This window comes from Cricetulus griseus, chromosome 2 (assembly GCF_003668045.3).
Source record: "Cricetulus griseus strain 17A/GY chromosome 2, alternate assembly CriGri-PICRH-1.0, whole genome shotgun sequence".
Lineage (NCBI taxonomy): Eukaryota > Metazoa > Chordata > Mammalia > Rodentia > Cricetidae > Cricetulus > Cricetulus griseus.
The window spans coordinates 99579663-99723841 of NC_048595.1; the positions used below are offsets into that span (position 1 = coordinate 99579663).

Consider the following 144179-nt stretch of genomic DNA (forward strand, 5'->3'; position numbering starts at 1 on the left):
TTGGTCACATTTACTTCAGTTCCTTTGGGGAAAATATTTAAGTAACTCAGAATTTTTCCTGGCTCCTTGCCATACCCTGAGTCAGTTCCTCCAGACCCAACTCCTTGATCAGGAGCTTGAGTTGACTGAGCCTGGGTCCTGCCCTCAAACCAGGTCCAGAAAGAGACTAGAACAAGCCTCCCTCCCTTCATGATCAGGGCTATGTTGCTTTTACACTGACTTTGCCACTTGCTAAGCAACCTAAATGCAATTATCATCCACCCCCTTCTTTCCTTTGTCATTGTCTTTTTTCCCTTCCTTTTCAGGTTTTGGTTTTAAGAGACAGGGTCTCAGGTAACCTAGGGTATCCTTGAACTCCATATGGAGCCAGATGACCCTGAAACTTCTGAAATTCCTGCCTCTACTTCCCAAAAGTTGGCAGTATATACTACCATACCTGGCCACACCACACCACACACACACACACACACAAACACACACACCATACATAACCTGCACACACCATATACATATACACAGAACAGATACACACACCACACCTGGCCACCCCCATACACATCACACAACATACACACACATGTCCCGCGCGGTGTATTTCTCGCCAGCAAGAAATCATACGCAGGACACTCGGATCCTTCTGCAGACAAGCTTTAATGCATCTTGAGAGTGAAAGAGCATAAGCTTCCCAGAGCGGAGACTGAGCGGAGACACTAAACCAAGAAAACCATCCCTTATAAAGGCTGACCAGCCGCCTGGGACGTGTTACCCTATGAATGGCTTTAGCTCCTCAGGCCAAAATGAGCCACGGGATAGGCAGAGATCAAAGGAATGGAAATTACCCAGCGCCTGTGAAGTAATTTACATCTTGGTGTCTTCAGGCACCTATTATTGTAATGGATAATGCAGGAACCGGCTTCCTACATATCCCCCTTTTTTTATTAATTAATGAAAAGGCTTTATATTATTACAAGCAAATAGGTCACCCATATGTTGAGGGATAGAGGTAGAGGTTGTACCTTCCCAAAATCAAACATTAAGACTGTGTACAAGAGTCGCCATCAGGCTGTTAGCTTGACCCGAAGTACTCTTGACCTGTCCTCTGCCGTTTTTCTGGGAAAGGGATTCTCAGGGCAGGTAACCCTTATGCAGGTCAACGTACCTCCCAGAGAAGCCTGCATAATAGGCAACTCTGTGCGATGCCTTTGCTCAGCATCCCTCATTGGGCTGCCCAGACCAGACACTCTACCCTGTGCAATGAGCCTAGGCTCCGGGTGTGCAAGAGCTGTCTGGCCGGCGGCCTATTGCTAAAGCATAGTTAGCTAAAATATAAGCGCTTGGGCGGTCTCTTGGTTTGAGCCCTGGAGCTTACATGCCAGTCAAAAGTAACAGCAATCCGCAAGTGGCTGCATCAAACAATTTCACCCCCACCCCTTTTCTCATAGACCAGCCAAAAATAACAGCAATCCGCAAACGGCTGTATCAAACAATCACACCCCCACCCCTTAAGCAGTATCTCTCCGCCAAGGGCAGGAGTTAATCTGGATAACAATAGCGGCTCTCAATTCCCGGGGAGAGGGTGGAGTTTCGACTTTTGAAGGTCTGAAGGGGCTCTTCGGGTTGAGTCTTTCTGGGATCCACAGGGGATTTTCTTCATCCTGTGAGAAAACACAATATCGCTCCCCTGGATCTTATGAGAATAGGATCCGGGCCTCTCCAAAGATCAGTTAAGATATCTTTCCATTTTACCATTTCCTTTTGGCCTTTTAGTTTTTGAGGTGAGACGCTTGGCCTCGGTATGGCCCCCAGCGTTAATGTTTATGAGGCTTTAAAGCCCCAGGCATTCCAGGCCTTTAAGAAGTGTTGAATAGTAGGCATGGCCTTTTCCCCTATCAAAGACTGGGAAAGCCATCTGTAATTTTCTCCGCTCCTCTGATGGTAAAAAGGAGTCGGTACCAAATAGTGGGGGTGCTGATGGAAGCACACCCGCTGGCATTTTTGGCAGCCGATATCTATCGGGGTGGTATCGTGCTGCTTCTTTCTCTAGCTCTGCTTCCTTGCTAGAGTCTAAAATCTCAGAGTCTGAGCTGCTCAGCTCCAAGGCTTTCAGTTTCGTTGCAGGGCAGAGGCTAGGTTTCGAGTCCTCATCTCTCCTAAATTTACCGGGGTGTGACCGGCCATTCCCTATTCTCTCTCCCTCCTTCTCTGTCTCTCCCTCATCCAGCTGAGCTGTTCCTTCCAAAACCCCATCTCTTGAGCTTTTAGAGTCATTAGAGCTATCAAGATTTAAAGCTTTAAACTTATCTAACAAATTATTTACTCCCTTGTCAGTAGACATCCCAGGAGATCCTTTTTTCTTATTTATTGTTGTTTCTCTTAACAAATTATTTACTCCCTTGTCACTAGACATCCCGGGAGGTCCTTTTTTCTTATATTTTATTGTTAGGCGCGCCCCATCTCTCACCACATTCGGTTTTTGATATGTAATTCTGGACTTCTTTAAGATTGCTACAACAGTGAGAAAAGTCAAAATAGCTCCTAGTAAAAGCATAGAAGCCTCTATATTAACCTCCCAAAATAGCAACATTCCCAAGCCAAAGTCCAGAAAAATCATACCTCTCCGAATTTCTCTCATTACATTCGGTTTCTGATATGTAATTCTGGACTTCTTTAAGATTGCTTCAACAGTGAGAAAAGTCAAAATAGCTCCTAGTAAAAGCATAGAAGCCTCTATATTAACCTCCCACAATAGCAACATTCCCAATCCAAAGTCCAGAAAAAACATACCTCTCCGAATTTACCATCCTGCAGTTCTGAATCCGCCTTGTAGCCAAGGGGTCTCCGCGGTGCCAGTGATGTTCATATGTTCCCGGGTTTCGGCACCATATGTCCCGCGCATGCTCTGTATTTCTCGGCCGGCAAGAAATCATACGCAGGACACTCGGATCCTTCTGCAGACAAGCTTTAATGCATCTTGAGAGTGAAAGAGCATAAGCTTCCCAGAGCGGAGACTGAGCGGAGACACTAAACCAAGAAAACCATCCCTTATAAAGGCTGACCAGCCGCCTGGGACGTGTTACCCTATGAATGGCTTTAGCTCCTCAGGCCAAAATGAGCCACGGGATAGGCAGAGATCAAAGGAATAGAAATTACCCAGCGCCTGTGAAGTAATTTACATCTTGGTGTCTTCAGGCACCTATTATTGTAATGGATAATGCAGGAACCGGCTTCCTACACACACACACACACACACACACACACACACACAATATCTTGCCAGCCCCGTCCCCCACATACATACCACACACATCACACACATAACCTGCACACACTATATACACATACACAGAACAGACACACACACCACACCTGGCCACCCCCATACTCATCACACACATATCACACACACACACACACACACACACACACACACACACACACACACACACCATACCTTGCCAGCCCCCCCACATACATACCACACACACCACACACATACCCTGTGCACACCATATACACATACACAGAATATATACCCCACCCACATACACATCACACACACACACACACACACACACACACACACACACACACACACACGCATACACACAACACACATACCCTAGACACATCACTGTAGTGGTTTGAAAGAAAATGGCTCCCAAAGGGAGTGGCACTATTAGGAGGTGTGGCCTTGTTGGAGGAAGTGTGTCACTCACTGTGGGAGCAGGCTTTGAGGTCTCTTTTGCTCCAGTTTCCCTCAGACTGATAGTCAACTTCCTACTGCCTTCTAATCAAGACTTAGCCATCAGCACATCTGCCTGCCTGTTGCCATGCTCCCCGTCATGATGACAATGGAGTGAACCTCTGAAACTATAAACCACCAATTCAATTAAATATTTTCTTTGTAAGGTTGCCATGGTCATGGTGTATCTACACAGCAATAAAACCAAACCAAGACAGAAGTTGGTACCAGGGACTGGGTATTGGCTGCGATAGGCCAGACCATGCTTTTGTTTGGAGTAATATTGACTTCGGTACTTTGGGTTAGGAAAGCATTGGGATGCTTTAATCACTGATTAATTTGCCATATCAGTAGGAGCATGGAAGACAGTAGTGCTGATAATGATTTGAAAAGTCAGGAGCTGGTTCAAGAGGTTTCAGAGATGAATTTTAGTATATTGCCTAGAAATCGTTCTTGTGATATTTTGGTGAAGGAAGTGGCTGCCTTTGCCCTTCTCCAAAGAGTCTGCCTGAGGCTAAAGTGAAGAGTTTTGGATTATCTCCATTGACAGAAGCAATCTCAAAACAGCCTACTATAGACTCTGTCGAGTGGGCATTATGAAACTCTAATGAAGGTGAAGTTGAAGCCTGGATTGCCTTGGAGAGCCCTAGACGTTAGAGATGCCAGAGTCATAGGATACCGGCCAAGGAAAGCTGGAAAGTAGAACCAGCCCAAGAGAATGGAGTGTCACAGTCAACAAAGCTAAATGGAGTTCAGAGGTGTGGAGAGCACTTTGAGATCAGACATGGAGATGCAAAGACTGGAGTTTGCCCAGCTGGTTTTTGGTCTTGGTTTGGTCTACATTTCCTCATTATGCTCCCCTGCACTTTGGAATGGAAGTGTATATCCTGTGCCATTATATATTGAAAAGCATGTGATCTGCTTTTTGATTTTGATTTTTATAGGGGTATTACAGTTAAGAAATTGCCATGTATCTCAGAAGAGACTTTGGACTTTGAAGTAAGTTTGAGACTGTTAAATACTATTGGGACTTTGGAAATCGGACTGAATATATTTTTTGCATTATGATATGGCTATAAGCCTTTGGGGGCCAGGGAGTGGAAAGTGGTGGTTTGAAAGAAAATGGCTCCCAAAGGGAGTGGCACTATTAGGAGGTGTGGCCTTGTTGGAGGAAGTGTGTCACTCACTGTGGGTGCAGGCTTTGAGGTCTCTTTTGCTCCAGTTTCCCTCAGTGTGATAGTCAACTTCCTACTGCCTTCTGATCAAGATGTAGCCATCAGCACATCTGCCTGCCTGTTGCCATGCTCCCCTCATGATGACAATGGACTTAACCTCTGAAACTGTAAGCCACCACCTCAATTAAATGTTTTCTTTGTTAGAGTTGTGTGGTCATGGTGTCTCTTCATAGCAATAAAAACCAAACTAAGACAATCACATACACATAAAACACAACACCTCCCAAACACACACAAATACTCCACATCATTACATAAGACACACACACACACACACACACACACACACACACACACACACACACCCCCACACCTTTACACATATCACACACACATCATACACACATATAGGGAGCTGCAGAAAACCGCACCCAAAAGATGGCGCCGGTTTCCGCCCTCCGCCAGCCCGACGGCGAGCGCTCTCTGTGGTAAACAACTCCAAATTAGGCAAAGGTCATGTATCCTCTTAATTCTGCTTGGAGACAACCTATCCTGGCGCGCCACGTAGGGTTAGGTGATTGGTAGATGTAGACTATATCAGGCCCCGTCTCCCTCGGCCCGGGGCCGCCGCCGCCGCCGCCGCCATTATACATTGTACAAAGCAAAGAGGTTCCCGATTAAACTGTGTTTGAAGAAGATTCCTCGGTGTGGCGTCTTTCTTGCTGGTCAAGGGTGGACGCCGCGCACACACACACACACACAAAACATACACATCACACACACACCACACACACAGACACACACACTTTTCAGTACTGAGTCTAAGAAACAGGGTTTTACACGGTTAAGCAAGCCCTCAGCCACTAAGCTACATCCACAGGCACCCCTTTTCAGAAGGGATTTTTTGCTTCTTTCTTAAATTATTTCCCCAGAGTATACTGCAGCACACACTCTGCTTCTTTTGAGTGTCATCTTAATGAATAGTACTCTAGACATAGCTTTAAGCTTTGGCTCTTAATCTGCTGAGGTTTGGGAAGGGAAAAATTCATTGTAATACACAATGGATGAAGGTAAGGCTCTTAGAAAAACGGCAGAGAATTTCTTTATTATATTGTTACATTTCCATCATTATTCTAATCATTTTGTGTCACTGGGGGTGGAACCCAAGGCCTTGGTCATGCTAAGCATTCTTTCTACCACTTTGTCACATTCTTTGATCCACTCTTTATTACTTAGACAATGTGGGATGTAAACAAAGCTGTGCCTAGAGGAAAATGATGGTACATAAACATGAACATGAGCTTTGAGTTAGACTTGGGTTCAAAATGTCTTTGTTCTGCTTTTAACCAGCTATGTAACCTTGAGAGCGATGGCTGTGAACACCTGCTCTGACAGGAAATACAGAATTCAATTCCTTGACTCATCAAGTTAGTATGACTAAGGTCAAGTCTTCTTTTAAAGCATATTGGTTTATATAGTTAATAAGTATGTTACATTTCTCAAGTTTTTGACATCATGTGATGCATATTTCCCAAAGGATAAGACAATGAATTATTTCATTTCCCAATTTCTAAATTGTATGATAAATTATTAGTTCTCAAGCCCTTTAAACTTTTTTTCTTTTAGTTTTGAGGTAATAGAATTACATCATTTTCCCTCTTTCCTCCCTCTAAACCCTTCCACACACCCCTCCTTGCTTTCTTTCAAATTCATGGCCTCTTTTTTCAATAACTGTTATTACATACATATGCATATATGTGTCCATACATACATTCCTAAATATACCCTGCTCAGTCTGTATAACATTATTTGTATGTATTTTGAGGGATATTTGTTATTGGAAAATCAATTGTTGTGCTCTTCCATGGGGAACACTATTTTTCCCCACTCTCAGCATTCCTTAGGTGCCTGAGATCAAGTCTTCTTGAAAAAATATATAGCTTCTTGAAAAAATATATAGGTGGTGGAGATGCACGCCTTTAATCCCAGCACTCAGGAGGCAGAGGCAGGAAGATCTCAGAGTTCAACGCCAGCCTAGTCTACAGAGCAAGCTTCAGGACAGCCATGACTACATTGGGAAACCCTGTCTTAAAAAATATTTTATTGCTGAGCAGTGGTGGTACACACCTTTAATCCCAACACTCAGGAGGCAGAAGCAGGCAGATCTCTGTGAGTTCGAGACCAGCCTGGTCTACAAGAGCGAGTTCCAGGACAGCCTCCAAAGCCACAGAGAAACCCTGTCTTGAAAAATGAAAAAAATTTTATAGTTATGTGTGTGTGTGTGCCTGAGTGTGTAACACATGTGTGCAGGAATCCACACAGGTTAGAAGAGAGCCTTGGGTCCCGGGAACTGGAGTTACAGATGGTTGTGAACCACCATGTTGGTGAGGGACCTTGACTAGGTCCTCTGCAAGAGAAGTGAGCACTCTCAGCCTCTGAGCCATCTCTCTACACCTCTAACATTAAGTCTGAACTGCATCAGCTGTGTGTTGTTAGAAATGCTGTGTATGAGAATCCCAAGAAGCAATTCATTTAAAAATGTCTGGCATGGTGCTTAGATGACAGGAGTCCCTGGACAACCTTTAGGAAATGGGTCAGGATTCTTGATTCTTTTTCAACATTTATCTTATGACGATTCCCCCAGAGGAAGCTGAGACACAAAGCACCAGGTGTCCCATCAGGGGACAACCGCACAGCAGAGCCCAGGGCATTTCCAATGCTCTACATTTTGCAGATTTTTAATACAAAATCCTGTAATAAGTCTTTCTTTGAACTGCCTGCTCCCAAATAATGACATGAAGGTTTCTTGTTAATCATGAAAGCTTGGCCTTAGCTTAGGCTTCTTCCCAACTAGGTCTTACACCATCTTGCCATGTGGCCTGTTACCTCTGCTCAGTACTTCAGCAGGTCCCACTTCCTCCATGTCTGGCTGGCAAATCCCACCTCTCTTCTTCCAGGAATTCCTATCTCTTCCACCTATCCTCTCCTGCCTAGCTATTGGCCATTCAGCTCTTTATTAAACCAATCAGAAGGCACCCTGGCAGAGACACTTCTTCAAAGTGTACAAAAAGATTATCCCACATTTCCCTCTTTTTTGTCTAGATAAAAAGGAAAGGTTTTAACTCTAACATAGTAAAATTATATACAATAAGAACAATTATCAGTACACAATGGAGTACTACTCAGCAGAATAAAAACAATGGAATCTTGAAATTTGCAGGAAAATGGATGGAACTAGAAGAAACCATTCTGAGTGAGGTAACCCAATCACAAAAAGACAAACGTGGTACATACTCACTCATATTCGGATTTTAGACATAGAGTAAAGGATTACCAGCCTACAATCCACACTGCCAGAGAAGCTAGTAAACAAGGAGGACCCTAAGAGAGACATACATGGTCCCCTGGAGAAGGGGAAAGGGTCAAGATCCCTTAGCAAATTGAGAGCACAGGAAGAGGGGGGAGGGAGCCAGGAGAATGAGAAGGGGAGAAGAGGAGGGATGCTGAGGACATGAGGGAGCAGAAAGGTTGAGTCAGGCGAAGAATAGAAGATAACAAGAATGGAGATACCACAATAGAGGGAAACATTTTAGGTTTACAGAGAAATCAGTCACTAGGGAAAGGTCTGGAGATCTACAAAGATGACACCAGCTAACAACCTAAGCAACAGAGGAGAGCCTACCTTAAATGCCCTCCCCTGATAATGAGATTGATGACTGACTTATATGCCACCCAATAGCCCTCATGCAGCAGCTGGTGGAAGTAGAAGCAGACACCCACAACTAATCACTGAACTGAACTGGAATCCAGATGCAGAGAAGGACGAGTGAAGAGCAAAGGGGTCCAGACCAGGCTGGTGAAACCCAAAGAAACAGCTGACCTAAACATCGGGGAACTCTTGCTCCCCAGACTGAAAGCTAGGATACAAGCATGGGACTGATCCAGACCCCAGGAACATGTGTTTCTGTGAAGAAACCTCGGAAATCTAAGGGACCTCCTCTAGTAGTTCAGTACTTATCCCTAGCATAGGTGTGGACTTTGGAAGCCCATTCCACATAGAGGAATACTCCCTGAGCCAAGACACATGGGGGTAGGCCTAGGCCTTATCCCAAAGGATACCATAGACTCTGATGACACCCTATGGAAGGCCTCAACATCCAGGGGGAGCAGAAAGGGTATGTAATAGAAAGAGTTCTAGTTGGGAATGGTGGTAGGAGAGGACAGGAGGGAGAAGGGAACTTGGATTGTCATGTAAAACAATCTTCTTTCTAATTCAAATAAAAAAATCTGCAAATAAATAAATAAATTACATTAAAAAAAAGAACAATTATCAGGTAAAATCACATTTACAATGTCCAGTCCATTTGTATTTGGCAAATTTGTAGAAAGTACTCTATCACCTATCCTATTTTGGTGAGTACAAAATTTTATACCTAAACCATATTCTATCATAACCTGTATTACCAGCCTAAAAATATTCTTTTAGTCCTTACTTAAACAATTTAAGCTTTTACGTCTTTTACCCTTTATAATCTTTACATCTTTTTTCTTTTCTTTTTTATTTAAATTAGAAACAAGCTTGTTTCACATGTCAATCCCAAATCCCTTTCCCTCTCCTCCTCTCCTGTCTTCCACTGACCCCCTGTCCAATCCCTTTTCTGCTCCCCAAGGAGGGTGAGGCCTTCCATGGGGGGGGGGGAATCTTCAAAGGCTGTCTTATCATTTGGAGCAGGGCCTAGACCCTCCCCTGACCCGTCCCGTGGGTCCAGTTATTCAGGGTTCCGAAGGGGGGCTGCCTGAAAGAGTCATGGGCGAGAGAAAGAAAGGAGACCAAGGGCACAAGAAAGGACAAGAGTCCGTCTGTGCAATGTCAAGGTCTCGGCTTATTGGGGCTTAGAGTGGGCTTAAATAGCCCTGCAACAATAGAATTGGGGGGAATAACAGAAGGAACATCAGGTATTTGCTGGGACTGGAACATTCTTCTTATCAGCCGGAACATCTAGTAGTCTTCCTTGGAACATCGAACAGAAAAGCCCTTCTCGGAACAGAAGCAGTTAGCAGTTCCACTTGGCCAAACCGTGTCTAATTACAGGCTATATGAGGCTCACAGAGCTGGCTTTAAGCCACAAACTTAAAGGTCATTAAAAGGCTTACAAAGGTGGGCTTTAAGCTGCATTGTTTTGGGCCCATGGCCCCTTACATCTCCCCCTTATTTTTTCCTTTACAAAGGAGGGAGGTGAGGACTAGGCCACAGGTAGCATTCTTAGGGGGTCTTTGTTCATGACCGTCTCTGTCTTAGGTTAATTCGACCTTGCCACCTCACTGACTTTACCCGTCTTCGGGTGATAAAAACCGGCCATCCAGGGGTCCCATGTCTTAGGTTAGTCAAGGAGGGAAGGAAGTTGCCCGTCGTCGAGGCAGCCATTTGTACCCGGGGCTACCAGTGTTGCATGCCTAGGGATGGCAAGTATGGCTCTAAAGCCTGTGACTAGACCTTTAACAGTTTAGAAAAATTAAGCCTCTCTTGATGGCCCAAGGGGTTGCCTGGTTCTCTCTGCTCGTTACGCTGCTCGTCACCTGGGTTCTGGATCCGGTGATACTGTATGGAGACAAAATCTTTAGGGAGAAGTGAATCTATCTGACTTTTTATAAAGAGAGTCATTCTTTGGAGGACCCATAGGCCAAAAGAAATCAGCAGCAATAGTCCTATAAGAGGTCCCAGGAGAGATGGTAGCAAAGTAGAAAGCCAGGGGGAGGTTGAGAACCAATTTTTATACCAGGACTCTTGTTGCTTTCTTTGTTTCTTTCTATCCTCTAGATTTTTCTTTATTTTTTTCTATACTATCTTGTACTAACCCAGTTTTATCTTTGTAAAAACAGCACTCTTCTTTGAGAGCTGCACAGAGTTCGCCTTCTTTGAGGAAAATTAAATCCAGTCCTCTCCTGTTTTGTAGTACCACTTCTGACAGGGAGACCAGAGAGTCCTTTAGATTTTGGAGTCCTGTTTGTAGTTCTTTTATTTCTTTATCTACTGCTTGGGACAATTGAGTCAAATGTGCATATTGCTGTTTGGAAGTTATTAGGGAAGCTATTCCTGTCCCAGCTCCAGCTGCCCTTAAGCCCAGTATGACAGCTAAGGTGATGGCTGAAATGGGCTCTCTCTTGTGACAGGGCCTTTCCTCCCAGCTAGGGAGCAGCTCCTCCGGGGCATGTACCATGTACCGTTAGGCGGGGCAACAGCCATATCAAAACGCAATAATCTTTACTCTCTAGAAACTGAAAGGTGGAAAAAAGGTGGTGAGTCCCTGAGAGCAAGCAAAATAAGTTCCATCAGGTACAGCTACATATGTAGATGACTGGCTAATAATGATAGTTTGGTTGCACATTGGCTGTAAGGGTTCTGGGAAATGGAGTTCCGGTCCTCTAATACAGAGGCCTTTGCCTGAGACCTGACTTAAGGTCAAACCCTCATGATTCACGGAATGCCATCTTAGTGAGGAAGTCTCATTAGTGAAGAGAAGATTTTTGAAAGTTAGCATGCCCTCATAGAAGGGGGGCCGAGGGGAAAAGCAAATCCAGCATTCCTGATAGCGAGAATTATTAAGGGACTGTAAGGCTAAAGCAGAAGCATTTACCATGGATTTAAGGCCTGAGAATTCCAGTCCTTTAGGACTGTGGGGGTTTTTATAGTCATCAGGCAGCTCAGAATCTAATGCCTCTAGGCGATGGTAGTGGACCAAAACCAGTTTTTCAAGGATGGCGTCAATCTGAGACTTAATGAATCTGGTTAGTTTTTGAAAAGGTAGAGGTGACAATTTAAGTAGTTAATCTAGTAGAACAGGCAAGGTAGGAATTAGTAAGTGCCTGCAATTCCCTGATAAAGGGGAGGGGTGGAAGAATAAAAGACCCAACAGTCCTCTATAAGGGAGTGGTTGGCTTGATGAGGGGCCTGAACAGTAGGGTTAATTAAGGAGAGAATAAGGTCAGCAGAGGAGGGAGGTCCTGGGGGGGAAAATGGTCAGGAGTTCCCTAGTCTGGAGAGGCCCCTAGGGCTAAAGCACATAAATCAAGTATCAGGGGGAATAGGAGGGGGTGGTCGTAATAGTTGTGGAAGCATTGGCAGCATCACTGGCTTGGTTGAGGATCATCCAGGTGTAGTTGTAGATCTGATAAGGGCTTCCAGCGGCAATGGCAATTGAAGGTGGGAACACACAAGTAGCCAAAAAGACAGCATCTTTTATCTAGAATTAAGCAGAATTAGAAGGCTTCTCAGGGGCTTCCGGTGGGTGGATTATTTAGTTTTAAAAGGCATTTAGGCAACCATCTAGCATTATTGGCCTGAGTATTAAAAATCCATGCATGTCCTTTTCCCCAAATGAGGACCGGATCTGGTCTGTGCCATTTGTAAGTTAGGGGATCTTTCCATAAGGCTTGAGTATAATTTTGAGCCATTGATGGATGCCAGAGGCTATCCTCGGCTGATTAAGGCGTGCCACACCACTGCCTGGCTTGTGGGCTAGCCTCATGTCTAGCCGCTGCTACAGAAGCACGGAGGCAGGCGTTTCACTCCCCCAAGTCAGCAGCATGCTGCGTCCCCAAAGGCCCAGCCGCCCGCTGTTACGGGCTCGGCAGGCAGGTCCACACACCCTGGGCGGGACTAGGCCTCACGGGCTGTCCTGGTAGCACCAGTCTTGGGAATTAAGCACAAAATTGCTGGAAAGCTTTGTTAGTATATCCAGACCCATTATCTGTTTTTATAACTTTTGGCACTCCCATGTAAGCAAAACATCTTAAACAGTGACTTATAACATGCCTGGTGGCTTCTCCTGTTTGTGGAGTGGCACATTTTTAACTTGCCAAACTCTGTAATGTGAGTCACATCCATTCGCCATAAATGGTTGGGGAGCAGGCCTTGAGGATTCATCCTTAAATTAGCCATAGCCATATTGTGGACCTATTCCACATTGTTTGATGATTTGACCAGCAGTCTCTCTGGTTAAGCCAAATTTCTTACTTAGACTTTTGCTATTACGAAGAAAGTTACAAGCCTGTCGAGCTTTTTCTATTTGAGGCAAATCAACTGATTTTGTTAATCAGTTAATTCATTCTATTTGGCTAGTAATCAGGGAAAGGCCCATTTAATAGGTTCCCATTGTGACCCATAAACATGATAATTCTCTTAGGTGAATAATATTTTGAATTTGCTCAAATTAATCTAATATCGGATCCTATGTATGGAATTGTCTCTATTGCCATAAGATCCTTGAAGACATAGTGACTGTCAGTATATAAATTAAATGAATTATTTACCAGGATTTAAAAGACCATTATAACAGCTTGCAGTTTAATTATGTGAGCTGAAGCCAGAGCTGTCTGCTCTATCTATTTCTTTCTATTAATAACCTATATAAGTGACTCTCCCAATAGAACCATTGGTAAAAATTAAAATAGCATATTTTTATAGGACTGCTTTTTATAATTTTGGAAATACAAAAGATGCATTAGTGCAAATTGTAACAGTTCATGAGGTAGAAACTGATTATTAATTCTTCCTGAAAACTGAGCAAAGACAATCACCCATAAATCATTGTTCTGAAACCATCAATTAAACTGTTGCTTAGAGTAGGAGACATGTATCATACTTGGTTCTCTTATAAAATACTTTCTAAAACATTGAACGAATGTGCATTCTGGTGTCAGCAACTTCGGGGAAGCTGCACACCCCAGCAAGGGTTACAGGCTCCTTATATAGGAAAAAAAACCGCAGATCAGCATACAGGCAAGGGGCATAAAGTGATTGATTACAAAGTATGATCTCATGTTAGAGTGGTCACCCAGGTGTGACTTGCTTTTCTACAAAGGAAAAACCATAGAACATATCCTGGAAAGTCCTTGATTGTCTGTTGGCCAGCCAGGTGTGACCCAAAGAGGATTGTCTTGGCGATTGCCCCCATCTAAACCATAGGATGTGCCCGGGGTTGGGGCCAACCCCCTTGTAATGGGCCAAGGCCTGTGTGAAACTTTTTCTCTCTAAATCTTTTAGAAGAATTAAAATCTTTTAAAACTTTTTCTCTCAGCAAACTAAAATATTTCATTCCCCCATCTTTTTTTTGTGAGGTTTTAATCCTAAAACCCATGGTCCTGCTTATTGCCTGAGAGCCTGATATTGCTGATTAAGAACTAGGGCTTGGGTTATGGATAAGCATTCCTTAATGAATCGGAGTAGGTGATTAAGAATGCATAGCCCAAAAGTAAGCAGCAGTAAAAGAATAAGTAGGGGTCCTAAGAGGGTGGAGATTCCTTTAAACCAGCCTTGTTGGGACTCCCGTTCCTTTCACCGATGGTTGAGTCTTTCTCTGAGCTTGGCCATGGAATCCCTAATAACTCCAGAATGGTTAACATAGAAACAGCACTCCTCTTTTAGGGCAGCATAGAGCAATCATGGAATTGTTGTCTCTCCAGAGTCCCCATCAGGGAGTGAGAGATATTGGCATTCCCCCATGTAAGGGAGTTTCTTTTGACTTAGCATTTCAACCAGGGAAAATGGGCGATGCATTCTTTTCCATGCTACTTCCTGTTGACTTTGGGACGAAGTTAGGGACCCAAGAAGGCTGAAATGCTAGTCAAAAGCAAAAAAAAAAAAAAAAAAGGAATTTAGGCCTATATGGCATTTCTGTACCATGTAGGCTAATGCTTTAAAATAAGGGTTTTAAATATTTAGGCTGGTGGACGGGTAGGCACAACCATAGCAATGGTTCCTTCTGCCATAAACCAGAAATCAGACTATGCTTTGTGGGGAGTACATAATCTTCCCATGGTTTTGCATAGTCAATATATCTGATGATGCTGAATCGCCTCCTCTAATTATAGAACTTGTCTACCTTTCTAGTTAGCTGTTTGGGTATATCTGGATCATTATCTCCTTATAGAATTTTACTTAAAGGATTTAAATCATCATTATATGTCCCAAAAAAGGTACTTAACCAATGAATGTTTTATAACAATTTCTAAAAAACTCATTTAAAAGATTTTTAAACTATCTTTTCCAATTGCTATCTATTAAGCCCTAATTTCTTTAGAATATAACATATGTCTTTAACAGTTCTCTAGATTTATTTAGAGTTTCTGAGTAGCCTTTTCTAATCGAATCTTTGAGGCTGACAAGCTGATAAGACCTCACTTGCATGTTAGCTGACCTTCCAAGCTGTGAATCTAACAGGTTGGTTCTTTTTTGAGGCTTCTCATAAATCCTTCTCAAAATCATGCATCAACCCTTATTTTCTAGATGTCCTTTTTTAACCATAAAAATTTAGTAAGACCTATATCCTCTCATCTGCCAAATTTTATAGTATCACAGATTCCTCATATCTCTAAGCTAATGCTATAAACTTTTGCTAACTTTTTAATTGACTATCTCCTAGGGCTCAAATCATAATTTTTCCTGTTAAGACATTGACTCATTAACTGGATGCTCTTTTTGACTCTATTAAAGTGATTTTGATATTTTTTAAACAATATCCTAGGCAATGTAAATATCTCTAATCATATCCAAGGCAATTTAGGCATTTCCATTCATCCGCATTCATAAATTCACAATCACATCACGCATCCAGGTGTGGCCACACCGTTCATTCATAACTTGCATACGTCTCACATTTCTCCTTTTGCCTAGGTTATGATCAATTTGTAGAAAAGAAAAATCCCTAATTGAAATTTTTAACATAGTAGCTTATAGTCAATCATTGAAATATGAGCATCCAAAATTTGAACAATTCTAAGCTTAAATATGTTGCCTTTTCTTTTCTATAAGTCTCAAAAACAGTTTCTGTCTGGCTGTATCAATAGCATTTATATACATTAATTAGCCATCGACCATGGCGGCATCTCCCAAGGCTGTAAGTTGCAGCCCCCAAGCTTGACCGCCTCTAAGAAATGCTGCCAGCAAGGAGCAGACCAGCGAGTCCCCTGAGGCTTGCAAGTATGCAGAGCCCCAGGAGGGTGAGAGCACGGGCTGAGGGAATGGGGGAAGGTTGGTCATTGGCTTCTGTATATGACAATGGTCGTGACTTCTGAAGGAAGTCTTTAACAGTCAGCAAGAGGCAAGACCTCTCACCGAGTTCAGGGCTCTGAATGACGTCCCTGAGAAGAGCCCAATAATTAATAATAACTTCAGGAACTTTTTTTTTTGGGGGGGGTTTAACTCATACATCTTACCTAAATCTCTCCCAACCTTTTCCCAGGTCTGGGGAGCTATGTCTGGTCCCATTAAAATCAAACATAGACAAGCTTTATTAATAAAACAGAAAAAATGAACTAAATCTTTCTTTTTAACTCTTATTTCTTTTTATCTTCTCCTTTTTAATTCTTACTCCTTTTTATCTTTCTTTTTAACTCTTACTCCTTTCTCCCTGAATGCTATTTTGAACTCTGTTATGAATTTTAACTCCTTACTAATGAAAGTACCCATGGCATTTGGACGGCAATGATTGGTACCTTACCTCCACTTGGAGAGAGCTCGAGTTTAGCTGTCTACAGGATCCTCTTTGTCCCGGGCTGTCTTTTCGCCATCCGACAGCTGACCGTACTTCGGGTCCCTGTTCAGGCGCCACTTGACCCGTCCTGTCCCGTGGGTCCAGTTATTCAGGGTTCCGAAGGGGGGCTGCCTGAAAGAGTCATGGGCGAGAGAAAGAAAGGAGACCAAGGGCACAAGAAAGGACAAGAGTCCGTCTGTGCAATGTCAAGGTCTCGGCTTATTGGGGCTTAGAGTGGGCTTAAATAGCCCTGCAACAATAGAATTGGGGGGAATAACAGAAGGAACATCAGGTATTTGCTGGGACTGGAACATTCTTCTTATCAGCCAGAACATCTAGTGGTCTTCCTTGGAACAGCGAACAGAAAAGCCCCAGACCCTTTCTCGGAACAGAAGCAGTTAGCAGTTCCACTTGGCCAAACCGTGTCTAACTACAGGTTATATGAGGCTCACAGAGCTGACTTTAAGCCACAAACTTAAAGGTCATTAAAAGGCTTACAAAGGTGGACTTTAAGCTGCATTGTTTTGGGCCCATGGCCCCTTACACTCCCCTGTGTGTCTAGGCTGAGAGAGCATCCCTTTATGTGGATTGGGCTCCCAGAGTCCATTCGTGTACTAGGGATAAATACTGGTCCTCTACCAGAGGCCCCATAGATTGCCCACGTTCAGGGGGTCTGGGACAGTCCTATGATGGTTTCCCAGCTATCAGTCTGGGGTCCAATCTTTACATCTATTTTGTGACTTTTTGTTAAAATTCGGTAACAAGGAAAACTGTAAAACTGTAACTATCTAGTCCTCAACCCCCATCAGAGACCCAAGAAGGGTTAAGTGCAGAACAACCAACTTCCAAAACTGTAGAAATGACAGAGACAGCTGGCTACCTGGACAGTCACCCAAGGTTCTTCTGTAATGTTGAGGCATCCATCTTGAGCCTACAGGCCTAGAATATCTGACAGAGTTTTCTGTGAAGCAGGAATTTTGAAGGACTAGCCTACTTTGTCTTGGCAAAGCTTATCAGTTGACTTCCTTTGTGTCCTGTTTGTCCAATTTGGACAGCATTCTGTCAGTAGTCAAGGGAAGGACAATTTATTACCCAGTGGTTAGTTTTGCCACATTTTAAGCAAACTCACATGGAGGTTCTTTGATGCCCATCATCTTCTCTGAAGTAGACTGGTGCTGCCAGGAGCAGATGTGTCTCACTGGCATGAAAAGCCTTATATTATTAAAACATCTTAAAGCCATACTCTGTAGGTCTCTGAAGTGTGTGAAGACTACATATCAAAACTATATCCAGTCAGTCCTGGCTCTCATCTGTGCCCCCGAGGGGAGCCCTCAGAGGTAAACTGCATTAACCAAAGTACTCACCGTCCCCAATAACACATACCGCACCACAGGGATACTTTACATCCCCACCCAAAAGTTTTTGTTAGGAGCAGACACATGACTTGCTTTGCCCACTAAATTGTAGGCTGAGAAGACTGGCACTTGAGTAGAGACTTCAGCGGCAGCTCATGGTTCTGTCTCTTCTCCCGTCTATGAGGACACAGTATGGGAGCTGGAGTGAAGATGGCGTGGGAAGAACTAGAGCTGATGCAGTGGAGGAGTGACACAAACATGATGGGGTTTCATGCACTCAGCCTAAGAAACTGATGCTATGCTAGTCAGGTCCTCATCGGGAGTCCCTCCATCCCCACACTTCACAGGCATCTGCCCCCAAATGTACCCTTGAGCTGGAACATGAGGCCAAGGGAACAGACCTGCCTGTCTGTTTCTGTCTTGGAAGGCCTAAAGCTGGAGTCTGTACCAGATTCTGCTACTGCCTGCCCTCTGGCTATGCCTGGGTGTTCAACATGCCTGTTTCACTCTCCCAGAGGCCTTGGCTTGGGTTGATTCCACTCCAGGACCTCTCACCACACAGTAAAGACACAACTCAAGAGTGAGAAACAGTTTCAATCTGAGTGCACACATTACCTGGAAATACACATGATCATATAAAATTACTTTTATTAAAATAGAAAAGCTTTCTAGTATATTGATGTATACTATATATAGATACATATATAGTATATTATGGTATACTATATATAGAATATATATATACACAATATAGTCTAGTATGTTGAAGACACTTAGACAGAAACAGGCAATTGTGACAGAGTCTACATTAACATCAGCACGGAGATCCTCTGAAAGCTCTAAGTGCCCACTTTTCAACAACATTTTGGTATAATAAGCATATTGCTAAATTTCAGAGGGTACAAGTAACACTGAAAAATACTTCATGTAAAATCTAAGTTCAGGTGCATACAAACAATAAGTATTACATTAATAGCTTATTTCAAACTGTGAAACATTCAAAGTATCCAATTTCTTAGACAACATACAAACATTTTAATACTTAGCCTGACATTTTAAATATATAAACCACAGTCTTTATAATTCTATATAAAAAGAAAGTCAGACAGACACTTATCCACACTGTGCACATCACAAAAGCAAATGTGTCTTCATGAACGGAAAGTACAGGGCTAACACATATGATTGTCATTTACAAATATGGCTATTCACCTTCATAATAAAATTAAAAAATCATGTACTATTTACATGAACTAATTATCTTACTTTTTGGCAATTATATAGTAGCAGCAATTGGTTTAAAGTCTGATAGTTAAACTCTCTGAACGTGGTGAGTACTGACCAGCCTATCTGGCTAATATAAAACTGCACAACCCAAGACGCTTGGATGCACTGGGGCTGCCCCATTCACAGGCACAAACTGGCAATTACTGGGAGGACCACTTGCAAGACAGGTCCATTGGAGTCCTGCCTTAAATGACTATGGAGTCTGCCTGTGATCATTTCAAGGCTTTCTTTCCCTCTATGCTGACACAGCAGTGGCCTTTCATTGAACCCTTAGCTTCCAGACACAGAAACCAGCACAGTGGCAGCCTCAACACTTAACAGGAACTCTGAAGCCACTAGGACACAAACCCAACAGCAAAGGGGCTCTCCTATGAAGTGACCGTCTCATTGATCAGTGACGGTACATTTGCTTTGGAGAAGGGTACTTATCTACTGAGCAAAATGTAAACTGTGGCCCCGTGACCCACCAGCAATAGATTCCATTATACTGGGAGAGCCTAGTTTATCATTTTAAATTCAAGGCAAAACCCCTAGTATTGGCAGATTTAAAAAAAAATACTGTGTGGTGCTAAGAGGTGACACGTGCTTTTTCTCGGCCACCCGCTAACAGTCCTGAATGTCTTCACAAGGTGGGCTGGCCGAGTCAAGGGATGGTTTGCAGCTTTTGTGGGCAGTCAGGGGCGAATCCACAGCAAGTGCATGGCGAGACCCAGGCTGAAGAGGAGCAGGGAGTGGCAGGGAGGCCTGTCCTTCACAGCAGAGGATGGAAGGCTTCTGGAGACCTGCACCTGGGAAATAATGAGGGCAGAGAGAGGGACATGGGACGCCAGAGTGGGGCTGTCCGAGTTGATGAGGGACTCGATTTTCTCTGCTTCTTTATTGCAGGCCTCAATCTGCAAGGGGAAAGATCTTTCAATAGAAAACCTCAGAATCCTGAAAAGGTCCAGTGAAGCAAATTCCAGGCACATGTCAAAAGCAGAACAGTCGCAGAGGCAGCTCACTTTTCCTCTGCTCTTATGTGTAGTCTGAGTTAGTTACAGGGCTTAACTAATTATACACATAGAAGGACAGTAATGGAAACTGCCCTAGTCAGTCAGCCATTTTTGGTTTTGCATAATACCATACCATACACTGCCTATCTCACGAGAGACAGTGAGAGAGTCAGTTAGACCCAGTCATAGGGAATGCTTTTACTACTGTTCTAAAGATGAGGATGGAAACGGGTTTGGAAGGAGGCATCTGGACTGCCTCCATCCACCCCTTCCATGAGTCCTGGATACTTTCTGCCAAAACTTGGGCAGTGAAGTTCCAGAGTCCCCTGATATGAGGGGAAGAAAAACTTAGGGCCCTGGAGACTGCCTCTGATGGACCCTTGGTCACTGTCTGGCCCATGCCAGTGTCCTACTCCCCAGGCCTTGGCTGCCTCACTGAGTCATGGTGGGGTGGACTTGGTGTGTCTGGCCTCCGTACCCGGAACAGACTCTCAGAGGCTGCCTTGCTCTTTCTTCCTTCCCTTCCCAATGACACTTCCAAGGTGCCCTGTTTCCTCACCCCTTGGTTCTTTCCCATCCCTGGTTTGTGTCCCCCACTCCCACTGTAAGTCCACCAAACTCTAAAGTGACAAGTTGGCTGCACAATGTATGTGAACCCACCTGCAAAGCTTTTGGATAATGGTCAACAGGGATAATCAGGATCACAATCTCCGACTCGATGCTCAAGTATCCAAACACATCACACTGTGGGACAGACACGTGCATGCGGATCTTCTGAAGAATCTCCAGAACTGTAATTGGCTTCTTGTTTGTCACCTAGGAGACAGTTCCAGGAACTGAAAAGGATCCCTCTTGCTGCCTAGGCTACTCTTCTTCAGCTGCAGCTGAAGAGGCTCTTTGACCAGTGCTCAGTGCCAGGTTTGGCTCTGCTGGTCAAAATCCTGTTGCCCAGGGTCCGGTGCAATGGGATTTGGGTTGTCCACAGAGGTTTTCAGCCAAAACTAACCCCCAGCAGAAGTACTTTGGTTTGAGCAGGGTCTTGCTATATAGACCAGGCTAGCTTTAAACTCATGATCCTCTTGCCTTAGCCTTGCTGGCTCCATGGCAATCCTGTACCAGCATACCTAGCTCAGAAGTGCTGTTTATTTATTTAGGTTTTCTGTGTCTGAAATAGGGTTCAAGTAACTAAAGATGGCCTTGAAGATGACCTTGACCGTTCTCCTGCCTCTACCTCCCAAGAGCTAGGATATAGGCTTGTCCGTCTGTCTATCTTGTCTATCTTATCTATCTATCTATCTATCTATCTATCTATCTATCTATCTATCTACCTACCTACCTATGTATCTACTTAAGGAGTGTGTGGTGTGTGTGTGTGTGTGTGTGTGTGTGTGTGTGTGTGTGTGTGTGTGTGTGTGTGTGTATGTGTGTGTGTGTGATGCACAAGCCAGAGGTCAATCCTGGATGTCATTTTCAGGAGATATTTTTACCTCCTTTAAACAGATACTTATGCTGGGGGTGGTGGCACATGCCTTTAATCCCAGCACTTGGGAGGCAGAAGTAGGCAGAAGTCTGTGAGTTCAAGGCCAGGCCTACAAAATGAGTTTCAGACAGCCAGGCCCACACAGAGAAACCCTGTCTCAAAAAACCAAAAAGCTTTTCTAATTTGATTTTTAATTATGTGTATATATGCCTTGTATGGGTACATGCACATGTGTGCAGGTACCACAGAGGCCAGACTCACAGGTAGTTATAAGCTGTCTGAGGTGGGTGCTGCGAACTGAATTTGAGTCTTCTGAAAGAGCCATAATCGTAAGAGCACTTAACCACTGAGCAATCTCACCTTGTTTTTTAAGACAAGGTCTTTCATTGGTCAGGGGCTTCCTGAGAACCTGAGTCTGAATCACAGAGCTCATGTAAAAATGTAAAAATTTTGCATGTGGTGGGACATACAATCTCTGCACTGAGGAGGCAGAAATAGGAAGACCCCTGGGGCTTGCTTGCCAGGCAATCCGGCTGAATGAGAGATATTGGGTTAGTGAGAGATCCTGTCTCTAAACACAAGGCAGAAGTGACTGAGGAAAGCATCCCACTTCTCAAAAAGCAACTGCTCAGAACTGGAGGGCACAGGGAAACGAAGTTCCGTGGAAACAGGTGTCTCAATAGACAGGAAGGACAGCAAGTGGCAAGTCTTTGCCTATTGCATCACTAGAGTCCTGGCTCGCCAAAAGGGGGCAGCAGGAAAAGGGAAAGACAGACAGACAGGGAAGGTGGCTCCTTGGGGGAATGGGTGCAAAGACCATCTGGATTTATACTTCTGCTGGCCACCTGACCCTGACTATGCTCTTTGAGCTGGCAGGGACCTTTCTAAGAAAGGGCAAGGCAGGGAGGAGCACAGGTCAGGACCCAGCTACCCTGGGTGTCAACCCTTGTCCTACTAATTATGAGTTATATGGCCTTGAGCGAATCTGGGGAGCAGGTCCTTTACCTATACACAGGGACAATATGTTGTGCACTCCAGTACTCCTGAGAAGTTTAGCAATGTGCTTTCAATGGTACCCGGCATATGGAGCAACTTACCTTAGCAATAGTGTCCAGTTTTTCTTTGTCAAATAAAACCCGTAACATCCCAGCACATAATGGGCAACAAGCACCTGCGACAGAACTTTTTGTGAGTTCAGAATAAAACAAGGTCAGTGGCCACATTCCACTGTGGCTGTCACCTGTCCTTCCTGGTGATTTCACCTTCAGCTGTGCTTGATGAGCAACCCAGGGTTGTAATATCTGTGTTTACCATCCTGACACACTCCTCCGGCGATGCTCGGGGTGCAGAGGCTATGGAGTAACAGCAGACCAGACCTGCCCGCTTCTCATCTCATGCTGTGGTCCTGCCAGGCAGTTTGTGCTGAACCCCCTGCTTTCTTGTCTGCACAAGGGAGCTTCAGGTGTTGAGTGCTTGCTTCACATGTAATTTTCTAAACTACCTTAATCTATTTAAAAACCATAGCAAGGCAGGAGACAGTCAAATCTTATGCCACGTTTAACAGAGTTCATCGCCCAACTCATCAGTGGCCTTTCTACCAGGCCGTCACCATCTCTTCACTCAGCCTCATCAGGTAGTTTTGACTTGACAGTTTGGATCTACAGGGAACCTATGTCCCCTCACTTGGAATGTGGTCACCAGGAGGGAAGAGGCTTCGTTTTGTTCACTGCTGGGTCCCTGGTGCTTAGAAGCATGACCAGAACACAGTGGAGGCCCAGTGAGTCCCAGGCGAGCTGCAGGTGGAGACTTGGAATGAAGGCTCTTCCGATGCCTGCCTTACTGATGAGCATAAGTGTAATGTACACTGTCCACAAACACTGATGCTCACAGAGCCACTGGATATACAACTAAGTCAACTCTCCTTGCTTCTCTCAATTACAAATGTTTGTGTTCATCAAAACACTTCAACTATTCATTAATTATTCAGGTACTTTAAAATAAGTAAATGTATGTATTTAATCTAGTAATCCTAAATTTTTAATTTAAACACTATTTTATCTGCTTACATATTGATGCCTGATGTAAGATTTTGATTGAAAAAGGTTGACATGCTCTTGTTTTTCTTTTTAATTTTACAATTAGATCTATTCCTTTTATTTTATGTGAGTGTTTGCCTGTATGCAAGTATGTATGTGCACCATGTGTGCACTCGGTGCCAGAGGAAGTTAGAAAGGTGTACAGGGTCTAGAACTGGAGTGACAATGGTTGTGAGCCACAGTGTTGGTGGAGTTCTCCAGCAGCTGCCATGCTTTTCTGATGTCAGCACAACAAACACTAAGACAGCTTTGGCGTTCACTCAGAATGTCAGCATGAGGGTGTTGTGAACTTTTTATTTTTATTTTTTGGTCTTATTCTGTATCCCTGAGTGCCTGTATCACAGGCAAACTTCCTGTCTCAGCCCCCTGAGTGCTGGGATTATAGCTTTTCAAAGTTTACAGACTCAGGAACTCTCTTCTTAAGGGCTCATGTTCTGGGGGGGATCAGCAAACCTTTCTGGTCCTACCCCTGCCCACCCCAAACACCCCAGCTTACCGGGTGGAATGACGGGTTTGCAGCCCATGGATGAGAGTGAAGGACACTTCACAGCAGCACACTCGGCCACAGCACTGTATTCAGAGAGGACCCCAACAGCCTGGCAGGGCCCATAGTAGTCAACTGCCACACGATCCGAGTAGGCAGCACACACACTGCTGTAAGTCTCACCATTGTGCCCGCAAACAGGCTCTGCAGCTCTGCAGAAGGGCTGAGCAAAAATAAGTAGCTTTTAGCCTGGAAACTCCTATGGTATCTCTTTCTAATTGTGAGCACAGAGCTGATCTCCCTATTTTCAGGAAGTGAAAAGACATGGGCATAAGCTGTGGGGAGCCTCTAAAGCCCCTTCGGTGGACTAAGGAATAAGCTGTCTCAATGTGAAAATCTTTGAAACTTGGGTGCTCATTCTGAAACAGATACAAGATAAAAATATCCCTTGCCATTCTTTCACCCAGACTTCTTTTAGTAGTCATGAAGGTCTGAATTAAAAAGCCACTTACTCTTCATGAAAAGGTGGAGTAGACCTTACCATTTCATGCCGGGTGTGGGAAAGGGAGGGACAGGTAGAGTGATGAGTGGAGCAGACATACTCTGTACCTGTTAGGTAGTAGGGATATACTTGAGAAATACCCTAGCTGAGAAGAGCCAGCAAGGGTGATGGGGGGGGGCAGTTAGAGCAGATGGTGTCTGTGTAAGTGGGACACCAGCTCCAAGAGAAAACAGGAGCCAGACAAGTTGCAGGGACTCTCCATGGACGGACAGCATGTCTGGTGTTAGTGGCTTGCAGGCAGGTGATGCTGGGCCCAAAGATGGGACTCTCCCAGCAGAGGGTTCAGTACAGAATCAGGAAGGCCAGTGGGAAGCTCCAAGGAGGCCGTCAGAAAGGTTGCTTAACGTGGAAGTGGATTTCACAAGCCTAAAAGACTGAGTTAGGCTTATGTAAAACAAGCACTAGATTTTCACCTCACTCAACACAGTGAGAGGTAGAAGGTGGGAAGCAGCAAGCGCGGGGACGAGTGGTGAGACCGCTTTTCTTCCTGATTTGTTTTCTATGGCAGCCCACAGAGCTGTGGACAAATGATTGGCGGTGACCATACTGGGTGTGAAGCCTTAAGTCTTTTCCTAAGAGTGGGTTGAAGTCAGGGTCCACCTGCTTCTACGTGCCTCCTCAGAGGCTACACACTAACCCCCTGAGCTAGCCACACCACTCCTTTCTCAGGAGAAGACTGCACTCTGCTGGTCTCGAAAGAGTCAAAAGTTACCTTGAGCCCAGTCCCCTTTGATTTGGCAGCCAAATGACATACCTGGCAGGGGCCTCTGTAAGAGAGGCTTTTTCCTCTTTGGTACAAAGTGCAGAGACTGCTGTGCTCTATGTGGTCTGTATCACACACAGGATCTCGGACCTGCTCACAGGTGAGCTGTCTGTGCACACACTCATACTGGCTACATCCAAATTTATCAAAGGTCGTCAGGCAAACCTGTGGTCTTGGCACACATCTAAAAAAAAAAAAAAAAAAAAAACCGACCAAAGCCAGCAGGTGAACCAGAAGCATGGAGGGACTGTGGTAGGGGCAGCAACGTCCTGGCTTCGGGCAGCACAGGCAGCCCAGAAGAGACAGGGGGAATGGAGTACATGAAGAGGAGGACACTCAGAACAGAAAACGGAATGATTAGCTGAGTAGTGAGCCCTGGGGACACATGGAACAGGGTGTTCTAACTGGAGCCTGGGGGGTAAGGGGGAAACAAGCACCTTTGTGCATGGGAAACTGGAGGCTGGAGTGCTGGCTCAGTGGTTCAGAGACATCTCTTCAAAGGAGCCTGGCTCAATTCCCAGCACTCACATGGCAGCTCACAGCTAGCTGCCTGTAACTCCAGTTCCAGATCTGACACCCTCCTCTGGCCTCGGAGGGCACTGTATACACATGTTACATAGACATGCATGCAGGCAAAACGCTCATCCACATACATTTTAACAAAACAGGCTTGAGCCAAATTGCCCCCCGGGAAGAATATGCTAACCCTCTTCCAGCTCATATATCCAACAGATATATGACAGTATCTGTTTCCTAAATTTATGTTACAGATTTTTGGTCTTTGCCAATCCAATAGATGCAAAGTGGCACATAGTTATGGTTTTAATTTAATTTCAATTTCTGGCAATATGAGGAAGATTAAAAGTTGGTCCTAACTGGCTGTATGTTGGTAAAATTCACTTATTCTTCTCTGGATCATATATCTAGATTACATTCTTGGGTCTCCTTTGGTAGCTGGCTGAGGCCAAGTGACTGAGCTCTAGACAGTGGAATATGGTTGGCAGTAATAATGATGATGTCACCTCTTCAGGTGGCACATGAATGCTTCTCAAGAACATCCTCCACCACCTCATCTCTGCTAGCCAGAAGCAGAGTGTATAAAGGTTTGTGGAGTGGTAGAGATGGCAAAGTCACTGCAAGAGGATCCCAAGTCTCTAAGGAATAGCAGTGGGGCAACCTGCTGAACACGCCAATGGGCTTCATTTAATCTTCTACTATACGAAAGAACTGAATAATGGTGACTTGTATATAATAGAGTTACTTAAGTTTTAGTAAAGAAACACATTCCCATCCCCTGTTTGAAGCCAGGAAGGAAAAAAAAATAGAAAGAAACACATTTCCCCTGTCTTAGGGTTTCTATTGCTGAGAAGAGACACCATGACCATAGCAGCTCATAAAAGAAAACATTTAATTGGGGTTGGCTTATAGTTTTAGAGGTTTAGTCCATTATCATCATGGTGGGACATGGCAGAATGCAGACAGACATGGTGCTGGACAAGGAGTTGAGAGATCTACAGCTTGATCTGCAAGCAGCAGGGAGAGAACTGTGTACTGGGTGCAGGTCAAACATACAAGAGACCTCAAAGCCCGCCCCCACAGTGACACACTTCTTCCAACATGGCCACATCTACTCCAACAAGGCCACACCTCCTAATAGCATCACTCCCTATGGGCCAAGCATTCAAACCACCAACCCCCAAATGTTTAAGAACCATTTTATTCATTTTTCTGTTTGTTTCCTTGGCGTATTTTTTCTATGAAGCTATTATTGCTCACAAGTTTTCACAGTAAGATGGTATTCCTCACATTGATTTGTCAGGGTTATTTCTCTGTGATATTCTTCCCTTTTTGTCATTTGTTACTATGCCCCCAAAATGTGCTTTTTGTGTAGTTGAATTTTAAATTTTTCCTCTATACTGGCAATCTATCCAGCAAAGCCTCTCCACTTTGAAGATGTAAAAAGCAAGACAACATTATCCAGGATATCAGCCAGTGAACTCTTGGTTTTGTTTCTGCTGTACTGATGTGATGCTGGTTTTTACTGCCAACCTGACACAACCAGAAACCACTTGGAAGAGGGATGACCTAGACCATGTTGGCCTGTGGTCATGTCCATGGGGACTGTGGTGACTGTTAGTTACACTGGAAAGAGCAACCCCAACTGTGGGCAGCACCATTTCATGCACTGGGCCCTGAAGTGTACTCGGATCTAAGATGCAGCAAGTGGGCAGTGCAGACAGTTATTCCCTTTGCTCTTGTCTGCGGATTGGTGCTTCAAGTTCCTGCCCTGGCTTCCTTGCAGTAATAGACTATAACCTGGAACTCTGAGCCAAGCAAACTCTTTTCTTCTCAAAGTTGCTTTTGTGCTCAGGGTGCTTTATCACAGCCACAAAAGTGAAACTGGAACAATGAACTTTAACAGACATGCGGCTGACTCTTTGCCACTTCATTACATAAGAAAACCTCCCATTTTATTCTGTGCCAGAGTTTTCAAGACAAAGAAGCAACTTTCTGCACAAACTCCTTCATCAGGAGTGAGCTATGACTCTGGGACGAGGCTTGCTCAGAGGTGAACACTCCAGGTCTAGAATGCTGAAATCTAAGTCAGTCACACTTGCCTGGGGACCGCCACATGCAGTGCAGAAGTCCATCAAGGTCAGGTCACTGTCATTTGGCTTGGTGAGACTACAGAGAAGGGAGTCCAAAGCCAAATGATATCAAATAATGCTAACGTTGCACTTTCTGAGATTTCTCATGTCTAATTCCTACAATGAGTGCTCTAGTAGAAGAAGCCAGGAATAGCTAGTAAGAATGCATCCATTTCTCCCATCTCTTTTGTGGCCTGCCCTTGCCTTACTCCCAGCATGCATTTCTGCTCCTGTTGCCATCTGCTGTCACCACACCAGCTTCCTCCCTAACTCTCCTGCTCTTCACAGATCCAGCTGAGTGTCATGTGTCTGAGCACCTGAGGCCCTTCCCACTCCAGCTGCAGTCACTGCTCTACACCTGCACTCCTAATCGTGCAGCCAGGGAGCTCTATGCAGCTCTTTCTCTCCAGACAGAGACAACGTTTTCTTTCTTGAGACTGCTCAGCATGTAGCACAGAATGACCATGAACTCAGAGTTCTCCGGCTTCAGTGCCCCAAGTGCTGGGATTACATACGTGAGCCAGACTACTTCTTAATCCACCTTTGTATTTTCATCATGTGGGGCGTGCACAGCACTAGTCTTTAGCTGAAGAAAAGAAGTAGCATTGAACTTACCTTTGGCTTTTGGGGCAGAGGTTAGGATTACAGGGATCCTTGGAGATACAAGGTCCAAACTCAAACTGATGGTCTTGGAGACCCACACAGCGGGCAATGCAGGCACTGGGGTAAGTGCGTCCATTCTGTGCACACACTGGGACAAACTGATCGGCACAGTTACAGGGCAGACCTGAAGGGAGGAAACAGACTCAAATAAACACATACACTCCCTCCCATGTCTTACTGAAGGCAAACTTCTAACAAATCATGTTAAAATGGAATTGTACCTTAACTCAGGAAAAACAAAAACATTAAAACAAAAGACAAGACAAACCTGTAGCACAGATTCTAATTGGTCTTAATAATAAAAAACCCAAGTCAGATATAGGGGTAAATGCTGAAAGATTAGAGAAGCAGAACAGCCAGCCACTAGATCTATGTCTACTGAATCCTCAGACCAAAGAGGCAATCCTGTCTCTAGGAATGCTCAGACTGCATGCGATGAGCTCCTGTCTCCTCCCACCTTATATTCCTCTCTCTGCCCAGACATATCCCTTCCTGTCTCCATCTCCCTGGTATGGAATTAAAGGTGTGTGACTCTCAAGTACTGGGATTAAAGGTATAAGCTACCACCACCTGGCTCTGTTTCTCGTTTAGACTGGATCGATTTCATGTAGCCCAGGGTGGCCTTGAACTCACTCACAGAGTTCCGTCTGCCTCTGTCTCCCAAGTGCTGTATTGTTTGTGGGAGCCTATGAAAATGAGTGGATGAGGAAGGCTGAAGAAGAACCTGATGAGAACAAACTAGAAAGAACATGGACACCTTAGACTACCTCAGTAGGGCTGCACATGGGCTCCTTTGCAAACAGGAAGAAGCAGAGAGCCAGAGAGGATGGTATCCTGCACTCAGATTTGATACTAATGTTACTATGTAATCTGCAGTTAGGGCAATTCCTACATTGCCAAGAAGAGAATATGAGTGCAAAGAATGATGGCCCCTGGAGGACGAGCTCTGGATGCCCATGGTTACCTGTGAAGGTGCGGCGGTCATCATCTGAACTGTGCTCATTGAGGCAGAGACGGGTGGAACACACTAAATTGCCAGCAAAACAAGAACAGACATTGCAGTCAATATTGAAGGATGTTCCATGACCTGAAAGAAAGAAAACACCAATTATATCATGCACTAAGAAACAGACTAAGAAATATGAGATTTCTCTGTGGGTAAAGATGCTTGCTGCCAAAGCCTGAATCCAATCCCCAGGAACTACATGCTGGAAGGAATGAGCCAATTCTCCCAGGTTGTTCTCTGACATTCACAAATATGCTGTGGCCCACGCACACTTGTACGCGCGCGCGCACACACACACACTCTCTCTCTCTCTCTCTCTCTCTCTCTCTCTCTCTCTCTCTCTCACACACACACACACACACACACACACACACACACCATATATTAAATTTGTAAGTTTAAAAATGTAAAATCTACTACTATTGTGTGTGTACTCACATATGTGGGAGTACATGTGTGTCACAGTGTCAGGGCACAGCTTTTCAGAGTTGGTTCTTACCTTCCACAGTAGGTCCTGGGACCAAACACAGGATGTCAGGCTTATGTCTCTGCCTCCCCAGCACTGGGATTACAAGTGTGCACCACCATGCCCAGCATTTTTACGTGGGTTATAGGGAAATCAAATTCAGGTTGTCTCAAAGGGCTTTGCCAAATGAACTATCTGCCAAGCCTCTTAAAAACTTTTATATCAATTCTTGAAAGATGACTTTTGAATACATAAACTAGGGCTTAAATCTAAGATATTTATTTTGAGACAAGATCTCATTGTATAGCCTTGGCTGTCCTGGAGCTTGCTATGTAGACTAGGCTGGCCTCAAACTCTCAGAGATCACATGTCTATAAGGCTGCAGTATATTCTTAGACATTTTATTGTCCCCGATTGTCTCCTCCTCCCAATCCAAGTTTCCCTATGTATTTCAGGCTGGCCTGGAGCTCACTCTGTCACCTAGGTGTTCTGACACTCAGAGAAATCCTCTCAGTCTCCCAGGTGCTGAGATTACAGGCATGAGCCCCAGTGCTTAGCAGGGAGACTGGATGAGTATCAGCTGTGAAGTAGGGGCAGTAACGATAACAATACCTACACAGGAGGAACTCAGAAATTAAAAGAGGTGATGTGGGACAAGACTTGGCATTATGCTTGGCACACAGTCAGAGTTCACTGAGATTAACAAGTAGACCCTTCTTGAGAGGCTTTCAAGAGGGCTCTTTACAAGTCCTTGCTGGTTGTGGTGGTGCTTGACCGTGATCGCATCACTCAGGAGACAGAGGCTGGAGGATTATTGTAGGTTCAAAGGCAATCTGGGCTATGTAGTGAGCTTCAGGCTCCTTGGATTACATAACAAGATCCTGTTTTAAACAAAATACCCCCAACACACACACACACACACACACACACACACACACACACAGTGTTCTGTATGGTTGGAAAAGTACTGTTGGAATATATGATGTATAGACTGTACTCTTTAGCAAGAATTCATCTAATATTCTTTGTGCAAAGTGGAGACAAGCAATCTCACACTCTAATAAGACCAAACGTGAATATGTTCAAGACTCACTTTTTCTTTTTCCTCCAACAATGCAAGACTTCTGGAGGTCGATACAGTGCATCTCCATACAGTTTTCCAAGAGGCCACTTTGTCCACAGGAACAGATCTTGTAACAGCCAACCTCCCCTGCAGAGGACGGCACCTGGATCAGTGTCCCCTGACGGACAATAAAGTCAGAAGCTTCTCCCAACTTGCAGCCTGTACAAAAATAAAAACAAAGACAAAACTGAATTGATAATACTGTTCTATGACAACGTTTCACATTACACACTTTACAGAACTCTTCTAGGACTGTGTTGCTATTAAAGAATGTAAGATCATGTCACATAGCTGGAGAGATGGCTCAGGAGTTAAGAGCACTGGCTTCTCTGTCAGAGGACCCAGAGTCACTTCCTGGCACCCACGTGTTGGCTCACAGTCATTATAACTCCAGTTGGCCTGACACCCTCTTCTGACCTCTCTGGGTACTGAGCTCTCATGGTACACATACATAGATGCAGATAAAACACTCAAACACATAAAAATAAATATGTTTCAAAGATTATGTTACAGAACTTTTACCAAATTAAGGAATTACTTTTGTTCACTGACCAAAAAAATATATCCTCTCAAATAAAATTCCATGTTCTATGGGTGATTAAGGACTTGTACCCCAAAGTTAGCTACAGTTAGTAAAAAAATAATATGAAGCTACATAGTGTTGGCCAAGCACAGTAGTACACACCTGTAATCCCAGAACTTGGAAAGCTGAGACAGGAGGATGGCTTGGGTTACTATGTAGTGAAATCTTATATTTAAAAAAACCAACCAAACAAGCAAACAACAAAAATATAGCTTTTTATTTTTTTTGGACTAATCATATTTTGAAAAATGACAAAATGTTTTAACTGACTATTTTTAGGGTAATTTTGACCAGGACAATTTTTAGTGATGAACATAAGCATACAACTATAAATTTAAAGAACAACTAAGTATTTAGATATTCAAATGGGCTTAAGGAAAACCCATTTTTTAGGTAATACATTTTTAACTTATCATAAGCTTTCTGAGTTTAACAAAACCATTTAGAACTGTTGCATGTTACATAATGTGGAATAAAGAAATTACCATTTTCTTGATAAAGAAAATAATATTGGCTAAACTATTATACAGTGTCAATGGACATGAAACACCACTCTGAGGTTTAGCTAGACACATCGCAACTTGGTAACTGGTACACTGTCATATTACTCAAGTGGACAGTCTGTCATTAGTTCATTTTGGTTCCTTTTCACTTCTAAGATTTTTTTAAAATGTTGACTCTAACATGATAAACATTTCCAACACAGAAACAGATTAAAAAGAATCACAATGTCACTATAACTGTATTAGAACAGGTGACAGAGTTAAAGACTATCAGAATTCTATGAACTACATTTTAGGGGCTAACTGTGACTGAGTAGTCAAGCACAACCCTATGTGTGCCAGGGCCTCAAGTGGTCCATAACACATAATATGAACAATAGTGTGCCAGAGCCTCAAGTGGCCCACTAACATATAATATGGAAAAAACAATTACTTGTAGACATCTCTTATGGTTTTGTTGGTGTCTTGGTGTTTTGAGACAAGGTCTCACTATGTAGCCCTGGCTGTCCTGGAACTTGCTCTGTAGACCAGACTGGCCTCCAACTCACAGATCCACCTGCCTTTGTCTCCTGAGTGCTGGGATTAATAAGGTTCACCACCACACCTAGCTATTTGTATGCATTTCAACATGACATTAATCTTTTTAATTTTAATTGAAATAGTGTCTCATGTTGCTCAGGCTGGCCTCAAATCCATTCTGTATCTGGGGATAATCTTGAACGCCTGAAACTTTAGCATCTACCTCCCAAGCACTGGGATTATAGGAATGCACCCCACACCTAGGCTGTTTTGTTTTTGTCGTGCTGGGGAATGAATCCACGGCTTTCCACATTAGGCAAACACTCTCCTGCAGAGCTACATCCACAGCCCGTTAACCTTTACAGAGATGAGCAGTGCTGTAGAGAGTATGGCATTCCTCCACTGCTACAGAAAAGAAAAGAAAACCATGAACAATGGATGGTCTGTTTTTCAAACAGTATAGCATGGAAGAGAAGGCACAAAAAGTTGGCCCAAGCTTCTCTTTTCTTCTGTAGTCAAGAACCTTGTAACTTGTATTGATAGCATTAGTTTACAATTGAAATGACAACTGAAAATTCTATGTATCCTTGTTTGAATAAACACATTTTTAGTGGCAAATGCCCAAACATTACAGGAAAATAAAGTACAGAAAAAGACCCTGTAACCTGGGCGTAATGACAACTCCAATAAGGAAATACCAGTAGCATGTCCCATGTCCATCTCACACTCAAAGCCCCCATCGCTTACCTTGAACACAAGAATACGGAAGGCAGGGGTCTCCAGATGGACACCCTTTCCGGTTCACTTCACAGAGCTCATTGGCTGGGCAAGGATTCGGGTTACAGGGATGAGTCACTTCTTCTATGATGTTACCTAAAGCACTTGGCCCTGAAGAACCCAGAACAAATGAGTGTAACCAATCTAAAAGAATACCAGGTCTCCAAGTTATCTGGCTTTGTCACAGCTGGAATAAATGGAGAGCTTACAGGCACAGAGCAAGGCCTGATTCTGATAAGCCCCAACTAAACAGTGGATTTCCTCATAATTCATCAGTTTATCATAATACACCCAACCATTCATTTATTAATGGGATACCCACAATATACTTGGAAGATCCTAGGTACTAGATACAGTAATGGACAATCCAGACAAGCTAACATGGGGCTACTATCTGGACGGAAATAAGATGAACTCATAATTTAAGTAGGAAGCAGTTCAGAGATGAGGCATATTTGGGATGTGGTCATCAAATATCACAGTGCTTTTGAGTAAGAGGGATGCTTTTGCACTTTAAACAACAATATACGGCAATCTGTTACATCAGCATGAGCCCCAGAACACAATTATATTTACCTTCCAACATCCTGTCCAGGAAGAGTAGCACTTCAAGCACTTGTGATATTTAAAGCAAGCACTGCTATTCAGACTAGAGCATCCTTGGGTTTCCCTCCTGCTGAAATCATTTCCTCCTACACATACCTGACTGCTCTAAGTGGCTAGGATCACCAGTTTACTTACTAGATTCTCAGCCCCACTCAGACTCAGCAGACAGAGGCTGTGGGAGCGCATCACCCAGCCCCACCACTCTGTCCAGGTTTACCAGGAACTCAAGGTGATCTTCCCAAGGCCACAGAGGTTCCCACCTAGCATGTTCTTTTTTCAGTATTGGTCACAAAAGTTAGGGAACATGGTCTCTTTATCTTAAGAGAACCTAAAAGATACTAACTACCAGCTATAAAGTCACCACCTTCTCTTCTCTGTTAAGAGGATCTTAATTTTATTCAGGATGGTCACGGGCCCAAAGCTAAAAAGACTGCCCATCTGAGCTTTTCATATAATTATAGGTGTCCCCTGAGATTAAGGAGAAGCTGCTCCTCCTTCCTGTTTTACTGGCTAGAGTAAGCTGGGTAAAGTGCCAACGGCCATGGTATGAAAGTAAAGTATATGAAGTAAAGCTGACAAGAGTTGGTGCCACCATAAACATCCTGTACTACTTGATTCTGGGCTTCCCTGTTCTTCATTTGTTCTGTTATTGGTAGTTGGGATTAATCATAACGGAAAAAGTAAGCAAGCAGGACTTTCTGTTGGCCAGCCAGTTTATGGCACTGCTGCCCCCTGGTGGCAGCCCAAACACTAGTTCATCCCAATACCTAAGGTCTCCCTACATTGGTCTCATTGCTATCAAGGGGCTCCTTCTGGAATCCCTCAATGAGGTACCAAGCTCTTGGCAGAAGTATCTGGCAGGAAGAAGCTAAAGTAGGAAGGCAAGTTTCACTTCCTTTTATGATCTCAGGGGATAGCTATGTCTTCTCTATTGGGTGAATAAGCCCAAGCCAGGCCTGTCTCAGGTCCTGATGCCAAAAACTGACAGCTTCCTAGGGGAAATTCCATTTTCTGGTCACATCATGAGAAATAACAATGATTTCTGAGAATGCTGTCCTCCACTTTGATCCTTAGAATTCCTGACTGGTAAACATCTCATCATACTTCCTCTGAAGGATAAAATACAATTTCTGCTTACAATTTTTAAGATGACAATGCTAACCTGATGGGATCTAATTACTTAGGAGACCAAACTCTGGACTCCTGGGTGAGAGATTTGACCTTCCCTATTGGATGGCCCCATGCCATCAGCTGGGGCCCTGAACTGAGAAAGAAATGAGCTGAGCACCCGCCTCTCTGCTTCCAATGTCAGATGCTCCTGACTCACACTCCAGCTGCCATGCTGCTCCTGTATCCTTGAACTGTGCTAAATATATCCTTCTTCCCCTCAAATGCTTTTGATGACATTTTTGTTTGTTTGTTTGTTTATTTATTTATTGTCACAGCCACAAGAACAGTAACCAAAGCAGATGGCATCATAAAACAACAGGTTCTCACCCGAGGTGAAGAGCAACGGCAGAGAGCATGAGAGAAGCACTTGAACTCTAAGAGCAAACCCACACAGTACTTACTGAGGTATGTATCCAGAGGTATACAGTTCTCCAGGTCATCTGCAGGAGACAGGAACTCACAAATACTTTCAGCCGTGTGGTCTTCAGGGAATCTGTTCTGGTCTCCACATGTCTTGAGAATCTCTACACAATCTGACCTTAAAAGAAGAACACGTGCACATGGTGGGTTCACGGCACTGCCTCCCGTTGTCTGGTCAAAACGGTTTCTGAAGCTTCTCTGGAGTTGTCTTCACCACCTACCAAGCCCTCCCAGATGGTTAGGAGTGAGGCTGCTGAATTTCCAGGTACACAGTAAATTCAAAGCCTAACTTCCTGTAATCTGAGATTAAGGCCTTGTTCAAAATTAACAATTACTGCTCCAAGCATGGTATGGCTTCTACCACCTTTAAGAGGAACCGAGCTAGGCTAGTTTGCTTAAAAACTGTATCCTATTCTCAAGGACCTGTGTCAGTTGCTTTCTTTTCTACCTTTCTCATTTTAATAACTTTTTAGTTATCAGCACTAAGGTGTTCAGTTTTTAACAACCAGACAGTTCACAACTTATTTTTTTCACAACTCATTTTTTCTTAGTCTAGGGGCTAGAAAGATGGCTCTACAGTTAAGAGCACTTGTTGCTTACAGAGGACATGGGTTCAGTTCCCTGTACCTACATCGTGGTTCAAAACCATCTGTAACCCGAGTTCTATGGGATCCAATGTCTTCTTCTGAGGTATGTATCCAGAGGTACCCAGTTCTGTGAGCACAGGGCACACATGTGACGCACATACATACATATAGGCAAAACATTCACATACAATAAAATCTTTGTTTTGTCTTGTATTTTTGTTTTTCGAGATGGGGTTTCTCTGTAGCTTTGGAGCCTGTCCTATCCTGGCACTCGCTCTGTTGACTAGGCTGGCCTCGAACTCACAGAGATCTGCTTGCCTCTGCCTCAGGAGTGCTGGGATTAAAGGTATGCACCACCACCATCGCCTGGCGGCAAAACATTCATAAGCATCAAATAAATAACCCTTTAGTATTTTTCTTTAGTCTTCAGTTGAAGGTTTTCTAAGAGTACATTTGCATCTGTGGCTTTGTCGTGTCATCTCAGAGTTACACCTCAGCCTCTCCCTTACTCAGGTCATGTTTGAGTCATGGCAGAAAACTGATCAGAAACCAGGCACGACAGCTCATGTCTGTAATCCCAAAGCTCAGGAGGCTCAGAGCATTGCCATAGGTTCAAGGCCAGCCTGGACTACAGAGTAACACAGTAAGACTCCACAATCAAAATTCTACAATCAAAACCAGATAAGAAAAAAATAAATAAAAGTGATCTGGACCCTATTAATCTGAACTGAGCAGTACTGAGCCACACATGAAGGGTTTTAGGCTCAGTATTGACTTGGTCTTGGAAAAGAGAACAGATGCTTGATGAACAGCTGAGGTACTGTGTAGTTATCACTCTGGTTTCATCTGCCAGGCAGTGGTCATCATGGCTTTGTCTTAGATTTCCTAAGGAAACCATTCAAAACTGTTTAGTAGGAACAGGACCCAACCACTATTCACTAACTCTCTCACTCATCAAGCATTTGCAGGAGATCTACTGTGTGCCAGGATAATAATAAAAATATAACAGGAGCTGCAAAGGAGAAAGAGCAAAGAGGAAAAAAGAATCGCACAGAAAGTAAATTCCTAAGCCAAACAATATAAGAGAGAACATATTTAAAACTATAGAGGAGCTGGAAATAGCAGAATGGGTTAGAGGCACTGCCCACCAAGCCTCAAGAACAACTTGAGCTTAATCTCTGGAAGCTGCCACACTCTAAAATGTCGGATTCATTCATATTCTCCCTACATGTAAAAGTACTTTTAAAAGTGTAAAAACAGGGACTCGGTGTGTTTGAACACCCAGGATGCCTCGTGGAAGCCGAAGCCGCTCTTCCCGGGTGGCCCCTCCAGCCAGCCGGGCCCCTCAGATGAGAGCTGCTCCGAGACATGCAAGACATGCGCCTGCAGCTCAGCCTCTAGCAGCAGCTGCACCACCTGCAGTTGGCTCCCCTGCTGCTGTACCCAGGTAGCCAGGCCTGATGGCCCAGATGGCAACCACTGCAGTGGGTCACACCCTGGGTCATGCCATCACTGGGGGCTCCATGAAATCATGGAGGTGGCAGTGCTGAGCCTGCAAGACCTGACATCACTTACCAGGAGCCCCAAGGAACCCAGCTGCTGGACCAGCAGCGAGGGCCATGCTCTCTTGAGATCAAACAGTTTCTGGAATGTGCACAGAACCAGAGTGACTTCAGGCTCTGCAAGGGCTTCAATGAGGTGTTTCGACAGTGCAGAACTGCAAATGGTTTAATCTAATCAAGAAGTTCAAACTGAAGAAATGGGCTCTGCCTAATTCATAGTGCAAGTGTGGACCCTGAGCAAACAAATCTTATTTCTAATAGCTCCATTACTTCAGCCATGAGAGAGTCCTAACTGTATATTCACTCAGCTTGTAGTGTTGGGGACTGGGCAAGTGATGGCCTCCTTGAACCAACTGTATTGTTTCTTGTGAGTTAATGAAAATAAAATTGTTTGATTCTGAAAAAAAAAAAAAAGGAGTGTAAAAACAGGGCCAACAAGATGGCTTGTTGGATAAAGGTGCCTGCTGGGACTCACTGAACATACCCCCCTCCCCCAGCTGTCCTTTGTTGTCCAGATGCTCTGTGCCAGGTGTACAAATGAACACACACCAAATAAATAAATGTAATAAAACTTTAAAGTATAAAACATAACTGCACTGAAGGTATTTAGAAACTGTTTCTTAAACTACATTCCATAGTAAAGTCCACATAAAGTTCTACGGGAATTTGCACTAAGGATAAGTTAGTATCAACCAAAGGAATGAGGGAAGATTCCATAGGAATGTCTGGTATTTGACAAGAGCCAGGAAGAGCAGGCCTCAGGCAAGAAGATAGGGTAGAAAGTGAGAAAGCACTGCTCTGGGGGAGGAGCACAGGCAAAGTGGAGAACTTTCTAGAGAGAGGCTCTGCTGGAGATCAGGGAGGGTCTGAGCCCACCCGAGTCACTAGGACTAGAACGACTTACTTGCAGATAATGCTTCCTCGGGATTTACTGTGGCAAGGCTTAATCTGCAGCGAGCAGGCTATTGCTTTCCACACGTCTGGCTGGCACTTCCTAATGTCGAGAACAGGGATGCTGATGAAGGGCATCTTTATGCTTCCTTTCTCCCACAGCTTCATGTCATTCATGGCTCCCTGATCAGACTGAGCGTTACAGCTCCTGAAAAGTTCAGTTGGCCTGAAAAAAAAAATCCACAAGGAATTGAGGCAAATTATTTCCTAGATAGAAGCAACAAGTAAAATCTTGATAAATTCATTCATCAGGAAAAAATTGATTTTCTTAAATAGAGAGTGAGTAAAAGCCATCATAGGCTTTCTTTTGGCTTCAAGTACCTGAAGCTCAACGTGGACACTAGCATCAAGACATTGACTGCATATTTTAATTTAACATAGGTCCTTATGAAGCATTTTAAAACTTCAAGGTGCTTTGCATAGGACTAACACTTCCAGAACATCTCATTTTCTTTCACAAAATAAATGAATCTGTGGCTTCAAAACTGAGGTATAAGCTGGGCAGTGGTAGCACACGCCTTTAGTCCCAGCACTTGGGAGACAGAATCAGGTGGGTCTCCGAGAGTTTGAGGCCAGCCTGGGTTACAGAGTGAGTGCCAGGAGAGGCTCCAAAGCTACACAGAGAAATCCTGTCTTGAAAAACAAAAACAAAAACAAAAACAAAAAAACAAAACAAAACAAAAACCCAAAAAACAAAAACTAAGGTATAATTAAAAAAAATGCACAAAATATAGATTAGATCTACATAGAATATATAGATCTACATAGTGAGTTCCAGAACAGTCAGGGTTACAGAGTGAGATCCTGTCTCAAAAACAAACACCCCCCCCAACAAAACAACGCAAAAACCTATACAATATAGAACATTTCCATCATGCTGGAGTTCCCTGATGCCCCTGGTTTTCTGGTCCTTATCCTCACAGACTACTTTTGCTTATTCTTAGACTTCATGTGTCTGGAAGTACAGAGAATTGGGCTTCCCTTGCTGAATGTAAGCCCATTCATATTTGAGTGTTCCAGGACTTTGCCTTCCTTCTATTCCATTGTATGTTACTATTATTACTGTTTTCATTCTCCTGGTGGATGTTTTGGGGTCCTTTCCCAATATGGGAGATTACAAATAATGCTGGCACATAGAGACTTTCTTGAACATATGCTTTCATGTCTCTGGTTGAATAAATGCTTCAGAATGGAGTTGAAGGATCACAGATTCAATCCAAATTACTTACCTGTGAGGAAAGAGAGAATCCCACACACTTCACATGCTTGCCAGTCTTTTAATCTAGGAATTCTAATGGGTCTGAGGAGGCATTCACAGAGGTTTTAATTCATACTTAGAAGGACTAGTCTTTTCATATACATTCCTTTTTAAAAGCACTTTTAACTGCTAACTCTATGGCATACAACATCATGTTTTGAAATATGTATATATTGTCGAGTGGCTAAATCAAACTAACTAACACATATTAGCACAAATACTTTGTTCTATTCTCTTAGCAATTTCACATATGTGATATACTTATTAACTGGAATCATCATCCTTTTTTGTTGCTGTTTCTTCGAGACAGAGTCTCACTATGCAGCTCTGTCTGTCCTGGAACTCACTATGAAGCCCAGGATGGTGTGATCATCATCTGCTCAGTGAGTCACTTGCTTAATTTAAAGATATTTCTTTACAGAACAACTCAAATCAGGGTATCATGAGGTATCAAGGACTGTAAGGGGAAAAGGGCGCCAAGATCTGAGCCTGGAGCACATCCATAGCTAGTGGCTGAAGAGAACAGAAAAGGGTGTCCAGCGCACAGAACTGGAGAACTACACTGTCCTAGTGATCTGCTTTGCAGTGAACCGTTTCCACCGGTTCCACCATGGCAGAAGGGAGAAGAGAGTGAAGGAAATGGATACTCTCTCAATTCCAGAAGCTTCAGGCACGTCTAGGTTAGAAGGGACTTTGCAATCATACTTCCTTTCTAAGGGCCACGTAGAAGGGACAGAGCATTTCAAGATGAAATCATGAAGAAATACAGCTTTCTTTTACCCTAGAAAGGCACACCAGAAAGTGGTATTTACTTAAAACAAGTAAATTTGATAGTGTATTTCCATCTTCATGTATAATATTTTTTCCTACCTGTTGTTAAAGTTTGTACAGTAAGTGAGGTTTCTACAGCCCAACTGGCACGGTTCCCGGACATCAGCTAGACATGTCAACATGGACACCTCCACTGGATTATATTCACAGATGCGGTCAAACTCTTGCCAACTCTGGGTGTTTCCCCAGCTCATGCTATAAAGTTTTGTGCACAGTTCCCTGAAACAAAAGAACAAATTAAACAGAAGCCTGATGAGTATTAAATCTGTGAAAAACTCCAATTCTATTAACTCTATCTACAGGAACATAAAGAAAAAAGTACAGTTAACTAGCTCCTGAAATTTGGAGCCAAAAAAAGTAATCTTTTCCATGAAAAAAAAATGGCCTTTAAAAAATCATCCCTGGGCAGCTGGAGCAGTGGCTAATCAATTAAGAGCTCTTCCAGAGGAACCAGATTTGATTCCCAGCACCCACATGGCAGCTCATAATCGTCTGTAGCTCCAATTCCAAGGGACCCAACACACTCTTATGGCCTCTGAGGACGTCAGGCTTGCATGTGGTTCACAGACATATATATATAGGTAAAATAGCCATACAAATTTAAAAGGGACACAAGCCAATGTATATATTTTTTCATCCATGGGACAGAATGAGACTTAGAGATGGTTTAGTGGGTACAGGACCTTACCACACAAGCTTGGTGACCTGAGTTTGACCCCCAAATCCACAAAAAGATGGAAGGAGAGAACCAACTACAAAGTTGCCCTCTGACCTCCACATATATTCCATGGCATGTGTGCCCACCCCACCCCACCTCACCCCAGTAATAAATAAATCTCAATAAATAGTTTTCAAAAGATAAAATAAATCCAACCCCTCCTTTGTCATGACTGATAGGAAGCTAAATATTGCATTTTACAGTCCCTTAAGGTGTTTTGTACATTCTTAGTTCTGGTACAATTATTTTCTATCATGTCTTTATCTGCCTTCTTTTTTTCATATTTACTTAAAGTAAAGCACATAGTTTATCTCCACAAAGGTATAGAGGAAGAATGCGTCTCCAAAGATGTACTTTAATGGTTTAGGGATGTAATTTCAAGTGAGACTATGTGTCCTGGGTACTCAAGATTCTAGGTTCAATCCTGAGAACCAGGAAAAATGGGGGTGGAGTTTACTGATTAAAGTTTGTTTAAATCTCTTATATCCTTAAGATCCTCAAGACCTCTACATACTATTGCAGTGATACATGACTCCCCCCCCCCCCCCCCCCCCCCCCGAGACAGGGTTTCTCTGTGGCTTTGGAGGCTGTCCTGGAACTAGCTCTTGTAAACCAGGCTAGTCTCAAACTCACAGAGATCCACCTGCCTCTGCCTCCTGAGTGCTGGGATTAAAGGTGTATGCCACCAATGCCCGGCTTATAAAAGACATTCTGATTTAATGACTGTAAAGCAATTTAAGTGTTTCCAGAGGAAAGCAATACTGATAGGCCATTTCCAAAGTGGTTTTATATATTGAATTCATTAGTTTAATTTTTATAGAAGTAATACATGTTCAGTATAAAAATTTGATATCATTGAAATACACAAAATGTAAGTAAATATTTCCCACTGTCCTCACAGTTATTTGACTCTCATAAATACTATGAAGAAGTTTTGTGTGTGTGGTTTTTAATGTGTATGAATGATTGCCTGAATGTGTCTGTGCACTATATGTACTTTGTGCCAATGGAGGCCAGAAGAGCACATCAGATCTGCTAGGACTGGAGTTACAGACAGTTGTGAGCTGCCATGGGGGTGCTGGGGATTGAACCTGGGTCCTCTAGAATAGTCAGTGCTCTTAACCACTGACCATCTCTCCAGCCCCAAAGGAGGGATCTTTACTCTGCAGTCTGTTGCCCACTCTCCCAGTGTTCATGAGTGCTCTTTTATGTATGTGCTTGTTCAAGGCATTGGTGATGCAGTATCATTAAACACATCAGATCTTGGCTTACAAGGGAGCTTGCACATTTTGAAGAGGAAGCAAGTACTTTCTCTAGCCTTTAACTTCCTATATTTGCAATGAAGAGATTCTTCAACTTTTCAGAGTTAGTTTCTAACAGTTAAAACAGAAAGTATACAAATTTCCCCAATTATCTCATAAGGTTTCAGAATGATCAAGCTGATGAAATGTAAAGCATTCAGCAAACCAGAACCCCCTAACCTAGGTTGTTAAGATGGCTCAGCAGGCTCTTTCACCTGCTGCCAAGGCTGACAATCCCTGGGACCCACATGGTGGAAGGAGAGAACTGACTCTCAAATTGTCCTTTGACTTCCACATGCACCATAGCAGACCCCCTCCTAAATGTTAAAAAACAACAACAACAAAAAATTATTCAAAACCAAAAAACAAGCTGGGTGTGGTAGTGCACACCTTTAATTCTAGCACTTGGGAAGTAGAGACAGGCAGATCTCTGAGTTTGGGACCAACCTGGTCTACAGAGTGAGTTACAGACAGCCAGGGTGACACAGAAAAACCTGTCTTGAAAAACAAAAACAACAAACAAACAAAAAACAGCAAGAAAAACCATTCAAAGCTCCAGCAACTCAATACATACATAAACTTATTTGGGGGAAATTCAAAAACTTCTCAGCATCCCTTTCATTTGTACCTTTTTACTAATTTCTAAACAGAATCCATGTCTATAACCACAGGGCCAGGTTTACTTACAATTGAGCCTTTCAATTGACTTTGGTGAGATGTTTTTGTATTCTTGGTAAAGTTTGACGGATTATCCTAGGTATAGTTTCTTTTTGTAATGGTCCATCCAATTTAAAAAAAAAATTGTTTTACATATGGTATCTTCTTTTCCCTTCAGGTTATCCTAGTAATGTTTGGCCCCTTTTTGTACAAAATACCTCTCTCTAATAAGGCAACTTCTGTTATATCCTTCTAGTAGTTTGAATGAGAATGACCCCCATGGATGCTGGAACTATTGGGAAGGATTAGAAGGTGTGGCCTTGTTAGAAGAGGTGTCACCGGGAGAGGGCTTTGAGGTTTCAAAGGCTTGTGTCATTATCTCTCTCTCCATGTCATAACCGTGTTTCACAGTGTGAGCTCTTAGCTGTTGCTTCAGCACCATGCCTGATTGCTGCCGAGCTCCCCACCATGATGGTTGTGGGCTCTAACCTCTAAAGTCCTAAGGGCCAAATTAACTTTCTTCTAAAGTTGCCTTGGCCATGCAGCAGGAAGTAACTGAAGACAAGCCTGTTCATCATGATCTTGGGTGTCTCCACTTACTTTAAAAATCTCTACAGTTTCCTTTGTTCACATTTGTATTGTTTCGTTTTTCATCTCCAGGTGTAACACCCAAGTGATGCTGCTCTGATATGGATATGAAATAATTCCTTACAGGCTCATGTGATGGAGGATTGGTCCCTAGCTGGCAACTCTATTTAGGAGGTTGGGTCTAGCTGAAGAAGGCAGGTCACTGGTCGAGCAGCTGAGATCCACCACACCCCCTCCACTGTGATGTTCGGTTTCTCCTTAGAGCAAGCCAATGGAGCCAGGGGACTATGGACTGAAACTGTGAACCCAAATACATCTTTCCTCATTTGTTTATGGCAGAAAGTTTGTCCCAGAGCCCTCACCAACACACACACAATTCTCCAACTAACACAGATAACTATATCACTAAGGTTGTTCTAATATGACAAAAGACTTTAAATCTAAAGTTTCTTCCTTTTAACAGAGGGTCTCATGTGGCTTAGGCTGGCCTTGAATCCAGTATGTAGCTGACACTGATCTTCATCCTCTGGTTTCCACCTCCTGAGTGCCGGGATTATAGACACATGCCACTATGACTAGCTCATGTGCTTTTGAGAACTTTGTACAGGTGACGCAAGCACTCTACCAACCGAATTACACTCCCCATCCCAAAACTTTGTAATCTAATAAAGAGACTATATCTTAGATATGAACTGAAAACATAATAATTATTTACATGTGTAAGTACATGTCTGCACGTGTCAGCAAGATGCATACACAGGACAGCAGAGGGCATTGGATCCCCTGTAGCTGGAGTTACAAGCAGTTGTGAGCCACCCGATGTGATTGCTGGGAGCCAAACTCAGGTTTTCTGCAACAGCAGTAGTAAGTGCTCTTAACCACTGAGCCATATCTCCAGGCCCAACATACTGTTAGCTTACTAATAGTGCATCATCTTTAAATATGCATTGCCCTTTAAATGGCTAATCTTTCATACCCCCAAATACAATGCTTTTAGCACTCAATGTTTAAAACAGTATTTGTTTTATAAAAAAAAAAAAAAAAAAAGGGAAAAAACCAAACAGACCAAAACTCAAGGGGCTGAATTCTAGTTCCACAGGATCCTATGACCTCTTCTGTCCTCTGTGGGCACCAGGCACATAAGTGGTACACATGCATACATGTGAGGAAAACACACACACACATAATTTTTTAATTAAATTACATTTATTTGTGTGTGTGCGCATTTGCATTCACACATGTAACAGTAAGAGAACAACTTGAGACAGTCTGGTTTTTCCTTCCACCATGCGGATTTGGCAAATAAAACTCAGGTCATTTTATTAATTAATCAAGCTTGGTGGCAGGAGTCTTTACCTGCTAAGTGACTTTGTTGGCCCTACTGTATTGATTTAAACAGTCTTCAGTAAATATTTGCTGAATAAAATAATGAAAAGTTTTGGGCTGGTGAGGTGGCTTAGTGGTGAAGAGGCTTACTGTTCTTGTAGGGTTCCCTGGTTCAGTTCCAGCGCCTGCAGGGAAACTTGCAATTGTCTATAATCCAGCTACAGGGGATCTGGTGCCCTCTCTGGCCTCTGGGGGCACCACCCATGCATCCATGTACAGATGTGCAGATAAAACATTTACACATAAAATAAACGTTTTTTTAAAAAATTTAAAAAGGAAATAAAGATTTTATAACTATCTGTTGTACTGAGATTGAACCTAGGACCTTGTACCTGCTAAGCTACATTGCAGCTATATTGTCCCCAAGTCCCAGGTCAGATTTTATATCTCCCTAATGCTAAGCCTAGACAATACAAGAATAACATGTTTGCTAAAAATCACCAATTAAAATCCTGTTTCCTTTTGATTTTAATAAAAGAAAATGAGATACTAACCTACATGTTGAAGTGTTTGCTTTAGAGCAACAATGCAATTTAGCCCCATCAAGGCCAGTTGAGGGAGGAGGGTGTACTGTGACTCCAGGGTGAACCGACTGTGAGCTTTCGAGAAAACACTGCCAAAGAGGATCTTGAGGCAAGGGCTGGGTCTTGCAACCCTCGATGAGACCATCAACAATCTCCATTTCTGTTTTCTTAGACATGAGAATTCTCTTGCAGGCATTTTGGCAAGCGTGATCTTCAGCTCTGTCACAGCAATATAAACCTGCATTCAGGACATAAGCCCTTTATTTGGTGGTTTTACCATATATATTGCTCAGAAAAGAGCCTGGCAGCAAATGGAAAACAATACCCCACTGTGCACATCTCTGCAATACACAGAGGCTACTCAGCCCTTGCCATCATTCTGCAGGGCAGACCTTGCAATGTTTCTCTTCCCAGAATTCACCACAGTCCCCAGTTGTAAGCCTTCAGAACTATCCTTACAAAATGAAAGTAGAAGGCCTCATGTAAACCATTTTATGAATCAAAGCGGGCTCACTTCCTGCTTGTGCCTAGTGGGGACTGTGCTCTTTATGTAAAACCGATGACTAGTTTCCACAGTTACAAACATTCCATTTAATCAGACTCCAAGACACCACAGACTTCTGTGAGTCTGTAGAAGTTAATTAATACACATTGTAATTTAAATAATATGAACCTGGACAGTATCTTAGTTTATTTCTGCCTTTAATTTTCTTTTCTTTTTTGATGATAGGAATTGAACCAAGGCCTCAACCTTGCTAATGGGCCATGATTTGCCTGTGAACTATGTCCCTACTCACCTAGCCTTTAATTTTCTACAAAGAACTAGAAACTGAAAGAATACTTTCAATCAGGCTATAGACTTCAGAAGGGTTCTCTCAAATAGTTTTCTTAGGTATCTGCATTTGAAGAAACATGCCCAATTTGGAGTCGTCTCCTCTAGATTCCTGTTAGAACAGACACTGGACATAATTGTTCTACCTCTTTCTGTCGTGTGTGTGTGTGTGTGTGTGTGTGTGTGTGTGTGTGTGTGTGTGTGTGTGTGTTTAAAGCTTCTATCTATTCAGTGCCAGCAACATTCAGTGCAGCCTAAATGTCAGAAAACACAGATCTGCTTAAAAACAAACGAAGGCACATCTCTGATTTTCACCACACTACCACATCACAGAATGTGAAAAGCCTTGGATCTGATTTCAATTATGGCCAAACAAGGCCTACTGCTTCCAAGATTATAAAAGAGTTACAATATTCCAGTATAAAGTAAGACACGAGCATCTGGCTGACAAGCCTGTCTTTCATCAGTCTGGTTGACCAGTCAGTTCTTTAGAATCCGATTCCTCTAGATGGGCAGAATGGATTCTGGGGCAGACAAAGTAGGTGCTCTGATGATCCCACAAGGACAGGCTCACTAGGAGGCCTTTGGTTTTCAGAAATATTCTCTTGTTTTAATGATTTTTTATTATGAATGTAAGAACTCATTGATAAGAGTTCCAGCATTACAGAAATATATATAGTGGAACAGTTAATTACAACTAAGATTGTGCTTTTAGTTCTGAAACTTGCTTTGTTTTCTTAACACACCTTGGACTTTCTGTATAAACGTACTCCTCTTTGTTAGTTGTGATGTGTTGCTATTGCATAGAAATTTAATTTGATGAATAGCCTAATGATACATGTTTGGGTCATTTCTAATTTTTCTCTCATATACTACTATGCATATGCACATCATATTATTTATTTGAAAATTTGTGTAAGTTTTCTTGTCCTGGTCAAAAGGTATTATCTGATAGCACAATGGTGATGATCTGGCTTCCCATCAAAATATCCATACCAAAGACCTCTCCCATCTTCAGTTTCCTTTTCCTCATGGTTTCATCATTCCTTTCTTTCATGCTACCTTATAGCTGTAAAAATTATGTACATCTAGTCTGTAAAAACCAAACACCAAAGGAATCTTGGTGTTTCCCAAGTGAACTAGAGCACAGACGCCTACATGAATATATCAATTTTTGAGTGAATTATTTTATTAAAGACAGAAATGAGAAGAATCCAGCCCTTTTACTTACTATCTGTTGGATTTCTCATGGGATAAGACTGGGTGTAATTGTTCACACAGTGTATCAACTGTGGACTAATAGAGGCACAATAATTTTCCACTGCTTTGATCTGAGATGGACCAGGAGAAGAGTCCGTTCGAAAAATGGCTTGACAGAATTCTCGGCAGTTTGTGTGATGACCTGCGTAACTGCAGCACACCGAGCCCACTATGGAAAAAGAGACGACACTGAAATGCAAACAACTTTTTGTTAATGTTAACTCAGCACCACAGTGATCAACAGTACACCTTTCTGAATGTGAGAAGGAAAGCCATGCTGTAGACGACAAACATATGAATCAGCACTACTCCAGGCATCGTCATGGGCTCACTAATCTATGACAGTCACAGTTCATGACTTAGGCTCTCTAGTAAACTAGATCCTTGTGAGTAGTAGCTCAGCCCTGGAGCAGCAGCCATTGCACTGCTGGTTGAAATGACAATTTGGGAGCATATACTGGCATTTAGTGCACGTCAGGGCTGCCAGGGTACTTCAAAGCACCTGGAAGTGTCACAGAACCAAAGCTATCTCCCAAATGTCCAGAGTGCCCAAGCTGAGAGCTCAGAACAACCCCTTTCCACACTGCACTTGTGGAGATTTATAGACAGAGCAAAACAAAACCAAAGAAAACAAAATCCCAGCGCTTCATGTTTATAAAATAGGACCAGTGAAAACCAAGATGGCAAGATAAGTTAATAAAGTTAACAAAGGTATACTTGGAAACTGAAGTCTCAAATTTTCTACACGGTTTGAATATTTGCAAGAATATTTCTATACTGTAGTGTCTTCATTTCACAAGGGACACAATCTGTCTCAAGTAAAAGTCAAAGCAAGGTCGTTTGAAGGTAAGTGACTGTGTTTTGTATTTGGAAAACAAATAAAAGCCAGGTGCCGTGGCACACACTTGTCATCACAGAGCACTTGGGGGATGGAGGCAGAATAATCACAAATTTATGGCTATCCCTGGACTATGTGAGATCTTGTTTCAGAACAAAAACAAAATGAAACAAAACACAACAACAACAACAAACCCCCAATGGCCAGGGGTGGTGGTGCACACTTGTTATCCCCAGCACTTAGGAGGCAGAGGCAAGAAGATTTAGAGTTGAAGAACAGGCTGAGCTACATACATAGGAGGACAACACACAAAGGAAAACACATTGACACCATCTGATGTGGGAAAGGGAAATGAGTACCTGGAAGTGCGGGTGTGGGAATCACAGTGGAGAAGGGTAGACCTTCACAGCATCTAACGGTGTATGTGCAGGGGATGCTAAAGGAGCTAGAGTAGATGAGTGGCAGGAGAGGGTTACAGAGAGGCAGCTAACAATTCCTAGATGATATTAGAAATGGCTGTGGAGGCACCAGAAATGGGGCATCAGTGAATTCAACAGACCAAGGAACCAAGAATCCAGGTGACTCAAAGAAATAATGATGAGTCATGTGCAAATTAAGTAAGCAAGAGTTGAATTAACTGATATAGGACACACATCAGTTTTCCAGGCCAGGGCATTACTAGCTTTTGACTTGTAACTACTCTTAAGTTGTCTACTGCCAAAGAGCTCTTGTTCATTGCGGGGACCAACTGCTTTTCAGTATCGCTATGTGTGGTGCTGGAGATGACAAGGACCTTAGATATGCTAACCACACACTCTACCACTGTGCTATATCTTCAGACACACAAAGAAGTTATGGCTGCATTTATTTGTGTAAACTGCAATGGTGATGCTGGAACTCTGGGAGTTACAGTGCAGGAAGTAAAATAGGACCAATGCCTGTCTTCTGATTCCTCCATTAGCTTAGCTTCCTTGCCAGTGTGGGAGGACCCAAACTGGCCAATGACTATATGGTACCTTCTGAACTAGCCCCAGTTTGAAAAGGTGGAAGTGCATGGCTGCTTGTTACTCTTCAATATACCACACTACCAAGATAATCCAATCAACTGCTTGTTCCTCAGTTGTCTTTTCCCACCTCTAACTGTTGCTTTTGACATTCGGTCACATGGTATGCTGCTCCTCCAGTCTCCACTGTATATATCCTTCCCCCTTCTCTCCCGTCCCCCATCTGTGCATATCTTATTTACCTTCAAGACCTAGTTAAGCTATGAACTCCATGCAGTCTCCTCTAAGAGGCCTTGCAGTGTGATCCCTGTTTCTTCTGAACTGCTGCATTTTATCAGTGTGCCACTTCATATTCTACACTATTTCCGAGTTTGTGTTCTGGTCATGTCCCCTACAGATATGTGTCTGCCCCACACCAAGCAAATACTAAATAAATATCTTCAGACTGGACCGAGAGGCAGTCCTTATCAAGGACTTCATCCTATACTGTAAATGTATTTCACCTTGGAAAGTGACCCTATTATTTGGTGTTATCTTCCTCTGGTGCATCTACTTATAGTATTGGCTGATAAACTTGCAATTGGGACACAGGAATTGCTAAAATACATGAGTGATTTGAACATCCCACGGGCAATGCCCTAGCAGAATCCTGTGTGTGTGCTTCTTCAGATGGCCTAGCAGGTGTAATGCCAAGGGTCTGGGCAATCAGTTCTGACGCTAACCATGTAAAGTGTCTTGCTCTCTGAACTGCTTGTAAATCAATGGCAATATACTTACTTTCATTTCTGCTAATGCAACCGAAAAGAGCATTCTGTAAATTAAAGAAAAACAAACAAATTAATAAATAGAATTTCTAATTTTATTCCATTTTAGAATTCTATGGAAATCAGGATATCATACTTTTTAAATTCTTTCCTAATGACTTTCTGGTTAACACTTGCGGGGGAGCACTCTGAGCTATAAACTGACATTAGAGAAGCAACCAAAGCTCAAGTAAGATGTATTAGTGTGTGAAGGTGTGCCTGTGGAGGGGATTACAGTGTGAGATGTGTTGATGTGTTGAAGGTGTGCCTGTGGAGGGGATTACAGTGGGCTAATTTCAATTATTTTTCTTGTAGAAGATGAAATATTTTCTAGAAAATAACACAATAAAGGACACTCAGAGACACACTATTTCTTGTAACCACTGCATTTTAGAGTTGGTGTGACCTCAGACATTACTTCTAATTGTTCTCAAACATGACTATGCAGTGGAACCACCCAAACTTTCCAACCAACACCAGATGACAGAAATCTACATTTACACAAAGTTTCAAACACTGTTTTCATTTAGTCTTCTTGTGACCAGAGTTTGGGAAACTCCCTAGCTTTCTACAGAAGGGAAGCACCCCCTCAGCAGATACTGCACTAGGCCCTAGAAGTTGTTAAAAGCAGAGCCTGACATCAGAATCAATGCTTCTAACAGTCTCAGATTGTTCTTCAATACAAAGACCCACCCTGTATTAAGCCATTGCTTGAAAAATAAGAGAAAACAAGACAAAAAAAAAAAAAAAAAAACCTTGTCCAAAACCATTTGGATATTCAAGGCTTGTCAACTGTGAGATAGTATCACTGATAACTGAAAGAGAAAGACGTTCTCTTACTGTCAACTCCAGGTAACTGATTGGGCTTTAGCTGGACACGGTGGCACATGCTTAAAATCTCAGCACTTGGGAGACTGAGGCAGGAGGATTTTGAGCTACACTGTGAGCTTTGAGAACCTGTCTCAAAAAACCATGAGAGAGGCCAGGTTGTGTTGGTGAACACCTTTGATCCCAGCATTTGGGAGGCAGAGGCAGGTGGATCTCTGTGAGTTCAAGGCCAGCCTAGTCTACAAAGAGAGTTCCAGGATAGCCAGGACTACACAGAGAAACCCTGTCTCAGAAAAACAAAAACAAAAAACCCCAAACAAACTAACCACCCCTCAAAATCCAAAAGACCACCTCCCACAAAACCCAACACAACAACAACAACAAAACAGCAACAACAACAAAACCAAAGGGAGGAAAACACAACAGAAAAACATAAACAAGTTAAAAAAAACACTGGAAACATAGCTTCAAAAATTTTCTAGGTATGGTGGCCACCACCTGTGACCCAGCACTGGCGTGGCTCAGGTGGAGGTTTGTCACTAGTGTGAAGGCAGCTTGAACTACAGAGTAAGTTTCAGGTCAGTCTGGGCCTCAGTATAAGACTATGTTCAAAAAGGGCCAAAGGAAAAGAGTCTGTCTACATTGTTGGTGAAGCTGCATCCATTCATGTTCTCTACCTAAAATATTCTGTTGCAGGAATAAGCCACAGTGGAGTTATTCATTTAAAGAAAAAATAAGTTAACAAACAAACCCCAGGTCTCATGGGAAGGGATAATGAATTCATCCAGCATGAGTTATTTCTGCTAGAGCTGGTAGATCAATAAAAATAGTGGGAAAGTAAACATACTTTCAGTGTTTTTCAACAGTAAGCTTCTTTATATCTCTCTTCACCCATGTTCTTTGTGTTATTGTGACTTTTCAGTTACCCATCTCAGACAACCCTCCACTGGGGTTCATCAGCCTCAGGAATGTTTGTAAAATAAAATAATCAAAATCAATATTAAAAAGTAGTCTGCAGAGAAATAGCACTCATCAGGGGTGATTTTGACTCCTAGGGGACACTTGGTGCCTGGAGTCATTTTCTGCTATCAAAAGTGGGGTGGGTAGGCATTAGTTAGCATCTAGTGAATAGAGGCCATAAATGTTACTAAGTACAGGCCAGATGGCCCTGGTCCAGATGGCAATGTCAATCATACCAATTCTCAGGAACTTTGCCTTTAGGCTTATTAATTTGTTCAAGCTAGATTTTTAAAATCTGACCTTATAAGTAAGAAAAATATCACTTCTACGTCAGTCTTGTGATCACTTAGCTTAAGAGAAAGGCACTCAAGGAAATAAAGCCTCAAGTATCAGAGACCATCTAATTCAATGTCCTTATCTGACTGCAGCCACAGACTAAGGACAGAAGAGAGAATGCTCCAGAATACAGTCTTCCCCACATTACAAACAATGGCACGCATGCCAAGTTTTGCCTGACACTTGTCTATAAAGCCTTACTGAAGCACAGTCACACTATTTGCTTATGTATCTTATAAGGCTATGTCATGCTATCCATGCTATGATGGCAGAGTTGGGCAGACAATGACCATATGGTCTGCGAGTCTAAAGTGGACAATAAACTGGCCCTTTGCAGGGGGTTTGCAAATTGCTGAAGAAAAAGAAGGACAAAGCTGTCTTCCTTAATGTCACCTGCAGAGTACAGAGATGTTCCCCAAGAAACTATTGTTTCTCCTAATGTTTGAGGATAGACCTTTCATACATAGGTTTTCCTGAATATGTTGATTGAAGACTTGATATTTTACACAGAAGCACCATTAATGTTAATAAATACTACCTCTACATCTTTATTCATTCTATGGTTTAAAAATATGTCTGTCTGGGGCTGGAGAGAGAGCTCAGTGGTTAAGAGGCATTGGCTGTTCTTCCAGAGGACCCAGGTTCAATTCCCAGCATCAAGATGGCCACTCACAACTGTCTGTTACTCCAGTTCCAGAGATCTGACACCCTCACACAGACATATATGCAGGCAAAACAGCAATGCACATAAAACAAATAAATAAATCATTTAAAAATAAAAATATGTTCTGTCACTTTCGTGAAGTAGATGAACTCATCAAACTTCTGCCACACCCATTTTGATTTTACAGACTGATCACATTTGGCTTTGCTAAAAGACTCTTACATTTGTTGTAAGTAATTCTTCATCCTTTTTAAAGTCAGGCTGTCCTCAAACCCCCATTCCTCCTGTTTCAAGTTTCCAAGTACAGGCATTAACAAGGTGTGTGTCACCATGCCTGACTATCAGTATCTCTTTTAGCTGCTTGAGCTATTGTTGATTATTAACAGGACTTAAGACATACGTAGGAGTTATAGCATCTGTTCAGAATCACTTCATTTTTTAAACATGCATTCTGGTGTCTGAGTTAATCCATTGTCTTTTAAATGTCTGATCGCCATCTGGTGGCAAGTGCATGAAGTAAGGGTTTACAGTAACTAGTGTGGCGCCCCTTAAAGCTGTGACCACAACCATGGCACTTCCACTGAATCCTCCAGCTAACTTAAGAATAGACAAAAGCTACGGTGGTACTGAAGTGAGGTTGTACCACCACCTCAGAAACCCGAGGAACACGTCAGTGTACTGGGACTGACAGGATGACCCTACCTAAGAAAGTTCTGTCACCCAGTACAAGCGACAGCTTTTGACTCATCAGAAGTCTTACCTGCTGGGAAGACTTCTTCCTTAGGTCCCAGTGGGTCTCTAGCATGTTTCTAGCAGTGTACTTGCTCATTGTGTTCTAAGTCTATGTGGATTTCTCATCTCACACACTAGACCACAAGCTCTCGGCAGACAGTGGCTCAATCACTGAGGAAGTTCCTTACACATACTGGTCTATCAGCTCAGCTCAGTGTGTAACACCAGCCCCCAGACAGAGACAACTGCAGAGTTCTGCCCCAGGAACCCAGAGTTCAGTACTAACTAAGATAGACGTAGGAGACAAATTTTTTTTTTAATGGCCTCCAAAGGGAAGTAATACTTATTTATTTATTTATTTATTTATTTATTTATTTAGTCTTTGAGACAGGGTCTCTCTACATAGTTCTGGCTGTCTTGGAACTAACTATGTATATAAGGGAGCCTCAAACTCACAGAGCTTTGTCCGACATTGCCTCCTGAGTCCTGGGATAAAGGTATACAACACCACACCTGGCAGTAGATAAATCTTTAGGATTTAATAGCCAGTAAGAGATGTCAAGAAAGAGAAAAGGGGTAGACAAGATCTGTTGGCTTTTAGTTGGTTATATCTGGGAAGACTGTACTCAGTAATTCGGCAAGAAGTGTAAGAAAGATGACAAGTGTCAGTTTTGAAGTGTGTGTGTGTACGCACATGCATGGATGTATGTGTGTTATTTTAGGGGGGAAGGAGGTTAGTGAATACTAGAAAATCAATAATGAATCTGATTGGTCAGGTGTGATGGTGCATGTCTTTTTAATAGATCTCTGTTAGTTTGAGGTCAGCATGGTCTTCGTGGCAAGTTCCAGGCCAGCCAGGGCTACACAGTGAGACCTTGTCTCAAAAAGGAAGTTAGCAAAGAAGATTCTGGAACCCTCATAAAATAGGGGCAATTAAAGCCATAGAGCCTGGGCTAGGGGAGTGGTTCAGTGGTAGAGCGTGATACCCTAGGTTCAACTCTCAGTACCACAAAACAAGTAACAATAAACTATGAGAAGATGAGAAACCCAGTGGAAGACCATTTAAGATGAGATAAGATCACAGGCAAGTCTGACATGATCAGGCTCTTAGGGATATGCTTACTCCGCTAAGGTAGGAACTGGAAAGAAAATGAACCAGCAGCAAAGAGACTAAACAGAAGTTGCTCCCCTCTTGGGACAATACTAAATGACAGAGCAGAAAGACACACAAGTGCAACCCCAGCAAGTCTTACTGTCATAAGCCAGTACTGCAGGACCTAACAGGTTTCGCTCTTTTTGGAGCTCATCAGCTGCAGGTAACGGCTCAGGTCTGATACTTGCACCTACGTGGAGACCACAATTCCTAAAGCTGCCACCATAGCCTGCTATTTACTACACCCAACCACTCTTGCCGTTTCCTCAGGTTAACTAACACACACTTTCTACTTAGGTCCTTGAGGCTTTATGAAGGCAAAGGAACACCTGATTTTTGTGTATGTGTACGAGCAAGCGTACACGAGCTGGGGATGGAGCCAGAGGCCCCCGAGCCACATCTCCAGCCCGTGTTATTTTGTTAAAATAGCTAGAACCTGAGTGGATGAGGGACAAGCACAGCTGTCCAAAGCTCAGGCTGTGACCTGCCACACCAGAGCCATTGCAGCAGACTGACATGCCACCACAGCTTAGGAACCCTCCAGCAGTTGTTGAGCACTGCTGGACCTCCTCTCACTGTTCCCTTAGGTCACTTCCCACGTCCCTTCCTTTATGCCCCTAACACAAAGTAAATCTAGAGTCAAGGATAATTTTAGAAAAAGGGGAAAAATGTGACACAAACACATCTTCAAGCATACATTTTACTGTAACACTTTCTGAGGATACAGTACAACCCTAGCAGACATACACAGACACACACTCAACACTGGCACCCAGGGGCGGAGTAAACTGCATGCTAATTGACCATAGTGGTACAGTTTGGTGGAGGACTATATATACACATCTCCTTTCTATGCATAAAACATCACTGCTAACTTCAGGAACTTGGTGACTTGATTATATGCTATTCTGAACTGTCTGTGAACCCTGTGAATATTCAAAACATATAGTTTACACATACCTGCACCTTGTCATGCCTAGATATGTGCTGGGAGTGACACAGACAGAGCTGTGACTGGGGCTCACTTTTGGTTGTGGTGTAAGGGTCACTGTGCTACCTTTATCTTAGCATTCTCACAGAACCAGTGGCTGTCAGCAAAACAATTTAGTTGATTTGTATTTAACCTAAAACTTTTGTCTTTAATGTTTTAAATTATTGTTTTACTACTTTATGTGTATGAGTGTTTTGTCTGCATATATGTATATGCACCATGTGAATGCCTGCCTGGTGACCCTAGGGATCAACAGAGGTGTCAGATCCAGTGGGTTGGAATTACAAATGGTTGTGAGCTACCATGTGGGTGCTGGGAATCAAACCCAGGTCCTTTGCAAAAGCAACAAGTGCTCTTAACCACTGAGCCAACTCTCCAGCTCCTTAAACCTTTTTAAAAAATTTACTTATTTATTATGTACACAGTGTTCTGCCTGCATATTATGTCTACAAACGCCAAAAGAGGCCACCAGATCTCATTATAAATGGTTGTGAGCCACCATGTGGTTGCTGGGAATACAACTCAGGATCTCTGGAAGAGCAACCAGTGCTCTTAACCTCTGAGCCATCTCTCCAGCCCTAAACTTTTTTTTTTTTTAAGGCTAATCTTCTGAGAAATATCTCTCCCTGGCTCTTTCTCATTGTCACCTTCTTTAAAGGAAACCATCAAAGAGCTAAACTCAAGAAAGGAGTAAGAGACAGGAAAATGACTGGAGCATGTAAGGAAAGCCTAGAGCAGAAGCTGAGGAGGGAGGAAGCAAACAGGAGCATGGAGGGCTGAGGCAGCTGCAGCACGGGACTTCGGTGGTGTGAGCAGCAAATGGGAAGGTCACATGCCGGGACAGTGTCGGGGACATCTGACTTTAAGGTATAACATGAATCTACACATCCTGAACTAAAACTCATGAGCCATCACCAGGTCTCTGGACATTTAAGTACCCTCACATCATTTTAACAATGTTTATTCTGAATAATCAAGGAAGAAAATAACAATAATCAAAAATCCCCCAAAATTCCCAAACTGGTATCCAGAAGAAAAGGCTCACAGACAAATTGTGGACAAAGAAGTACAAAAAACTACAGGTTATGTCTCCTCAGCCAGCACATACTACACTGGCTGTGCTATGGCTTACAACATTTGTTCAGACTGTTGTGGAGTATTATTTTAATGTGTTACATTTGTTTACACGGTGGAACATTTGTTTAATGATGGAAAGATATGTTGCATTCTTTTATGTTGCATTTGTTTAACTTTGTGAAGCTGTGTTACTGTGTCTGTCTAAAACACCTGATTGGTCTAATAAAGAGCTGAATGGCCAGTAGCTAGGCAGGAGAGGGATATGTAGGGCTGCCAGGCAGAGAGAATAGAAGGCAAAAAAGGAGAGAGAAGGATTCCAGGGGCCAGCCACCCAGTGACACAACCAGCCACAGAATAAGAAGTAAAGAAAGGTATATAGAACAGAGAAAGATAAAAACCCAGAAGCAAAAAGTAAATGAGCCAAGCTACGGCTGGGCATTCATAAGAAAGAATGTCTCCGTGTGATTATTTGGGAGCTGGGTGGTGGAGCCCCAAAGAGTTAATACAAAAACAAAAACAACATCTGACTGACTTTGGTTGCTTTGAATGTTATTTCGGGTTCCAGCACTGTACACCATGAGCCTTATCATGACCTATCCCATACTTCCAGGTGGCTCAAGGACCACACTTGTGAAAAAATTCAGGAGAATCTAGGATTGAGAATGCCCATAGCATGTGAATGTGATTCTAAGGGGATAATCAAGTTAAAGGTTGGTTTTGGTAGCTCCTAGAACAAAGCTTGGTGATCTCACTCAAATATATGCAATTCTCAAAAAAATGTTACCTAAAAGTTCGTTTTTTTGTTTTTTTTTGTTTTTTTTTTTACAATTATTTATTTAATAATTGTAAAAAAGTGTTAGCATGAGTGTAGAGGTCAGAAGTCAACTTACAGAAGCAGGTTTTCTTTTTCTACCACTTGCATTCTGTGAGTGGCACAGAATAGTCAGGCACAGGTAGTCAGGTTTAACAGCAAGCACCTCTTTCCCCGCTAAGTCACCTTGCCAGCCCAGACATACTTTAAGTACAAAGGAGGTACTCTTTCCAGAGATTGTTTCAGACAGTGATCAAATGAGAAAAGATCATCAGTCATATCTCTCATTCTTAGCTGAAATTCCCTATGTAAGAATTCATACAAGGCATGGTGGTACACATCTTCAATCGGAGCACTTGGAGCAGAGGCAGGCATTCTCTGTGAGTTTGAGGCCAACCTGGTCTACAAATTGAATTCTAGATCAGCCAGGACCACACCTTGTCTAAAAAGACAAGCAAACAGAAATCTTTAAGAAATCGTTATTTTGCATATGCATATGATAGTGTGTGTAGGGGTGAATGCACCCACACATGCAGTGGGCACAGGTACAGTGCATGTAAAATCTGAGGACAGCCTCTGGTATTGTTCTCACCTTCCACCTTGTTTGAGGCAGTTTCTGGCGGTTCCTTAGTTGCATAAATCAGGCTAGCTGGAATTACAGACATGTATGCTCCTGTGCGGGCTTTATCTGTGCATTCAAACTCATGTTGTTTGCACAACAAGCATTTTACTCACTGAACTGTCCTCCAACCCCATTGCATTTTTTAGCTAGCATACAAATAGGTTGTCACTGTGACAGTGTCATACACACACACACACACACACACAAACACACACACACAGAGAGAGAGAGAGAGAGAGAGAGAGAGACAGAGAGAGACAGAGAGAGACAGAGAGAGAGAGAGAGACAGAGACAGAGAGAGAGAGAGACAGAGAGAGTCAGAGACAGGTACATACAAATACATACATGTGTCTGTATCATTATATTTTGTTCTTACTTGTCCCCCTACTCAGTCAATCCCACTAGCTTCTCTCCAACTATCATGTTGCATTTTTTCATGAAATCTTTTTGGAACACAGAATTCTAGGTTGATAGCTATTTTCTTTCAGAACTATGTAAACATTGTCTTCTGGCTTCTTTTGTTGCTGCTGAGAAATCAGCTGTTGGTCATCTTTGAAAGAGAAGATTGTTTTTAACTCTTCTTATTTCAAGTTTTTTTTTTTTTTAAAGTGATGTATGTCTATAATATGTGGACAGGATCTCTTGTAGCCTGGGATGGCTTAAACTCACTATCCAGCTGAGTATGACCTTGAACTCATGACACTTCTTCCTCTACCTCAGAAGTACTGGGGTCACAGAAGAGGACCACCACCCCAGCTTCCATTATATTTTTATTTCTTCAGTTAAAATTTTAGTAAATTCTTTCTCAACTCTACTTGCTTTGTGTATTTTTAGGATTCTCTATTTCCTTCCCTCCCTCCCTCCCCCCTTCTTTCACCCTCCTTCCCTCTTTTGGTTTTTGAGACAGTGTTTCTCTGTCACTTTGGAGCCTGTCCTGGAACTCGTTCTGTAGACCAGGATGGTCTTGAACTCCCGAGTGCTGGGATTAAAGGCATGCACCACCAACTCCTCGCTACGATTCTGTTTCTTAATCATATAAAATATTTTTATGGTCTGCAGTGATTATTTCTATAGAAGAAATGCCTTGAAGTCTAATTCTATTCACTGTTGTCCTTGCTGGCTCTTGTGCTGGATCTTGTCTGATGACCTTGTTTGCTTGTGAGTTTTGTGATTTTTCTTTTTTAAACTGTGAGATGCTTATTTTCTTTAGAACTTTATCTGTGGGAGTTTTAATTCTGGAATAAAAGCCCATTCCTGCAGAGAGGATCTGTGTTACTTGTCTTAGGCATTAAGACATGACTACTATTTTATAGTCATTTTTGATGCCTTCTCAGCTGGAGATTTTCTAAGTGAGGCTTTATATGAGCTAGGCTTCAAACTCAAGTTATTAATACCAGTTTTCAAGAGAAACAGCTTTGAGAGAAGCAATGTATTCCTCCTCAAGAGGAGGAGATGTCATCCCATATTGCAAGTGTAGCCTCTTTTTGGTGAGAAAGGGAAGAGACCTCACTTGGGATTTCTATCTTCAATTGGTACCAAAACATATTCTTTGACTTCTAAGTGCATGAGATGATAAAGCTATGAAAATCAACTCAGCAAATGTCAATATCCTCAAAACTAATACCTTCTCGGTGCCTTGTTTCTCTAGATCTTTCTCTCCACTTAGTTTTGGCTTGTGCATTCCACTGATTCTTCCCAGCATTTTAAACTCTCTAAACCTGTAACACAGATCTAGATAATAAGTAGGTCCTAATGCCAGGAGATAAGGACCTATATAGTACCTTCAAGCACAGGACAATAGTAAAAGTATTCCAGGACACTAGGCTTAAATGATTCCACACCCTTGAAAATGGTCTTCTATATCCAACCCATCGGCAAACCCTGCTAATGATTCTTCATTTAAATCCCTGACTTCCTCCCCTCCACCCTTCTTTGAAGTGTTGATTCTTTTAAAAGTTAGATGCTTTTTATTTAGGTATACAGAGTCTTAATTTGTCTCTTTGGCAATGGAATATAATAGCATCTTACAAATATACAGAGTTACTTTTGTTTATGTACTGTGTGCACTTAGTTAACTCACAAAATTCTTTACCACTTAGCACTCTAATGAAATAAACTACCTTACATTATAGGAACACACACACACACACACACACACACACACACACACACACACACACACACACACACACCACACATACCTCTTTATTTAAGACTGGACAGGTAGTGATGGCAGATGCCTTTAATCTCAGCACTCAGAAGATAGAGGCAGGTGGATCTCTGTGAGTTTAAAGCCAGACTGGCACACATAATAAATTCCAGGTCAGCCAGAGCTATACAGTGAGATTGACAATGTCTGTCCTCCTCTTTGCCCCTTGTATGAACCATATGCATTTTTTTTCTAACATGCCTTTGGCCCATAGTCTTATTAACCAACTACACCAATTTATCACTGCTTTGTAAATTTTTTTCTGGGACTCCCAAAATACTAGCTCTACTTATGTTTTCCTAAGTCCTCATGCATGCAGTATATATTTTAAATAATAGTTTTAGGTTTACTTATTATTTATTTTATATGTATAAGCTTACATATGTATGTTCACCACCTGCATGTCTTGTGCCTGGGAATGCCAGAAGAGGGTGTCAGGGAAGAGTTATGTATGGCCATGAACCACCCTGTGGGTTCTGGGAATTGAACCCAAATCCTCTGAAAAAAACAAAAAGTGCTCTAAACTGCTGAGACATCTCTCTAGCCCCAGTATATATTTTAATTAATGTGACTTAATTAGATACAGTCCTTTATTAATGAAGTTAAGCTATAAACAGTTTAAAATTTTGTTTTGTTTTGGGATAGGGTCTCACCATGTATCTCTGGCCGGTTTGAAACTCGAAGGAATCCATGTCTCTGCCTCCAGAGTGCTGGGATTAAAGGTGTGCACTACCATGCTCAATTTTTTTGGGTTTTGTTTGTTTACTTTTGGGTTTGTTTGTTTGTTTAAAGATTTATTTATGTATATGAGTGCTCTATGGACAGCATCAGAAGAGGGCATCAGATCTCATTACAGATGGTTTTGTACCATAATGTAGTTGCTAGGAATTGAACCCAGGACCTCTGGAAGAACAGCCAGTGCTCTTAACCTCTGAGCATCTCTCCAGCTCCCTCAGCTAGGTTTTTAACTTAGGTCTGACTTGAAATCTGTGCTTATTCTAGTTTCATAAAACTGCCTCGCAGAATTCCATTAATATTGCTGATGTTTATTAGAAACCAGACTATAAAATCTGATGTAGCAATGCTTCACATTTAACTGGTTTGAATGAAACAAAATCTTAAGTGGCACTGTAATTTATAAACGTTATTCATTTAAGTAAATTTCCTCGGAAATCCCCTTAAAGGAACCAGGAACCGTTTTCCAATAAAGATAACAAGCTCTTCTGAATGTAATTGCCCACTCTCTGAATCTCTACTCAAGCCATCTAAGATTGTCCTTCAGGGTAAATGTGGCACCTGAAACCACAACATGTAGGGATTCACCCTATGGCCACCCAAGGCTAAGGAAAAGATATTAAAGGCCCAGTGTGTAAAATTTATCTGATGTTAACAGAGACCAGCATGCTAAAATAGACTGTATTACACCAAATTTACCCAATTCACCTTAGAGCAGTTCACAAATGGTCCTATCTCTAGACTAGACTTCAGGTGTGATTTGCTTTGGGTGTGTAATGCAGAACCAGCTTCCTGAATTAAAGTGCTATTGCCTCTCATTATTTCTAAATAATATGTAAGAAATCAAACTGAGTTTTCAATTATGTTGAACAATTTGAGCTTGTAATACAAACATAAGGAACAGACATATCCTATAGTCTTTTGAAAAACAGTTGCTTAATTACTTCTAGGCCAGATAAAGACAGGCAGGCAGGGAAGCAATCTGTTCTTATCTCTACTGTAGCACAGTGTTTATCTCTCTTACCTTTCCTGTCTCGTCCTTCATCAACACACACTGCAGACTTCCTAGGGCAATGCAGAAATCCAAACAAGAGAAGGAAGCACACTAAAGTAATGGAGGACAGGCTACAGGAGATGGACAGTGTCAGACATCATGTGGAGAAAAGAAGGAATTGTCAAAGTTAGCCACTTGTTCAAGGGAAACCCAAAATGGTCATTTCAAAGGTAGAGGTAAGAAAAACATTTAAAGAGACCCTTTACTTCTTTATAGCAACAAGAACAGAGGGAAGCTGAAGTTAACTTGGAAGCTTGTCTTCCGAGACCTGATGTAACTTCGCTAACAGAACAAAGGGGCAAAGGATAAATAAGACTCTGCAGTCTAAAAATGTTAATGAAGAGACATAATTATAACTTGTGAAGAAAAAAAAAACAACCAGAACTGTAATATAGAAGCAGCCAGGAATTACTGTTTCTCCCAAATACATAGATTGTTAATAGGATACTCATTGTTTAGACAGTAATGTGATGGAGGAGACGTGCAGTTAAATCTCTTAATTACATGACCTTACACTCTGAAAAGTAATACAAGTGTCACACTTCATGGGGAGGCTTTAGAAAATGGACACCGAAAGGAGTTTCGAACATTTGCACAAGGCAAACTACCTCCTCTGCCCCACTCAACCATTTGCCCATTAGGAAACACCACGCTGGAAACCCATGATGGGAGACAAGGGTTTCAGATCTGTAACATTTCCAAAATACAGGTGTTGAAGTGAGAAGTGCTCAGATTAGCAGTTTGATTTTCTTAGTTTACATTTCTTCTTGATACAGGCAGTTTACAAAAATGGACACCAAGATGGGTCCACAGATGGGAAAGGGCAAAAGAGGGTACAGAATCTGTGAAAAATGATTTCAGAATCTTAGTACAACCAGTGGCTTTGTTATGAAAATATTATAGATGAAATCTGTGAATGAGAGATTTAAAGCATTTCTTTAAAATTTATACTTAATTTCAACAAACCCTCAAAGTCAAAACACCTTAGAGAAAGTAAAAGATGTTTTTAATCAAGGCTAAAATTTCTGCAAGTTAGAACACAATTTGTTTAAAAATGAATTAATTTTTTAAAAATGTAAGTGATCTTTGTCAGTTCTGAGAACACTGGGATAGTCTACCCAATTTTTAAAAATAAGACACATACCTCATATTCTTTTCTGCAAACTTTGGAAATATCATTCTTTGAAGATGCCTAAAAGCAAACAAAAATTTTCATTAATTTACTGTGCATGCTATTTATTTTGTATATGACAAAAAAGAATACAAACTAGTCTATGTTAATTGTTGTTATAATATTCTTTATTTCATCAAGGAAAACCTTATCTCAAATATTTAGAATTTCCTAAAATAAGCAAATCTTATGTAATGTTTTAAAACAAATAGCACCCCAGGACTTACTCAATATGCAGGAGCTCCAGCCTAAGTTTTATGGTTTTAATCTCATATGACAACATGGTTCTTTTGTTATTTTGGAAACTAGACGACTTTGAAGGAAATGTAAATCAGAGGCCTTTTAAAAAGCTGAATTCCACTCTAGTGAATTTTCTTGTGAAGCTCTGCCAGGGCACTTTTTGTTTTTTCTTTAACCCTTCCTATTCAACACTTTAAATAGATTGTCTCGAGCCAATTTTCTCAGAAAAGTACCACAGATACTGGAGAGGACAGCAAAAGAACATGGCACTCCAGCAGGCAGTAAACAAGGTACTCTTCTGTTGTCTTCTCAACAGTGTATGGGGAGGGCAGTATTCCCTCTATTGCCCAGAAGACTGGTCTCATCATAACAAGTTACTCATAGTAAAGGATGTGCTTCTGTGAAAACAAGGCAAAGCAAATCTGCTGCCAAATATGCTGGTTTTTCTTCTACATGTCACCAGGCTCAGTGTAGAGACAGTGTTCCAGAGTCACGGGATCTCATCCCTTGTTTCACTTCCTCCTACTCTGTCACCTAGTCCCAAGCAAGTTACAATAAACCAGCTGATAAGGATGGGGGAGGTGGGGGTGGGGTGGGGCAATGAGAAGAATGGGCTGGTAATTGCTTTATTTATTTTAGTTCAAATAATATATATGCCTCAATGTTTGGAGGAGAGCAGCAGATAGTGAGGTCGTGTGCTGCCCAAATATTGCAATGCAGGCTTAGTACAGTCTTGTGTATAAAAGTGAAGGTGGGGCTGGTGTGCTGGCTCCCGACTAGAATCCCAGCGCACACGAGGCAGAGGCAGAAGAACTGCTGTAAATTGGGACCTGTTTGATCTACATAGGCAGTTACAGGACAGCCAGGGCTACACAAAGACCCTTTCACAAAAACAACAAACAAAAATTTCAGCAACAGAAGTGAAGGTAACATCAGCATCTCACATATGGTCTTTAGAACAAGCTTCTAAAGTGATTTTTGTCAGTTCTGACAAAACTATGTTTACAGGTTAATTTAAATAACCATTTAAACAGACAGCTAGCTTCCCAGTTAAGTGCACATCCACCACTTGGAATAGAGAGTCTAGGAAGCCAATGTTACTAATCTGAGAAACTCCTAAAAAACATGCAGTGAAGAACTCAGGGGTCTACCAGAATTTGTAGCAGAGATACACCTATTAAAGAGAAACCACAGCTTACCATGTGCTTCAGAACAGAGCAAAGATGGGGCACCTGCTCAAAGTAAAGCTATGGTGAAAATGAGAGGAAAGACAAAAACAAAATAAGCCAACTGTGTTACTGCTTTCATCCAACAATAACCTAGATTTACATGACCATTTGGAGCTACACTTACTCAGCATGTCCTGTACAAAGGACAAAATGCCTTGATCCCAATAAACTCTTCTGTACGCAGTGGACTGGAGAGATGGCTTAGTGGCTAAGAACACTGGCAGCTCTACCAAAGGACACAGGTTCAATTCCTAGCACCCACACGCTGGCTCACAATCATCTGTAACTTCAGTTCCAGGGGATCTGATGCCTCCTTTGGCCTCACAGGCACCAGGTACACATATGGTACACAGACATACAAGCAGGCAAAACACCATACACATAAATAAAGTTGAGAAAAGACAGGCAAATAGTAAGAGAAGGTTGAAGATTTTACATGAAGTGGTCTCAACTGAGACACAAGCATAATGCTAAATGTGCAATTTCTGTAAGTCACCTCTCCAAAGCTATGAAGTAGACAAGGCCTCAAAACTGTACAGCTAAAACTCAAACTGTACTCCAAGATGCTTAAAAATCTGGTTGTCAGGTGTTACCTGCTTGCACGCCTGTCGACACTCCAAGCCAATAGCCAGTTCACAGCAGCCTAAGCCAACCCAACCATCGGACTTCTTAAATACACCTGAAAAACAAAATGTTCAAATGTTTTGGTCTAAGTATCAATGAGGACAAATAGTATATAAAACTAATAGATATTATTACAAGGCAAACTAAGTGTCTATGAGAAAACTAATTCAGACAGCAGGGTCTCAAAACAATTATGTACCTCCTCTGGTCTTTACCCCCAATGATGTCAGTTTCCTTGAGGTACCACACTATATAATCATCAGGCCCTTTGGTTTTATCCTTTTTTGTCCACCCCACGCTTGGTCATTCTCAATCTTGGGTAAACAGCATGTCTATGAGAAGACATGCAAAGTAAGGAAAGCCGGGAAGAAAGGCCTTTCCTTATTTTATTCTGTGAATCACATACAAATATTCTGATACAATTTAAGCAAACAGGCAAAAAAAAAAAAAAAAAGAGCATGTTTATGTTTTGTGTTAAAATAATTAAATATGTAAAATAGCATATAACTCATCTCATTTCAAAACTGATACACAGAAAACATGAAGGATCAGTTTCTATGAGTCAGTCCTGGCTTTGATGGGCACACCGAATCATTCAAAATGACTTTGTATTATTTGGTTTCATTTGCTTCCTTTCCTGGTATTCAGACACTCACTAGTGTGGAGAGAGGATGGGGAGTTCTGCATGTTACAACAACCATGGTCCTTAAGAGGCAGAGGAAGCAGGGGAAAGAGCCTCAGGTCTAAAGACAGGGTACTATAATAAGAAGGTAGTAGTCAATAAAATCACGTGTTACAGGAAAGTCAAAGAGCACAACTGTTCTGGAATATTATTTAACTATGTAAAGATGTGTCAGATTTGTTTTTGATACAGAACTTTACTGTAACTGTGTAAAGGTGTGTTACATTTGTTTATGCTGCATTTGTTTAATTATGAAAAGATGTGTTGCTGTTTCACCCTGCCTATAAGGCAGAAGACCGGCCCCAACAAGGCAAAAAGAGGAGTACTAACTCCTGAAAAGCTGTCCTCTGAACACACAGGTGCCATGGTGTGCGTGTGTCCAAGTATACATGCACATGCATGTGTGCACATGCACTCATACAATGCAAAAATAAACACATCACTTTTAAAATCCTACATACAAATCAGATTTAGGACTATGGTACAAATTTTATGTTAATAAAATAAGTTTACTTACCTGGCAAAGATGAATTCATACAACTCCAAATTTCAACCTGAAATTGTAATCACCAAAATGCTTTTATGCAAATAACTAGCTTCTATACATGATAATTTCTACAGAAATTATGCACAGTTAATTGAATTATGGCTGGGACCATATAGTTAATATCCTAGGGCTAAATCTATATTTAAAAATAATAATAAAAACTGAGCCAGTGTGACGGTTCAGTTCGTAAAGGGTGATGTCAATCCCTGGGACCCTTGGACTGTCATGTGTGTGGACCTACACACATTGTACTCTGATCTCAATGCACTTGCCATGGTGTACACACATCTGCACGCACACACACACACACACACACACAAAGTATAAAAATGAGAACTACTGCATATGCTTTTCTTATCTTTCCATTTAGAAGTACTACCAATGAGCCAGGTTACTTGGGTTATTTACTAAAGTTACCATTTCCAAGCTCACAAAAAGTGTCTTCTGAGCAACGTAAGGAAACAAAGTCAGAACTGCCTGACCTTCGGCTTCTTCCCCCTTCCACACAGCAGAGGCCACTATATCTAAAGAAGTTCTCTCACAGGAGCTTGTGCTCTCTTGGCCTGGCCCACACACATTCCAAACAATGAAACTAGGCCAAATCCTGGAGACACAGACTTCCTGATGCAACGTCAAGCAGTGTATCAATAATAGTGAACCAGGGAATGGAGCACTAACAATAAGCCACATATTTCCCCTTATCTCAAATTCAACTCTCCAAAATTCAAATAAACATACAGGTTAGTTATTATAGATTTCATGAAACTAGTCAAATCAGTGATAAAATTCTAAATTCTAGATGAAATACTACAGTGAAATTCAAACACTGGAAAGACACAGTGTGTATTCACTCATAAGTGGACATTAGATGTAAAGCAAAGGAGAACCAGACTACAACCCACAGCTCCAGAGAAGCCAGGTGACATGGAGGACCCAAGAGGGACACATGGATGACCCAGGGAAGAGAAATTAGATGAGATCTCCTGGGTAACTGGGGACAGGATGGAGTGGTAAGGGAGAGGGGAGGGGAGATGAGAACGTGAGGGAACGGGATGGTGGGTGGGGAATGCAGTGAAAGAGCAATAAAAGAGATATCTTAATACAGAGAGTCACTATGGGGTTAGGAAGAAACCTGGTGCTAGGGTAATTCCCAATAATCCACAAGGATGACCCTAGCTATGACTCTTAGCAATAGAGAAAGGATGCCTAAATTGGCCTACCCCTGTAATCAGATTGGTGAATACCCCAACTATCATCATAGAGCCCTCATCCAGCAACTGATGGAACCAGACACAGAGATCCACAACCAAGAAGCAGGACTAGCTCCAGGAACCCAGGCAAAGAGGGAGGAGGGAAAATATGAGCAAGGGAGGTCAGGATCGTGATGGAGAAATCTACAGACAGCTGAACCAAGCTTGTAGAAACTCATGAACTCTAGACTGACATTGGTAGAGATTCTAGGGGACCAAACTAGGCTTTCCATATGTGGGAGAAAGTTGTGAAACTTGGACTATCAGAAGGGCCCCTGGCAGTAAAATCATCATACAAACCTGGTACATGAGCTACCTTGTTGGAGCCCATTCCCTATGGTGGGAATGCTCCAACCATGCTCAGTCTTAATGAATGGGAGAGGGGCCAGCCCTGCCCACAACCTACTGTGCCAGACTCCTCATGAGAGGAGTTGTTGACTCCTCATGAGAGTCCTTACAGGTGAGGAGGAGTAGACTGGGGTTGGGCTGTCGAGGAGGCGAGGGGGAGAAGGAAGAATGGTGGGAGGGAGTACTGTGGTTGGAATGTAAAATGAAATTTGAAAGAATAAGTAAATTATAAAAAAGACTAGAATACATTTATATGTAAGACTATTTGTATACCTAGGCCCTAAAATAGACAATGAGCAGTGAAAGACACTAATCTATTTAGCAGTTTATTTTAGGTTTAAAATTTTATTCTGATCACACATTCCAACCACACTTCAGACATCTGATAAATCTAAAAGTAACTCAGCTGATGACTTCATGTATCCAAACACTGTCACAGTGACATAAGACTCACCATCGATTCTGGGCAGTAATCTGGGGCTCTCTGCAGCAGGTGTTTCAGTCGGGATTCACTTTTTGAGGAGAAAATCTATTTGGTCAAGAAAAAAAAAGGGGGGTCAAAAACCTTTGAGACTTTTTTTTTTTTTTAAAGAAAGAAGGGATAAAAGTATCATCTTCTAGATGTACCAGTTTTCTGGAATACTGTGTTTTATAAAGGGCACCCTTGGAAAGCTCTAGATCAAGATAAGGTAAGATCTGTTTTACACACTTGGTCTCACTATATATAGCCCAGGCTGGTTTTAATTCTGGGTCCTCCTGCCTCAGTGTCTAGAGTGCTAGCATTACACACCCAGCTTCTGAGGCAACATTTCTTGTAACAGTATTTGGTTAATTTGGGAAATAATCAGGAAAAGTACCAAGTTGAGAATCTTTTTCTATTATCCAAAGGTAGAGAAAATTATTTAGCCACTTGTCTCCTCCATAACTAGCAACTATAATTAAAAAGTAATAGGAATTAAATATTACCATTTTGCAGTATCTAGTGAACTAATGCATTTAGGCAATTATGAACAGTGACTATTAAACATCACAAAAAGGGACAGCTAGATCAATTATCATTCATAGGGAAGACTTGCCAAACAAAACAACCAAAAAAATCTTCCAGTCTGATCAATGTCTGGCTTTATTTCATAAGGCAGATGCAAATCAACTGTGGCTATCCAGTTTAAATGTAAATCAAGCAAAATTAAATAAAAATAGCAGAGTATAGAGACATATACCTGTAATTCCAGCACTTGGTCTAGACTAGGCTACATTGACAGTGTGGACTGTCATACACACAAACCAAGGGGGAAAATTACACTGGATATGGTAATATAACCCTGTAACCCTAGACCCTGGGAAGTGAAAGGAGGAAGCCATACCTGGTGCAAAATGAGTTTGAGCCGAAAATTAAATAAGATAAAAACTTGATTTCCAGGCTCCTTAGTCACATATTGAAGTATGGGCTTGACTACATATGGAAGTAACTAAAACCCAAGCACTTCAGAGCACCTGTGGGGACTTTTTCTAGGTTGTATTATTTGAGGTGGGAGACCCGCCCTTAATCAGTATCCTTTGTGGTCAGAAGATCCACACCTTCTGGTGGCACCCCACATAAAAGGACATGGAAGAGGTAAGCTGGCACTTTCTGTCGGCATGCCCTTTCTCTCACTTGAACTTGAGTTCATCTCTCCTGAGCCATTCCTTTGCTGATGCTAGAACCTACTTCTTCAGAGCCCCAATGTGGACTGAAAACTGGCAGCTCTCTCAGACCTCCTTGGGACTCCAGTACCAGGCAGAGACTGCTGAGACCTCCAGTCTTGTGGACTGAACAGTTACTGGATCTTTGGCCTTTCTGTTGGGAGACAGCCATTGTTGAACTACTCTGACCACAGCCTGGGAACCTGGCACCGCTCCCCCAGCTCTCTCTCTCTCTCTCTCTCTCTCTCTCTCTCTCTCTCTCTCTCTCTCTCTCTCTCTCTCTCTCTCTCTCTGTGTGTGTGTGTGTGTGTGTGTGTGTGTGAGGTTAGGAGCATTGCCTGCTCTTCCAGGGGTCTGAGTTCATTTCCCAGCAACCACATGGTGGCTCACAACCACCTATAATGAGATCTTCTGGCCTGCAGGCATATATGCAGGCAGAACACTGTATACATAATAAATCTTGAAAAAAAAAAAAGAACCGGACAAAAGACATTAAATGATACCACAGGGATTTGAACAGCAAAGTTTAAACTATGGAAAAATCAACAGGATAAATAAACTCAACAAAACAATTCCAAGAAAGCTATAGATCAGCTAAGTATGGTGGCTTATACCTGTAATCCTAGCCCTAGGGCGGCTGAGGCCTTGACTGGGGATAGGAACCCAGCCTGGGCTCCATGGTAAGTTCTAGGCCAGCCTGGGCTACAGTGTAAAACCTGCTTTAAACAACAACTGGACTGGAGAGATGGCCTGATGGTTAGGAGCCCTCCATGCTTTGCAGAGGACCTGAGTTTGGTTCCCAGCACTAACATTAGGTGGCCCATAACCTCCTGTAACTTAAGCCCCAGGGGGATCTCATGCTTTTCTTCTGGATTCCACAGGTACCTGTGCTCATAGGCATGTACCCATACACATAATTTTAAAAGTAAATTTACCAAAAAAGCAAGAGCGGTGAATGTTCTTAACCACTGAGTCATCACTCCAGCTACAAATATTGTATTTTCATATAAGTGTTAAGAATAGTATAATTGTTATTATCATCATCATCATCATCATCATTATTTACATGTGATATTTTAGGCATTGTCTACAACTGAGTTATATCCTCTGCCTAGTTATGGCTTTTTTCCCCCTAAAGTCCTTAAAATTTATAAATTAAGTTTAAAAAAATCACATGACAAATAATAGGACAATTAGGATTTGCTCCAATATAAATTTGTTTTAATAAACTAGGGAAGAGGAATGGGAAGACTACAGGGAATTATAAATGACACATAATTGACCATGACTAATAGTGTTAAAGCTTAATATGGGATTGATTACACTTATCTATCTGTCCTTGAAATTTTCCATTACAAAAGGATAAAAGGATGAATAAGGGGAACAAAACAAAGGCAAAAGAAGGACAATAAGGAAGGATAAGGAGTAAATGAACAATCTTAGCAGTAGACTGGGAGGAAACACAGAGAAAGCTATACTTTTAAATAATCTCCTGGGAGTTTGAGAGATGGCTCAGCAGTTAAGAGCACTGGCTGCTCTTCCAGAGGACCTGGGTTCAGTTCCCAGCACCTACATGGCAGCTCACAATCATCTAGAACTCATGTTCCAGGGAATCCAGCACCCTCTTCCCCTCTGCAGGAACCAGGTATGCAAGTGGTACATAGACATACATATAGGCAAACCCCTCAAATGTAAACATAAAAATGAAAATAATTTTCAAAATCATCTCCATATTTCTCCTCTACATTCCTCAAAAATAACAAAGGCAAACACAAAATAAGTAAAAAAGCCCAAGCACCTGAAACAGATTAGAACAGTGGTGAGAACATGGGCTGAGATCATAAATAATATGCTCTGAGACCAGACCAGCTGCTTGGCCTTGTATCAGCGTTGCATCTTGGTGGCTAAGTATGGATTGCATAATGAGTGATCCTGAGCGCTCAGTGTCTATCTCTCCAATCACTGATGTGGAAACTTTAATAAGTTATTTAACTCTTTTTTTTCCTAAATTTTATTTATTTAGTATGTATACAGTATTCTGCCTGCATGTGTCTCTTCATGCCAGAAGAGGGCACCAAATCTCATTATAGATGGTTGTGAGCCACTGTGTGGTTGCTGGGAATTGAACTCAGGACCTTTGGAACACAGCCAGTGCTCTTAACCTCTGAGCCATCTCTCCAGCCCCTTAACTCTTTTATATCTCAATTTCTTTACCTATTACATAAAGATGATATCACCTCCAGTCTGTTACTAGAAAATTTGAATAATGACTGAGATCACCACTTCTCAAATTCCAGAGAACTTCTAAGTCTACACAATAGCCCTGAGATGATAAAAGGAAGTTACGACTATATGAACTTGCTTCAGTAGAACTTGCATAAAAAGGCTCAACCAGAAAAACAAAAAACAAACAAACAAAAAATCAAGAGTAGGACAATAAATACATACACAGTATCCAACAGGTCATATCAACACTTTACATTTGCTTTCACTATCTCAGATACACACATATTGCTATGGTCAGCATCTTCATTATTTTGGGATTCATTATAGACAGTGAGCTTATTGTTCCTATATTCTAGCATGGGCTTGGGATGCAGTTCAGTTGGCAGTGTGCTTACTCAGGATGCTCAAAACCCCATGTTCTAGTTCCAGCACTGCATAAAGTACATGTGCTGGTGTACAACAGTAATCACAAGCCTGGGATACACAAGGCACTGTTAGAAAAAACAAAACAAAACAAAAAAAAAAAAAACAAAAAACAAAACCTCAAAACAAAATCCAAAGCCAAACTCAAACCCAAATACCCCAAATTAAATCTTAAGTAGCTCTGCAGGCTGGAGAAACCCACAGAAACAGCTGACCTGAACAAAGGGGGAGCTCATGGACCCCACACTGACAGCTGGGAAACAAGCATAGGACTGTTCCAGACCCCCTGAACCTGGAAGTCAGTTTGGAGGTCTGGTTAATCTATGGGGCCTCTGGTAGTGGATCAGTATCTATCCCTAGTACAGGAATGGACTTTGGGAGCCCACTCCATATGGAGGGATGCTCTCTTAGCCTAGACACACGGGGGAGGGCCTCGGCCCTGCTGCAAATGATATGACAGACTTTGAAGATCCCTTGTGGAAGGCCTCATCCGCCCTGGAGAGCAGAAAGGAGATGGGATAAGGAGTCGGTGGGGGGCAGGGGAGGAGGGGAGGGAGAGGGAACTGGGATTGACATGTAAAACAAGCTTGTTTCTAATTTAAATTTAAAAAGGAAAAAAAAAAAAAGAATAAGGGCTCTGTCATACCTAACCATAGTACAATGACCAAGTTCAGGATCACAACACTGATAGAATCAATTTCAGCAATTCATCTCACTAATTCTTGTTGCAAAATTTATTTTTTATTCAAGGATCATTCACTGCATTTGGCTGTCATATCTCTTTAGTTAATTTTATCTAGAGCCATCCTTTAGCCTTTCTTTGCTTTATAATAGAGGTATGTTTAATATGTCTGATATGTCTGGAGAGTGCAGGCTATTGTTTCAAGGAACACCCCCCATCTGGGCTGTCATGATTGTTTCCTTATGATTCAGGTTATGGTACTAAGGTCCTTTTCAGTGCTTCATGCCAGCTGACACATTATTTGTGACATAAACTGTAAGTTGTTGTACAACAGACTTTTCCAAAAATAAATTTAATAAATGACTTATCTGATTGTGTTCACAGTTATCATTAAGCTTACCTGTTCACAGACATCATGGCACATTTGGTTATCCTTTGAATGACTACAACATACAGCACCTAGTGAGAAAAGGAAACACGATGTCTCACTCACTGCTAAACTGTCACAGGATTATGCAACGTGATTGTTCAGTAGATTCTTCTTTTTGTTTTCTGATTTTGAGATAGGCCCTCCTGATATATACCACAAGCTGGTGTCCAAACTCCTCATCCTCCTGACCCAGCCTCCAAAACGCTGGTATCATAGACAGTACCTAAGGCATGTACTATCACATCTGCTGTCATTACTCATTTTAACTGGATCTTCAAAGAGCATCTATTACAACTGAGATGCTAAGTTTGGAGACATGGTCCTTGCTCTAGAAAACTAATAGAAAAGACTATCACATAATAGAAGTAGTTACTATTTATTATGTACTTTCTATGTGATACATTTTCTACTAAGCTTGTTTATATATTAAATTTTTCAGTTATTAAGATTACTCTAGCCGGGCGTTGGTGGCGCACACCTTTAATCCCAGTACTTGGGAGGCAGAGGCAGGTGGATTTCTGTAAGTTCGAGACCTGCCTGGTCTACAAGAGCTAGTTCCAGGACAGCCTCCAAAGCCACAGAGAAATCCTGTCTCGAAACCCCCCCCCAAAAAAAAAGATTACTCTATGGACAATATTTTATTGACTATAACACAAAGTTAAATTGGTTTTAAAGTAGTGAATTTTGTTTAGGACTTGTTGAATTTGAGATTCCTACAGGACATTCCGATAGAAACTCTGGTAAAGTCCAGAGTCAACGCCTAGAGCACAGTTAAGAGCTCAGTCTTAAAATGCTCAAGCCCTGAGTATAAAGCATAAAGGAACATGGTGCTGTCCAGGGAGAGTTTCTACTGAAAAGTAAACACAGCAGCAGATCTCAATGAGCAGCAACATCTGAGATACATGAAGGAACAGGAAATGTGGTTGACATCGAGCAGGAGGGAGGCCAGCCACTAAGTGGCATACATTACAAGGAATGCCAGGTACCCACAGAGATAGAAGACAGAAAAAAGGCTGAAAAAGAAAACGAATTTGCTTAGAAAGCCACCTCCTGACTGGGTGTGATGGTCCATGCTGTGATCCTAGCATCTAGGATGAAAAAGCAGGAAAATTAGGAGTTCAAGGCCAGCCAGGGCTACATGAGACCCTGTCTCAGAAAAAAACAAAAAACAAAATAAAAAGCCACCCACTGAACATCTCAGATAACTTCTTTTTATTTATTCACTTGCTTATTTATTTTGTATGTATGAGGTGAAGGAAAGCAGTCAACATATGGGAAGAAAACTAAGAGAAAGAACTGTCAACAGAAGTTCCTTGAAAAAGCCGCTTTTAGTTGAATATTCTACAGACTGATTAGGACTTCCTGATTGTGGTAAACACAATTATCTTGAGCTATCTTTAGTCCTTAAGAGTCATTTATCATCTAGCTTTGTACCAGACATGATATCCCTTTGACTATCACATAAGATCTCTGGAATGCATTACTTCAGCAGATCATTAACCAGCTTTAACTAACCCCAAAATTGAAAGTGTAATCAAATAGCATCTGAAACCCAGAGTAGAAATCTCCCCACTTTTCTACAACCCACTTACCTAATGTCCTCACCAACATATTTAGTAACCATAAAAACTACTGACTTATTACTTTCTTCTGTTGTCTGACTACAGAAGTTTTCCTCAGTGGACCATGTCATCTAGGGTAACCAGAATCCATGTTCCGTGGCCATAGTCGCTCATATTTAGCCCAGAAGAAACTATTTTTTACTCCCTTTGGAGCAGGAACATATTCTGCTTGCCAGAGCAGCAACCAAGAAACCAAGTAAGTAAAATGCTTCAAGACAGTGGTATATGCTATATGCTGCTGTCATGTGAGTTGGGATTCCCACTGATTACAATATTTATGATTCTAAAATATACTGTTGTCAGTGTGGACCAGTAAAGGCAAAGCTCAGTTGAAGAAGGTACACACATCCACTTTCCAGGAGTATAATGAAGACTCTGGATAGCTTTTGTTCTAGCTCTTAAGAGGGAAGATGCTAGATCCTTGGAATTTCCTCAACAATAGGAGTGCCTTTGCTATGTGATAGGAAGTAATCCAACTGGATAGCTTCAGGAGGGGGACTAGCCAGGCCTGAAGGACTAGCCTGCAACCAGAGGACTGGGGATTTGAGTCATTTATCAACGTGACCTCTCAATCACTAGTGGTGGAGAGGGGAAACGGAGATTGAATTCAACCATTTGGCTAATAATTCAGTTAATTCTATACAATGAAACTAGATAAAGCCTGACACAGAAGCTTAGTGAAACCTCCTGGCTGGTAACTACATTAATGTGCTGGGGAGATTTTATATATGTAAATGTACATTGATTCTGCTGGTTCTGGTGGCACATGCTTTTAATTCCAACGGGGCACACAGATCTCTGAATACAAGGTCTGCTTGGCCAACATAGAGACCTGGCCCTGTGAGTCTTTATTTGGCTGTTCCTCCTGGTTCATACACTTTATATAAGACAGCAGTCATGCACTCAGCACATAATCTACCTTGGAGCTACTCCAAGTCATTTTAAGTATACTGCTTTCCTGAGGTCTGAGTTGTTCTTGGGAGCTACTACTGATCCTGGGTCATGGGAACAAAGATCTATGTCCAGATCAAAAGTACATGAGGAGGCTGGAGAGATGACTCAGTGGTTAAGAGCTCTTGCTACTCTTCCAGAGGACAGGAGTTCAATTCTTAGCATCTATATTAGGCAGCTCAAAACTCCCTATAATTCTAGCTTCAGGGAGATCCAACACCCTCCTCTAGCCTCTACAGGCACCTACAGAACCATGGCATACACTCATAAAAATACAATAATAAGTCTTTTTTTTTTAAAGTGAGTTAATCTTTTTAAGTGAGGCAGGAGCTAGCTTCCCTCAGGCAATAAGGATAGGGCTCATGGTGGACCAAGAGCTAGCTGTACAGTACAAGACTCCTTCCCCTGAGTAAGTAACTCTGGCTGGGCCTGTGGACACCTTAACGGCATAGTCCCCACGTCCTCAAAAATGATCAATTCCAACAGGAAATACCCCAATCTCCACTTAGTCCCTGTCACAGAATCCATGAAAGACCACTGGGCTGGGCAGCAAGCCAGCACTCTTCCAAGGGGGCCCTTCCCACTCCCAGGAGTTCTTTCTTACGGTTCTTTGATAGATCTGTTTGCTCCAGTTAATCCTTGTCAGTGTTTCTTATTCTTGGGCATGAGACATCATACTCAAAAACCACTGGCTCAGGGGACTTTGGTGACTGTCTAATGTCCTCAATTTCCTAGATAAGGTCACTATGAGCCAAGAAAGGCTCCACTGTACTCAAAGGACCTAAAGTAAGGCTGGCTTATGTAGTAAGCAGTCTTGTTAGGTCCATGCTCTGTAGCCTGCAGGTCTGTGCAGACTCTGGGTGGTTATGGCAGAACTGGACTGTAGTATACCCAACTGGAGGTCAAGCAAAACACAGTGAAATGAGGTGGTTGATAGAAGATGTAGGCTCAAGAGGAGGCCCTGAGCTTAAAGACGGGGACACAGTAGTGAACAAAGAGCTGTGTTCTTTAACTTCAGGTAAATTACACAGTCCTGTACCAGTATAACTAGAACTTTAGGCATAAAACACTTTAGGCTCTGGCAGCACCAAGCCTGGTTAGGTTTGGCCACCTTTTTTTTTTTATCATTTTTTTATTTGAATTAGAAACAAGATTGTTTTACATGACAATCCCAGTTCCCTTCTCCCTCCTGTCCTCCCCTAACACCCCCCCCACTAAAACCCTACCTATCACATACCCTTTCTTCTATTCGTCCCCTGACTCAACCTTTCTGCTCCCTCATGACCTCTGTATCCTTCCTCTTCTTCCCTTCTCATTCTCCTAGCTCCCTCCCACCTCTTCCTGTACTCTCAATTTGCTCAGGGGAACCTGACCCTTTCCCCTTCTCCAGGCACATGTCTCTCTTAGGGTCCTCCTTGTTTACTAGCATCTCTTTGGCCACCTATCTTAACACACCAATTAAAGAGATGAGTAATAATAAAAAGGACACAGCTAATAAATGTGCTTGAAAGAGAAACAAAAGGGTCCAACGACTCCAAGTTTGTCTTTAGGGTACTGATAGGAACTTTCATTTTAAACAGAAAAGGAATTGAAGCAGTGGGCAAGAGACTTATATAATTAATCAGCCCTGGTTAAGGTGTGGTCTGACTGAGTGTTGTCTGTTTTCTCTTCCCAAAGAGGGTCCTAAGAACTTGTTAGAGCTGTCACAAGCTCCAGAGGACCAATCTGGTTCCTAAAGGGCAATTAGTTTTGCTACAGGGGGCAGAGGGAAAGTGGGCTGTTCTGAAAGGTTTGGCTATTCCTACTCTCTGTGACTTCAGTCTTGAAGGGAAACAGGTACTCCTTGAAGTGATTAACATGCCTAGAGTCAAGCAGAAGTCAGAAAAAGAAAAGAGACAAAATGAAGGAAGAGGTGCCAGGCTTTGTCTTGCTTTTAAGTCACCTTGTGGGTCAGTGAAGAGCTCAGTGCCTTTTATTAAAAGCAGTTTCTAAGCAACTGTTGTAGCAGGATGAAATCCTGACCAAGGAAAGCATTTAAAGACAGTGCTAAATGAGGAGGGAAGGTGACAGCATCTACCTTCTATGTGAAACAGACTGAGTATGATAACAGGATTGGGATGTGTCATGTTGTGGGCTTGAGCTGAAACTGTCAAAGTCTAAACTGGCCCTTTTAAGAATTGAGAAAGGAGGCAAATGGAGACATGTTTTTTGTTGTTGTTTGTTTTGGTTTTTGGTTTTCCGAAACAGGGTTTCTCTGTGTAGCCCTGGCTGTCCTGGAACTCGATCTGTAGACCAGGCGGCCTCAAACTTACAGAGATCCACCTGCCTCTGCCTCCTGAGTGCTGGGATTAAAGGTGTGCAGCACCACAGCCCAGCTGTACGCAAGGTTTTAAAACTTGTGTTCAAACAGGCTTCTTTTTAAACTTACATTTTAGACAACTACATCTGGTACGATGACTTAAATATATGTAAACCTAGATATGTTTGTACATATAGTAATATATACAATATAATCTTCCATTCAAATAAAATCTAGAATTCTTGTATATAAATGAGATAAAAACTGATTGTTAAATTAAAAATAGGATTAGTATTAGAGGAGAAAATAATGAACAAACAAGCTACTTAAAAAAAGGAAATCTTAGATCTTAACTTAAAAGGCTGCTAAGCTTAATTAACACTGGAAACGGTTTCTCCAGAAAGTAATGGTGGGCCCTATAGTGTTACTGGACAATTCATTTTCATGAAAGGCTACTATAGGTGAGCTTTTTCATGAGGATTCTATGTGAAAAGCTTCTGTGAGTTCTCAATGTGTGACTTAGAGATTCTCAAACACAGCCTGGTGTGTGATGCAGACCTGCAACCCCAGAACAGCCTGGTGTACAGTGAAGAACTGCAATCCCAGAACATCCTGGTGTACAGGGCAGACCTGCAATCCCAGCACTGGGGAGGCTGGGGCAGAAGGGACAAAAAGGAGTTAAATGCCAGCTTGGGTTACAGAGGGAGTTTGAGAGGAAAATTTTAATTCTAAAAATGGAAAGAAAAGTCTAAACACACACACACACACACACACACACACACACACACACACACACACACACACACACACACACCATTATGTTTTAGAAGGAAAAAAAAAAAGTGCCTTGATTACAAGGGTGAAAGTGCCTTGTATTAATTAGTCTTACTTTCTCAGTCCTCTAACTCCAGAGAAGGCCCAAGCATTCCTGGGATCTCCTCACAGCAACTATGCGGCCACTGTCCCCCCATTGTCCAAAGGTTCTCTGTCTGCAGTCCCACTGGAAGGGGAAGGCCCCTTGTCTGAACTAAAGTGTTCTAGGAGCTGGCACTTTCTACTACCCTCTAACACAAAGGTCATATGAGGGCAAAAAACCCAGCTGATTTGAGCAAAGATAACTCAGGGTAACATATGGTCCCAATAAACAGGAGCTTAACAAAAAGAAAACAATCATGCAAACAGGAGTCTGATTTGGGCCTAGGAATTTTTGAAAAAAAGTTCCTTGAAGCAAAGGTCTATTTCAAACAGTCACAAAATGTACTCTAATTAAAACTGATAGTAACTGGAGGTTTTATTTAAAATATAAATACAGAAGTACCCCCCTCTTTTTTCTTTTAGTAGTGAAGATCAAATTTATTGTGGAGTGACTTCCAAATGAGAAGTTTCCAGAAAGAAATTGCACCTTCAGCTGACCCTTCTGCAATGCTGATTAACAGTTTGCATCATTGACAGTGGACAGGTTGGAATATTGCAAATCCAGGGTCTAACTACAATTTATCTTGGGCTATCTTTAGCCCCTAAAGACCCTGTGACTTTTTGGAATGTATTAACTTAACAAAACCCTAGTTTTCATCAACCAAAAAGCTAAGAGTGCCACTATAAAACATCTGAGGGCACATAGAAGTTACTGCTTTCCTTCAACCTACCTACTTTCTGCTTCTGCCAACGTATTTAAAAGTGCCTTGATTATGACTTTCTTTGTTCTGTTACTATAAAAACTTCACCAAATTGTTACAGCATTGGAACATGGAATTTGGGGTGACCTAAATCTATGTGCCTAGGCCATGGCCACTTATATGTGGCTTCAGAATAAACTACTTTTTGAGGTGACAGTTGTGTTTTTATGTTGGCACAAAGCTAAAGTTTTTAAAAAATTACACATAAAAAGAAAGAAACCACACAATTTGGAAAATAAAGATGAAAAGGAAAGCAATTTCTACTCCAACTGTCCCACCACAATCTCTGCTGACATTCTGGCAAACTTCCTTCTAGCTTTTCCACAAGCTTCTTCTGTACTTCTGACAGAGCACGATGAAAGAGGGCAGCCTAAAGTCCTGCAGTAATGACCCCTTTCCCCTCTCAACCGTGCATTCCTCTCTAATAGTACTCTTCCGCCCCGGGAGGACGGCCACCTCCGCCAACAGGCCTGGGAGCCGCTGCTCCATCATACTGCTCCCTGATTGTGAATGGCAGGCATTACTGTATTAGTGCACACTTTTCTTACTTTTAAACAAAAAAAACTTATTATAATCTCTACCACTACATCCTTTTCAAGAAATAATGTGTATACCCATACTCAATTCATATGCCTTCACTACAGATATGAAAAATCTGAATACAATTAAAGTAGTAAATAAAGGTCTGTATCTTTTTTAGAATAATTAAAATGGATTAACTGGGTCATCCTCCAGCTATGACTGGGGTGGTGGAGGAGGGGGACAAAAAAGCAGTGCTTAATGTTTTCTACAAGGCAAGTTATTCCATAAGCATTCCATTTTATAATTTGACTATTTGTTCACCTAATTTGTTGTAGTTTAAAACTTTGCTTATTGTCATAAAATGGAACTGGACAAGGAGAGAAAAGTTCAAAATAAAACCTGATATTGACATGAGAGTAAAAACTGTAGGTTTTGTCCTCATTAAAGAGATACAGATGTCATCTTGCAGTCTTAGTCTCAGACTCTGATTATAAAATTAATGAAAACCAAAAGGGAATTGCTGAAGGCCATGCTTGCTGGTGTAGCCTGGGAATATTCAAGCAGAATTATACAATAATCTGAAACACTAAGGCCTGGCTGCTGCTGGAGACCACATGCAAACTATAGAGAGACAAGTGAGCACAGGCACATGCTCTAGCTACACTAGGAAACTGCAATTGCTAAGGCCAGCTAGCATTTAAGGAGGAAAATTCACACCATAATCTAAAAATAAACAACCCTAGAATTATAGGCTTTTTGAAGTTAAAAGGGATTTTGCCCCTAAAGCCTCCTAAAAGCTATAATTCAATCTTGTCATTGCAAAGCCATTCCTATTTTCTATGTTAAAGAAAATGGGCCCTCTAATAAATACATCCTAAAGAACTATTAAAACAGAATATACATATATATGTTATATATAGTCATATCCTTTTTTCTATGCTAAAGAAAATAGGCCATCTAATAAATACATCCTAAAGAACTATTAAAACAGAATATCTATATTCATATCTATCCTACACTACTGATAGGGAAAAAACAAAATCTGGACTAATACTAAATTACAAATAAAAATAAATTTAAAGAAATAGAATCTTATTTTTAGTATGTGAAATCCTTAAATAAAGTGACTTTTAAGACAACTTAGAAAGTGATAATCACTAAAATATTTAAATGACAACTGTAACTTTAACTTATAAATATAGTCATGCAAACTGTCACACTTATTCCTTAAAACACATATAAACTGGGCACTGTGCTGCAGGCCTTTAATCTTAGCACCAGGAGGCTTGGGTAGGAGGGTCACTATGAGTTCAAGGCAAGCCTGGGCTACAAGGCAATACTCTTTAAAAAGACCATTTAAAAGCCTCTTTAGTCTCCCCAAAACAAAGACATAAAGATAGGCATGTATATGCACTTATTTATATATTTTATCAGCCAAGGAAGAACCTAAAGTAAAGTAAGTGCTTAACATATAACCAGCACACACTCAATACCACTAATATCTTGTCACACTGCTCCATCTGTGTACACATGCATATAACGAGACACACAGTTTGTTTGTTTCTGCATTACAGATCACCCCCGCTGCTTGTCAACACTGCAATGTCCTCATTTGGTTCTAATACCAATATACCTTCCACATTAATTTTTCCCTTTTTTAGAAACATAGTGATGCCACTCTTTATCAGCCACCTATCTCCTGTTGGCTGAACTCTAAAATTTCCAAATCTTTTCCTAGATTTCCCTTCCTTAAACTTTAAATTATTTTAGTGGTACATTTACCAGATTCCCCCCTAGGCCCACAGTAAGTCTTTCTTCTCTAATTTGGCTGTTGATTTTCTGGTTAATCAAAGTGGCAGAAGTGGAACCTTTAAGCCTTGACTCTTTTCCAGTTGTTTTACATTAGTTCTTTTGTTGTCAGAGACTGACTGTAAGCCTCTGGTATACTGTTCAGTCAAAAAATGCTCACTGATTAAGAATTAACATAACTCTGTTATATCATGCCTTTAAATTTTGATTTACTTAATGTGTATGGGTGTTTTGTCAGCATGTATGTACATGTACCTTGTCTGTACAGTGACCATGGAGGTCAGAAGAAGGCATCAGATCCCCAGGGACTGGAGTTAAGACGGTTGTGAGCAGCCACATGGGTCTCAGAACAGAAGAGTGGCCAGTACTCTTAACTGCTGAGCCATCTCTCCAGCCTTTGTGTTAACTATGCCCCCCCCCCCCACCAAGGGCTTATTTTTATTTCTTATTTATGTGTGTGCATGTCTTTGTGTGTATGTTATATATAGGTGGGTGCTTACAGAGGCAAAAAGTACGTGTCACATCACCTGCAGCTAGAGTAAAAGGAGGTTTTGAGATACCTAATGTGGGTACTGATGCCAGAATTCGGGCCCTGTGGAAGAGCTGCAAATGCCCTTAACTACTGAGCCATTCCTCCAGCCCCATAATTCTCTTTTAACAGTAGAGGAAGTACAGTACAGGACACTTTCTCTCACTTCATCTTCTCAGTACCACATTATGGTGGTACACTCACAATTCAGTAAATAGCTTGATTATATATTATATATAATTTATATAATTTATATAATATATATAAATATATATATATATATATATATATATATATATATATATATATACTTTTCCACTCTCTTTAGCTCTCTGGAAGGTAGAGTGTGCTGAAATGTCCCACCCTTGTTGCATGCAACTTCCTCTTAGATGCTACAGCCCCTGGATCTCAGCCAGCTTTCTTGTTTCTATTCCTTGTTATCAAAAGCACCTAACCCAGATATTCGTCATTATGAAACAACTAAGGGTGACTCTTCTAGACACCAGTAGTCAGTATTCTGGGGTAATTCACAGCCTCATTCTCTAAGGCTCCCGTTATAAACAAAGGATCTAACAGTGTGGAATTTAGTTTCCCAATGACATATTTTATGGTTAGAATGTCTCTCTCTATATTGTTGACACAGAGGCATATATATAAGCCCATACTAACCTCCGACTCACTATAAAGAAAAGAAAAGAATGACTTAAACTACCAGTCTTCCTGCCTTCATCTTCCAAGTACTAGTGGTCAGGTGTGTGTTATCACATCTGACTTTTTAAAAATCATTTATGTATGTGTGCACACATGTGGGTACACATGTTGGTGGAGGTCAGAGACTGATGTCTGAGGTCTTGCTAAGTCACTCTCCTTTTATTTGAGACAGAGTCTCTCACTGTGCCTGGACCTTACCAGTGAGTTCCAGGGATCCACTTCTTCATATGTCTGTACTGGTATTACAGACATATGCTGGTGCACTTTTTATGTGAGTGCTAGAGATCTGAACTCAGGTGCTTATGTGTGCATGACAGGCACTTTACCGATTGAACTACCTCAGTTGTATGTTGTGTGCCACCCCTACCCACTTGCTTTTGAGACAGGTTCCTCCCACAAAGATCCAGGATGGCTTGGAATTTGCTATTTGCCCAGGTGGGCTTCAAACTTGCAATTCTCCCACCACTACCCACTGAGTGTTGGAGTTATAAGTATGTACTACCATGCCTGAATCTTGGCAATGTTAATGTTATCTCCAAGCTTTGTAGCATTTGCTATATCATGTGCTACAAGCTTGATGAAATCAGTTTTTCCTCAAATACATCCTTTAGGCTTGAAATTTAAATCAGTATGTGCTAATGAAACCATATATTAGCAATGTAGACATTCTACAATTCTTGGTGATTTATGTGTTTTAAGACAGGGTCTCATTAGATGACCCAGACTGGTCTCAAATTTGAAACCCACTGCCTCTCTACCTCCTTAGTTCTGATATTACCAGAACACGCCACTATGCTTAGATTTCTGGTGATGTTAAAAGTCTGAACTTCCTACTTAACTGTAAGCCCCACAAAAGTAGAGAACACATCTATTTTTCCACACCACTTTGTTACTTGGGCTGTGATTTCCAGCACTATTAGCAGCTTAACAAATACTTGGGGCAGTCAGTTACTCCTAATATCTGCCTTAAACATATACAACTATACAACGATGGAACTTTTCTCTTTCCTATGACTCTGGCCCTCCACCCTTTCCAGTGTTGGGGACTGAACTCAGACTTTATGCATGCTAGATGCTGTACCACTGAGCTACATCCCCAGCCCCTAAATGAAACTTTTCTCTCTTCCTACCTCACCTGCCAATTTTCCTCAGTACTGCTTCCCCCCTTTCCTACCTTAGAAAAGGGCATCACTTTTACCAAGCCAGTAAAGAAAAAAAAAAAAAAAACAAGCAATAACCCATAATTCTTCCTTCCATCATTTCCAATATCAATCCATCAACAAGGTATCTCGACTCCCTTCTACTTTCACAACTACTTTCCCAAGTCACCATTCTCTTGTTTGAAATATTGGGGTTCAGGGCTGGAGAGATGGCTCAGCAGTTAAGAGTACTGGCTGCTCTTCCAGAGATCCTGAGTTCAATTCCCAGCAACTACATGGCGGCTCACAATCCTATATAATGGGATCTGATGCCCTCTTCCGGCATGCAGCCATACAGGCAGACAGAGAACTCAAACAAACAAACAAACAAAAATGGGGTTCTATTGTTGTGGTTGTGTTGTTTTGTTTTTGAGAAATGGTCTCGTTCTGCAGCCCTGGCTGTCCTGGAACTCACTGTGTAGACCAGGATGGCCTCGAACTCACAGAGATCCATCTGCCTCTGCCTCTGCCTCTGCCTTCCTAGTGCTGGTATTAGAGGTGTGGGTCACCCAGGCCTGGCTTCTGTTTGAAACACTGTAATGGATTTCTAGTTACCCTTTACTCTTTTATATATAATGACTGCTTTATTTTAATTTTATTTCAGGTTTTAGCAAGAGTGATTTGAAATATATAAATCAATGGGGTTGGAGAGATGGCTCAGTGGTTAAAATATAAATCAAGCCAAATCTCCCTCATGTAAAATTCTTGATTTCCAGTCACACACAGAATAAAATCAGATGGTTCCAGCAAAGCTAGGCACCACCTAGCTCTAGCCTACACTATGGCTCACTATGTTTGAACCAGAGAAGCTTTCTGGTCCTTATGTCTCACAGTTCTGTTCTTCCTGAACCCCAGCCCACCTTTCATATGGAACCCCAGCTCACCTTCTCTGAGAGGCTTTCTTGTCAACTCTACAGAAAGAAACACTCTCCCTCACATACTTCTGTTACCATGTGATTCAGTTTCTTCATACCAGATTTATACCTAGAGATCACTTGATCCGTTTATTACCGATCCATTTCTCCTCCTCCAGAATGTAAGCTGAAGTCATCAATTCTGTGACTACCAAGGGCCTGACATCCAGTAACCACCCTGTGTTTCCTGAATAAACAATCCTCAGTCCAATCCATCTTGCCTTTTAAAAAGTCACATTTATAATAAAGAAACTCATTTCCTTGACATCTTCTCACTTTCTTCTAAGAGAGTTAAACAGTGAAAAGTAGGAATAATGAAAGACTGCTTAAACCTATGGATGCACAACAGGGACTCCAACTCCCAGTATACCAGGATAAACTGTTTGATCTGGTCTATCACTAGCCCTGACTAGAGGAACTCCAACAGTGTACCAGGATGAATTGTCACATCTGGTCTGCCACTAGCCCTGACTCTTTCTACATCATGGGCCAAGATAGTCAGTGGAAAGAAAATCTGCTTTTTATTACTTTCCTCCAGATAGGCGTTTCCTTTTTCTAACTTAAAATTCATGACATTCTTTTTCTGGATTCTAGGCTATTACATAATCCCTCAAATGTCAACTCTTTGAAACTTGGCCCTTAATGTTACCCATCTTTCTCTCTTTTTGTATTATTAAAAAACATCTTAAATAGAAAGAGAGCCACAAAGGTGTCATAAGACAGAGACCTGGAGCCTGCAGCATGAGCTCTTATCCCATTCTCCAATGAGATAATCACTGAGAAAGCTGCAGCACTCTCCTACCTTCACCTCCAAGAACAGAATAGTCAGGACAGACACTGCAAGAAGGGGTCAGTGACCTGGAAAGCTTTGTACCAGAGGGGATAATGAGAGGGGAAACAAGACCGTTTGAACAGGACTACAAACCAGGCCTTCACAGAAACACAATTTAATAATTGTGTTCTCAATTTCTGCTTCAGACCTTCTACAAATTCACACTGGAAGCTTTTGTCCATTATATTATCCAATGCCCTTCACATAAGAAACCCCACTATATGCTTCCCAGAATTTAGTATGAGACTCAAATTATGATCAAACTTGGAATTACTTTTTTTATCCAACAATGCAAACTATATGAAATCACAGATATCTTAGAGATGGAAGGGCTACTGGATATAACTAGCCCAGTGTATTCCAAAGTGTTAAAAAAACAAAGTTAAAAAGTAAACAATTTTTTCTCTCCTTAGCTGTTTTATTGAACTTTAAGTCACATCTTGTGAAGTTCACCCTTTTAAAGTGCATTAATTCAGTTCTTTTCAGCATATTCAGTTATGTAACATTTCTATCAACCCAAAAGAAACTCACATCCAGCAGTCATGTTCTAGCTGCTCAGCTTCAAAATAAGCATCTTTGTCAAAGGACTCCTTGGACCTCTCACTGTGAATTTATAAGATGGGCTACAATGTGTTTCATTCACATTCACACATTGTTTGTTTGTTTGTTTCTCCTTTTCATTTTTTGTTTTTGGATACATGAGGTAGGGTATCACTCTGTGAGCCAGGCTGGCCTGGGTCTTGTGGCAATACTCCTACCTTAGCCTTCCAGGAATTACAGGTGTAAACCACTACAACTGGCTTGTCCAAATATATTTAAGAGCTAATATTTTGGTGTCTGCTTTGCTAAACGCTGTACATGGATACCTCAGTTAATCCTCACAGTAAAATCTCCAAGAGAGCTTCTCAACCTTCCTAATGTTACAACCCTTTAATACAGTTCTTCATGTGGTGGTGTGCCCCAACCATAAAATTATTTCATTGCTACTTCATAATTATAATTGTGCTACCATTATGAACTGTAATGTAAATATCTCTGTGTTTTCCAATGGACTAAGGAGACCCTGTAAAAGGGTCCATGTGTCCCACAGGTTAAAGAATCGCCGATCTAGAAGGTACCGTGTGTGTGTGTGTGTGTGTGTGTGTGTGTGTGTGTGTGTGTGTGTGTGTGTGAGTGTGTACATGTATGTGAATATTAAACTAAAGAAGATCAAGGCTAAGTAACTTGTGGAAGCATTCCTAAAGGCCCCACTCTACAATAGTGGGAGATAAGAAAGGACAACTAGTATTCTACAGATCCTATCTTTGGACTAACTAGAATACAGAAAGGTAAGCTGAATTAGTCAAGAATTCATGTTATTCTTTCTTTTCTATTAGTTTCCTTATTAGTATATAGCTAAATTTAGAACTCAGTTAACTAATCCTGACAAATCCCTCCCTTCTTCCAAATGCCTGCCTTTTAAAACAAAACACAAAAACCATAATTTTAATATTATAGACTTTCTTAAAAACCCCATTGAGACTGAATTTATTTTCCCTAGGTGCCTCACCCTGTATGCAACACACTCCTCCATTACTCTCATCATACAAAGGCCAGTCATCTTTTGGTTAGTATAGGTAGACGACCCTTGGTCTTTCTCATCTCCTAGGTGAATGTGTCACCCCTCCTCTGTGCACACGCAGCCCCGCTCGCACCTACCTCTCTTCTGAATCTGTTTGCCTGAATTGGAACTACTTCGAGCTCCCGTCTTACGCTACCTCTCAGCCCTGAGGTCTCCCGGGAAGCACACGTTAGTGTCAAGTCCGAAAGCTGAGCAAGTGCGGGACAATCCTAAGCGGTCAGGCTTCCTATCCATCTCTGATGTCACTGCTCTAAGAGAACCCAAGAACACATCTCTCCTCAAGTGGACCGGCTCCGGGGTCATTTACCGGTTTGTGATCACCCAGTCCCACCAGCCCGGGATCAGAAGGACAGTGCACCCACACGCCGCCACTCAGGCCAAGTCAGTCAAATTAAAAGTGACAACAACTGACTAGGCAGCGGTAAGAGGGCTGGCTGCACCTACGAATCCCGTCCGCCCGGCGGGAATATCCGGAGCCAGGCACCTCCCTGCTTTCTGACAGGGACCCGGGCCAGGCACCAGGGTCGGGCAGGGCACGGGGCCCCATCTGGGAGGTGACAGAGCCAGGCCTCGAACCCAAGTCACCACCCCCGGGTTCAGAAGATCTTCAGCACAGAGAAGGGGAGCGAGGGGAGCAGCCTTCGGGTCCCGCACCCGCTCGGGGCTCCAGACCCGCAAGGGTCCACGCCGTCCACGGGTCTGGGGTCGCGCGCACCCCGCCCCCGGCCCCGCGCCATCTTGGAGCGCTGAGGCGCTCGCTCGGGACCGCCCCGCCCGTGGCTCCCGCGGCTACTCACCCGCGCTGCCCGGGGCCAGGCCCCCCGCCACCTCCGCAACCCTCGCCGCGGCCAGAAGCAGCAGCAGTGCGCCTCGCGGGGAGGCCCGGACGCTCGCCATGTCCGGGCCGGGCGGGTCCGAAGCAGCGGGATGCTCGGACCCAGCCTGGCCGCAGCAACCGCTGGCACCAGACCCCGCCCCCAGCTCCTTGGACCTCTGGTGATTGGCTGCGGCGCTCCGAAGCCCCGCCCTGGCCGCTCAGAGTTTCCAAAACCTCCCGGGGGGCGGCAGCGCGCCCTGGACCCTGGCTCTTTGTTATGGGCCAGCTGTGTGTCGCCTTCGGCCTCGGGCTCCCGGGCAGCGTTCTCTAAACGGGAAGTCAGAGGCTGGAGACCCCTTTGGAGCGCCTCTGCCGCTTGCCAGGGTAACTGGGGGCCCCGGGGCTCAGAGGCGACTGCTCTACAGGTCCGTCTGAAGTCCAAAGGCTAAGTCAAAACCGAACCGCAGGGGATGAACCCCCTACCTGCGTCCTCCTGGATACTCAATATCCTGTCCAAGTGCTGCCTCGACCTAAAGAAGGCGAGTCATCTGACTTCTCCCAAAGTCAAAGGGCTCTGCTGAAAGGCTAAGAACTCACAGGGTGGCCTCCTCACTGCCATTCACGCACTGTTAATGCCTATTCCACCCAGAGAAAAGGGCAGAGCAACTTGTATGACTAGGCTTGGAGAGTCTTGAAATTCATGGCTTGTTGGAGAGGATTTGGAGGTGGGTCTTCCCACACCACTCTAACATCTCCTGTGGAGAATGTTCCAGAGGGTCTGCTAATCCAAGCTAACTCACTGTGTAGTAGTAGCTCCTCCCCTCTTCCTGTCTGTCCTGCCCTTGAACAAATAGCGAATCCATTTTAGAGTTACGTTGCTGTTCAGAAGTTAATATTGCTTATTTCCAGTTTCCTCTGTTCAGAGCACTAAATGCAGTTATCTTTCCGCTAATGGTCAGATGTTAGCAATGACTCTAGTGAAAACAACAAGATCTTGACACACTCCTGAGTCCAGATTGCACACTACTCCAGCTAGACCTGTGTCTATGGGTGAGGACATTTACTTCTGAGGCCACACACAGACACACGAGCACGCGCGCGCGCCTTCTTCATAAGATTAATGAACATATCGTGTTTATTTATTTATATTTGTATTTTGGAGACAGGATCTCATATAGCTCAGACTGACCTTGAACTTACAAATGCCAAGGCTGGCCTTGATTTCCTGATCAAGTGCTGAATTACAGGCACCCAGCCTCATATTGTATTTAGAATGTCTAAGACAGTACTTGACACAGTGAATAATGTGAATACTCTGGAACTGAGAGATCTTAATTTGGGCCATGGGACTAACTGGCTGAACTTATTTCCCACCCTGCCCTGACTGCTTTGTACTTCTTTAAAACAATAGACTTGTCTTTTAAAAACATTTTTGATGCTTTTACACATGAGCACTGTATTACATCATTGCTACCCCACCCTCTTCCCCTTTCAACTAAGGCTTTACTTTTTAGGATAGTTTTAGGCTCATAGCAAAGTTAAATGGAAGGTACAGAAAGTACACACGCAGAGCCTCATCTCTACCCATGTCCTCTACATCTGTGGCAATGAACAAGCCTGCACTGACACACCAAAAGCATTCACTATTGGGACCGTGCAGTCTGTGTGCTCTGACAAATGTATAATGTTTATCTGCCACTGTTCCTTTTAACCTTTTAAACTGTAGCTGTTAGGAGATATTATGTGGTTCACTGTGGCGCTCACACTGTATTTCTGTCTTACAATGCTGGTGTAATGTTTCACTTAAAATGGTTGATGACTGGAGAGCAATATGGTACTTTAAAAAGATTTAATCACCAGTAATTGATTGAGGCAAAGAGGCATCTCCCTGTATTTTAGTTAGAGAAAACTCATTAAGTCCCTCTCCCCTATTTTTTAGGATTGAACCAGGGCCTCACACATGGTAAGCAGGTGCTGTACCACTGAGCTATGTCTCCAGCTTCCTCCCACAAATATTTTTCCCTATGATTCTATCCCTCCTTTTCATTTTTTTTTGAGATAGAGTCTCCCTATGTAGCTCACGCTGGCATCAAACTTGAAATCCTACTATCTTAGCTTCCAGCGTGCCCCAGTCCCTTATATTTTTCAATTATAGTTCTCCTTGTGTCTTTCTATGTCTCTATTCTCCTCCTCATAATGTTCATGCCTCCCCCTTTTATATTCTTCACAACATTTATTATTTTTATAACGGCTATTTAATGTCCTTGTTTGATAATTCTGTCACCTCTGTATATATTTATATTGATTTTTCCAGTTATGAGTAATATCTTCCTTTTTCTTTACACGCTGGACAGATTTTGAATGTATGAAATGCACATGAATTTTGTGTTTAGAGCGCTAAATTTGTGTGTGTGTGTGTGTGTGTGTGTGTGTGTGTGTGTGTGTGTGCATGAGTGCATGACCTCATAGTAAGGAGTGTTACTCTTTTTTTTTCTGGCATAAAGTTAAGTTACTTGAAGATCTACTGAGATCACCCATCTGTTTCATCAATGTCACCACACTTTCCTTTTATATGATTAAATGTATGTATGACAAGTGCTTTAAAGCCCTAGTCTGCTAATTCCAACATCTGGGTAATTCTGGCAAGGATTTCTAGTGACTGCTTTTCATCTTGATAATTGATTGCATTTTCTAATCTCTTCATGGCTCATACATTTTTACTTTACAATAGACTGAGGACAAGCTCCATAAAAGCCTGGTCCCCACCCCTAGGACATGGCTTGTCACTGCAGCAGGAAAAATGGAAACTGTAGAAATAGAACCAAATAAAGTTCATGTTAAAACATTCTACACACTGGAAATGATAAAATAACTTGAAGCCAGATAGATGAAAACAATTCAGTCCCAAGAACAGGAGGGGGAGAGAAGATGGGAAGAAAGTAAATGGGTCCTTCAGTGTCTGACATAGGCATAGCTGGATTCCTAGAGGGAGAAGAGAATTAGAGGGCAGAAGATGATCAAGAGACTGGTACCTGACAACTTCCCAAATGCAGTGGAAAGCACACAGAATGCTGAGTGCACCCTAAGATGAACAAATTCAAAGAAATCTCACCCTAGACATCATAATCAAACTGATGGATAAGGATAAAATGACTGACTACTTATGAGAAGATAATAATCACACAGAAGATGGCTGGCATTTCAGAAAAATGGAAGCCACTCAACCACCCCACTGCCATCACCCTAGTCCATCATTCTGCCTTGCCTGGACTGTGGAGGTAGCTTCCTAATTGACTTTTATATGATCCAATAGTCTGTATGGTCTCTTTTCAATAAAGCAATCATAGTGAGCCTTTTAAGCAGCCTGGTTTTTATTCTGTAGAACTTTCTAAAACCTGCCCATCCCACTCAGAAAACCAGGATCTGATGTATTACAGTATCTCTTTAAGTTTGGCTTCCTTACCTCTCTGGCCTCATTTCTCCTGGTCCCTCGGATTCACTCACACACTCCAGACACAGCTTGCTCTATGCCTTTGCTTAATTTCTCCACACAACTCTGACTTGTGTTCTTTGCACAGTTCTTGCTCTTCTTGGTGAAAGGAAATGGATTAGTTTTGGCCAAAACTAGAGAGAGAAAGGTCTTAGCTCCTTTCTACCTTTTGCAGAACACCTGGTGCCCTCTTCCAGCCTTTGTGTGTGTATAGAAGACTCGCATATATGGGGAGACTCATATACATGGATGGACGGACACACACACACACACACACACACACACACACACACACACACACACTGTTATTTTAAAAAGAGGGTGGAACGAAAGCCAGGGGATGTGCATATATAGATTTAGTTTTAGCTGTGACACAATTACAAGAACTGTGAGAAATCTTCCCTGGGGGTAGCTGTTTCTTCAGCTTTCCTCCCTTCTAGTTCAGGATTTCTTAGATCAATTTTAATTCTTCGGGATCATGTTATACTGTTACAGACTAAGGAGAAGACCTATGTGCATAACAACAGACATGGCGAGGAAGAAAGCTGTGATCAGTCAGACACAGCCCTTTATGGCTTCATCGGTCTCCAATGATGTGATTGCTCTAGTGTGGGCGTAGTGCAGAGAAGAAAAGGGGCTTGCTTGTGAGGGATGCACCAGGTGGGTCACAGACACCCTAGGAAGGAGATCTGGGCCTCATTTCCCATATGGAACTCAAGGAAGTGACAGATCTTAGGAAATTTCTCTACACACAGCACCTGAGGGCATTGAACAGGAGCCATGTGTGTCTTTCCTTGTTCCCCACAGAAGAGCAGACAGGTGTTTTCTATGCCCCTCACTAACAGCAACGTAAAAGTTTAGCAAGCCAAGATCCTGAAGAGAGCTCAAGTTCAGAAGGAGGGGGAGCCTAGAGCTGTTGTGTCCATGGCCTGAACAACTGGAAGCCAGATGAGAATGCAGGTGTCAACAAGGGCTGACAGGGACAGCTGAGGACCAGATGTCCTGCCTTCTCCCAGGGCCAACTGCTGGCTTTGGCTCTATAATTTTGTTTTTTCAAAATTAGGGAAGATGTTTGAGAATGGCCTTGACTTTAACTAAGATTTCCCTGAACTGAGGTTAAGTTTTAACCCATCATCGGGAACGGGATGTGCAGAGGTAAGTGTTTATCCATTAAAGATCAGAGCATACCATCTAAAACTTGTTGCTAGGAAGCAGCTCTCCAGCCAGGCATCATGCTTACTGTTAGTTTAATAACTGGGAGTGTGGCCTTGCAGGACAAAGCCTGCTTGTTGCCTTGGAGAAGAACCAGCATAACTGAGGCCTGTTGACTCTTCTAGTGAACTCTCAGACAAGAAAAGGCTTTCCCCACAGCATCCAACACTAACATGTTATAAAATTCACTCTCCGACCTGAGATGCCCTCAACGTGAGATGCCTGCACACTATTCTGTCAGTCTCCAAAGAACTCCAGAGACATGAGCATGCACACCTGGACTCTCCCTGTCTTCTACTCCTTTGCTTATTCATTTCTATAACCTTCAGACTTACTTCAGGGGCTGGGGAAAGGGCTCAGTGGTTAAGAGTGTACACTGATCTTGGAGAGAACCCAAGTTTGGGTCTGGCACTCGTCAGGCCTCTTACAACTGCCTGTAACTCCAGCTCCAGGGAATCTGACGCCCTCTTCTGGCACCTCCTGGCATCTGCCCTCACTGCACACTACTCCACCTCCCTCCATACACACATACACATAGTTAAAAACATGTTGTTGGTAGTGGTTTTTGTTTTTGTTTTTGTTTTTTGAGATAGGGTCTCACTATGTGGTCCTGGCTGTCCTGGAACTCACTATGTAGATCAGGCTGGTCTCAGACTCACAGAGATTAGCCTACCTCTGCCTTCGGAGTACTGGGATTAAAAGTGTGCACCACCACACCTGACCTTTAAAAACATTTTTAAACAACTTTTATTTTAGGGCTGAGTAAGTAGCTCAGTATTAGAGAATTTACCTAGCATGCAACCCTAGGTTCCATCTCAAGCACAAAACAAAAAACAAAACAAAACAAAAAAACAAAAAACTTAGTTTATTTTTTAGCAATAGAATCCACAGACAGGTGAGAATCTGAGACAGGATCTCACTGGGAAGCCCAGGCTGGCCTAGAACTTGATCCTTCCGCTTACTGAGTACTGAGAGTCCAGGCATGTGCCACCATGCCAGGCTGGATTTATGGTATAATGTCAAACTTGGGGGTGGAGAGATGGATTAGAGGTTAAGAGCACTGGCTGCTCTTCCAGAGGACCACAGTTCAATTCCAAGCATCCCTCCACATAGTGGTTCACAACCATCTGTAATTCCAGTTCCAGAGGATCTGATCCCCTTTTCTGGCCTCCTCCAGCACTAAGCCCACATGTGGTGCACAGACATACATGCAGGCAAAACATCCATACATGCAAAATAAAATAAAAACAAAATTTAGAAGTTCAAACAGTTCAAAGACAAAAAGGGAGAATTCCAAGGCAACAAGTAAGGTTTGGATGAATGGGAAAACTTGACATTCGGAATTACAGATGACAAAAGCAGCCATACAGGTTGAACTTCCAATATTTTGTTCCTGTGTTTTGGTTTTGTTTTGGTTGATTCAACTCACACACAGGAATAGTTTGCAAAGGGTCATGCTTTGTTTTCAATAACTCATTTTGCAACCTCAACAACTGTTAAATTAAGACAGCATGGGGTAGAAAAGCACTGTGAAATTTTTGTTGCAAGATGGATTCATACCCATAACTCCAAAATTTGAGAAGTTGAGGCAGGAGGAGTACCATGAGTTTGAGGACACCCTGGGCTACAGAGTAAGTTGTAGGTCAGCCTGGACTAGAGTGAGACCCTATTTCAAGAACAGCAGCAAAGATTGATTTATAAAAAATGTATGTGTACACAAATCCCAACATATGCAGAGAGGCTTATAGCAGAGAAGTTTATTTATAACTTCAAAACTTGGAACCAAAAAGATGTCATTTGATAGGTAAACATATGAATAAAGTGTGGTTGACCTAGGGTAGGGAATATTAATACAACACCAAAAAGGAATGAGCTATCAAGCCATGAAAAAAAAATACAGTTGTACAGTGCTAATGTAAGAAGCTGGTCTGAAAGGGACACACATTGTATGACTCTGATTATCTGACATTCTTTATAAGGTAAACTTCATAGACACTAAAAAGATTAGTAGTTTCCATGGTTGGGGAAAGAAGGGAGAAATAGGCACCACATAGAGGATGTTTAGAGTGGTAGAACTTTTCCATAATGTAGTCGAGTGTTCAAGACATTATACCCTTGCAGAAGCCCTCAGAATGTATGACACCAAGAATGGGCCCTTTTGTGAACTATGAACTGTTAAGGATGTGCCAGTGTAGACTGTCAGCTGTACTGGAGTAATGGATGTGCCATTCTGGAACAGGATGTTGATTGTGGGGAGCATCATATGTATGGGGAATCTCTGTCCCTTCTGCCCAATTTTACTGTGAAAGCAAAACTTCTCTAAAGCTTTCCTATGAATAAAAAAGTCAGTTAAACAAAAAGTTGTTAAGATATGCTAATATATGATAACTACCAAATTCTTTATTAGATATGTAAAGCCAGAGAGGTGGGAATTAAAACTTAGAGGAGGGAGCCTCAGATGAGAAAATGCCTCCATTAGATCTGGCTGTAGGCAAGCCAGTAAGGCGTTTTCTTAATTGGTGATTGATGTGTGAGGGTCCAGCCCATTGTGGGTGGTGCTGACTGGTGCTGGTGGTCCTGGGTACAATAAGAAGCAGTCTGAGCAAGCTACGAGGAGCAAGCCAGTAAGCAGCATTCCTCTGTGGCCTCTGCAGCAGCTCCTGCCTCCAGATTCCTGTCCTGTTTGAGTTCCTGTCCTGACTTCAGTGATGAACAGTGATGTGGAAGTGTAAGCCTAATAAATCCTTTCCTCCCAAAGTTGCTGTTGGTCATGGTGTTTTGTCTCACCAACAGAACCCTAAGATAGGGCTTATCCTGATGCCACCCATAAAACAAGCAGTTACTGCTCCCTTGTTATAGTGACAACCCCAGCCTTCCCAGCATGTAACTGACAGCAGTGCACAGGTGTGCTCCCTTGAGGAATTTGTATATGAGTGATATGCTTAGGTTTGGCTTTCCCAATCAAAGATCCAGAAAAATAAAGTAAATGCCCAGAGATGACAGGGAAAGATTTATTCCAAGGTCCCTACAACATGAACCAGTTTGATAACACGATTCCTCATGGGATGGTGGTCCTCAGTATTTAAAAAACTGAAACATGCCGGGCGTTGGCGGCGCATGCTTTTAATCCCAGCACTCGGGAGGCAGAGGCAGGCGAATTTCTGTGAGTTCGAGACCAGCCTGGTCTACAAGAGCTAGTTCCAGGACAGCCTCCAAAGCCACAGAGAAACCCTGTCTCGAAAAACAAACAAGCAAATAAAAAACCTGAAACATAAGGTATTTACATGTGTCCACTGTCTTAATACATATTAAATATCCTTTGGAGAATATGTCTCTATGTGTCATAATATTTCTAAGTAAATGAATGCTAGACAAGCACTCTATCACATCCCCAGTGCTAGTCATTTAGTATTTTAAATTGTCCCAAAGACTACTGAGCTGTATACATTGCTAGTGAAGAGTAGTTGAACAGGACGTTTTGAAGATAGCATTAGATTCTTCCTATCAGATTTGAATTTATTCAGAAAATGACTATTCTTTCAGTCACTGGTGTTTAAAGGCTAGTTAGGTCAGTAGTAGTGGCACACACCTTTAGTCCCAGCACTCAGGAGTCAGAGTCAGTTGGACCTCTGTGAGTGGAGGGATAGTATTGCTGGCAGCATGTTCTAAGCCAGCTAAGGCTACACAGTGACCCTGTCCAATAAATAAGTAAGTAAATAAAGTAATATTTAAGAAGTCAGACACAAGTGGGACCTTACAAACATCTCTCAGGTAGAAATTTCACTCTTGTTACCTAACAACCTGCTTACCCTACCTGTTTACCTTGGAGATCCTCTCTCCATCCCAAGAGGGAGCCACACTGTCTTCCACAGCTGGCACAAATATGTCTTTCTGATCTTTTTGAGTTTTTGTAATCATGAAATGTTTATGTTCTGCTGTAATCCACTTGAATTTTATGATGTGATGAACAGTTTAAAGACAAACCATCCAATTGAATACCATTGCTGTTTTGCTATACTAAGAAGTATTCGTTTTTATGCTATTAATTTTGATCTGTCATGTATATTACATCATTACATTTTTTAGTTTATTTCTGGTATTGATACCACTGATTTTACAAAACTTTTTTTTCTTTCTTTCTTTTTCCCTGACAATATCTCACATAGCCCAGGCTGCTCTCAAACTCACTAAGAAACTAAGGATGACCTTGAATTCCTGACCCTCCTGCCTCCACGTCCTTGGTGCTGAGCCACCAAACCCAGAGGGATTTTACAAACTTTTAAACACTAGTTATCCAGTAACTGTTACTTTGTAAATAAATTCAAATCTGGTGGGAAGAATTTCATAGTTAACCTTCCAAAGACCTTTATTCTTCCCTATCCTCACTGGTTACTGTGGCTCAGTAGTCCCAGAAAGGATTTAAAAAAAGTCTAGGACTGGGATGTAGTTAACAATAGTGTGTGTATGAGGCCTGGGTTCCACTCCCAGATCTACAAAAATAAATTATCCAGGACATGTTTATCAGGCCAGATTTCTTCTCATTCTTTCCCCAAATCATGGAATTCACATCTTTGAGGGGTAGAGCCTAGGATATGAACAGTTAAAAGATTCTCTGGGGTCTGGAAAGATAGCTCAGTGGTTAAGAGGGATTTCTCCTCTTGTGGACTGGTTTTTATGTCAACTTGACAAAAGCTGGAGTCATCTGAGAGGAGGGAGTCTTGGTTGGGAAAACGCCTCCATAAAATCAGATGGTAGGCAAGCTTTTAGGGCTTTTTTAAAATTAGTGACTGATGGGGGAAGGCCTAGCCCATTGTGGGTGATGCCACCCTGGGGCTGGAGATCCTGGGTGCTATCTCTCCAGCCCCTAAAATAAGAAACCAGAAGGAACAAACCAGTAAGTAGCACTCCTTTGTGGCCTCTGCACCAGCTCCTGCCTTCAGGTTCCCGCACAATTTGAGTTCCTGACTCGGCCTCTCTCCATGGATGGTGATTGAGGATACGTCAGCAAACAAACCTTTTCTTCCCCAAGTTGCTTTTGGTCATGCGGTTTCACCATAGCAATGGTAATCCTAACTAAGTCACTGCTCTTGCAGAAGACCCAAATTTGGTTTTCAGCACCAGCTTGGTGGCTTACAACTGCCTGTAACACTAGCTCCAGAGGATATGTTGCCCTCTTCTGACCTCTGTGGGTACCTGTACTCATGTGCACAGACATACATATAGTGATGAGGAGGCCAGAGAGGAAATGCAATCTCCTGGGACAGGAGTTATAGACAGTTGTGAGCTGCCATGTGGGTGCTGGGAACTGAAGCCCAGTACTCTGGAAGGGTGGCCAGTGTTCTTAGTCCCTGAGTCATCTCTCTAGCCCCTAAAAATTCTTTCAAAAAAGAAATTCTTTGGTTTATTACATTTATGAGTCTGCATCTTAGGGATTAGAGTCATTTTTTACTGAGATTCATCCTCCCAAATCTCTGGCCAATCTCTCTGCCTTCCTTTTTCTGGGGAGGTTTTGGAGATTTTAGGGAAGAGAATCTCATACCACCCAAGCCTCAACCTTGAAAGTTAGTTGAGGCTGGTCTTAACACCTGATCCTCTGCCTCCACTTCCTTCATGCCGAGATCACACGTACTCACCTTACATTATACTCTGTGACAGGGTCTAGCTCAGGCTGGCCTCACCATAGCCCAGGCTGGCCCGAACTCAGTGTATCCTCCCTGATTCAGGCTCCTTAGTGATTAGATACAATCTTAATCAGCCCCTCCCCCAGATTCAGGTTTTTTTCTTGGTTTGATGTCTCATGCCCTGTGTAGGTCCATGCACAAGCAGATGGTTTTGGGGAAGTTACTTCCATCTCCTGACTTTTCTAAACTTTTCTAAGCTGTTAATGATAACAGCTTCCTGACTAATTTCTGGGTATGTGTGCTGGTTAGTCTTATATCAACTGGGCAGAAGCTAGAGGTACCTGAGAAGAGGGAACCTCAATTGAGAAATGCCCCCATAAGCTCCAGCTATAAGATATTTTCTTAATTAGTGATTGGTGGGGGAGGGCCCAGCCCATTGTGAGTGGTGCCATCCCTGGGCTGGTAGTCCTTGGTTCTACAAGAAAGCAGGCTGAGCAAGCCATGAGGAGCAAGCTCCTCAATGGTCTCTGCATCAGCTCCTGCCTCCAGGTTCCTGCCCTGTTTGAGCTCCTGCCTTCACTAATTTTTGTGATGAACTGTTATGTAGAACTATGAAATAAACCCTTTCCTTTCCAAGTTGCTTTTGGTCATGGTGTTTATTACAGCAATAGAAACCCTTAACCAAGACAGCATGCAAGGAATGTGTTTTCTGCAACAGTTGTCATGTGCTTCTTTCTCTGCTATATTATGTCTCTTACTTTGTGCTTTGATGGGGGAAGTCCTTCTGCGTATGTGTTTGTCTTATTGGTTGATAAATAAAGCAGTGTTGGCCAATAGGGAAGCAAGTTAGGCAGGACTAGGAGAGAAGGAGGATTCTGGGAAATGTAGTAAAAAGGAGGGGTTGCCATGTGATCCCGGGAAGAAAGGACGAACATGTCCGGCGTCCTCAATAAGATAAGTCCTTATAAAATATATAGATTAGTGGTTATGGTTGATACTTAAGACAGAGCTAGCATATAAGAAATCCTAGTCATCGGTCAGCAGCATTGAAACTAACATAAGACTCTGTGTGTTATTTTGGGCCCTAACGTGGCGGCAGGACTCAGGTGGCTGGCGGAAAGAGTAATCGTTACAAATGGTGCCCATGTGGTTTTACAAACTTCCACATAAAAACTTCACAAAAACTTAAAAAGAGATTTTAGAAGCAAAAGAACAGAGACAAGCACGACTTCTTGGTAGCAACATTTTCTCGGATGGTCTCTGTTTCGCTAGAGACAAGTAGAGACTCGAGCTGCTCCCTTTTAAGAGGGCCTGCTAACAATTGAATGGTGTGTATGAGCAGCTGGCAGTGGCAGTGACCACATCTCCAAGCCGGCAACATGCTCCTTGATGGCAGTGTAGACCAAGGCAGTGAGCATAGCTCTCAGTGCTGGCGGTAAATGTACCCCTGCCATCTTGGAAAGAGAGTGGCTAAAATGGCTGCTGCTTTAATTTTAGCAACATTGTTTAGGAGATAAAAGGCTGGTGGCCAGAAAAAGATAAAGATATACAGTAAAGACAGATTCAGAGGGAAAAAGTAAAACCTCTAAAGGTTTGCAATGTGTTTAAAAATATACATAGGCTTGTGAGAGAAAAAGAAACAGGATAAAGTGTTAAAAAAAGAAAAAGAAGCTGGGCGTTGGGGGCACATGCCTTTAATCCCAGCACTCGGGAGGCAGAGGCAGGCGGATCTCTGTGAGTTCAAGGTCAGCCTGGCCTACAAGAGCGAGTACCAGGATAGGCTCCAAAGCCACAGTGAAACCCTGTCTTGAAAAAAACAAAAAATAAAAAATAAAAATAAAATAAAGAAAAAAATAAAAAGAAATAGAGTAGCTGGGTGTGGTGACTCAGGCCTTTGATGCCAGCACTCAAGAGGCAGAGGCAGGCAGATCTCTGTGATTTCAAGGCCAGCCTGATATACAGAAAGAGTTCAAGGGCAGCCAAAGTTACACAGAGAAACCCTGTCTCATAAAAGGAAAACATAAAAGTAAAAGAAATAGAGTAGTGAAAAAGCCATGTAAATATGGATACACAGAGTGTCTGGATACTGTGTGCTATTTGTGTTGTCTTTGAATTGCTGGGGGAGAGCAACAACTGCTAACAGACATTTGATTATCAATGCGCTAAATTAATCCAACTTATATATTTTAAAAATGCTTTGACTTCTAAATTTAAATATAAAGACAGGTTACTTAGGAAAAGATTTTTTGCTTATGTTTCCATAGAAAACGTAAAGCTATGGATTCCTTCCAGACTAATATGGTTTGATGAAGCAAGACCCCCTGAAGCAGTGTCCCAGGTGAACCAACATCTAAAATAGCTGAAACAATACGGCCTTACAGACTACAAAAACAAGGACCTGGCCAGGTTTCTGTGTTTTATCATGATTCCCATTGTATGGACATTGCCCCCAAACAGCAGGAAGCAGTTTGGAATGAACGATGCCCAAATTCCCAAATATTGTTTATAAATGTTTGTTTTCATTTAAATGGGGTTGGTTATAAATGGTAATGATTACAGTCAATCTCTTTTTAAAGGAAAAAAAAAGGGGAATAGGATATAAAAATGAATACTTTGCATTGGTATGGATTTTCATTTATTGACACAACTTTAAGGTCAATTTTGTTATATGTATATTTCTCCTCTTGTTTAGGTATTGTGTTTATACAGATCTTTTAAAATGTAAGGCATAATTAAATACAAATTGTATATAGTCAGGTATAATAGTCAAAACTTATAGTTAGGTTAGTTAGGTTTTCTAGATATACAGAGATTTATTTGAGATGGATAGATATTCTTCAAATCTTTCAAAGACCTACAGAATATATGGCATTTAAATGTTTTAGGGTTTTTCATGGCAGTGAGACACAACTGCTCCTGGCACACCAATTATGTCTGAGAGGAAGATGGGCATCAAAGAAACTCAATATGGAGATTACCTTCAACATGGCAAGATTAGCCATTTGGGCAAGAAACTGCTCTTGCCTGGACTGTTTGATAAACTGGATGTACAGGACCCACTGGAAAGTGAACTTGCAAAACAGGACAGTCCTGAAGGGTTCCTGCTTCATGGAGAAGTCTGCTAGACACACTGTGGCCTATGGGCTGAAGATGGATGCCCCAATGTTACAGAGGAACTTTGGGTGACTGTCCAGGCAGTGAGATGTCTCTGTCAGTTCTCGAGTTTTTATATTACCCTTCTGTGGTCTTTGATGGAGTTGAAGACAGATAGTTATGGTTATAGTTTTCTTTAGTTATTATAAAAGAAAGGTTACATATAAGACCTTAGACTCACAAAGATAGGATAGACGATAGCATATTTTCTTTAAAATCTTGATAAATGTTAATGAACTAAATATTGTAGCTATAATTCTTACTTGATAACTGTTTTGTTATGTATTTACTATGTTAATGTTAAAACCCTTCTTGTTATTTAGACAGAAAAGAGGAGATGAGGGGGGAAGTCCTTCTGTGTATATGTTTGTCTTATTGGTTGATAAATAAAACAGTGTTGGCCAATAGGGAAGCAAGTTAGGCAGGACTAGGAGAGAAGGAGGATTCTGGGAAATGTAGTAAAAAGGAGGGATCGACATTTGATCCCAGGAAGAAAGGATGCACATGTCCGGTGTCCTTGATAAGATAAGTCCTTATAAAGTATATAGATTAATAGTTATGGTTGATAGTTAAGACAGAGATAGCATATAGGAAATTCTAGTCATTGGCCAGCAGCATTGTAACTAACATAAGACTCTGTGTGCTGTTTGGGGGCCCTATGGGCTTGGGAGGCTGGCGGAAAGAGTTATTGACACAGTGCTTGGCTATGTTTTGTATCTATTTGCATTTGGCTGTATTCTAGAAGTACTTGGGATAAGAATTAGGGTACAGTCAGGATAATTAACTAATAAAAAGATTGTATAGGGACTGGGGATTGGCTGGCTTGGTCGAGAGCTCCCCCTCAGAAGTTCAAGGGACATTCTTGGTTACATAATGAATTTGAGTCTAGCTTGTGATCTCGAAGACCCTGCCACAATTGCTCATAACCAGTTAGAAAAGAAATTAGAATTGAAAAATGAAGTTGATTATTTTATTTGTAAATCAACTCTTTTAGATATAATTTGCATGAAAAAAGAGCATTCTGGAGAGATGGCTCAGAGATTAAGAACACTGGCTGATCTTCCAGAGGACCCAGATTCAGTTCTCAGCACCTACATGGCAGCTCACAACTTCTGTAATTCCAGTTCCAGGGGATCTGCCCCCTAAATCTACTGGTCTCTGAGAGCACTAGGCATACATGTGGTGCACAGACATGCATGCAAGCACCATGCACATTTTTTGAAGATATTTTTAGATTTATTGATTTTGTGTGTGAATGTTTTGTTTTGTGTATGTATGTGTACCATGTGCATGCCTGATGCCTGCAGAAGTCAGAAGAGGGCACCGAATCTCCTGGAACTGGAGTTATGGACTATTGTGAGCATCCCTGTGGATACTGTCATCTAACCTTGGTCCTCTATAAGAGCAACAAGTGCTCTTAACTACTGAGCCATCTCTACAGCCTTCTATATACATTTAAAAAATAAGTAGATCGTTGTACAGCACCTTTTTGTGTTTGTTTTTTGTTTTGATTTTGGTCTTTGATTTTTCAAGACAGGGTTTTTCTGTGTGGCCTTAGTTGCCCTAGAACTCACTTTGTAGACCAGGCTGGCCTCAAACTCACAGAGATCTGTCTGCCTTTGCCTCCTAATTGCTAGGATTAAAAGCATGGACACCACCACCTGGCTAAGTAGACCATTCTAAGATTAAGAAATAAGTATACAAAACCAAGACATGAAGCACTCCTGCTTCTCCTGAAGCTTCCTTATGTTCTTGCAATCAGTCAGCCATGGCTCCAGACAACAGTGTTTGTACTTCCTGCTGCTGTGCCTTGGTTTTGACTTCCCTAGGATTCCAGGCACACACTGTTCACTTTTTTATGTGTCTGGCTTCTTTCACTTAGTATAATATTTTTGAGAGAATTTCATTTTTTAAAGATTTTATTTATTTATTATGTATACAGCATTCTGCTTCCATGTATATCTGCACACCAGAAGAGAGCACCAGATCTCATAATGGATGGTTGTGAGCCACCATGTGGTTGCTGGGAATTGAACTCAGGATCTCTGGAAGAGCAGTCGGTTCTCTTAACCTTTGAGCCATCTCTCCAGCCCAAGAATCTCATTTTATAGCCTGTTTTGATAGTTTTGTCAGTTGTTTTGCTAAGTAGAATTCTACTGCATGGATAATCCAACTTAAAAAAATCTGTGTGTGTGTGTGTGTGTGTGTGTGTGTGTGTGTGTGTGTAAGAGAGAGAGGGAGCATTGTTTTTCCCTTTCTCCTGTGTGGGTCCAGGGATTGAACTCAGGTTGTCAAGCTTGGTAGCAAGTGTCTGCCCACTGAGCCATCTCACCAGTTGGGTTTTTTGAGATAGAATCTCATACCAGTTCAGGCGGGCTTCAAACTCATGGTTCTCCCATCTTAACTCAGCCTCCCAGACTCCTAGGGGTACAGACTGCACAACTGTGCCCTGTTTCTTTTGCCATACCTATGGGCATTGGTTATTTTCAGCTATGGCTGTTATGACTAAAGATTCTCTGTGCCTTTGTTCATGAGTACGTGTGAGGACATGCATGGTCATCTCAGTTGGGTGAGTACTCCTGTCGGCGTACCTGGGTATTTCAATTTGCAGAAGTGCCTGGGTGATAAAACATGGATCCCAATGCTATTGAAAGACACTTTAAATTTTTTTATTTATATTTTCTGTATGAGTGTTCTGCATGTACACCTGCATGGCAGAAGAAGGCATCAGATCTTACTATAGTTGCTTGTGAGCCACCATAGGGGTACTGGGAATTGAACTCAGGATCTCTGGAAGAGCAGCCAGTGCTGTTAACCTCTGAGCCATCTCTCCAGACAGAAAGATGCTTCTTATTACTTAATTTCCCAAGAAGAGGACACACACTACACACTGCCAGCGGTGGAGGTGGGGGCGGGGAGAGCAGCAAAGCTGGGTCAGGAGTCAGGAGTAGGGAGGTCACAAGACTGACTATTAGAGCTTGTGTGGTCCATACAATGCAAAGCAGCACAGGGTAACGGCTCAGGACTGGCTCATTTGTGAGGGGGATCAGTAGTTTAAGGCCATCCTCAGCTACATAGTAAGTTTGAAGGCAACCTAGATCTATATGAGTCCCTGTATCAAAAACCCATAAACCAAACCAAAACACATACAAACAACAACATCAACAACAAAACCTTCTTTTGCTCTCAGAAAGCATGTGGTGTACTGTTAGTGTTCTAATACATGTAAGAGAAAAACCAAACACTTTCTTTGAGGCAGGATCTACCCACCCCCAAGAACGAACAAAACCCATTCATTTCATTGACCTAGCAGGGGGAGATACTGGACAACATGATATAAGGGAGAAAAAACAAAACATAACAAAAAAAAACAGCCTAGAGAGAGGTATTGTGTGGCAGTGTGGACACCAGACTCTGCACAGTATGGTGATGCAGAGAGATGGCAGATGCTTGGATCTTTTCTAATGTAAGTAAAGAACCCAAGGAGACCCCAAAACACTGCAAAATCTAGATTCAAAAGCATTGGGATTTGGCTCATGGCAGGAAACTTCCACCTTGGAGTGTCTTCCCTGCCTCTGTCCACTACCCTTTGAGTGCTGCAGGTAGAGCAGGATGGGCACCAAATGGACACTTACTAGAGTTGTAGAACCTTGGATCCCACCTGCTTCAGATCCACTGAGACTCAAGATCCTTTTCACAAGGTCTTCAAAGTTTGAGATGTTGATAAAAGGGGCTTGCAAGATTTCAGGCCGGCAACTTTCAACACGTCCACCAGATGGCAGGTTTGCAGCAGGCAACCCTTAAAGCCATCAGCCACCCAAGGATCCTTGTAATCCTCAGGGAGTCCGTGTGAATGTACCTTTGAACTTCTGGGAAATGAATAGGTCCAACTGCGCACAGAAAATCCTAATTAAAGAGTGGCAGGTCATCCTCATCAATTTTTCCCCTGTGAATATACCCCATATTTCCCCAAGTGTAGTGAGAGGAATAGTCACACACTCTTCATTTTACAAAGATATCGAGGCCCCGGGAAAGGAGACTCAGCCAGGTGTTCATAGTAGAAATACTGTTGGACAGACCCTGGAGGGCAAGTGTCTGGATGCAGGCCTGAATTGAAAGTTCCTCGCAGGAGCAGGCAGTCTGCCTACCTCTCCCAGCTCCTGGTTGCTCTTTGAACAGCTCTCTCATTTCTTCCGGGAGTGTGGGAAGCAGTGATGCTCACTCCATTTGCACCACTAATGGTCTTCTCCGTACTTAGCCCTGGACTTAGCCTCCAAGGGAACCAAGTATCAGCCTTAATGGGGAACACACAGGACCAGCTCTGGTTCCCAAGGAGTACCCTGGGCATCCTGATGACCTCTGAGTCAATTGCTAGCATTGGCCGAGGTTCTCTGGCTGTTTAATAACTTTCTCCTCAATCTGTTTTGTTTTTCTCTTTCAGCTATGAAAACAGTCATTTGAACAAGATCAAGCTCTCTCTCTCTCTCTCTCTCTCTCTCTCTCTCTCTCTCTCTCCTTTTTTGATTAAGAGTATATTTGGATTCTATAGGCCTCATTGTAGTTGATGCTGTTGGAGTCTGAATAATATATTCTCAGACTATAAGAATGGGGACTGGAGAATTGGCTCAGCAGGTAAGAGCACTGACTGCTCTTCCAGACATCCTGAGTTCAATTCCCAGCAACCACATGGTGGCTCACAACCATCTGTAAGGAGTGCCCTCTTCTGGCCTGCGGGCATAAGGCAGGCAGAATACTGTATTCATAATAAACAAATTTAAAAAAGAGTTTAAAAATATTTCGGGGAGGTGAGATGGTTTGAAAGAAAATGGTGTGGTTTGTTGGAGTAGGTATGGCCTGTTGGAGGAAGTGTGTCACTGTGTGGGTGGGCTTTGGGTTTCCTATGTTTAAGCTATGCCCAGTGACACAATTCACTTTCTGTGGCCTGGGCAAGATGTAGGACTCTCAGCTCCTCTCCAGCACCATGTCTGCCTGTTTCAGCCACCATGTCCCATCATGATGATAATGGACTAAACCTCTGATCTGTAGGCCACCCCAAGTAAATTTCTTACTTTATAAGAGTTGCCATGGTCATGGTGTCTCTTCACAGCAAAAAAAACCCTAACTAAGATAGAAGTGAAGCAGAAAGTTACATTTCTCATTTCTATCTCATTGTTAGCTGTTAGGAGGAATACTAAATCAGAATTGTCACTGTGCAAAACTGGTGACAGTTCTTCAGATTGAAGAGAGAACAACTGAACAGTGCAGCAATGCTCTGAGTAGATATCCAAGGAAAACAAAGTCAGCACTTCCTCCTCATTGCAACTGTATTCACAATAGCCAAGGTGTGTCCGTGCTGTCCAGCAGGAGCCTGCCGTGCCCAAATCTAAGAGGTTCTGTTCATGTAGAATGCTGACAGTTCCTTGGATTTAAAAGAGAACAATGAAACAGCACAGCAATGTTTCTGACCAGATCTCCAAGGAAAACAAAAAAAGGAGTAAGGAAGCCCAAAGCATCAGAGGGTTTAATAAAGCATATCAGAAGAGAAGAAAAGAGGAATATTGTCTCGAGTCAAGACTCAGAGCGGGCAGGCCCAGACAATAGTGCTCCTAGGGACTGCTCTAGGAGATGTGAATTTGGGAGAAGGAAAGTATATTATGGAGGTGAATCTGCCTTCCTGGGACTCACTCCTTTAGCCCAGCTGGATTTATTAGGGAGGAGGCAAGGGTATGGATTCCATTCTTTACTGTAACACATTTAACAGACATTTTTACTAGTCAGTTAAGCCAGGAGAACAGAGCTGTTTTCAAGACTTTGTCTTAACACAAGTCAGTAGAAGTTGAGCTTGCAAAGCAGGTAGGAGTGAGACAGAGCTAAGAACTGTGGATATGCAAAGACGCTAGCAAAGAGCGGCCTTCCTTAGCTTGTCTTCTGAATTATGATCTCTTTCCTAACCTTCAGAGAGGCCCTGGCCCACCTCTCAGTGGTGAAGTGGTTAGGTCTAATCTATTTCAACAAACTTTAAAAGCAAGGTCCTCATCTTAAAGATTACCCTGTGCATGCTGGGTCCGGTGGCACATGCCTTGGGAGGCAGAGGCACATAGATCTCTATGAGTTCAAAGCCAGACTGGTCTACATAGAGAGTTCCAAGACAGTCAGGGCTATGTAAGGAAAGCCTGACTCAATAAATAAATAAATGAAGTTCCCTTGAGCTTCAGTGGTGGCTCACTCCTGTAATCCGAGCACTTGGGAAACTGAGACAGGAGGATGGTACTTGCTTGGACCACATAGTGAGGCCCAGGTCAAGAAGGAAACTCTGGTAGATCCAATGTCCAAAGACAAGTGACAATTTCAGTATAGCTTGGCTGCTGTGTAATAATCCTTCTGTGTGAATATATGTCACTGTGATTGGTTTAATAAACAAGATGACTGGCCAATTGCTGAACAGGATAAAATTAGGTGGGAAAGCTAAGCTGAGAATGATGGAATGAGGAAAGGTGGAGTCAGAGGAGTTGCCAGACAGACGGATAATGAGTTGGATACAAAATGGGTTAGAGGTAAAAGCCATGAGCCTCAGGGCAGCACATAGATATGTAGAAAAGGGGTAAGTTGTAAGAGCTATATAGTAACAAACCTGAGCTATTGGTTGAGCATTAATAATTAATATAAGCCTCAGTGTGTTTATTTGAGAGCAGCTGTGGAACAGGAAAACTCCGTCTACACTTGGCTTTCTCTTTCCTGTCTCCCTCTGTGTGATGGTTTGAAAGAAAATGGCCCCCAAAGGCACTATTGGGAGGTGTGGCCTTGTTGGAGGAAGTGTGTCATTGTGGGGGCGGGCTTTGAGGTCTCTTTTTCTCCAGCTTCCTTCAGTGTGACAGTCAATTGACTTCCTGTTGCCTGCAAGATGTAGCACTCTCAGCTCCAGCACAATGTCTGTCTGCATGCTGCCATGCTCCCCTTCATGATCATAAAGGACTGAACCTCTGAAACTATAAGCGAGCCACCCTCAATTAGATGTTTTCTTTATAAGAGTTGTGTGGTCATGGTGTCTCTTCACACAATAAAAACTATTACTAAGACACCCTGGAATGTCCGCATGAAGTCCTCATCTTTGCCCGTGGTTTATTGTCTTATAAAGCAGCTCTACATGAGCAGAGCCTCTGCTACCATCTGGACAGAGTCCTGGGAAGCAGCTGCTGGCATAAGTTCCAGGTGTCCATGACATAAATCTGGAGATTTGCTTGCAGAAGTGTGTCCCCGGGACCAGCAAGTGCGTGTAAAAGTACTTGCCACAAAAGCCCAAACCTGGGGACCTGAGTTGGACCCCCAGAACCCACATCAAGATGAAAGGAGAGCACCAATTCCATAAAGATATCCTTTGACCTCAACAGATGTCAAGGCATGTGTACACATAAACAATAATAAATTGAAAAAGATAAAAATGAGTTTGTACTTAGATATAATTGCTGTCTCCTGTATGTGACATAGAATACACGTGATAAATCCACAGGATGAGGAACTGTGTGGATAACTTAGGTTAGGGATGTTTAGGGACTGTCATACTGGAAGACTTCCACAGCCCTGGATCCACACCAGGCGTCTCAGTCAATTTTCCATTGCTATAAAAAAATACATGAGGTGGAGTGCTTTATACAGAGGTTTGCTGCTCGTGGTTTGGATCCCTTCGCTTCCCCTTTCATTTTTCTGTTTATTGTTGGAGACAGGATCTCTCGCTGTATCTCAGGATAGCCTATTACTGACTACATAGACCCGGCTGGCCTCACATTTATGGTAGTCCTCTAGCTTCAATCCTTTTGGTGCTTGGATCACAGGCATGAGCCATCCTATCTGCCTTCACTTGTTTCCTTGTGGGTTTTGTTCTTTTTGGGTTTTGTAGACAAGATCTCTAAATTGCTAGGTAGCTGTCAGTGGCCTTAAATTCCTGATCCTCCTGCAGAATTCTACCTCCTGAGTACCGGGATTATAGGTGTGTACCACCACACCCTATTTTTCAAATTAATATTTTAGATGAGCATACAAAGTGATGGGTTTCATCATGGTAACTTAAGTCCTGAATGTGTGTCATTATACTTTATTCTCATTTGTTCCCCTCCCCAGCACTCCTCCCTCAGGCTCCTCCCTTCTCCGTCTGGTCCCCTCTCCGGAGCCTTGGCTCCCCTCCTGCTTTCCTGTCATGTGTTCCTTTACTTCCTCTCTACCCATCTGTTTCCTTGGTTCTTATTTTTGGCTCTGTTTTCTTATTTCAATTTATGCCACAATTCATCAAACAAAGAATTAAGATAACCTCCAAATATATTTGAGACCCCCAAAGTAAAAACAGGTTGGGGAGGAAATGTGGCAAAGGGAAGCTGAAAAGAAAATATAACAATACAAGACCAGGTTGGGTGGTGCATAACTGTGATTTCAGACTCAGAGGCAGGTAGATCTCTATGAGTTCAAAGCCAGCCTGGTCTATATAGTGAGTTCCAGGACATCCAGGGTGAGAATCTGCCTCAAGAAAAATGTCTCAATTGTACCAAAAATCCATACATTTCCTTTCTTTAATGGAATACCTGTGAGCAGGCTCTATCGAGCAGGCTGATGGGAAGCTTCAGTCTCAGACAGGAACAGTCTGCCTTTCCTGGGACTTCCATAGATCAGGAAGAGTTACCCAGACCTACTCAAACTAGACCTTTTATTGGATCCTTCACTGCCCTCTCAGAGTCCCTTAACCTCTTCACTGTGGTCCCCAACTCCAAGTTTCCTCTTTATGACAGCATCCTGAGGCCTCAGGTGAGACTGGCCCCATCTTCAGCATCAGAGGAGAGACCTGCTGGACTGTCAGGCTTTCATCTGCTACTACACTTGGTTTGAATGAGTCCCATCAGATCAGTCCCTGCACCCCAGACATTTGTTCTCTGGCTGTGGGAACCAAAGGGTTTTTGTTGTTGTTGTTGCTGTTGCTGTTGTTATTGTTATTTGTTTGTTTTTCTCTGTAGCTTTGGAGCCTGTCCTTAAACTAGCTCTTATAGACCAGGTTGGTCTTGAACTCACGGAGATCCACCTGTCTCTGCTTCCCAAATGTTGGGATTAAAGGTGTGTGCCACCACCACCCAGTGGGAGCTGGTTTTCTGTTAACCTGGTGGGGTCCAAGCCAAAGCTCTGGTTGTCAGGCTTGCATGCAAGCACCTCTACCCACTGAGCCATCATACTGGCCCTTTTCATGTCAAACACAGCATTGAATAAAACCAAAGCACCAGTAAACAGTGCTATGATAACACTGAGGTTGAGCATGAAGCCACCAGCCAGTCAGCATCTCCAGAAATGTGAAGGTTTTCCTTTCAGCCTGTTGGATAGAAGCTTCCATTGCTTATGGGACATTGACAGGAAAGTAGGTTCATTTTTAGTGTCCATACTGGAGAAATCACCCTCTTCTCTGTATCACTCTTTCCATAAACACAGTGAGGACTTTAGAGGTCCTATACTATGGTAGCCTGGATTCGGTGACAGTCACTCAGTTACATGTTTCTGACCCACCAGGTTCCTCACAGCAGCCCTCACATCCTTGTTCCTTAGGCTGTAGATGATGGGGTTCAGCATGGGGGTCACCACCCCATAGAAGAGGGAGATGAGCTTGTCTGCAAGGTCCTGCTTGTCTGCCCCCAGTGGGTCTTTGGACTTGGGCTTCCCATACATGAAGAGGATGGTCCCATAGAAGACGACCACCACAGTGAGGTGGGCAGAGCAGGTGGAGAAGGCCTTCCTCCTCCCCTCAGCAGAGGGGATCCTCAGGATGGTCACAAGGATGAAGACATAGGAGACAAAAATGAAGAGGACTGGGATTGCCAAGAAGATCATGTTGGCTATAACCATGCTGATGACATTGATGGAGATGTCAGCACAGGCCAGTTTCAGGACAGCCAGGATCTCACAGGTGAAGTGATTAATGACATTGTCCCCACAGAAAGGCAGCCTCATTGCCAAAGATGTCTGTACTATAGAATTGGTGACACCACCTGCCCAGGAGCCGACAGCCATGGGCACATAGGCAGCCTTGCTCATGATCACTGGGTACCTGAGGGGGTTGCAGATGGCCACATAACGATCAAACGCCATCATACTCAGGAGCACACACTCTGTGGCCCCCATGGCAAAGGAGAGAGACATCTGCACCGCACAGCCTGAGAAGGAGATGGTCTTCCTGGGGGTCAGGAAGCTGTCGAGAATGAGGGGGACCGAGGATGTGGTGTAGCAGATGTCCAGGAAGGAGAGGTTCCCCAGGAAGAAGTACATGGGCGTGTGCAGGTGGGTGTCGAGGATGGTGACCAGGATGAGGACCCCGTTGCCCAGCAGGATCACCAGGTACATCAGCAGGATGAGCACAAAGAAGGTTTTCTCCAGCTTTGGGTGGGCGGAGAGGCCCAGGAGAATGAAGCCGCTCACAGGGGAGGTCTCATTGGGTCTGTCCATGGTATATTTGTTCTGAAACCCGTGGGAACTCAGAAATCAGCATTAACATTCTCTTACTCCAAAATCGCTAGGGCAGCTGAGCAAAAGCCTTATCCTGTCAGCTGGCTGGAGACATCCTGCCAGTCCTGTCATCCTCATGGAGTTGTTCACTTCTAGAAAATAAAGTGGGGATAGATACTTAACTTCCTAACTTAGTCACAAGTTAAGTTGGACCATGCTTCCTGCAGAGGACAATTCAGAAAATGGCAAAATGTATAAAAGATCTCTGTGAAGCACTGGAGAGAAAATAAGAGAAGGTATACGGGTATGATTTTGGGGAAAATGAGGGTCCAAAGGAGTTAGCCCAGCTCTTAAAGCTTTTGCAGCCTCTGGAGGTCACCAGGAGGCAGGTTCGTGGAGAGACAGAGTGGGCTTCAAAGCACAAGGGCCAGTGTGCAAGGCACCCATCCAAAGCAACTCTTCTCCCGTTTGCAGTGGGTTCGCAGGGCGGCACCACAGGACAAGGCAAATCCACAGGATGCAGGCATTTGCGAGTGCTGTTTTTCACCTTCAGATCCTCTAAGTGTTAGGACTAGGACTTAGGACTGAGGAGGTCTCAGGCTTTTACTGCTCTCAAATCCACAACAGAAGCAGACCCAGAGCTCTCTGAAGGAAGACAGCATCACTTTAGTCTGAAATAATTTCTACAAATAGCTTTTCAGATGCAACTGTTGCCACACATTTTTAAAAGAGTACAGTTGTGTGGTGGGGGATGGTCCAGGGATTTGGTTCTTGCTAAGCAACCATAAGGTTCAGATACCCAGAGCCTTAATAGCAAAGCAGATCATTGTAAGGGCCCAAATGAAGTCTCAGTGCTTTGGAGGCAGAGACCAGGGATCCCTGTGGCAAACTGATTAGACAGGCTAGCCAAATCGGCATGTCGCAGGTTCATTGGGAGACTGCCTCAGTAAATAAGTGAGTGAGGAAGACATCTGATGTCAACCTCTGATCTACACACACATATATACATGTGCATGCACACGTGTGTACCCACAGAATGCATAACACATACCACACACAAGAGAGACAGATACACATGTGCACCCACACAAACGTGAACATACACACACCCATAACACATAACACGTGTGAGAGAGATACAGAGAGAATCAAGTCCATAAGTAGGCAACACACATGAAAGCCAGCAGAAACCCATCCAGGAAATACAGCTGTGCTTTCCTGGGGACAGTGACAGTCAAGATATCAGCTCTGTGACACTGACACCACTTTAAGTGTCAGCCCTGACCACAATGATACGCAGTGCCAAGACATAGCAGCCTGTTGTGAAGGCTGTGAGGGCAGCCCTTGGCCCAAGAGCTCTGACCAGATTTTCTTGCATCTTCCATTCCTCTTTGTCCACACCAGGGCCTCTGCTTCACTCCTGACAATCTGCTGAGCCCTGACCTGCCCTGGTTGTTTTAGAGAAGCTTGATGAGTATCTCAGTATTTTAAGTTCCTATGGACACTGGGATTTGTTCTGGGCCAGCAGAGAAAACAGAACCAAACCAAAACCACCCTCAAAACAATAATCGACGATTGATAAATGGGACCTCCTGAAACTGAGGGGCTTCTGTGGGGCAAAGAACACAGTCAGCAAGACAGGATGGCAGCCCACAGATTGGGAAAAGATCTTCACCAACCCCACATCTGACAGAGGGCTGATCTCCAAAATATACAAAGAACTCAAGAAGCTAGTCTCCAAACACCAACTAATCCATTGAAAAGTGGGGTAGAGAACTAAATAGAGAATTCTCAATAGAGGAATCCAAAATGCTTAAAAAACACATAAGAACGTGTTCAACATCCTTAGTCATCAGGGAAATGCAAATCAAAACAACTCTGAGATACCATCTTACTCCTGTCAGAATGGCCAAAATCAAAAACACCAATGACAGTTTATGCTGGAGAGGATGTGGAGAAAGGGGAACACTTCTCCACTGCTGGTGGGAGTGCAAACTTGTACAGCCACTGTGGAAATCAGGATGGCGATTCCTCAGGAAAATGGGAGTCAGTCTACCACAAGATCCAGTGGTTCCACTCTTAGGCATATACCCAAAAGATGCACATTCATACAACAAGGACATCTGCTCAACCGTGTTCAGAGTAGCACTATTTGTAATGGCCAGAGACTGGAGGCAGCCTGGATGCCCCTCAACTGTGGAGTGGGTGGAGAGATGAGGTGCATTTGCACGGTGAGGTGCTGCTCAGCGGAGAAGGACACTGGAGTCTTGAAATTCGAAGGCAGATGGAGCTGGAGGAGGCCGTCCTGAGTGAGGCGACCCAGTCACAGGGGGACAAAGATGGTATGTACTCACTATGTATGGATTTTAGATCTAGAGCAAAGAAGTAGCAGCCTACAATCCACACCACCAGAGAAGCTAGGAAAGAAGGAGGACTCTAAGAAAGACACACATGGTCCCCTGGAGAAGGGGAAAGGGACAAGATCTCCTAAGCAATTGGGGATCATGGTGAAAGACCCCGAAGGGATACTTTCGTAGAGGGAGACCCACACACCCAGGAACCAGCGAGGCCACGAACTGGATGTAAAAAACAAGAGGCTTTATTGGAGACGCGGGTACCCGGGGCGACTTAGCTTTTCTGAGGCCAAGCGCCCCGAGCCAAGGGAAAGGCGTCCTTATATAGGGAAAAAGGCGCAAGCTAGGAGCAGGGATTCTATTTGATGGTTCAAATGAGGCACAGAGCCATTCCAGATCAGCATATTCTCAAGGTCTGGTGTCTGGTACAACAGACTTGATTCCTCCCTCCGCGCCCAGGTGGCTGACCTTGGGGGTGGAGACCTTGGGACGGAGCGGTCCGGCGGGGGCCGGGGCCGGCCTTGCGCGGTGGCGGGGAAGTGCCGGCAGCTGTGGGGATCAAGGGTCAGGGGGTGCAGGGGAGGATGTATTCGCCAGCTGCATGCGGGAAAACTTAAAAGAGAAAGCTAAGGGCGGGGGTCTTTCAATGGGGGGAGGGGAGAGGGAGTTAGAAGAAAGAGAAGGGGAGAAGGAGAGGGGAGAGAAGGACAGGAGAGAGCAGGAAGATCTAGTCAGGGGAGGAATGGAGGAGAGCAAGAAAAGAGATACCAAATAAAGGGAGCCATTATAGTTTTAAAGAGAATTCTGGCACTAGGGAATTATCCAGAGATCTGCAAGGTCGACCACAACTAAAAGTCTAAACAATAGTGGAGAGGCTACCTTAAAAGCCCTTCTCCAATAATGAGACTGATGACTACCTTATGTGCCATCCTAGAGCCTTCATCCAGTAGCTGATGGAAACAGACGCAGACACCCACAGCTAAACACTAGCTGAACTCCGGAATCCAGTTGCAGAGAGGAAGGAGTGATGAGCAAAGGGGTCGAGACGAGGCTGGAGAAAACCACAGAAACAGCTGACCTGAACAAAGGGTTGCTCATGGACCCCAGACTGGTAGCTGGGAAACCAGCATAGGACTGTTCCAGACCCACTGAAGGAGAAAGTCAGTTTGGAGGTCTGGACAATCTACGGGATCACTGGTAGTCGATCAGTATTTACCCTTAGTACACGAATGGACTTTGGGAGCCCTCTCCTCACAGAGGGATACTCTTGCAGCCTAGACACACTGGGGAGGGTCTAGGTCCTGCTCCAAATGATGATAGACTTTGAAGATCCTCCCCATGGAAGGCCTCACCATCCCTGGGACGCAGAAAGGGGTTGGGATAGAGGGTTCGGTGGGGATCACGGAGGGAGAGAGAATTGAGATTGGCATGTAAAAGAAGCTTGTTTCTAATTTAAATTAAAAAAGAAAGGAAAAAACAATTAATAAATACTTGTTTGTGACTTCTAGCATCTGGTCTAAAAAAAATAGTCATGAACTTCCCAGGCAGTCATCCCTCCAGGGGTAGAGAGAGACTTGGTCTCTTCTTAAGTCCTTACTGTGAAGCTGTGACACTGCTCTGTTTGTACTTAGACTGTCACCACCTTAGGTGACAGTCTGGGTTAACAGACACTTACTGCCCCCACCCCCACCCCGGGCTAGACATACTTCTAGGTGTGAGGGACATTGTGACGAGAAAGGCACAGTCCTTGACCCTAAAGGGATGATTCTAGTAGGGAAACAGTTATGAAATTAAATAAACATGGGCATCCATACCCATATGAATCACCCCAGTGGTCACAACAGGCCTTGTATATACTAAGCAACCTGTTTCCTGCTAACAGTGGTTTTTCCTTCCTATATTCCTGATAAGCCTGGAGTCCTGGCCTGACTATCAGAGTGATAGTGAACACAATTGTGCTTCTGTTTCCTCTGTCTAGCTGTCATCTGGAACCCCATCCCCAAGGCAGTTAATCCTTCTTCGACACATCACCCTCCAAATAGCCATGAATAGTTGGGTGTCAGTGTGAAGATAAGAATCTATTTTTTTCTCCTAGGATTTTAAAAAATATAAAATATCTCTTAGAGTCAATATATCATCCAGGAATCAACTACAAGGTTGATAGTGAGAGTAGTCTCTAAACTTGAAGACTGGGGCACAGAGCATCCTGTCTGTGTAATATATGAACTGGGCAGGACAGTACCTAATTGGGTTTTCCATTCTCCTTTGGCCAGCCCTCATGTCTCCTCCAGCAATCCAGGTTTTGTAATGGAGACATTTCCTTTAATGTCACCAGCACCAAATCCAGAAATCCACTCATCAGATTATGGGCTCCACAAAATGAAAAAATGCCCAGTGGCTTAGGTGAGTAAGAGAGGATGGCTTGCAGGGAGAGCGGGGGTGGTTCCTCAGTTCTGAGCTTAGGAACTCCTGCAGCTTCATGGGTCTTTGTGATTCTGTGAGAACAACACCACATTGTCTCAGACCCCTCTGTTGTAGACAGGCACTGCCTCAGACCCCTCTGTTGTAGACAGGCACTGCCTCAGACCTCTCTGTTGTAGACAGGCACTGCCTCAGACCCCTCTGTTGTAGACAGGCTGATCCGAATTGTTCTGCTAGTGGAAGTTTGGCATTGCTTTGATGGAAGCTTGTACTCACCTTTCTTGGGAACATGTTGACCAAGAATAGCTGCTTTCTCAAAGAGTGGGAAGTGCTTGCATCAGAAGCAGGGACAAAGGGTCTAAAGAACTCTGGGGAGAGCTCAGAATATGTGATGCCCAAAGGGTCAGGCTGGACCTCTCCCCTCTACCTACCTCTTGTGCTCAGGGCACAACCTCCAAAGGTTGGGACATTACCTTAGAAGTTAATTTAAATTCCAGTTAGTTCTTTGGGACCCTTTTAGTCCCCAAAGTCATTTAAAGCTCAGAAAGTATGTTGTCCTTTGCTTGGAAACTTTGTATCCTTCTGGGATAAGATCCCTAAGATCCAATTATATGGAAGGTACTAGAAGAAGTTTGCTGGCTGCTTCTTTTTGTCCTTTCCTTTCCTCTCTTGTCTCTCTATGAACAAAATAATTGGACCAACCGTGTCCATAGCTGTTTAGTGATTATGTGATTCTTCAAGGCCCCCTCCCTAGCTAGTCTTCCTCAGTGCTGTGGCCAAGTCCTATTAGCCCTACCTCGCCTGTGCCTATGCAGTGGTTTGGTGGAGATGTCTGAGTAAAAAAAACTTAAATTCTTTACATGTTTATACTGTTGAGTTAAGCACCGTGAAGCAAACAGCTATGATCTCCCTCAGTCGTCGCTGGGCATCCAATGAAATGATTGTCCATCTGGTTTGTATCCCTTGACCTCCTAGGAGACACTGACTGAATGTGACCCAGGACAGGGTCTAGAGAATGGGCTGCTTGCTGTGGAACAATCTTTGTACACTGGAAATATGTATTACTTTCATTGGTTGATAAAGACCCAGCCAGCTGTCCCAACAAAAAACCCTGCCTATAAATGACATCCAGACATCTGGCTCCTAACTTCACATAAAACCTGGAAAAGCTTTAAAAAATATTCTAAACACACAAAAATGCAGACAAATGCAGCTTCCTAGTCTCATGTCTCTCATGTCAGTCTCACTACAGAGACATGTCTCCAGCTGCTGCTTGTGGGATTGAGCTACCAGCGTGAGCCCGCCAACACGCCAAGAACTAAGCCACGTGGCAGGTTCTGGCAGTCTCTCATGTGGGCCCTGGTGCAAAGAGGTGTCTCCTGGCCACTGCCTGCAGGATGGAGCCAGCCACCAACCGCCATGTGCTAGCACCGTGCACTAAACTGGGCCATGCTGTGAACTAATATAGCAGTTTAAATTTCATCTCATGTCATCAAAAAACAATAAAGGTGCTCAGTAAAGACAGATCCAGATGGAAAAAAAGACCTCTAAATGGGTTACAGGGTGTTTGAAAATATACATAGGATTGGGAGAGAAAAGAGAAAGGATAGAGACAATCATAGATTAAAAATAGTTTAATAAAGTCCTTAAAAAAGGAGTAAAGTTAAATAAAAAAAGCCCACATTAAGATTTCCCACATTAAGATGGGAAATACACAGTCAGGATACTGTATATTATTGTATTGTCTTTGAATTTTTGGCTGATGAATAAGCAATAGCTGCTAAGAGACATTGGATTGTGAAAGCTGCTGGATTAAACCAACCTATATATTTTAAAAAATAACTTGACTTCAAAATGGAAGTCAAAGGTGTGTTACTTTGGGGAAGAGGTTATGTTTTTATTTCCACAGGAAATGAGAGCCCATGGATTCATTCCAGGTTGATATGGATTAGATTTGATTGGGGAAGACCCCTTGAAAATCCTGGCTACAGACATAAAGAAATAAACCTAGAAAAGGTACAAAACATGTAACATATATTTTACCTGCTCAAATATTAGACAAAAAATAATCTTGGGCTAACTTGTGTACAACACACAGCTTATACTTGAATTAATACAGATATATATGTTACCTTTAAAAGTTTGTGTATTTTCAGAGCAAGGGGAACAGACACAAATAAAAACAGATGGCCCAGGTGATGCAGCATCTGCTACATTTTCCTCAGAGTTCTGCATCCAGAGCAGCTTCAAGGCTGCTGACTGAGATGGTCCAGCCTCACAAACTACTCTAGCCAACACTTAACCATTATCCTAAATTTTCTCAGGATCTCCCAAAGATGCCCATGTACCCAGACAACAGGAACCACTCTACAAAAAACAATGCCCTCATTCCCAAAAAAATTGGTTATGGGTGTTTGTCATCATTTATGGGGGTTGTTTACAAGTTGTTATTTGTCATAGGAAAAGAGCTAAACAGAGGAGTTAAATTCAAAGATCTCTTTCTAAAGGAAAAAAGGGGGATATGATATAAAATGATGAGATAAAAGGGTAGATTATTGAATTTACTTTAATCAAAAAACAACTATTAACCTCAAAATATTTTACATTGGTATGGATTTTGGTTTATTGATACACATTTAAAGTTATTTTTACTATACTATATGTATATTTCTACTCTTGTTTGGGGTATTGTGCTGATACAGCTCATTTAAAAGTGTAATGTATAGGGCTGGAGAGATGGCTCAGTGGTTAAGAGCACTGACTGTTCTTCCAGAGGTCCTGAGTTCAATTCCCAGCAACCACATGGTGGCTCACAACCACCTTGAATGAGATCTGGTGTCCTCTTCTGGCATGCAGGCAGAAGATTGTATACATGATAAATAAATAAAATCTTTATTTAAAAAGTGTAATGTATAATTAAGAAATACAGGTTAGTAGTTAGTCCTCTATAATAATCAAACTTGTGGTCATATTAGGTATGTTTTCAAGGTTAAACAGATATATTTAGATAGATAGATGGTCTTCAAACACTTCAAAAGCCTGCAGAATATGGCATTTTAAATGTTTTAATAGCATAAGGCTTTTCTTGACAGTGAGACACATGTGCGCCTGGCAGCACCAATTTACTTCAGACAAGATAGTATGGAAGAAACTATGGAAGACATGGAAGAAACTCCATATGGGATTTGCTTTCTTTGTGGCAAAAGTTTGCCACTGGGCAAAGCAATTGCCTTTGCCGCAATTGCTGACAGTATACTGTCCAAACTGGACCATCAAGATGCAAAAAAGTGACTGCCAAACTTTGCCAAGAAAAGGTAGGACAGTTCTTCAAAATTCCCTGCTTCTCAGAAATATCTGTCTGATAATCTAGGCCTATAGGCTGAAAATGGATGCCCAGAATTACAGAAGAACTTTGGTTGACTGTCCAGGCAGCTAGATGTCCCTGTTGTTAAGTAATATTACACCCTTCTGGGGTCTTTGATGGAGTTAAAGACTAAATAATTAGATTTAAAGTTTTCTTTAGTTATGATAAAAGGTAAGTTAGGTATAAAACTTTAAATTCACAAAGATAAGAGGTAATAAGAGTATTTTCTCTAATTTTGCCGAGTACAAATGGATTGGATGTTGTACCTGTAATTCTTTATAGTACGTAAATTTACTATGTTAAAGTTAGAACCTTTCTTTTTAATTAGACAATAAGGAGGAAATGCTGTGGGACAATCTTTGTACACTATAAATATGTATTACTCTCATTGGTTAATTAAGAACTGGCCAGCAGTCCCAACAAAAACTCTGCCTAGAGCTCATCCCTTTAGTCTGTAAGCTTTTTATTTTTTATCCATCGTGTAGCTCAGACTCCCGGCTGGCTTTAAGCTCCTGATGCTCCTGCCTCCACCTCACATGAGGAATTCTAGGCCTGGATCACCATACCCAACTTCAGCAAACTTACCAACCTGTACTCCAATGAAATGGATACCTGTAAGGTAGGGCTTGGCCTTCAGAGAGTGCGCCCTCTAGTGGCAAGGGGACAGGAACACAGGGTGGCTCAGGGATAGGGCCTTTACCTCATTTGGAATCAATCAGTCCTCAGCATTGGAAAATGGGCAGGAGAAAGGAGGCGTGGAAGGGAAAAGAAAAGAAAAGAAAGATTGATTTACCAAATGAGAAAAGCAGCGCTGGGCAGGGAGTGTGGAGCCTAGCGTGGAGCCTGCTCTTTCCAGCGCACCAGAGGTGAGCATCTCTCACCTCCAGCCCTGGGTTTTGATTTGTAAAGGCCAAGTTCTGTGTGTCAGACATCCTATTCACATGTGGGCTTGTGTGCGTGTAATGTGATTTGCCAAAGATAAGTGGTCAGAGTCCCGGGCCATATCATTTCCAGGCTTGATAGTTGTATTTGTTGTGTTCTCCTGAGGACAAACGTGTACACGACACTCCCTCGGAGGTCACACACCTTCCCCAAGGTTCCTGGAAAGGTTTCAGTGCTGTGCGAAGGATTTACAGATGCTTCCAGGAACCGTGAGAAACAGAGCGCCTCACAGGGAGGAAAGAAGCTATGAGGTCAGGGAACTCGAACTCTGGAGAGGGGAAACAAGAAGAGGAAGGCTGCCTCAGGATGAGGTCCTGGCCACAGCTCCGCCTCTTGCAGCAGGGAGACCTTGCTTGCAGGCACTTAGAGGAATAAGGATCCAGGCGAGTTTAGATGTCTGAATGCTTGGCTATCAAACCATCCTTGCTTGGCTCACAGGTATGTCCTAGGTAGCCTAGCTTACCTGACCTTCCACATCTGCTTCTGAGAAGCAACTCATTTTGTTTCCATGCTCTGTGAAGAACTTCAGCCACAGGGGCCCACCTGACCCAGATTCTGACAACATGGCCGTCTACCTGTGAGGCCCAGTTGTACTTTCATTCCTCTATGAACCCCATAATTGTTCCCGAACCCTTCATGAGAGCAAATTCGATGAAGTGGAGGCTACTGGCCTCCAGAGTATGAAGAGCGTGCAGGAGGGTCCCTCCTGCTCACAATCCCAGTCTACTTGTATTCTAGTTTGCTCATAGTACTCCTGACAAGTGTGTGTGTTTGTGTGTGTGTGTGTGTGTGTGTGTGTGTGTGTGTTTGCTTCTGTCCTCAACAAGTAACTCTCTAACCTTCCAAACATCAAATGGGAATATTACAATTTAAGTAAGCTGTGTCGTCTCCCCACTTTCTGATGCTAGTCAAAAGTTGATCCCCCATTCTTTTATTAACCAGCTGTAAAGGTTCCCACAACCCCCATCATGAGCTCAGAAATGTGTGAGAGTGGTTCACAAAACTCAATGAATATTTTCATTTACTAGTTTAAATATTATTTATTTGTATTTTTATTTCCTTGTGCTTACCATGTTTCCATAATCCCCTTGCCCACTTCATAGGCTTGTTGGGAACAATAGATGACACCAGATTTGGAAAACCATTATAATAGTACCTCTCACTGACACCAATGCTTCATTGATACACAAGCATAACAAATCCAGTGTACTGTAAATGCCCCAAACACAGAAATATTTACTAGTTGTTCATTTATTCACAGACACCAATGTGGCTGGGTATGAGAGAAATGCAGAAATTATATACTGCAGAGTCAGAATCAACCCTGTAGCTGCCACACCCCTGCTAATCCAGACAGGCACTCCTCCTTACCTGCCCTGAGGCTGGCTTTTAAGATTTGGGGTCTGGTTTGTGGAGACAGAAAACAGCCTCTTCTATTCACTGGCTAGACCTATTACAGCCTAGACAGATTGATGAAAGAAAAACACTCTGATTTATTCAACTGTCGTGACACACAAGCTTTAAAAAAAGCTTTTATGGGTTGGAGAAATGGCTCAGTGGTTTAAGAGCCCTATAATCCTCTTCTAGGCTCTGTGGGTTCCAGGATTGCATGTGGTACAGATATACATGCAGTCAAAACACGCATACACAAGAAATAAATATTTTAAACAGCTTTTACTTTTATTTTTAATTATGTGTCTATGTGTGTGCTCATGCATGTGAGTGCAGATGCCCTCAGAGGCCAGAAGAGGGTATCCAATCCCCTGGAGCTGGAGGGAGAGGCAGCTGTGAACCATCTGACGTAGACGATGGGAACTGACCCTGAGTCCTCTGGAAGAGCAGCGTGTGCTCTTTACCACGGAGCAACCTCACCTCAACAGCCCTTCTAGAGTTTTTGTTTTGTTTGTTTGTTTGTTTTTCAAGACAGGGTTTCTCTGTGTATCCCTGGCTGTCCTGGAACTCACTCTATAGACCAGGCTGGCCTCAAACTCACAGAGATCTGCCTGCCGCTGCCCAGCCCAGCCCATTCTAGGTGTGTCCATCCCTGGGCTGATGGTCCTGGGTTCTATAAGAAAGCAGGCTGAGCCTGGCCCCTGCATCAGCTCCTGCCTCTAGGTTACTGCCCTGTTTGGGTTCCTGTCCTGGCTTCCTTTGATGATGAACAATGATGTGGAAGTGTAAACCAAATAAACACTGTCCTCTTCAGCTTGCTTTCTGGTCATGGTGTTTCACCAAAGCAATAGAAACCCTAACACACCCCTATGACGGGGGACGTACTTTCGTATGTTGTGAACATATGTTTCTCTTATTGATTGATAATTAAGGCTGTTTTGGCCAATGGACAGTCAGAATTTAGTTAGGCAGGAATTCCAAACAAAGAAACAGGGAAAGAAAGACAAAGGACAGACGTCATGTAGCAGCTGAGGAGTCAAGAAACCTGGGTATCCCTGGTAAGCCAAGGCCACATGGAGATACACAGATTGATAGAAATGGGTTAATAATTAAGAGAGAGCTAGCCAGTAAGAAGCCTAAGCCATTGGCTAAACAACTGTAACTGATTAAGTCCCAGAGTGGTTATTTCATTAGTGGCGGCTGGACCCAGTGGGTGGAGAGAAAACCGGTCCAGTGGGACCAAGATAGATGGAGAAAATCTCCTTCTACATCTCTATGGCTTTAAAAGCATTCTTATTAAGTTTGTTTATTCATTTATCTGTGTGTATGCATAAGAACAGGGCTCACATAAAGGTAAGAGGACAACCTGTTAAAGTAGGTTCGCTCTTATCATACAGGTTCTGGGTATTGAACTCAGGTCTCCTTTACTCACTGAGCCGTCTTTTTGGTCCCCACCCCTGTCTTTCTTATTTTTTCTGAGACAATGCCTTGTAATGTAGTCCATGCTAGCCCATGTGATCCTCCTGCCTCATCCTCTTGAGTTCGGGGACCATAGGCACGCGCCACAACAGGAAGAAGAGTAAGAGAAGGTGAAAGAGGCTTTCTGCACCCTATTGTTCATCAGCTTTTATTAACTGAACAGTATGCCTGAGGAGATTAACTTATAAAGGGAAAACTGTTTAGGGACAGGGTCTCAGGTAGCCAGTTCTGATCTTGAACTTGCTATGTGACCAAGCATGACTTTGAACTTCTGATTCCCCTGCCTCCACCTTCTGAGTGTTGAGACCTGTTTAGGTGACCCCGGAGAATGAAGCCAGGGAGTCCCGAATGTTAGCCACTCTACCAACTGAGCTATGTCACTGGCCCCCCAAAATGTCAGAGGTTTCAGTCCATGGTTATTTGGCTCCTGGGCCTGTGGTGAGCCAGCATGCCATGGTGAGGAGGATGTGGTGGAAGGTAACCGTTCATTCCATGGTTGGGATGCAGTGTCTCCTCCAGGCACATGCCTGTGGCCAGCACACTCCCCACTAGGCTCTGCCTCTTCAGGCGCCATCTCAGTAGCACCAAGCTGGAACTAAGCTCACAGCAATGTCTTCTGGGGGATAGTTCAGATCCAAACTAAGTGCTATTCCCAGTTTAAAATACTCCGTAGGCCAAGAGGCCATACTTGGGGAGCATGTCCTGAACCTAAAGGTGTTTTAGCCTTTACTGAATCATATCTCCCCTGTACCTGCTACCCAAAGGGCTCTCTAAATCTCACCTTTTCTCACTTCTAAGTGTTTTCCAAGACTACTATGGCTTCCTACCCTGTTAGTTTTCATCCTGGGCTAGGTCTATACATCCTGCAGCATCCAGCCTCCCAGGAAGTTTTATGCCCAGCTCAGTCATATCTGCTGGTCCTTCTCTGAAGACAGTGACCCACTTCTGGTCACTATGTCTCCTATCCACCTGAATGTCTTTGTAGCATAGAGACAGTCTGTGGTAATGGGGAGGTTGTAGGGACACAGGAGGTTATTGATGGTAGAGACAGTTTGTGTGTCAGTGGATGGAGTGAGGAGATGTCTGGGTGGCTAGGGAATCTGCATCAAGATCCCTGAGGCTCAGTTGTTCTTACATATAGGTTCTCTGAGGTGTCAGAGGCACCTTGAATCAATCCTTGGGATAAATCCCAGGAGATTTCCAGGAACCTGGCACCAGAGAAGTTTTTGAGCTAAACTTTGTGTTGAGAGGAAGTTCCGGGTAGACTTCTGCACGTTTAATTGAGCCTATAGGGTGGAATCTCAACTCAGATCCTCTCACTAAACTTTAAATTGCTTCTGGGATGGGACCTGGCCCCGCAGCAACCCTGCCCTAAGCTCCTTGGAGAATCTGGTGCCCTAGAGGGTAGGGTGAAACACAGAGGAGAGCTTCGGGGTCTAGTGGTTGGATGTGGCTTACCACCTGGCCCAGGCAAACCCTGCTCTGGGCTTGGAGTACCAGGGAGCCTCAAGCTTGAGAACCAGTCCCCCTCTCCATATTGCTAAGCCCTAAGCTCAGGCATGAGCTGGTAAGGCTAAGATTGCATCTTGGGGTCCGTGACCTTCAGAGTCATGTAGAGAACTAAGAAGGGAGACAGTAGTTCAAGAATATTGGCCACGACAACACTGCACATCTAGTTGTTGCTGGAACACCTCTGAGAGATGTGCCTGGCCTGGCCTGCTTGGTTATGGCTAGGCAGCACCCAGATGGGCAGGTAACCCAGAGCTAGTCACTTGTCCTCACCTTGGTACACTAGCCACATTGTCATTCCACTAGTCTGATCTTGGAAGCAATGGATGCAGCTTGGATTGGAACCCACACTGGGTAAGTTCTAGGTTACCTCTGGGTTAACTTTCCTCTAGCTGAAGGGATGACATGAGCAAAGGTGCATGGAGTGGTTTGGAATAGGATTGGATGGACAAGACAGCAATTTGCTTAGCTCTGAAGGCTGCAGCTTGCAAGGGAACAGATAGTTATGCTTGTGAGAGAAACTTCAACTGATGGAAGCAGATGCAGAGATCCACAGCCAAGCACCAGGCCAAGCTCCAGGAGTCCAGTTGAAAAGAGGGATAAAGGATTATATGAGCAAGGTGGAGTGGTCAAGATCATGATGGGGAAACCCACAGAGACAGCTGACCCGAGCCAGTGGAGCTTGTGGACTCTAGACCAACAGCTGGGGAGCTTGTATGGGAATGAGCTAAGCCCTCTGCATATGGATGACAGTTGTGTAACCTGGTCTGTTCTACTCCTGGCAGTGGGACCAGGATCTATCCCTCATGCATGAGCTGGTTTTCTGGAGCCCATTCCATATGGTGGGATGCCTTGGTCATCATGGATGCAGCAGGGAAGGTCTTGGTCCTGCCTCAACTGAACATTCCAGACTCCCCATGGGAGGCCTTACCCTTTCTGTGGAGTGTAGCAGGGGTGTGTTGGGGGAGGGGGAGGGGGAAAGGGAGCAGGGGAAGGAGGGGAACTGTGGGTGGTATGTAAAATGAATAAAAAATTAAAAAATTAAATTAGCCAATAAAGTAATAGATTTCCATATGGATTTTTAAATACACATTTCATTTTGGTTATTTTCCCTCCCCATTTTCCACTCATCTCCCTGCCCTCCTTTCCCACCTGTACCCCTACACTCTACTCCCATCCACTTTGTTCTATATCCCCGGGCCTCTTACCTTAAAGTATTTCCCCCCAGTCCCATGGGCCCCTTTCTGGCTTCCTGGCCTTTCCCCATGCTTGTTCTCAGCTGGATATGATCACTGAACAATCAGAGGCTAGTATTCAAATATAAGAGAGAACATATGGCATTTATCTCTAAGCCTAGGCTACCATGCTTAAAATAATGTTTTTCCACTCATCAATTTCCCTGAAAATTTCATTTTTCTTTTTGGATAAATAAAATTCTATTGTATGTATGTACCACATTGACATCAGTTTTTAGAAATGTATGTATGCATTTATTTATTTATTTAGTTAGTTGGTTAGTCTTTTTGAGACAGGGTCTTACTAGCCTTGCCTGGCATGGAACCCTCTTTGTAGACCAGGCCGGCTTTCAACTTGTAGCTGTCTTCTTGCTTCTACCTCTCAAGTGCTATTTACAGGCATGCACCATACTTGAAATCAGGGTATATAATCAGTACCAGGTAGCCCCAGGCAGCTAGCTAACGTCACTTTGTCTGTCCTGTGCAGGATCTTATGGCATTTGGTGTTCAAAATTTCTTTGGAAGCAGAGTAGTGACCATGTATGGCATTGGTGCTGGCTTCCAGAGGCAGGACAGATTTGCATGTGTATGTATCTGCAAACCTCCCAATGGTGCGGCAAGGCCTTTCTTCTTGAGTTTTTTCTACTCAGTTAGTATGTGGGTATGCCTCAAGGCCCCACCCTTCTGACACTGTGAATTTTGAGGAGGCCCCAACAATCAGGTAAGATTCTCTATCTCCATCCTCATTTCAGAGCAGCCAAGATGCAGCTAGGCATGGTCATGGGGGAAGTAAGAGATTTCCAGAAACTCACAAATGCAGAAACTATAGCCAAGGTCAGATACGTGATTAAGCTCATAAGAGACTGAAGTAGAAGCCGAACACTGACTAAGCGATAAAGCCATGAGCTGGAGGGAAGGCTCAGTGGTTAAGAGTGCATATTGCTTTCACAGATGACTTGCGTTTGGATCCCTGCACCCACATCAGGCAGCTCACAACTGCCTGTAATTCCAGTTCCAATGGAGCCAATGCTCTCTTCTGGCCTCTGTGGTACACGGTATTCATACACAGGCACCCTACACACACACACACACACACACACACACACACACACACACACACACACACACACAGAGAGAGAGAGAGAGAGAGAAACCATTAAAAAGATAGGAAACTTTATGATCACATGTGGGTGGTGGAGGTTCACAGGCTAGAGGTGCGTCAGGGTGTATGCTTGTCCCTGATTGGACCTGATGGGAAATGCAATGCATTATGGGTTTTCCTTCTTAAGTCTTTGCCATACTTGATTCTGGGCCATTTCCCAGGAACCTGGATATGGACCTGCCAGAGCCCATCCTCCTGGCTAGTATTTAATTAAAGCTTGCTTCAAATTTGTCTTTAAACTGTGGTAGTGGTCTTATTCTCAATCAGTGGGATTAACAGCTGGCTTCAAACTTGCAGTCCTACCCAGCCTTCTGAGTGCTGAGATTAAAGATCTACACCACCATACCTGCTTCACAGGCTAGTTTCTGGATGCTATTAAAGGCATTGTATGTTGACTACAGCAAGTCCAATAATGACCGTGCATTTTCTCCCTTTAGTATTCCTCAGGTTGAAAGACAGAGTTTGAAATGGAAGTGGCCAACCAGACCACTGTGACAGAATTTGTCTTGCTGGGCCTCTCTGCCCACCCCAATCTGGAGAAAACCTTCTTCGTGCTCATCCTGTCAATGTACCTGGTGATCCTGCTGGGCAACGGGGTCCTCATCCTGGTCACCATCCTCGACACCCACCTGCACACGCCCATGTACTTCTTCCTGGGGAACCTCGCCTTCCTGGACATCTGCTACACCACATCCTCGGTCCCCCTCGTTCTGGATGGTTTCCTGACCCCCAGGAAGACCATCTCCTTCTCAGGCTGTGCTGTGCAGATGTCTCTCTCCTTTGCCATGGGGGCCACAGAGTGTGTGCTCCTGGGCATGATGGCATTCGATCGTTACGTGGCCATCTGCAACCCCCTCAGGTACCCAGTGGTCATGAGCAAGGCTGCCTATGTGCCCATGGCCGTCAGTTCCTGGGTGGCTGGTGGTGCCAACTCCTTGGTTCAGATCTCCCTAGCAGTACAGTTGCCTTTCTGTGGGGACAATGTCATTAATCATTTCATCTGTGAGATCCTGGCTGTCCTGAAACTGGCCTGTGCTGACATCTCCATCAATGTCATCAGCATGGGGGTGGCCAATGTGATCTTTCTGGGGGTCCCAGTTATGTTCATCTTTGTCTCCTACATCTTCATACTCATCACCATCCTGAGGATCCCCTCTGCTGAGGGGAGGAAGAAGGCCTTCTCCACCTGCTCTGCCCATCTCACTGTGGTGATCATTTTCTATGGGACCATCCTCTTCATGTATGGGAAGCCCAAGTCCAAGGACCCACTGGGAGCAGACAAGCAGGACCTTGCAGACAAGCTCATCTCCCTCTTCTATGGACTTCTAACCCCCATGCTGAACCCCATTATCTACAGCCTGAGAAACAAGGATGTTAAGACTGCTGTAAGGAACTTGGCAAGTCACAGATGCCTCACCCAGTGAGGGAGGGACATAGCCTATGACCCACATGTCCTGATGGCTCCCACTTGAGAATCTTAATGCAAAGCAACACCAGGTCAGGGACAAGTTGCCTAAAACCAATCAGAGGGTGGTCCACAGACTGACACCACCTGAGAGCTTATTGGCATACAGATTTCCCGGCCCCACAGCAGATCCGCTGACTGGGAATCTGTATTTTAACATGATTCTCCTGAGGATTTATATGCATGCTAAACCTAGATACGCATTGGTTAGGAGTGTGGAATGGATGATGCTGTATGCTGTCTGGGTGCCCAGAGATGAAGTGCTCATGGCCTCAGCCACCGAGCCCGTCAGTGGTTGACAACATTCGGTGCATTTCTCAGAAACACTGCCCCTAACTAAGGAGAGCTACCACACTCAATGTCACAGTCTCTTCTCAGGTCAGCCCACACCCCATAACTCATCAGCGGTAATACGAAGGCTTAGTCCTCCTGGTTATCTCTAAAAGCTGTGCCACAATCAGCTCTGGGGCACAATTCTCTGGGGCAGTTCCTGTTCTCCCTCTGTCACGTCCTCAGCTTTCTTCAACAGCTCCCACAGAACACATCCTGCATGAAAATCTCTCCATCAGAGTCAGCCTCAGGGAAAGCCAGGCTTTGACACAAAGCAACCAAGTCAGCACAGGTGTGTGAATGGTGTGAGTGCCACCTGTGTGTGCCCTTTGCAGCCATTGCCGGTGTTGGCTCCCAGAGAGAAAAACGCATGACTTCCTTTTGCTTAAAGAGAAAAAATTTACTTCCTAAAAAGTATTTGCTGAATTAAACCCTTTTAATTTTTTAAAACACAAGTCTTATGATACAGCCCTGTCTGGCTGGTCATATACAGAACTTGCCTCTGTGCCCTCAATGTTGAGCTTAAAAGTGTACACATGCAGGGACTCTTAAGACACCCAGGTGGCTTTGCCCAACACTGCCTTTTAACTTCCTTCCTTTCTGCTTGCTGGAAGACGCATGTTGCGTGTGGTGAATGTCCTTCTTAGGTTGGGCTTAGGTGAGGGCTCAGATGGTGAAACATTTGCCTGCAAGAAAGTGAACACGGTCTCTGGCTTGAGGCCTGAGTGGTCTGTGAGCTGAGGGTCCCAGACAGAGGGCTTCAGGGCTTCATTTCCTCAGGCTTTAGAGAAATGGCAAAGCCCTGGTCAAGCTGAATCCACACACTGTTATGAGAGTTCTGTGCATCGGTCTGTCCTGTGGCATCACAGGCAATGCTGCTTTATGTTCTTAAGGTGGCAAAGATGCTTGAGGACCTCTGATGCCAATGTCCTCCTCATCAAGAGATTTTAGTACCAGGGTGTGTACTCATGTGTGTGTGCACACGTGTGAGTATGTCTCTCTCTCTCTCTCTCTCTCTCTCTCTCTCTCTCTCTCTCTCTCTCTCTCTCTCTCTGTGCGTGTGTGTGTGTGTTGTGTGTGTGTGTGTGTGTGTGTGTGTGTGTGTGTGTGTGTGTGTGTGTGTAGGTGCCCAGGGAAACCAGAAGAGGCCAGAAGAGAGCAGCTGATGCCCCGAAGCTGGAGTTACAGGCTGTGAGGTTGTGAGTCACCTGAGGTGTGAGGATACTCAGGACTTGCTCTTAACCACTGAGCTATCTCTAATTTTATTGTTTTAATTTTTAAAAGGGTGAGGGAAGTTTCATGTAACCCAGGCTGGCCTCAAACTCCCCATGTACCTCATTCTACCTCTGTCACTCAAATGCTGGGATTTTGGAGAGCCACAGTCTATTTGTATTAGCAAAGCACCCTATTTTCCTTTAAGACCAGTGTTTGTTGGTTGTTTTGACAGAGACAAAGCTCCAGTTCAGAGCTCATTATTCCACCTCCCTCCCTGTCTCTCTTTCTGCCCCCCTGCCTCCCTTCTCATTCACTCTGAGAAAAACTTCCCATCCTTGGCCCCCCGTGTAAAGAGGCACGTGCGTATTCCATATCAGCTGGTGCTCAGCTCTCTAGCCCATGAAAGGTGAGGAATGAAAGGCTTTGACTAAGCAGGTCCTAGCAAAATTCTAGTTACCCTTCTGGACTTCTGATGTCAGAGCTGCTTCCGTCTGAGATAGATGTTATGTCTCCCTCTCCAGCCCCACTGTTTTCTTCTGCCCGCATGTTCTCTCCTTGGATGTAAAACCTTTATTCTACGCTACACTGTAGCAGCAGCGAGGGTGCAGCCCACACCCATGGTGGAAAGAGTCCCTTCCTTACTGGGATCCAAGCTACAGACAGACTCCCCATGGACTGAAAGGATGGGTACCTACAGTGTCCTTTCAGACCATCATGGCTCTGAGCCTGCTCCTGTTGGACCAACTGAATTAGTTAATAATGTTTAGTTATAAATAGCAGGAACCAAAAGTTGAGCCAGTGTAGACAAAGGACTGTATTTATTTATTCATTATTTATATTTTATATATCCATTGTGTACGTGCATGTGCATGTGTGTGAGTGCATGTATGTGCATGGGAGTGTGTGTGTGTGTGTGTGTGTGTGTGTGTGTGTGTGTGTGTGTATCATAGGTGCCATGGGTACATATGTGGAGGTCAGGGATCCATGGTTTCCCTGGGATTGGACACAGACTGTCAGGCTTAACTTTACTCACTGATCCGTCATGCCAGACCCTATTCATTATTTTATTTTATTAGAGACAGAGTCTTGTCATGTAGCCCAGGCTGTCCTGAACTCTGTATCTTCCTGCCTCCACATCTTGAATGCTTGGCTAATAGGCAAGCACCATGATGCCCAACTATAATTGTAATCTTATTAATTTATGTGACCAAACAGTGGGAGGTAAGAGATGCTGGCCTTTGATAGGCAGAGGCATAAAATGAATGTTGTACAGGAATTCTCTGCCCCTCCTCCTTCTGGGAGAAATAATTTATCTAAATTTTCTATAAGAGATATAACAATGAAGCCGGGCATTGGTGGCGCACGCCTTTAATCCCAGCACTCGAGAGGCAGAGGCAGGCGGATCTCTGTGAGTTCGAGGCCAGCCTTGTCTCCAGAGTGAGTGCCAGGATAAGCTCCAAAGCTACACAGAGAAACCGTGTCTTGAAAAACCAAAGAGGGGGGGTAGGAATAAGTAATCCTATTTAAAGTTTAATTGACAAGTTCTTATTGTATACTCATGTTGCTCAACATGATATCTCTCTGCACTGTAGAATGTCTACATTGAGCTATTTGAGCAACTTTCAGGAATATGATATATTGTCATTAACTATGGTCACCCTAATGTGCTGTAGAGAACATAAACCCATTTGTCTCATCTAATTTTTGTTTTGATCAATGTTGTTGTCCTGACCCGAGGGACGGCAACCTAGGGCAAGATATCCAGGGAGGGGATTGGGGACAAGAGACGCAGAGAGAATGACCACAAGATAAGATTCTGAACAAGTGGCAAATTTTATTTTTCCCGGGCTAGCTTATATAGTCAGTAGAGTGGGGAAAAGGGGAGGGGGAGAAGAGGCCAAGATCCAGGTGTTAGTTTAAGCAGGATGTCAGAAAACTATAGGAGGAGGATGTTGACAGGGTAGAAAGTTCATGGGTGGTGGGGAGAGGGAGGGTTGCCTAGGTAAGTGACCCTGTAAGTGTTCCAAGTTAATCCTTGGAACAAAGGATTAACATCTGGGTCATGTTGTTCCTTCTGGGTGCTCATGCTTCTAGAAGACATTTATAATCAAAAGACAGTTCTATAACCATGTGGCTGGCCAAGTTTGGCCTAAAGGCTCATGCCAAGCTGTATGGCTCCCAACAGATCAGCACTTTCTCCTTCCTCAGACAGCACCTCCAGCGGCTACACCAATCTGTTGTGTTGTGAATGTATGTCTCCCACAGGCTCATGTGTTGGAACAGTTGGCCCCCCAGCTGGTGGCACTGTCCTGGGAGGTTGTGGAACCATTGGGACTGTCGTCTAGCTATCAAGAGTGGGTCCTGGGAATGGGACTTGAGGTGATTGTTGCTTCTGGTTCCGGTCCAAACTCGACTTTCTGATCTGCTAAGATGTGAGAACTGCCACATGCTCCTGCTGCCACGGACTCAGCTGCTCCAGATGCATGCCTCTCCTGCTGGGATGGACAGTGAACTGTGAGCCAAAGCACGTTTCTCCTCGCTTGGGATGCTTCTGTCAAGTATTTACAACAGCCACGAGAAGGAAGGAACGTGCTGTTCCCATGGACTTGATGTCTGTAGATACCACATGGAAGAATGGTCATGCCGTGCAGTATTTGCCTTTCTGTACCTCGTTATCTTACTTCATGGTCTCCAAGTTCGTCCTTGCTGCAAATTAATACTTCACTTTAGTCCTTCCATCCCTATTCATTATTTCAAATAGCCATCTTCTATGAGGCTGGCAAAAGCAACTGAATATTAGTTTAGCCTAATTTATAGTTACAACTTATGGATACAGAGGGCTCCAAATTAGCAAACCCCAGAGGAGGTGTATGATCCTCTCTCCCCAGCCAGGATGGTTTCCCAATCATAGCAACTTGAAGCCCAGAAGGGGACTTTCAAGCAGTGGTACCTGTTCAGGAAGTTTCTGCCCCTTTGTAGCACATAGTTTAAAGGGAAGTAGCCTTTGTTAAAAGCAGGACTTGTTTCAAAATGCTCACATGCCTTGAGAGACAGCATGCCTTTATTCTACACGTGTGTGTGTGGTCACTTGTAGCAATGGCTCAGATCTTCCCTCTGGAAACAGTTCTATTGTGTAACTCTGCATGGCCATCACATTTGACACTGACTCAGCTGAGAGACTTGGTTCAGTCGAGTGGGATCTCTGTGAATGTGACAAAATCAGAACACAAATAAGTGATGAATTCTCGGGGACTAGGGATGAGGAGGAAGGGGAACTGCTTGGGGATGTGACGTTTGTTTGGAGCAGATGAAAATGTCTCAGAGCTGGATACAGGTGGGAGTTGCACCACATGGTGAATGTGCTATATGTCCTCAAACTGTCCACTTTTACACAGTTTTATGTAATTCAAATAAAACTTCAGTAGAAATATTTAAATAAAAACTAACTCAATTTTTTATGGAGCAGATGATGATTTATGCAGGACTTAACAACTGGTCACAGTGCTGAGTGAAGCACTATAGAGACCTCAAGCGTGAGCCATCTGTGTCACCACAACAACCCCCACCTCCCACACCATCAAGGCTCAGAGAACACCAGGGAAGAGGGAATGAAAAGGTTGTAAGAGCCAGAGGTCTGGAAAGATTGATGCAAAATAATGTATTCCGGACATGACAGAGCTGTTGAGCTCACGGACTCCACAGCACCAAAATCAAATCAGTCCGTATTCCAGCATGAGGACCTATTGGCAGTCAGCGACCACTGAAGTGAGAATCGGCTTATCCATAGCACCAGTTAGATTCAGGCAGTTATAGAAGAATTAGAAGGAAAAGGAGGAAGAAGAGGTTAAATTGGAAGGAAGTGTGTGGTACAGGGAATCTGGGAGGGACTGATCTGGGAAGGCTTAGATATCATTTTTATACATTGTGTTCTTGTATAAAATTATAAATAAATAAAAATTTAAACATAAAAAGGAAATTCAGCCCTAGGGTCTCTGAGGTCCCATTAAAAATGGACAAATGATTTGATTGAATATTTATCCAAAAAAAAGTGTACCAGTAACCTCACAGGGTGATGAACACCTGTAAGGCCAGCACTGAGGAGGCAGGGGTGTGGCAGTGCACACCTGTAAGGCCAGCACTGAGGAGGCAGGGGTGTGGCGGTGCACTCCTATGAGGCAGCACTGAGGAGGCAGGGGCATGATTGAGACTCTGTCTCAACACAAACAAGCAAAACTCAAAACCAGCTGACTAATAAGCACAGGAAAAGTAGCTCAACATCATCCTTCATCAGGAGGATGTAAACCCAACACATCATGAAACTCACTGCACCCTGACCTGGTGGCTTCACACTAGGACCAGGATGCCAGTGACAAGCAGTGACAAAATGTGAAGAGACTGGAATCCTTCTAACCGTTTGGTGGGGATGAAAAATGATATAGTCACCTGGAAAATAGCTTGGCATTCCTTAAAAAAAACCTAAACATTGAGTTAATCATGTGATCAGTGATTTCAAATGTGTGTGTGTGTGTGTGTGTGTGTGTGTGTGTGTGTGTGTGTGTGTATCACAAGCACATAAGAGTGTGGGTACATATCCATGTATGTACAATCCAGAGGCCAAAGGAAGACACTGGGTGTCTTTCTCTGTTGAATTTTGGGTTAGGCTATTAAGATAGGATTTCCTTGAACCAGAAGCTCTCTGCTTTTGCTAGGCTGACCAACCAGAGACAGGTTGGGATCCACCAGTCTCCACCACCCATTGCTGGAGCTATCTATGGCCAGAGAACCACACCAGGCTCTTCATGTGGGTGCTGGGGATTCAAACTCAGGGTCTCATCCTTACAGAACAAGCACCGTCACCCACCAAGCCACTAGCAGTCTTTTTAGGCAGGTTTTTATACTGTCTTCAACAAGGAAGATGTTGTAGAACATTATTTTAACTGTGTAAAAGTGTGTTGCATTTGTTTGTGCTATGCTTGTTTAATTGTGTAAAGATGTGTTGCATTTGTTTCACCTTGCCTGCCTAAAGCACCTAATTGGTCTAACAAAAAGCTGAATGGCCAACAGCTAGGCAGGAGAGGGATAGGTGGGGCTGGCAGACAGAGAGAACAAGTAGGAGGAGGATCTAGGCTTGAGAGAGAAGGAGGAGGAGGAGGAAGAGAAGAAGAAGAAGAAGAAGAAGAAGAAGAAGAAGAAGAAGAAGAAGAAGAAGAAGAAGAAGAAGAAGAAGAAGAAAGGAAAGAATGAGGGACATGACTGGGACCAGCCAGGCAGTCACCAGTCAGCAGATATAGAGTAGGACACATAGAAAGAAAGGCAAAAAAACCCAAGTTAAAACATAAAGAGAAACAGGTTAAGTTATAAGAGATAGCCAGAAATGAGCATAAGCTAAGTCATTCATAATCAAGATTTTGAGCCGGTTGGTGACCCTAAAAGAAAAATCCCGGTACATTTGGTGTTCCAATGTAGGGCCAGTATTTGCACACAGGGCCTGAGAAACCTGAGAAACAAAGCAAACAAATGAAAAAACCTGACGTGTCTCCTTTGAGAGGCTCTGTCATACAGCAGAGCACTTGAACAGCCTTTTTTTACACTAAGTAGAAACAGGAAGCTAAGTAAAAAGGTCTGCCCCAACGCAGGCTGGACTGGCCCACAAACTGAGGGCTTGGCTCTCACAGTCCTGAGGAGAGGGTGGAGACAGACATCAAAGCCACAGAGGAGAACCCAGAAGTAATTTAGCAGTTTAAGGTTTTGCTCATGCAGAAAGAAAAAGCTAGAGATATGCAGTAAAGACACATCCAGATAGGTAAAAACCCTAAACAGGTTGCAATGTGTTTAAAATTGTGCTTAAGAAAGAAAAGAAAATGGATATAGACAGTCCTAAAAAGGTAAACAGCTTATAAATAATAAAAAAATGACTATGTAGAGATGGGAAATACACAGGGAGTCTGGGTCCTGTATGTTTTTTCATTGACTTTGAATTTTTTGAATGGCGATGAATGAATGACAGCTGCTGAGAAACATGGGATTGTAAAAGGACTGCTGAATTAAAATCAGCTTGGATACTTTAAGAATGCCTTAACTTTAAAATGTATTGCCTTGGGAAAAGGTTGTGCATTCATTCAAGGTTGGTTTGGATCAGGCTTGACTGGGGGAGACCCCCTGAAAATCCTGGCTATATCTATATCTATAAAGAAATAAATTAAGAAAAAACTATAAGTGACACACCTTTACCTTCTCAAACATAAAACAAAAACCATCTTTTGTTGGCTTGTGTACAACACAGTCTATATTTGCATTAATGTAAATATGTATTTTACCTTTGAAATTTTGTATGTCTTCAGAACAAGGGGTGACCCAGGCGATCCAGCCTCTCAGAGTGCTTCTGTTGCAGTTTCCTCAGAGTTTTGCATCCAGAACAGCTTCAAGGCTGCTGGCTGAGACGTTCCAGCCTCACAGATTACTCTAGCTAAAGCTTCAGATAAGCCTTGAACTTTCCCGTTGCACAGACCGAACAACAAATGTTATGGCTAGTTTTCCCGGGACTTTACCATTATCTCAGTCTTATCAGGTTCCCAAAAGATGCTGTTACCCTTAGACAACAGGAAGCAGTCTAGACAACAAAACACCCACTTTCCCAAGAGGTAGGATGGGTGGTTTTTAGTCATTTGGTGTGTTATGGATGTTTGTCTTTATTCAGGGGTAGAATATAGGTATACAGTACAAAAGACAACTATTAACCTCAAAATCCATTAGTATGGATTTTGGTATATTAATACAAATTTAAAGTTATTTTGTTATGCTGAATATATGTTTCTACTCTTGGTTAGGGTATTGTGCTTATGCATCTCATTTAAAATGTAATGTATAATTAAGAAATGCAGGTTGGTAGTCATCTATAATAATCAAACTTGTAGTCACATTAGGTATTTTTTTCAAAATTAAACAGATATATTTCGATAGATAGTCTTCAAACACTTCAAAGACCTACAAAACACGGCATTAAAATGTTTAATAACCTAAGACTTTTCATGGTTCCTGGAAGCACCAATTTACTTCAGAAAAGATGATGGGGCACTAAAGAAACTCCACAAGGAATTTGCTTTCATTGTGTCAAAGCTAGCCATTTGGGCAAGAAATTTTCCCTGCCTTGACTTCTGACAGTATGCTGTGTTACCAGGACAAGAAGGACACAAAGGGAAAACTTTGCCAAGATAAGGTAGGACAGTCCTTCAAATTCCTGTTAATAGAAAAGTCTGCCAGATATTCTGCAGGACTCAAGATAGACAGGCTTGTTGGGACTATTAAGTCTGGAATTTAAAAATGGAGGTATGCCAAGGAACTTAGTGGACAATGTTGGAAAGAAACAAAGACAGATGGGTAATCTAAACAGAGAGGTGGACATTCTAAAGACTCAGAAGAAAGTGCTGGGCTTCAAACACTGTGTCAGAAATGAAGTGCCTGATGATCTCAGGAGCAACTTGGATGCAGCTGAGGAGAGGAAAGAATATCAGTAGCAAAAGAAAAGGAAGGAAAGAAAGAATCTTGGGAGAACATGAAGGGCTCTGAAGATAAAGATTAGAGAATGTCAGCCTCTGATGTGTGTTGAACTGAGACAGAAGCCTGCATGGCAGCCTCTGATGGGCATTGAACTGAGACAGATGCCTGTATTAGGTGTGGCAGACACCTGTGATCCCAGTGTTTGGAAAGTCAGTACAGGGGGATTGGGACTTCAGGGTCATCCTTGGCTACATATCAAGTTTGGAGCCAGCCTGGGCTACAAAAACCTAAGTCTCAAAAGGCAAGCAGATAAGCAAACAAATAAGAGCCCTGTGACTAGACTTAATTGCTGGCATTTGTATATAAAGAGCTTTTCCTTGCTAATGCGCACAGTCACAGTTGGGCTCTTAAATAATCCATTCCTATGGCACACTATCTACAGTTTCAAATTTTACTTTAAAATTTTCAAAATTCCTTTTTATTTATGTGTATGGATGAGCACCAGGACATCTAGGTTTCCTCAAAGGCCAAAAGAGGAACTAGGGTTGGTTTTCTTTTAAATGCTTTTTTTTTTTTTTTTTTTTTTTTTTTGTATGTGTACAGGTGTTTTGCCTGAGTGTGTCTGTGCATCATGTGGTGCCCGGCCCCCACAGAGGCAGAGGATAGCATCTGATGCATATTAGAACTGTAGCGATAGCCCACTGTAAGCTGCTATGTAGGTCCAGGGAACTGTACCAAGATCTACAAGAGCAGCAAGTGCTCCTAACCACCTCGCCACCTCTCCAGCCCCTTATTTTTTTAAAGCAAGAATGCAAAGACTTTTGAAAAAGGATCAGAGTGAAGACCTCATCTAACTTTAGACAGGCATCTGGTATATCTTCCTAACATTTGATGACAGTAATTCATTTCAATAATTTGCCTTTAATGGATCCATTCAAACCACTCAACTTTTTTTTTATGAAACTAACCCGATCTACCCTCTTTTAAGCTCAGGCTGAGTAATTTATTTATTTAATTAAAAATTTGTATGTATGTATGTGTATGCATGCATACTTGTGTCAAGGGGGTACATGAGTGTGTGTGGGTACACGTGGAGGCTGGAGGACAGCCTCTGATGTCACTCCTGAGGAACACTGTCCGGCTTGGTTTGAGACAGTCTGTCTCATTCACATATGCCAAGTAGGATAGGTTGGTTGGGCAGCAAGCCTCATAGATCTACCTGTCTCTGCCTCCCCAGCACTGATATTTCAATGTGAGCAACAGTGCTAGGCTTTTCTATATGGTTTCTGGGGATCTAACACAGTCCTGTTGCTTGCAAGGCAAGAACATTATAGACTAAACCAGTTCTCCAGCTCCAGTTTGCATGGCATAAATTAAATTGAGGTAACTTTAGTCCAGCAAGCACAGGGCGCAGAGCAGGATCTTTCTTATCTAAGGAACATTCCTTTAGAGTGATAGTTCAGATTCTGTCTGCTGTAGTCTAATTGGATTTATGGAACATAGGCGGGAATTCCTGTGAGGCCTTTCAGCAAACTTTAAATTGCCTCTGGGATTAACATAGGCTCCCAAAAAACTAGAACTCTAAACTTTTCCAGGATCCTTGATAAGCCTCTGGAGAGCCAAGTAAAGGGCAGAGGGCAGAAAGCACAGAACACACAGGCTGGCCACAACCCCAGCAGCAGCTGGCAAGTGCCACCTCCAGTTGTCATTTATCTTATTTTTTTCACTGGTAATGGGAATGGGCAACTGGAGTAGGGAGTAACACAGGTCCCTCCAGCTGCAGCCAACTGTATTATTTCCTCCTTTTACTGTGCCCTTTTACAGACAGCTATCTCGTGAGACAGCTAAACAGAATTGCTCTGTTTTCCAGGCCAATAGACAAGGCTGAGCCAGGCAAGCACAATATGAGTAGTTAAGACCATCCTTTTCCTTGCTCAGAGAGCTTCCAGCCTCCTCCTCACCAGGAGACCTTCCACTGGGTGAGCTCCCATCCCCACCATGGACTTGTCTGCCCAGTGGACACAGGTAGGGTTCTCTCTGTGGCCAGACCTTCTTCAGGTAGGTGAGAGGAGGAGCAAAGGTGGGAATCGAAGGACAGATGGAGTCCAAGGTTAGACCTTGGTTCTGCCTTCCAGGTTCTTCATAGAGGAAGGGAACCGAGTGTATCCAGGAAGCTGGTGCAGGGATGGGGCATAATGAGGGTGCTTATGTGGAGGGGCAACAATAGAAGAAAGTTTCTGCCCAATGTAAGGGCAACTTTCTAATCGTCCAGGCTGCCTGATGAAAAGACGAGAGATGTGAGCTACACATAGCCAGTGCTCAAAACAATTGGGAAATGTTTTATTTTCCTGGAAGACTCATACAGTTGAGGAAGGAAAGTTACTTCACAGCCTCCCCACCTCAGCTTACATCTCCTTTGCATCCAGCTGTCCCTGTCACAGCTTACATCTCCTTTACACAGTGCTAACATCTCTAAAATTAGATCCCCTTTTATTCAAATACTCCCAATGTCTACAGCTCAGCTTCTCTGAGAACTGCATGATGACGGCTTCATCTTGGGTTTGGTTTCTCTCACACATCTTCCCTAGCAACAGGGTAACAGTCAAAGATACAGTGGGCAGAGCAAGGGCCCCACCCACCCCACTCACCCCACTCAAGCCTGGCTACAAGGCAGATTTCTTAGAGCAGTGGTTCTCAGCCTTCCTGATGCTGCAACCCTTTAATACAGTTGTAGTGGTCATAAAATTATTTGTTGCTACTCCATATGTGTAATTTTGCTACTGTTATGAACCATAATGTAAATATTTGATATGCAAGATATCTGATATGGAACCCCTGTGAGACAGTTGTTTGATCATCCAAAGGGATCTTGACCCACAGGTTGAGAACCACTGTCTTAGAGGAAGGCGTGATACGTCTGTTGTCTGTGAATGTCCTAGGGAGAGTGAGAGTGACCCAAGCCTCATTATTGGCCTTTCTGTCCTCAGTAGACATGTTCTGGCACAAATGTTAGACAGGAGCAAGTACTATGAGAGAAAGCTTAGGAGGAGAGTGAGAACCACCCAGCCCTCTCCTAGGGTTCTCTCAGAGCTTCAGTTTCCTCATTGTTTTAAAACATGTATTTTTTTATTTTCTGGTATGTGACATGCACACACATATGCTCATGTGGAAGTGAGAGAACAAATTGAAGGAGTTAATTCTCTCTTTCCATCTTCTGGGTCCTAAGAATTGAACTGGGGTTGTCAGCCTTGGCAGCAATTGCCTTTACCCAACGAACCATCTGACCCCAGTTTCCTTATCTTTAACTTGAGAAGTCAAGGCTTAAGGTTCTCTCTAACATACAGGTCTGTAGTTCTTCTGTCCCTGCAGCACCTGGTTCCCTCCTTGAGCAAGACCTCTGTAACCCTTAGTGGAATTGTCTTCCTTACTTTGCAGAATGAGTTACGATGACACTGCAGTGGCTTTGATGGTCAAGTCAGGTGAAGAAGGGCTTGAGTTAGGAGCTGCAACTTATACAACTGCTCCGAAGCACAGTCCAGTCACAAAGGGTACACAGGAAAGCACGAGACAAGTCCTTTGGGGTATGGAGCAGATGAGGCTAACTGTCTGCT

At 43.0% G+C, this 144179-nt stretch overlaps 3 protein-coding genes and 1 pseudogene across 3 annotated transcripts; 2 read left to right on the top strand and 2 right to left on the bottom strand.

Annotated features, from left to right (window-relative positions):
- Positions 1-18434: 18434 nt before the first annotated feature.
- Positions 18435-90403, bottom strand: Reck (reversion inducing cysteine rich protein with kazal motifs). The gene is made up of 21 exons (XM_027403214.2): positions 90241-90403; positions 74729-74787; positions 69769-69843; positions 67687-67723; positions 66457-66542; positions 64368-64415; positions 51026-51059; positions 48378-48575; positions 46285-46552; positions 41180-41359; positions 39005-39217; positions 35933-36069; positions 33726-33866; positions 31344-31532; positions 29743-29865; positions 28731-28902; positions 25459-25651; positions 24155-24365; positions 22660-22733; positions 20743-20898; positions 18435-19983 (listed from the first exon to the last, which is right to left on the bottom strand). The coding sequence occupies exons 1-21, from the start codon at positions 90338-90340 to the stop codon at positions 19765-19767; spliced, it is 2913 nt and encodes a 970-aa protein (XP_027259015.1). The 5' UTR covers positions 90341-90403; the 3' UTR covers positions 18435-19764.
- Positions 37810-38511, top strand: LOC100757358 (annotated as a pseudogene).
- A 22840-nt stretch (positions 90404-113243) lies between the features above and the next one.
- LOC100757645 (olfactory receptor 13C7) lies at positions 113244-114203 on the bottom strand. Its single transcript, XM_027403216.2, has one exon. It carries the CDS (start codon positions 114201-114203, stop codon positions 113244-113246), a length of 960 nt encoding a protein of 319 aa, XP_027259017.1.
- A 16325-nt stretch (positions 114204-130528) lies between these two features.
- On the top strand, positions 130529-131485 carry LOC100757930 (olfactory receptor 13C7). The gene has a single exon (XM_027403612.1). The coding sequence runs from the start codon at positions 130529-130531 to the stop codon at positions 131483-131485; it is 957 nt and encodes a 318-aa protein (XP_027259413.1).
- The last annotated feature ends 12694 nt before the right edge of the window (positions 131486-144179 follow it).

Bases quoted from the DNA above. Each gene is read 5' to 3' on its own strand.
- Reck (XM_027403214.2), bottom strand. From the start codon at position 90,340: ATGGCGAGCGTCCGGGCCTCCCCGCGAGGCGCACTGCTGCTGCTTCTG. The intron at 41,360-46,284 runs GTTAGTATCTCA...CTTTTGTTTCAG, and splicing joins GCAAACACTTCAACATGTAG to GGAACTGTGCACAAAACTTT. The intron at 28,903-29,742 runs GTAACCATGGGC...TCCTCCCTTCAG, and splicing joins TGACCGCCGCACCTTCACAG to GTCTGCCCTGTAACTGTGCC.
- LOC100757645 (XM_027403216.2), bottom strand. From the start codon at position 114,203: ATGGACAGACCCAATGAGACCTCCCCTGTGAGCGGCTTCATTCTCCTG.
- LOC100757930 (XM_027403612.1), top strand. From the start codon at position 130,529: ATGGAAGTGGCCAACCAGACCACTGTGACAGAATTTGTCTTGCTGGGC.